The sequence below is a fragment of the Lissotriton helveticus genome, chromosome 11 (genome assembly GCF_964261635.1).
Source record: "Lissotriton helveticus chromosome 11, aLisHel1.1, whole genome shotgun sequence".
Lineage (NCBI taxonomy): Eukaryota > Metazoa > Chordata > Amphibia > Caudata > Salamandridae > Lissotriton > Lissotriton helveticus.
The window spans coordinates 859,174,339-859,318,517 of record NC_136072.1 but is presented as its reverse complement, the minus strand read 5'-3'; positions in this window follow the sequence as shown (position 1 = coordinate 859,318,517).

Sequence of the window (144,179 nt, the reverse complement as noted above, 5' to 3'; positions counted from 1 at the left end):
GATAGTTTGCATGGACCTAGCCTTACGAAGTATCTATTCTTTTGTTTGAAAGTCCTGTACACAAACTAATATGTCTGCTTGTGGGGCTATCCCGGGCAAGGTGGACCCACCCTGTGTGCTCTGTCTAACCGGAGACCCGCCATGGGAAGGGTTACCGAGGATGTGGTTGAATAAGTCCCTTGTGAAGGTGAAGATATCACTTCCCTCCGCCGTTGTTTTCACCCCCCTAATCCGGATGTTGTGTTGGCGGGACCGGTTCTCGAGATCCTCGAGGTGTGCCTGCAGATCTATGTGTTGGTCCTGGAGGTGGCTTACTTCCTGCTGTAAGGCCACCATTTCAGTTTCTCTTTTGTCGCCTTTCTCCTCCAGCGAGGCCGCCAGCTCCCCAATCTCGTCGACGTCTCGCCTAATGTCTTTAATTTCGTATGTTTAGTTGTGCTTGACTGTTTGCAAATCTTCTCCGAGTATTGTTAACGGCGACTCCAGGAAGGCGTGCGTCACCAGTTAGTCCTTCGCGCTCTCCACCTGTGCTGTAGTTGTTTCTCCTGCACTTGAATGTTCCATTGTACTACCACCTTGAGGACGCTGAAACAACTCTTTCCATGTTTTATCTTTCTTCCCTCGGGTGAAGGTCATTGTTCCGTTCCTATCCAGGCTGTCATCTCCTTATGGGGGTAGATATTGCACTAGTCCTGGTTGCCGCTGCCCCAGCTGATTCGGGTAGTCGCTTGTCATGCCGCCTTCCGTGTTCCGGCCCAGTATCGTTCCTACTCATGAGCTCCCCCCAGGGGCCAATCCTTGGGTATGAGGGCACCAATCGTGATTCTACTCCAGTGTCTATGAGGGTCCGATGTATCTCCACTGCTTGTGTGCCGCAGCCTGAGCCCGCCAATTTTAGTTAATCTCACTGCATTGGGTGTATAGCCCCGGGCTCTGCGAACACACAGGATCGCACTCATTGCCCTCAAGAAGGGAGTAAGAGGGTGACTGTGCCCGATGCGTCGCTGAGGTGCCCAGGCCTTTCCCGATTTTTGGCTCTTCGGCTCTATATTCTTCTGCCTCCTGCCACGTGTGTCCCATGCCGGCCTCAGCTATGTGTTGAAGGGGCCCGAACCCGGACTGTCCCCTGAGTCACCCCTGATGTGCAATGGTAGGCGATCTTTCTCCCGGCTTACTGAAGGGGCCGGGCTGCTTCAAGGAGAGCAGGGCCTCTACACTCTAGCCCAGGTCCCCGCTGTGCACACGACGATCCGCTCACCTCTCTAGCACCAGGAAGGGCTGTTTGCTCCTCGTTGCTGAAGTGTCCCGGTTTGCTAAACCAGGCCAGATGGCCACTCGGATCGTTCCTCGAGTCGGTCTGTGCTCGCGTCTTCTACCTTCAGTCGAACTCGTAGGTGTCTCCCGATCGCAGCCACAACAAACAGGCCCAAGGTCAGCCCTTACCCACAGATGGCCTGCTATCTTCCTCCTTTTGCATGGACCCACTCGTGTAGTGCAGCCAGGTCAGTTGTCTGTCCCCCGGCAGTGGCGCCGGTCGCTGCAAGTAAAGCCATGCGAATTTGTGGCAGCGTCTGCTCCAGCTCCATGGATTGTCCGAGGTTCCTCCGTTCCGCAGCGAGCCCCTCTCATGGCTGCTTCTGCTGCAGCAGCGGCCCCTAAACTGCTCCGGGCTCATCTGGGGCCCAAAGTTGGCTAATCTTGACCCTCTGTGCTGAGCTCGCACCATGGGTATCGCAATTTGGGCCGACGGCGGGCGGGAGCTAAGGAACCAGCATCCTACCTTGCCGCCATCTTGGCCACACCCCCAAAATGGATTGATCTTAGATATATATATATATATATAGCTCTTACAGGCTGGATACTAGCATGGTGGTTTATGTTATTTACAGGAAGGACTTTCCAGGGAATAGCGTTGTGTACATTTCCTCTTGGACATAGTAGGGCTGAAACCTTTATAATAAGAGTTGTATGCACACCTGGAATTAAGGCAGGTACATAATTGCTCATCATTCGTATGACCTATTACTCAGTGCTATATGACTGTTGGCTATAACATAATTTACTTTAACACCATAGGACCTTCTATAAGATGTCAGAAACATAAGAGGTACATTTACACGTTTTATGGTAGAAATACATTAGATTTAACTTTGACAGTAATATGGGACACATGAGCACAGAAAACCCTGTACACATGCGCACAGAAAACCCGTTGAGTCACACGTTATCATTGCGGTATAATGTTCATGCAGCAATATGAATATACTCCCCTCATTTTCATCCAACATAACACATAAATGAAGAGCTAACCACGCATGCACTTTACAGTGAGCACTGACAACTTGAATCCTAGGTTGTCATGTGCAAAGAGGTCCTCAACATTGTTTTGTTATTCTCTGAAATACGAGATGGTATTATATTTGTACATAAAGAACAATGTTTTATATACATAGGTTTCCATGAAACAGAATCCAGATGCTTTTATACTTGAAGGTGAATGCTCACATTAGGGTGATTATTTGAAGAATTTAAGTTCATTTTTTGGTTTAAATTTTGTAAATAATTTTGCAACAGTAGCTATTCTTATTGTTTTAGCCTTGAGAAAGTCGTGAGGAGACCACCCATATATGACGAAACACGTGTTGGCTAAAGCGTACAAGATTGCCTAAAGAAGAGGTTGAAGTAACGGAAAATAAATCAGTATCATCAAGAAACATTCTTTTCTTTGTTTTACATCGGTATTGCATAAAAAGCTCTGATATAGTCAAGAGTGCCTCATACTGTTGAAACATTGGCTGACACAACTTGGCTTCCCTTGCGCTTTCATACCCTCAGTTATTCTCCTCTATAACCAACCAGTGACCTGTCTGAGGTTGAATGGCTTGCTCACCAAAAGATTTCCTGTTGACAGGGTTGCCTCCTCTCCTCTTTATAATTGCAATCAACCCATTGGTCCATCACCGCCAGGAACTGCACATGCATTGCAGCCTTCAGCTCATGCATGGCCCTCTCCTGGCTTTGCGCTATGCGGATGACATACTATTATCCATCCGCCATCCCACTGACAATCTACCGTCACTGACCCGGGAGATTGTCCATTTTGGTAGCCTGTCAGGCCTCCACATGAACTGGGCTAGGTTCGAGCTCTTCCTATTGAAAGTGAGCACGTGCCCCAAGGATGTCAAATGCCCCCTATCCTGGACCACAGATTCCACCAAACACTTAGGTATTTGCTTGCACTTAGATAAAGAGCAAGTCCTTCCGGTTAATTACAGACGAGCCATTGACCGACTATCGCCTCAGGTGGAGTGCTGGATAGGCTTTCCACTCTCAATGGGCGGATGAGTGGCAATAATAAAAATGGTAGTGCTCCCTCGTTTTTTGTGTTTGTTTTTAAATAGTCCCATCCCGCTCACACAACACTTTTCCAAAAATCTGCAGAGCCTCTTTCTGTGGCTGGTATGGGCTGGATGCAAACCCCGCTTCAAATGGTACACCATGACTCTCCGTGGAGGTTTTGGAGTCCCAGATTCCTTTCTTTAATACCTCAACACACAGTGCCAGTATGCACACTGCTGGTATCCTCCTGATGCCTGCATCACATATCTCAGGCTTGAGAGAGACCAGACCGGACAATTGTCACTCCCATCCAAACTACCGAAGGGCATCCCCATGAACCCAACTGATATTCTGACCCTCTCCACCACTTGCCGGGCCTGGTGGTGGTTCCTTCATGCTCTGAGAGATAGCATTCTTTACTCCCCCCCATACCCCGGGCTTACTATCCATGGCTCCCCCTCACATGTGAAAAAAGTGTTCAGCATACCTTAACCCGACATGGTCTCCATATCTTAGGTGATATGTTCCGTGATGGCCATGTTCTTACACATGCTGATGATGCCCTTTTCCCAAACGCCACCTATATGGATCATTTTATACTATGCAGACTCCGTAACACCTTGCGTTCTTGCATACCCTGGATACGTTTACTCCACTCTCGCTCGTCATAACTGACGAAAATGGCGACCACCTACTTTCCAGACTGTATCGCATCTGCCTGGCCATAAAACCCGACTCCACTACATGCATCAGGGCAGCCTGGAGCGCTGACTAAGGCTACCCAGTCCCCTACAAGGTTTAGGCCTTCTGCTATTATCAAACCAAGTTAGTGTCCATCAATCACAGACACAAGCTTATACACTTTAATTTCCTGCACAGAGCATATGTTTCCCCTAAAGACATCGCCAGATTCGACCCCATGTATTCGACCCATTGCCCCAAATGCAAGGCCTACGACGCCGATTTTACGCACTTCACCTGTATATGCCCCCTAAGCGGTCACTATTGGGCTACTATTTTCTCTCTCCTCTCCACAATGGAAGATGTCACAATACAACCATACCCGCAAATGGTGCTAATGGGATATAACCATGACATGCCCAAATCTGTGTGCAGATTCATCTCATTGCCACTATTACTTGCTAAACTGGAACCTGCCCTTCACTGGGGTAGTGGGCACTTCCACACAGATTCTGCCTGGCTCAAATCATGTCCTACTGCGATACAGTTAGTGAAGATTACACACTGATGCAAGCTCTTACTTCTAGATCCAAGGATGTCTGGCAACCTCTTTGAGATTATCACTTCTACTGGAAGTCGTTCGATACAGGTTAACCTCCCCTCTCCTCCCGGCTCGGGTGACACACAATGGTCTGCTACGTGCCCAACCATGCCTTGCCTGCCGCTGTCATTCCCCATTTCATTCCATGTACTATAACTCTACACACTCCCCCCTCAGGTTAGAACATTATGTATATTTTTTACTATTAGGACGAGCCATGTATGAACTCCATGATGTTTCGATCGCTCAGCAATATATGTTTTGTACATTTGCATTTTTGATAGAAGCCCAATAAATAAAGTTTTAAAACACTGATAAAAAAAATAAAAGAGGTCCCTATTTCACATGATGTATATACCATGATATATACTCAGTTCTGCAGGAGCACCAATGATATTATACGGTGGACTGTGCAGTTACTGTGAACAGCTCCAATTTGCTCCAATTGATACTGAATCCAGAATATCTAGTAAATGTTGTAAATATTACCAGCCTTTTGTCTATGGAGCACTCCATATCTGCCACATACGGGAGAAAATCACCAGTGTGCATCAACACTCTCTCATTCTAGGAGGCTGACTATCTAAGTCCCCTAAGTCGGTGAACTCTCCTGATCCAACATACCATAAGTTCTATTGCTTGAGCAAATAACAAGGGTGATGGGGTGCAGAACTGCTTTATATCCCTACTTAAATCAAAAACTGCTGTCAATTTCCTGTTTACTTTGACTCTGGCTAGCGACTTTGTGTACCGTAGATGAGTCCATGATATAAACTTTGTCGGAAAGCCCATCTTTTTATGGGTCCAGTACATGTATGACCATTCAATAGAGTCAAATGCCTTATCAGTTGTCCACCTACCGGGTGGATTGTCATTGGCCCCCAAGCAGTACAGATATACCTAATTTTGATCTGGAGAAGGTAAAGCAGACAATTCATGTCACATCTATGTCTCATTAATTTACCTGGAAGGAATCCATTTAGAAACAGACATTATCTGCTAGAGACAGAGGTAATTTCTTGGTTCCCCTCACACTTTCTGCAAATGAGCACACACATGAAATATGGATTCAAGTTTATAAGGCTTTACTGGAAGCCAAATTAGTAGAGTATACGTAAAATAATAGTGCCAGTATCACTAATATTGTGGTGACTAAAAACAAAGAAAAAGGAGATAGCATAAAATAGGCAACTTGTTACTCTATTTAATTGCTCTACCTAATGAGTACTTTTCAATATGTAAAAACACCGAAAAGTATGCCACCCATTTAGAGGGGTTCCGAAAATCATGTTCTCATATCTGTTCTGTATAGCCAAGATGCCTGTATCAGCCAGGCCAGGGTTTGTCTGTACAATGTCAACTAGTTATCTGCCAGTGTCCTTGGTGGTAGAGAAAGGAACTCTTGTCAGGTCACCAGAGACAGTAGCCTGCAAACAACCCCAAAGTCTACAAACTCGGAGAAGGTGGAGAACAGGCCAGTGTAAAGCACCAACCACATAGTAAGAGCCAACACTTTCAAGAGCCAGGCAGATAAATTGCGCTACACAAGTCAAACTAGGATCAGCTGTAGCAGTGGTACTTTTGGGTGAGTAGGAGCAGAGCTCGCAGAAAAGTCAACAATGTGCAGAAGTAAGCTCTCTGGCAACAGCGACTACATTTCTGATGCTTCAGTTCACACTCTATTTGTTCCCTTACCTTTGTTGCTTTTACAGCGACTACATTTCTGATGCTTCAGTTCACACTCTGACAATTTGTTCCCTTACCTTTGTTGCTTTTCCCCTTAGCCCATATTTTTTTCTGTGGCTTGCCAACATCATATGTTTATTAGTTTTGTTTCTCTACTTTCAAGTTCCCTCCTTCCTGGTGCTACAGTGGTGTTGCATCTTACTTTGACTCTTGAGAGGGGCTCCAGATATGCTTGGCAGCTAGTTGCAATTTTGTTGGACACTGCACCTCGTAAGTCCTGATCATAATCTTGTTATTACTCTATGCATATTCCATTAGTGTGTTGTCTGTTCACTGGTTTGTGCTACCTCTCCCCTAGGTGGAGAATTGCAGACCCCGTGAACCTTGGTCAAAGACGCTATGCCATAATCATGCAGTCCAGTAACAACAACCAACCTGCAGGAGTGTGTCAAACTTTCTCCTTCTCCTTAACTCCTTTTCCCTCATGCTTGGGGCCTCTTCACAGACCTAGAGCAACAGGAGATGAGCAAACCCATATAGTAAGGAGGAATGATTGGCCTCAACATCATTGTTATCATAGCCTTGGTCGTGACAGATTGACCTTGGGATCCATGTTTTAACGGTCGGGCAATCTCCAGAGGAAGGAAACAGGAAATTATAAGCTGTCATCTTCCCATGAGCAGTTCAACAACTAAATACCTTAACTATAGGAAGAAAATCTGGCATGGCGTACGAAATTATTAAGAATCAAAAGAGGTAGGGAGAAGTTAAAGTTCCACTCTACTTCCCTTAAATGAACATGTAAAATCAAAAGGAGTGGAAGAATGATATTGAGACGGGGAGGGCAACACCAAAATTGTTGTGAGACCATTAACAGTGTTGTTCCACCAAACGCATGCCTCCCGCTGGCGTACTAAGCCACTGATCGTTAGATCACTGGGTCTTTTCCTCCACCAGGAGGGATTGTCTCTAGAATCTGAGGCCATATGGGATCAACCATGTGAGGAAAGAAACGTTTAAAAATACCTTCTACCTTTAGAAAGGACACATTTTATTAAGAAGATCAAAGGTAGTGGCATGATTAAATAATGTGAGATGTATAAAGAGAGTGTTGGACTTGGCCGTTTTTGCAGGGTCATCCCTGAACTTTTTGCCTCCCTCCTATATTTTTTCTGACCTGTTGTTGGCTATTTTATGACTCTGGGCACTTTACCACTGCTGATAAAGTGCAAATGCTCTCCCTACTGTAAATGAATGTATTAATTGGATTCCATGATTGACTACTTGGTTTACTTGTCAGACCCTAGTACAGTGCACCGAGTGTGCCCAGGGCGTGTAAATCCAAATGCTGCTAGTGGGCTTTCAGCACTGGTTGTGCCACTCACAGAAGCAGCCTTGTAAAATGTGTCTAAGGTCTGCCATTGCAGAGCCTGCGTGCAGTCTGGTACTGTCATGCTGACTGGGCAAGTGCACCCACTTGCCAGTCCCTAAAACTTCCCTTTTCTTCATAGTAGTCACCCCTATGGTAGGCCCAAGGGCAGGATGCATTGTATGTATAAGGTAGGACAAGCCCTGATGTGTGTGGCATGTCCTAATAGTGAATTACAGCCAATTTCGTTTTTCACTATTGCAAGGCTACCTGTTCTCCATAGGCCAGAATGGGCTGTTAGAATTATTACACTTTATAATCTAACAGACTCAGAGAACATTGTAGAAATTTGAGTTTAGTATGCCTGGACTCAGAATAATAAAATACATATTTTAGTGAAGTTTATTTTAATATTCTGTGTTTGCAAATACCACTTTTTAGAAAGTAGGTATTTGCTTGCCTAACCTTTCAAGCCTGCCTCTGCGAAGTTGTGTATTCCTTTGTCTGGAGTTTGAGTGACAGGGCTGGGGGATTCCAGGAGACAGAATGAGTCAGCCCAGTGGTGAACAGCGAGATCTGAATCTAGATGGGAGGGAAGAGTTGCACCTGGGACCTGAATAGGACTGTGCCCGCCCCCCACAGTGCTGGCTCCACCCCCTGTGGTGCGTCTGATGTCTCTGCCCTGCACACTGAAAGAAGAGAAGGAAGACTGTCAACAAAGTAGCTTTTTAGTAGCTTGACAGCTGAACTGGCAATAAATTATGCCAAAATCCTCATTATAGGGGACTTTAACTACTGGCCCCATGACGTGCGCGAGAGCACCTGCTCGACGCACTTCACGGAATCATTAAATGGTCTGAACTTTACTGAGCATATTAAATCGGCCACTCACATTAAAGGACACACCCTGGATCAGGTCTGGAGCTCTAACCTGGCCATCACCGATCTCCTGATTTCCCCCTGTCCTTGGTCCGACCACTTTTTTATCTCCTTCTCCATCATCAAATCCCCACTACCAAAGCTCCCATCACCGACCCTATCAGGGTCAGGAGCTGGAGTCGGGTAGACATCCCCACCCTTTGTGCTTTCCTCACCTCGGCTTTGCCCAACAACTCACAATCCTCCAGCCTGTCACTCCCACTTCACTCACAGGCCGAGGATCTCAATTCCTGGCTGGCCCAGGCTAGAGATAACTTTGCCCTTTTGAAAGAACTTAAGAAGAAGAGGCCCCATGACGCCCAGCTTTGGTTCACTAAGGAACTCAAAGACAAGAAACTTGCGCAGCGCCAAACTGAGCGCAGGTGGAGACGAGACTACTGTCTCCTTAAGAAATCCACCTTTCTTACGGCCTTACAAGATTATAAAGCAGCCATCCTCCTAGCTAAAACCGAATACTTCTCCGCTAAAATCCTGAACTCGACCTGTAAAACTGAAGCCATCTTCTCGATCGTGGACGAACTTGTGAAACCTGATCGGGTCACTATTAAACCCCTGCCATCACAATCCCTCTGTGACTCCCTCAACTGTTACTTCATTGAAAAGATCACCAAAATCAAAACAAGCATCCCCAAGGCCACATCACCCCCTGATTGCAATGGCACACCCCGCAACTCCGTTCTTTTCTCCAATTTTCCTTTGCTCACTGAAGAGGGTTTTTTTTCCCTCCTCAGGAAAGTCCGTTCCGGCTCTCTGCAGGACAGCTGCCCCCCTCACATTGCCCGGGAGATTTTCCTCAACATCCCTGACCCCCCCTTTTCCTCCTTAATAACTCTCTCACCTCTGGCGTAGTCCCCAACTCTTCTAAAACCGCTGTGGTCTCACTCTTTCTCAAAAAAGCAGGATCCGACCCTGGGGCATTATGTAACTTTCGCCCAATTTCTCTTCTCCCCTATCTGGGTAAAATCCTGGAGGCCTTTGAGGCAAATTGCCTAAGTACCTTTGTGGAAACCACCCACTACCTGGACCCCCACCAAGCTGGCTTTAGGCCTCAACACTCCACCGAGTCTATTGCCCTGGCCGTCCATGATGAGCTCAGAAAAGGAGCCGATCAGAACACTTCACAGGCACTGGTGCTCCTGGATTTGTTGGCGGCGTTTGACACCGTCGACCGTGCTGTTCTTCTCGATCGGGTTGAGAGCGCCGGCATTCGGGGCCCACCGCTTGAATGGATCACCTCCTTCCTCCAAGACCGCTTCCAATCCGTCTGCCTCCCCCCCTTCGCCTCGGAAGGGAAACGACTCACTGGTGGAGTCCCTCAGGGCTCCTCCCTCTCCCCCCTTTTATTCAACTTGTATATCCTTCCCCTGATCTCTGAACTCCAGAAAAGATCAGTAGTCGTTTTCAACTATGCTGACGACCTGCAGCTCATTTTTAAGATTGACGCCTCCCCCTCCTCTGTTGAGAACGTTCAATCCACTATGACCTTCATCAGCACTTGGATGAACGCAAAACAGCTCAGACTTAACCCTGATAAGACTGAGCTGGTCCTTATGGGGCCCCTAGGTAACCCCTGGAACTCCACCTTCTGGCCCCTTTCTCTTGGCTCCCCTCCCTCCCCTGTTAACTCGGTCAAGAGCCTAGGCATCACCATCAGAAGCGACCTCTCCATGAGGGCCCAGATCAATTCAGTGGTCTCCACCTGCTTTTTCCATCTGCGTCGAATTAGGAAAATGAGCAGACTGTTTTCACATGAAGCTCTCGTTCAGGTCACCCTGGGACTAGTCATGTCCCGCATTGACTATGCAAATTCGTTGTATGCTGGCATACCCGCGTACCAATCTCACCGACTCCAACTCATCCAGAACCAAGGAGCCAGACTTATCTTTGGGCAGCCCAAGTCTAGCCACACTAAATCCCTCCTTAGGAGCCTTCATTGGCTCCTGGTGGCCCAGCGCAGTCTTTTTAAACTGGGCTGCCTGATCCACAAAGCCCTCTCTTCCCAGGGACCCTCCTTCATTGCCTCCCGAATACACCGTTATGTCCCTTCCCGCGTCCTACGCTCTTCCTGCTCCAATCTCCTGTCCCCCTGCTCCTTCAGCCACAAGAGGCATGGTGGCCTGAGATTTTCCTCCCAAGCCCCACTCTTCTGGAATTCCCTTCTTCCAGAACTCCATTTTCCCCCCTCCTATGCCCAGTTCAGGAAGTCACTTAAGACCTGGCTCTTCTCCCAAGCCTTCAACTAATTCCAACACACTGCTGTGCCCCTCAGCCCCTCCACTTAGCGCCAAGAAACCGCTGGTGAACGTGCGCTCTATAAATCCCCTTTATCATATCATATCATATCAAAGTGCTCCAGGGCTGTACTTGCCTTCCACAATGCTGGCTCCACCCCCTGTGGGGCGTCTCATGTTCCTGCCCTGCACTGTGATAGGAAAGGAGAAGTCTGGTACACAGAGTGCTTCAGAGCTGGTTTGGACTGGGCACAGGCCCCGCTCCCCTCAGAGAACGAAGGATCTTGGGGTATAAATATTGGGACACTGATCCCAAGAAATTAGATCCCTTTTGAACTTACAAGACGAAACCTCTGCTGAGGAGAGGATCCTGAAGAAACTGAGTAGAGACTATTCCCAATCTGAAGTGCTACTTGGGGGATTGGCCTGCAGTGGTTGCCGGACTGCCAAAGAGAGGAGAAAGGACTTTGTGTACTTTACTTTCAACTTGTGCAAAGATCTCCAAGGGCTTGGAAGAGAGCTTGCCCCCTGACCGAAGTCTCAGGACCAGTGGACCTCACCAGCCTTTGTGAATTGCTGCTGGAAACGCTGTTTAGTGGCTACAGAGGCAGGGAGCTGTGACCGACTCTCAGGACCGGCCCGGTGTCCTGTAGGCACCGCATCAAGCAACGTCCGCCTCGAACAACGCAAGCTCTGAGCTCACCGACTCCGTCCTGATGCTGTCACCGAGCCGCTGCCTGCACCGCGACTGGTGGACTCCGCGACGTGCAACGCCTCGCTACACCGACTCATACTGATCTGACTGACGCGGTCACTGCTGCTGACTCCGTGTCCTGTGAACGCACCAGAGTTGGGCAGTGCCTCGCATGCTTTGCGACGCACCGCCCGACTCTCACCGCTGTCCAGACTGATCGACGCCTGCTCCTGAACTCCTGCTCTGTCGCCGCAAAGCAAGCTGCAAGCACCGCATCGAAGTACCGTCTCGCCCTGCAACGCACGCCTTGGAATCCACCGACTCTGACAACGGGCTGCTGTCTGCACCTCATCGAGGGACAATGCGTCCTGTAACGCTTCCTTTCTGCACCGTGATGAACACCGGAACCGGCCCGCACATCCGTGCCGGCCGCCTCAAGTAAAAGGTACTGTGACTGAGTCTGTCGACATTTGAGTGGGCCCGTACCGAAGCGGTCCGCTAGATTTGCTAGACTCTGTGTTATTTCAACAACGCTGTAGCCAGATCAGGCTACCGACTCGCATAGAACCTTGATTTAAGCCCTTTCAACCAGCACTCTTGAATTCTAATAGTACTGTGGATTATTTTTGTTGTTATTGGTCCTGTGGTAACTCTATATAAAATATACTTATTTTTTATATAAAAAACTTGTGTGGTGTCCATTTGTAGTGCTGTCACTGGGTTACTGTGTGTGGTCACAAATGCTTAACTTTCAACGCCTCTGAGATAAAACCTTGCTGCTCATGCCAAGCTACCAAGGGGGTGAGCAGGGGTTGTTTTAGGAGTGTAATCCCCTTATCCTGACTAGAGGAGAGGGTCCCTATTTGTCACAAGTACCTACCTGTGCCAACTAGACACCCCCAATTCTAAAAGAGAGGTATTAGGTGTCTCTCACATCTATCTCTGGAAGAACCAGGTCAACATGGTTCAGCCAACTTTGCGCCCTATGAGTCCCTTTGATTTTACATGTACTAAATTACTAAGCCCTAATACTCCATGCTTACAATGTTAGAGAGACATTGCAGGCAATAGTAACCTCATGGTGTGAATCTCTACTGAATCACTGCCGCTAGGAAACACACTCACCCAGGAAACACACCACGCAAAGCCACATGACTTCAAGCCTGAAAAATGCTGCGCAGCAGCGCACCACTAAGAACAAAGCATTGGCCCCCTCAACGGCATTAGAAATGCTGGGCTCTGCCCCCATTTAAGCAGGAGTTGACAACAGCTTTGAGTCATTAATTGCACAATGTAATTTGCATTTCTGTCTAACCACAGCAGTAAAAACACTTTAAACTTGGCTACCTCTTTCATTTTAAATCAGAGTCCAAGGCTTTCTAATTATGTGACCTTTGTTCAACAATTCACAACAATTATCAGTTAAAACAAATTAATTCAGCTGCCCATTCAGGATTGTTTCCCTCCTGCTAAGAAATAAGAATTTTGTGTTGTTTATCAGTCATTTCCAACAACTGATGGCCAACGCCACTTGGACTGCTGAGGCAGCAGCAGCACCATTTTATCAGAGCATTAAAGAAGAATTAAATGATGCACTCTCACTAGTAGTTACAAGATCTACTACATCAACTGCCCTGATAGATCTAACTTTACAGATTGATGTTCAACAAAAGCAACAGTCAGGAAAGGAAAGGAGATGGTATACTAAGAGAAATGCAGTAAAGTACAGATTGAATCTGTCAAGGAAGCCATTTTAATGGATCAGATCATGCAATTTGAAATCTTCTCCAAACACAATCCATGGAGAGCATGCCATTGGTATGAATTTGTGAGGGGATGATTGAAAGACTGCAATCAATACTTGCTATGGCCGCTATGAATATAAGGCTATGCGGTTTATGTAGTGCTCATTTGGCATTCCAGCACTTCACCAACAACATTTTCAGGGATCATTCAGACACATTCATGACTTGGAAGACATCCTAATTCATTCAAAGGATCTGAAAGATGACTGAGCGCAGGTCAGACAAGCACTAACCCCTCTTATGTGTTTCTGAAGTGGACAAAATTACCTTCTTAGGGTTTTCAGATTTCAGGGAAAGGCATCAACCTGAAAATTGACAAGATTAAGGCATTTGTGTATTGAACACTACCATATTAGTGAAAGAAATTAAAAAATTCTTAGCGTTATCAAAACGTCTACTTCATTAAAGATTTCTCTTCCATTGTGAGACCTATTATGCTTCTAATTTATAAAAGAAAATCATTCAGTTGGGGACAGAAAAGGACTCTACTTTCTTCAAAAACGCCTTCATGGCTGTCTCTATTTTGAGACATGGTAATATACAACTTCCGCTTATTAAGGAAATAGATGCTTCTGCTTTCGTTATTGGAGCTGTATTAGCTGAGAGTTGAAGAAGTTTATCCTGTAGCATATTGGTTCAGAACGTTATAATAATCTAAAGGTAACAACACCATTTATGATCATGAACAGCTAGCCATCAAGGAAGTATTTACATGGGGCGTGGCTTGGCCGCAAATCAATCAAGCAAATTTGTAAAGCGCGCTACTCACCTGCTAGGGTCTCAAGGCGCTGGGGGGGTTCGCTACTGCTCGAACAGCCAGGTCTTGAGTTGTTTCCTGAAGGAGAGATGGTCTTGGGCCATCCAAAGGTGGGTGGGGAGGGAGTTCCATGTCTTGGCCGCCAGGTAGGAGAAGGATCTTCCTCCGGCGATGGATTTGCAAATTCGTGGGACGGCGGTGAGGGCGAGGCTGGCGGAACGGAGCTGGCGGGTGGGTGTGTAGAATGTGAGGCGGCTGTTGAGGTATCTCGGGCCCATGTCGTGGAGAGCCTTGTGTACGTGGGTGAGGAGCCTGAACGTGATCTTCTTGCTGACGGGGAGCCAGTGCAGGACTTTCAGGTGGGCAGAGATGTGGCTGTGACGAGGGATGTCCAGGATGAGTCGTGCAGAAGCGTTCTGTATGCGCTGGAGTCTTTTCTGTAGTTTGGCTGTGGTTCCGGCGTAGAGGGTGTTCCCGTAGTCCAGTCGGCTGGTGACGAGGGCCTGGGTGACCGTCTTCCTGGTTTCGGTGGGGATCCATCGGAAGATCTTTCGGAGTATGCGCAGGGTGTTGAAGCAGGATGACGAGACGGTGTTGACTTGTTTGGTCATCGTGAGGGAGGAGTCCAGGATGAAGCCCAGGTTGCGTGCATGGTCCGTTGGCTTGGGTGCGGTTCCCAGGGCAGGGGGCCACCAGGAGTCGTCCCAGGCAGAAGGGGATGGTCCCAGGATGAGGACTTCCGTCTTGTCTGAGTTCAGCTTCAGACGGCTGAGCTTCATCCATTCTGCGACGTCTTTCATTCCTTCCTGGAGGCTGGCTCTGGCGGTGGCGGGGTCGTTGGTGAGGGAGAGGATCAGCTGGGTGTCGTCGGCGTAGGAGATGATGTTAAGGTTGTGTTGGCGTGCGATGGCTGCGAGGGGGCTCATGTAGACGTTGAAGAGGGTGGGTCTGAGTGAGGATCCTTGCGGGACGCCGCAGATGACCTCGGTGGCCGCAGATCGGAACGGGGGGAGTCGGACTCTTGGGTTCTTCCGGAGAGGAACGAGATGATCCACTCTAGGGCTGATCCTTGGATACCGGTGTTGCTGAGGCGCTGCTTGAGGGTGCGGTGGCATACGGTGTCGAAGGCTGCTGAGAGGTCTAGGAGGATGAGGGCAGCAGTTTCCCCGTTGTCGAGCAGGGACCTGATGTCGTCGGTGGCTGCGATGAGAGCAGTCTCGGTGCTGTGGTTTGCTCGGAAACCGGACTGCGTGGGATCGAGGGATCCGTTTGTCTCGAGGAAGGCGGAGAGTTGTTTGTTGACGGTCTTCTCGATGACTTTGGCCGGAAAAGGTAGGAGCGAGATGGTGCGGAAGTTCTTGAGGTCCGTGGGGTCCGCGGTGGGTTTCTTCAGGAGGGCACTCAGCTCGGCATGTTTCCAGCTCTCCGGGAAGGTGGCGGATGCGAAGGAGCTGTTAATGATGTGCCTGAGTTGGGGTGCGATGATGAAGTCGGCTTTGTTGAAGATGTGGTGTGGGCAGGGGTCGGTTGGGGATCCGGAGTGGATGGTGTTCATCAAGCGGGTGGTGTCTTCAGTGCTGACAGGGGTCCAGGTGCAGAGGGTGGTGGTGGGGGGTGTTGGTTCGGTGGTTGGGTGCGTGGTCTGTGCGCCAAAGCTGTTGTGTATGTCGCTGATCTGCGGTGGAAGAACGAGGCGAGTGAGTCGCAGAGGCCTTGCGAGGGTGTGATGTTGTTGTTACAGGCGCTGGGGTTGGAGAGCTCTTTAACGATGCTGAAGAGTTCCTTGCTGTTGTGGGAGTTGTTGTCCAGTTGTTCTTTGAATGGTGTCCTTTTGGTGGTGCGGATCAGCTGATGGTGTTTGCGGGTGGCGTTCTTGAGGGCTATATCAAAAGGGAGGGAGTCAAAGTAGTTGATCAATGGATCAACGGACACGGTTTTCCACACAGGAAGGTGGAAGGTCCAGTTACAGCTTGTGTCCGTGTCTTGCACTAGGAAAACAAAGGGGGGTTGCTGCACTGTTCCTATGGTAAGTGAGGGAAGTGTTAGCTGGCATGACCACAGATGTTAGAGTAACATCCTGGGGCATCCATTTTGTTGGATGTAATTGCCTCACACACCCCGAAGGATGTCATGCTTCATCATCGGCGGTTGCTCCTCGTCGGGGAGGGGGTGCAATCCCCGACGGGCTCACCTCAAAGAGGGGCTCTTTAGCGGAGATCTTTTTCCAACTGCCTTATGGTGAGGTGGGGGTGTGTGGGCTGGGCTAGGTGTAGTGGTGTGTGGGATATTAAAATGTAGCAAGGGGTACCGGAATTCAGTTTATTCTGGGGGTCCCCTGGCTGCAGTTAAAAAAGTGGGGTTAGCTCACTAGGTGTCAGCAGGTTAGGTCAGGTGACCCTAGATGAGACTAAAGGTGATGTTGGTCGACATGTTTCACGCTGTGGGTATAGTCACCCGCGATTCATCAGGACCTTCATAATGTGCAAGGAAAAACATGCTAGTGTCATGTATGTTGTTACCTCTGTGGGTTCTCCTATGCCTAGACATAGAGAAAAAAGAAGGACAACCATTAAATGCTAATCTGCATATAAACAGTTCAAGTTAATGCCAGGGTGTTAACACAGTGTAGCATGCTGTTGGTGATGAGCAGTATTGTATAACCGCCAATGCATGCCTTGCAAAGTGTGTGTGTCTCAAGTGCGTAGTGAGGAGCACACACAACTGTAGAGTTCGTGAGGAGGTTTGTGATAGAGTGGTGGCTAAAATCAAGATTTTTAAAAAACAGTTTTAAAGAAAGAGTTAAAATTGCAGCAGTTTGAGAGGACTGAACTGCTCATTTAGTGTGGAATCCGAGCAGGTGTATTGTTTATAAGGCACCTTTTGCAACTGCATGCACAACACTCACACACTGTGTCCCAACTGGGGAAACATAGAGCGGTATGTCTCCCGTGTCCCACTTACCTAATGGTTAAGGATTACATGCCACATGAGGGGTCGGCGGGACTAGACATCAGGGAAGAGCCCAGGGTTTCAGCTGGAGATGGAGTAAAACATAGCGCCTGTAGTTGGATAGTTGCTAAAGCTAATGTTAACAAAATGTCTCCAAGCAGAGTTGGGCTTGTGTGGTCAAGGACCTCTACGCTGTCTCCCATTGTTAAATCCCTATCGAGTGGACTCACCTCCATTCTCCCGTGTCCGCGCAGTCAGACCTACCCTTCTCCGCCGAGCTCGAGTAGATGTGGGAGCTCGGCGGCCGGGGAAATTTAAACCGTGTTGACAGGTCGGCGTGTGACGGGGCGTCTCCGCCTCCTCTGTCAGGTCACATGGTTGGGGCGTTTTCTGCGGCGGCCATCTTACAGCGGTGTGCTGGTGCGCTTAACGCTAAGTATACATCATTCTAAATGTCAATACAACTATTTGTGTCATTTAGAGGGGGGTGGAAAGGTTGTTGATAATCACCCCATTTTGTCAAGGGCAAGTCACCACTATTGTGCGTGCGGAGTAGTTTGTTCAAAAGTCACTCGCTTTTATGTACGAAGTGTAGCGGCCATATTGTGATGGGCACAGAATATGTTCCGGGCATGCACTGACCATTATGGTTTAAGAAAACGTGGCAATATGTTGTATTTTGGTGAGCCTACTGCCTGAGAAGCATGCATGGCATTTGGGACACGTTACACAGTATGTGGTGTCGCGTTGCATAGTGTGTAGTGTTGGCAACAGGGACTGATGGTAGAATGATTAGGGTGGATCACTGTCGACAATGTGGCCAGTGTATGTGGCAACTGGTTACATGAGTGGTGGACAAAGGACCTTGATATCCTAAAGTGAATGCCACGGAATATCCTCGTTGAGACCCTGTTTGTCCGTAGACAAACGATGTACCCATCTCTGCTCTTTCCGAAACAGGGCATTGCTCGGGCAGTTGGGGCTGGCTTCAAGCACCACCCACCTCATGGAGTCCTCATCATGGTTTTGTTCAACGAAATGTTTGCACATCTTTGTGTGGGTCTTTTTGCAACGAAAGTTGCTACGGTGTTCAATGATTCTCGTTTTGACTGGACGGGTGGTCATCCCGATGTATAGTAGGTCACAAGGGCACTTCAGCATATATATACAATTTGATGTATTACAATTAGTGTGGTGTCTGATCTCCCATTTGAAGGTCTCAGAGAGCTGGATAGTCTTAAGTGTCAGGGTGTACCTACATACACCACACATTCCGCAAGGATAGTGGCCCGTTACTGGGGGAAGGTGCCATAAAGTTTGTTGGGTATCTTTCCTGGTGCACTTAGGCCTAGTACTGATCAGGATGTCCTTCAGGTTTTGGGATCTCTTGAAGGCGAATCTAGGTTCTTCTAGGGATAAGTCGCCGGTATTAAGGATCCCCCAATGGCGTCTGATAGTGCCCCTAATCTTAGTGGACAGAGGGGTGTATGTTGTTACACATGTGATTGGTTGATTCTCAACCGGGATTCTTCCTTGTCTCTCTAGAAGCGCTTCTCTGTTATTATTCTTAGCGCGTTTCCTGGCTTTGAGGACATCGCATCTGGGGTAGCCCCTGTCAAGTAGATTCCTTGAGAGGATTTCGGACTCCTTTCTGTAGTCAGATACCTTACTACAATTGCGTCTTATTCTTAAGAATTGTCCGAAGGGCAGATTGGTACGCAAGGCCCTCGGATGGTGACTCTTAAAGTGTAAAAGACTATTGCGGTCAGTGGGTTTGCGGTACATGGTGGTGCTGATGGACCCGTCTCCTAGTCTTATAGTTAGATCCAGGAAGGCAATCTCCTTGGGTGAGGAGGCCATCGTGAAATGTAAGTGAGGGTTTAGAGAGTTGACCCAAACCAGGAAGGCTTCATGTGACATAGGTGGACCCTTCCATAAGATCAGAATGTCATCAATGAAGCGCTTCCACATCTTGATGTTGTCCATGAAAGGATTGGTCTCGTGATGTATATGCAGACCTTCAAACTTAGCCATGTACAGACAGGCCACCGAAGGGGCAAAGGTGCTGCCCATGGAAGTCCCCTGGGTCTGGTGGTAGTAGTTGCCTCTGTATTCGAAGTAATTTTCAGTCAGAGCTAGGGACGCACACTCCATAATAAAGGTCTGTGGAGTGTTAGAGTTCCAAGTTTCCTGGCTTAGTCTTTCCTCAATCACCTCTAGAGTGGCCCTCTGAGGAATGTTTGTGTAGAGGGCCTCCACATCTAGGGTGATCAGGAGATCAATCTCTCCTGTGTTCTGGATGTTGTCCAGAATGCGTAGTACGTCTGTGGTGTCCTGGACGTAAGAGGGAATGCTTTTGACAAGGGGTTGGAGAAAGTGATCGCAAAATTGCGAAAGGGGCTCTAAGACTGAATCGATTCCTGACACGATGGGTCTCCCTGGTACTGGTCTCGTGGCTTTATGTATCTTGGGTAAGATATAAAAATATGGTACCCTTGGGTCTTTTTTAACCAGGAAGTCAGCCTCCTTCCTAGTGATCCACTGTTCGCACTCTGCGCTAGTGACCAAGCTTGTAATCGTGGTTAGTAAGCGCGTGGTAGGGTCACTGGCAATAGGTGTGTAGTACCTGTTGTCACTCAGTTGTCTGATACATTCCAACTCGTAGTCTTTAGTATTCATAAGAACTGTGGCGCCCCCTTTGTCTGCCTGTTTGATGGTTATGAGCGGGTCATCAGCCAAAGATTTCAATGTGGCCATCTCATTCCTAGAGATGTTACAGTACGATGTTTTCAAGTCCAGTTTTGAGATGTCTTTGAGCACAGCTTGTTCAAAAGTGAGTACTTCATTCGGCACCAAACCGTTGTGTGGTGTGAAGGTTGAAGGATTATGTAATCCAGAATCAGCATTGGGTTCACACGGCCTCCCTTCGAAGAAGGTTTTCAATCTTATTTTCCTGAAAAAGGACTTCAGTTCCCTTGTTTGTTCGAATGGATCAATCTTGGGTGTGGGGACAAACCCCAGACCTTTTTGTAGGACATCTTCCTCACCATGTGTGAGGAGGCGGTCGGATAGGTTAACCACAAGGCTTACTGTGGTCCTGACCGGCTCGTACTCCTCGTGTCCATCCCTTGGGGGCGTGTGTCCTCCCATTGTACTCTCTTTTCTGGTACGTTCCCTCTTTTTCGCCCGCGCCCTCTGCCCCAACCTCTGCCTAAAAAAGGTGGGTGTGTAGGGTTTGTTGGGGGATAGAATGGAGGGTATTGTGGACCAAACGGGGGCTGAAAATGAGGAAATTGGGGGTACTGCCAAAAAGGGGTACCAGCTGGTTGTCCCTGATTGGGGTAACCGTTGAAAGTGCTTTGCCCACGTCCTCTTCCTCTTTTTGCCCTCGGGGGCATCTGAGCGGGAGTATTATCCCCACTGCTGTCGGAGCCACTATTGGAACCCCTTCTAGAGGAATTCGTGCTTGAATCTGAGTTGTAGTTGGTGCCTGCGGGGACATAGTCGTCCCTTAGGTAAGGATAAACTTTCTCCTTAGAGAATTTTTTAATGTCCTTTTGCAGCTTAGCTATCTTCTGGTTCAAGAGATATTCTTTGTGTTCAGCCATTTCTTTATTAATCTCTGCCAGTTTAGTTTTAAAACCTGGATTTTGTACCGCGCTTTTCAGGGCGGCCTCGGCTGCTTGGATTTTGACCAGAAGAGCATCTGCTAGTCTTTTTGCTGTGTTTACGATGAGAATCAAAAGATCATGGGTACACTTCCATGAGACCTGTGACCACTCCACTTTGAATTGGCCATCCTCCCAGAATATCCTGGGGAAGTTCTTGACGATCAATCCATTCGGTGCTATTTTGGCCTTGAAGTACTGGGCCATCATAGTCCCGTGGATCGTTATCCTTATCCATTCCCGTTTCAAGTCCGACAAGGATTGCCACTCAGTGGTGTTGCTCCCTGTTGCTGGTTCACTCTCAATGCCAAAGAGGGATGGTGTCCTCATAATTGCTGCAGCCTCCTCCTCGCCAAAACTCAGTCCTTGACCCTCCATAGTGGTGAAGTCCAGGGGTGCCGGTCTCGGTGGGGCGGAGTTCTCCACAAGGGGTGGAAAAGTATTAGAAGAAGAAGGGTTAGGAGAATTCCAAAGGGAATGGGACGGTTCCAAGGCCAATAGTTGGTTATGGACCCAGTGTGACTCAATTCGATTTGGATGGAGTCGGTTAAATGGGGGATATCAACAAGTTTACCCGCCTAGAGAGGTCTCCCACGGTCGAAACCGTGCTCAAGTCTATATCAAAAGGGAGGGAGTCAAAGTAGTTGATCAATGGATCAACGGACACGGTTTTCCACACAGGAAGGTGGAAGGTCCAGTTACAGCTTGTGTCCGTGTCTTGCACTAGGAAAACAAAGGGGGGTTGCTGCACTGTTCCTATGGTAAGTGAGGGAAGTGTTAGCTGGCATGACCACAGATGTTAGAGTAACATCCTGGGGCATCCATTTTGTTGTTCTTGAGGGCTGCCATGTTTTCTGCTGTCTGGTCGTGGAGCCAGGCTTTCTCGAGAGTGCGGCAGGTTTTCTTGGAGTTTTTGAGGTCGTTGGAGAACCACAAGGCTTTCCTGCTGCCGGGTCTGTTGGGAGGGTTCTTCAGTGGTGCGAGGTCATCGGCGCAGTTGGTGAGCCACCGTGTGAGGTTGCGGGCTGCTTCGTTGGGGTCCGTCGTGTCGGTGGGTGGGTTCTGGCTGAGGGCGGTGGTGAGCTGGTCAGCGGGATCTTACTCCAGCTTCTGCGGGGAGCCTGTTGCGGGTGGTGGTGGGTCGTGGTTCTCCTGCAGTTGAAGTGGACGCAGCTGTGGTCTGTCCAGTGTAGTCCGGTGGAGTGGCTGAAGGAGGTGTGCTTGCTGGAGGAGAAGATGGGGTCAAGCGCGTGGCCGGCATAGTGGGTGGGGGTGTTCACCAGTTGCTTGAGTCCGAGGTTGGCGAGGTTGTCCAGTAGGGCGGCGGTGTTGCAGTCCTTGTTGTTCTCCAGGTGGAAGTTGAGGTATCCTAGGAGGATGTAGTCTGAGGATGTGAGGGCGTGTGGACTGACGAAGTCTGCGATGGCTTCGCTGAACTGTGTGCGTGGACCCGGGGGTCTGTAGATGAGAGTGCCTCTGAGGGTGGTCTTGGGGTCGGTGTGTATCTGGAAGTTAAGGTGCTCGGCGGCGGTGAGGGTGCCGTCGGAGTTGGTCGTGATGCGGATGGTGTTTCTGTGGACGATGGCGATGCCTCCTCCGGTTTGGTTGACGCGGTCCCTCCGGGTGATCTTGTAGCCATCTGGGATGGCTATGGCGATGTCGGGGGCTGGTGAAGAGCACCTGCCACCCTGTGCTATATCCTTCAGCATAGGGTCGAGACGTGCTGCTTTAGTCTTGCAGCAGGCTCCCCAGCACTGTGGACAACGTGGAATGACAGCAGCTGCCCATTTTGGGCTGGCCTGGTGTCACCGCCGACGGGGTGGCCAGTGAGACCTGCGTGTGCCCTTGGCAAATTGTGTGACTCTCACGCACCTTGATCGGTTTTCTGGGGGTTCAGGGGCTCTCCCGCCACAGACGTCCTTGGCGCGATTCATAACGACACAGGGCTTGCTCTTTGCCTGGTGGTATTGTGAACTTTCAGAGTGGGGATACATGTTTTTCTCTGGGGTACATTACTGCTTCTCTCGACTTGATTAATTCTTCCTGTTTAAGACCAAGGGTTACACGATTAGTGAGATTCTCATGATGCCGCGCAGACTGTTGCACCACTTGCCGGTCGAGTTGCGGATAGCGATGGGGGATAGAGAGGGGCCCTCCTCGGTGGCAATTGAGTAATTGCACCCTAGTGGATGCTAAGTTTAAATTGACCCTTCATGGCGGCACCCGCGAGTACCTTCATCATATAACGTAGGTTCGGTTACCTCCCCTGGGTTCCTGTGGGAGGCATGGAAGGCCACGATGCGGGGTTTCATTAACAACTACCGAGGGGCCCACGGAAGCCTCACTGATGCCAAGGTAGAAGAGGATGAGGTGAGACTTCTTGAACTTGAGGCTCGATGCCTGACCTCTCGGAAGCCAGTGGCCCTTCAGGACTCGCTGCGCACTCATTTTACAACAAACTCTAGTGGAGGAGGCACGCTTGGCTGCGACGACAATTCAGAGTCGCAGTTACTAATGAGGAGACAAATCCAGCAAAACACTCCACTGCCTCTGTTCTGCCGCATTCTCGCGGGAACCCATTCTGTGCGCCTTCGACGATCAAGTGTGTGACTGGTGAAAAATGGACTATTATAGGACGCTAAACGTCTGCAGAGATACGGAGAGCCCCTCAAATGTGGAGTACCTTGTTCATGACCTCCCTACCCGAACTCTTTCAGCACAAGACAGGTAATCCTTGGAGTTAGACATCACAGTGGGGAGCTGGGGGTGGCTTTGATGCGGCTCTGGCTGGGGAGGTTGCCAGGCCCGGATTGTCTCCCGGCTGAATTTTATAAAGCCACTTATAGACCCTCCTCTGTTGAGAGTTTTCTGGGAGGTCCTGATGGGCATACTGATGCCCCTGCCTCTTAGGAGTGCAGACATCAAAGTTATTCTAAAACTTCGTCAGTCACCGGAATTTTGCGGGTCTTAATGCTCAATTTTGCTTTTAAATATCGAAGACAAGGTATTGGCCAAGGCGCTGGCTAATAGGCCGACCAAAGTTATACCTACCTTGGTCCACCCTGACCAATCAGGCTTTTTTATGCCGGGCTGCGCTACAACCCGAGGCTAATGCTTTATTTGAGAAATAGTCAAGAAGATTTTGGTGGGCACTTTGGTAAGAATACAGGACATTCCTAAAAAAGCTGATAATAGGAGGAATAGAGTTTCTCAGTCATAACGTGAGTAAGAAGGAAAAGAAGAAGCTGTCCCTACAGCAGATCTGAATGCCAAATGTGTTGACAGGGAGAGGCTTCAAGAAATTCCGGCCAGAGTCCAGCAAAAACATGGGATTACCAACAAAGGACCTCCCTTCAACATTTATGGAGCCAGTTCTGAAGCAATTCGTGAAAAATCAAATGTCCAGTTTAACAATCCACCAATACGTAATGGATGTGGTATTAAGGGAATGGAAAGACCGAGTCAGGATAACTGTTCTACATTTTATGTCCAAACTATATCCTTTGAAGGACATGGAGAGGAAGAATTTGGAAAAGTTATATGACAGTGGCAAGCATGGCTAAACCACATGTGCCTCTACTATGTGGCCCCAACAACAAATGTGTCTAAACATCGCATTTCTTTACCATGCATGCCTTTACCATGCAATTTCATGGTGAAGGCATGACTGGTAAAGGGATGTATGGTAAAGCTCACACCCAAACCCCCCACTCTGAGCCCTAAAAACTACCCGCGCCCCCCGATCCCTAACAACTACCCACCCCTCCCCGAGCCCTAAACACTACCCATACCCCCCTGAGCCCTAAACACTACCCTGCCAACCCCCAAGCCCTAAAAAAACAAACCCGTCCCTGACCCTAAGCACTACCCCGACCCCCGAACCCTAGATTCTACCCTGACACCCTGTGCCCTAAACACTACCCGAACCCCCTGAGCCCTAAACACTACACTGACCCCCCGGGTCTTAAAAACCACCCGACCCCCTGAGCCCTAAAAACTAACCCCAACTCCTAAACCCAGCCCCACCTACCTCACCGCATCCTTTCCCGATCCTTCCTGTTCCTGGGCCCGTCTATCCCAGCATCTAGACCGCGCACTGCCTTAACCACGCATATGTGTGCTTAATGCATATGCATGTTTAAGGCTTGTGGGGAAATGAGATGCGTGGTTCTGCACGTGTTGTAAAAGACTGTTTCCCATTCGAAATCAGTACCAGTGGATCTAGGTAGCCAGTTTGATGGGGTGTACTTTCATGGTGGAGGAGAACATGATCAAGGACACGACTCATAAAAAGATGGATTCAGCCTTAAAGAAAGCATATGCTGGAGCTAATCTGGCAATGAAGTTGAAATGTATAGAGCATATACCAATCACTCTATTCTTTTGGACTTTTAAGAGCTATTAAAAGCAGTCTGAATTGGGAAGAGTTATTCACCTCTAATTGAGAATCTGGAGAAGCATGTTAAGTTTATGTCAGCTATCTCATTTGGGGACACATGCATCAACATAAGGAATTGCGATTCCTTAATAGCAATTATTTAGAAATTGCTATTTAGGAATCGCAATTCCTTATGCGAGTAGGAATCGCTAAAAAAATTGGGATTCCTACATATTCCTTAATTGTGAATTGCAAATTACGATTCGCAATTAAGGAATCGCTTCCCATTCATTCCTATAGGCCTTTAGAACTAAAGGCCCATAGGAATGAATGGCAATTGCATGCACAATTTGTGAGTACCAAATAGGTACTCGCAAATTGTGCATGCAATTTCAAGGGTGCAAGGGTGCCAAAAGGCCACCCTGATGCACCCCCTGAAATTGGCATGTGACCACATGTAGCGCACAAACAGACCCCAAAAGCATGTGTGTGTGTAACATGGAACTTTGAAAAATGCACTTTAGTGCATTTTTCAAAGTTTTCACAAATTACCATCAACTTTAAATTGTTGGTAATTTGCGATCCGTAATTGCAAAATCGCAATTTCAAATTGCATCATGCATTGCATCTAGGGAATCGCAACTTTGCTATTCCCTAAATGCATTTGCAATTTAAGTAATCGCTACATTTTTGATTACTTAAATTGCACATTTGCATTTGGGTTGATGCATCCCAAATGCAAAAACACTGGTCGCAAAGGGGAAAATTCTTTGCGACCGGTATTTAGAATGATGCATGTGCCCCTTGGTGTGGTAAGAGCAGGGCCCTTGTCCCAGTTCATAAGAATATGTTCCTGAGGGACTGGCATATGGATCATGCTCAGAAGAATACTGCTTTACCTATACCTTTTAAAGGCACTAAGATATTTGGCCCTGAACTAGGTTCCAGATTGCATAGAATTCTTAAAGAGAGGAAACATTCTTCTTCAATTAGACAAAATCAATCTTTCTTGTCCTCGATTTCTGGTTTTAAATAAAAAAAAAGTCATTATTTAGACTACCTTTAAGGAACAGTAGAACCAAGGTAATAAAAGATGGTAAAATACAAATGGTTCAAGTTGCAACCTGAGAACAAAAGCAGATCTTCCCCTTGGGCAAAGTCATAGAGATCCTGACTATGCCGGAAATGGCCAAGGGTGGCCAGTTGAAGGGAAGATTGCTCACTTACTGTTTGGAAGCAATCTGCTTCATTTTCTTAGGTCCAATAAAAAGTGGAGAAAGGCTACAGGATAGCGTTCCTTTCAACTCCTCCCCAAACTGGGACCACACCTAATTAAAAACCCATCCAGCAAACAAAAGAGGGATGCACTGAAATTATCAATTCATGTATCAATAAGCAAGAATGCGACAAAGGAGATGCCAAAGTAGGAACAGGAACGAGGCAGCTACTTAAAGATATTTCTAGTTCATTAGAAATGTCTCATATTCTGTGCTTTCGGCATCCATTATCAGTTCAATTTGGGATCAACTCTGCCAGAGAGTCTTTACACAGATGGTGGCCCCTCCGGTAGCTTCCCTTCATCTTCAGAGTCTTCAGGTTTTTCCATACCTGGACATTTGGATTTCGGTAGCCATGTCAGAGGAAGAGACTTTAAAGAGGGTGGAAATCAAAGTTATCTAATAGACCATGGACTCATCTTGAACTATGCAAAGTGTCAATTAAATCTATTTCTAGAAGATTTTTATGGGAATGCTGTTCAACAAAACCGAGCAGAGATACTAAGGCAGACCTTGTGTCATCTGCTGGAACAGACTCTGCATACGGGCACAGGGTCTCTCGTGTATTTCTTGTTCCTTGAAGAAGACTACATATGAGTCCTCTAGTAAATAATTTGCGGAAATTCTAGAAACCTGCATCAATGGAGTACGACAAGAAAATTGACTAACAAGACAAATCTCAATCCTCCTCAGGACTTCCTCTTTGACAAAAGAGCTTCCCTTGAATCCCATACCCTGGTTGTTTTAGCAATCAATGGCAGTCTAGCAGGTTGGGTGCAACTTTGTGAAATCACACACCTCAGGGAAGATGGTCTATGAAAAGGAAACTACAATTTTCGAAATGGAAAGAACTGTCAGCAGTCTGCAAATCTTATATTCTGAAACAACATCATGTGCTGACAACCGAGTAGCAATGGCATATATCAACAGACAGTGGGGATGGAAATCTTCTCCCCTGAATCTGGTGGTAATGAAGATAGAAGGAAAAAGGTGTCTTCTATCTCTTTCAGAAATATATATCGGGGAAGGGCAAAGTCCAAGCAAATGTTTTAAGCAGGACATTTCTAACATCTCGAGATCTGTGTTTTTCATGCATAGTGGTCAGGGAGATATATCACGGTTTCAGGGAACCATTCTTGAACTTGTTTGCTTCTCCCAACATCTTTCAGGTGGAAAATCTTTGTGCACAGCAGCTTCCAACTCTAGAGGTGGCCTCTCGCAGGGAAAAGTGGTCGGGCAGCACAGGGACCAAAAAAATACAAATAAAATATACCTGCAGCCTGCCGTTCGCCATCTCTTCAGCTCCCGACGATGCACACACAGGCTCCCACACTCCCCTGCACCAGTGTAGATGCTGCTCTCATGCCTGAATTACCCAATATGTGGGAAGCGCAGGGATTGGGTGGAGCAAGCTGGTTACACTCTCCAGACGGAACTGGGAGCATGTGCCCCTTAGCCCTACTGATATCTCCAAGCAACAGCCTGGAGATACCCAAGAGTGCATGTCAGTTTGACAGTCATAAGATGGCCGGCCAAACTGACATGCACACTTGCAGTGCCTGGTGCCCACCACTCCACCTGCTGTTGTTCCTCTGAGAATGGTCTCGCCCTCAAGACTCGGATGCGGCTCCGGTGTAAATTAAATGATAATAAAGCAGTTTTATTAATTGACGCTTCACCGCCATAAAGGAAGAGGCGCCCCCTGTCGAACTCCAAGGGTACAGTGAGTGGATGCTCTGGTAATTCAATGGCCTTAAAAAAACCTATTAATTCCTTCCCTCCCTTTCCTCTAATTTCCAAACTTCTATTGACAGTTGAGAGCGAAAGGGAAGACATGATGATAGTGGTCCTTTACTGGCCTAAGTGATCATGGTTCCCTCTTTTTCTGTCAACAGCTCTTTTACCTCCACAGAAAATTCCTCTAGTTCCCTCTTCTCTGGTAAACCAGGGATCTCTTCCTCTACTTCACTTGACTGTTTTACTTTGAAAGCTGACAGGGTTGGGCTAAAAAACAAAGGGGATTGGATCATCTAGCAACTGTAATTCAGCAGTCCCGACTCCTGTCTGTGTTGGCATCATGTTCTAGACACTGGAATGTCAGACATGGTGCTCAGAAAAACACAATTCTTCCATAGATTGTGAGATTAAAGTGGTCCTAAAATTTCTGTTAGATGGTTTCAAAAAAGGTTTAACAGTGAACATTTTAAGAGCTCAGTCTGCAGCGTTTAGAGCTTTTTAAGCCTGGGGAGGTTTTCTGGACAATGTAAGTCATGTATTTAGGCCACTTAGAAGTTGTTCTATTTCTAGACCTGTTGTATGCCCTTTCTTTCCTGCTTGAGACTTAGCTTTGGTTTTTAGGGATTTACAGGGCTTTCCCTTTGAATCAATAGCCTTGGTAGAATTTAAGTGACTTAAGTGAAAGGTGTTTTTTCTTGTGGATATTCCTTTAGTCATTAGAATGGGAGAATTATGACCTTTATTGTGCAAACCCTCAGGTTTAAGATTTTTGAGGATGGCATTGAATTAAGAACTCACCCTGTTTTTGTTTTTAGCAAAAGTTCCTTCTTTGTCCTATAGGGAGCAGGAATTCTTTTTGATGTCTTTCTTCCTAATCCTTTGTTGCAGGAGGGCAGATTTCTTCATACATTGGATGTAAGGAGAGCAGTGTTAGTGTATTTGGGTCGTACAAAATATTATAAGATAGATCATTTGTCTGTTACATTTGGTGGAGTTAACCAGAGTTATACATTTCCCAGGATTTCCTTAAGCAGGCAGATTAAAGGCACAATTTAATTAGCTTTTGATGTTTTCAAGGTTCCTGTCTCTTGAAAAGTTCAAGGTAGATCAACAAGAAGGGTAGCAGCCCCTTGAGCTGAGTGTAAGGGACAGTCTTTAATAGAAACCTGTCAGTTAGGGATATGGGCAACTTCCCATACTGTTATGAAACACTACACTATTCAGGGTGTAGGATTTTCAGATGACAGTTTTGGTAAAAAAAAATTTATTATTAAAATATTTCATTTGCTGTATTAACGACTTCTATAAATTCATTTTCTTCGGCCAACTTTGCTTTGGTATTCCTCATGAGCAATGACGGGGATGAGGAAGTAGGATGTAGGGATAATACCCTGGTTACTTAATAGTAATCTTTATTATCCTTAGTCCTTAACTTCATTGTCACAGTCATTGTGGCCCGCCCTCCCCTCCCTAGTGCTGCTGGACTCAGTAGGCTTGGTAGTTTGTAGTTCAGGAAGAATTATGGGTGGACTAGGACTTATAAAAAGCCTGAGCCAAGTTCATATCCAGTAATAATTCTTCATTATGGCCCTGATGTGAGGTGGGAACTACCTCATGAGTAATCACTGTGACGAGGACATCAAGGAATAAGGTTAATGAAAATAAATGGTAAGTAACCGGGGCAATAACTAGCTTGCATGGAGTAACACATTTTCCCCAGCGATTTGATCCCTAAAGCTGTGACTCATACACATAAGCTCACATGAGTTCCCCATAAGGTATTATAAACTTTTAGTTGGAAGAGGGTGAACCATTAAAGGCTTGAGCTTGGCTCAAGCAAAATGTTTAGGACTAGGTTTGCCTGAGGTCCTTTTGGACCGGTGAGCCATAAACGAGCTGAGTCTGTATGTGGCTTCTGCTCACTGCCTATTCTCTGACCTCAGCAGAGGAGGTTATTCACAGTGCTGCACAACGGGCTTTTTACTAATTGACTGATAATGAAAACCCATGTAAGTGATGCTTGGAAAGGTATGATACACTATTTACTTTTTAAAAAGTTTGTTCTGAGAGAATTGACAGATTGGAAAATCATCACCATTACATACCTTTCTGAGCACTAACACAGCACACTGTAGGGTCTTGATGATCATGCCAACTAAACCAATACCTACAGGTGGCAATGAAAAACTGCATGGTGTGAGCTATATGTGAAAGTCTTTCTACAGTCAAGCACTGCACTTCACTTCTTGCTCACTGTAGTATTGTAACTCTGTAGATTCTCCAAATACTTAATTTTATTAATAGTTGTAATTGTCTTCATTGAGGTGTTGTGTCTGTCCTGCAGATGGTCACTTTCTCTTAATCAGGGTAACCTGATGTTGAGAACATTAACATAGTGTACCTGACTTCCCTTAACTGAGTTTTAGATTTGTTTCTAGAAAGATTTCTTGTTTCAACTTGATATATAATGTAATATGTGTATTTATTTAACACAGTGAATGGATTTATCACGTCAAAGAATCCTACACAAAGCTTTAACCTTAGATATAAAATGGGAGGGAGACATAAATACCCATCTAGTGGATTATTTGCACAATGTTCACGCAGCAAACCTGGGATCAATCAAAGTTTCCTTCCTTGACCAAATTGTGTGATCCTAGGCAATTTCTTTATTTCGCTGTATCTTCTTTTCCTTTACCTTCACATCGGACAGCACCTTGATATACATCAGTTCAGTATAATTGCGGTGCAAAAACCGATCTTGTATATGTTTTAAATGCTCCAATGTTGCTCAATCTATAATAATTACCTCGGCCACATAGAGGGAGTAAGTTACAACTTACTTGCATCTTGGTTCACTAATCGCATCATAGAGGTCGGGGATAAATGTTTCTAAATTCATCCTTCCGAGCCGTGGGTGAGCCGAAATTAGGTGTTTACACGGGGAGTCGCCAGCACACCAATGCTGTCGTGAAGATGTCCCCCACCACGGACTCATGAAGTCATGCATTTGAAAACAGAGAAATCAAAAAGAGAGTGCCTGATTTTCATTTTACATGAGATAAAAGTGGGAATCCAAACAAATTCCATAAACCTCTCAGAATAGAGGTAATGCACAAGATGCCTACCAATAGATAGAACACAAGTTGGTAATGAACGCGTTTATGTGAATATCCATCCACCGTGAGTAGACACGTTAGGGGGTGTACTGCCTCGTGTGGTGAGTTTTTTAGATTTTTTGGTCCTGAGGAATGCTGGGTCGTAAATGACCTAATAGCTGAAACATGTCGACCGTTTTTTAGGACAAGGGGTTCAAATTTACTTAACTCCGTATGTCCGTCTTCACACATTGGTTTTAACTGAGTTCGAATCACCTCTCCATTAAAAGTGTTGGTTGAGGGAGTGATCTATACTCATTTTAATCTGCACTTATTATTGTTTGGTTTGATGTAATTTCACACGCACTAACCATAGGAACCCAATGAAGACAGACGGCTACCTGCCTTGAGTGGGTGCCTGAGGGTTCCCTTTTTTCATCTTGGTATATTCACAATTTGTTTGTGGCAGAGTGAATGCATTTGCACGGAGCACTGATGGGGGTTTGGTGACTGTTCTACCTGACCACTCTTTTGACGGAGTTCTTTGCTATTTTTTGTAAATAAATACTCTCTAGTTGTTTACGATTGATTACATTCATCTTTAGACAATTTCACTTCTAAAAAACTCCACTCAATGTAGTGACATAATCTGATGTACTGTTATGAAACATTTCAACATGTTAAATCAATACTTCTAAAAAAAGTGTCTTTATCAAATTTTTACAAGACGTTGTGTGATTTACATGTTTGGTATCTTGAAGATTCTTGAATGTTATGAATAGTGCCATGGCTGATTGTTACAACTTTGGCAGTAGTGTATCAAATACACCTACCTATTTAAAGCTTTACCAGCAGGCTGTCATTAAATTTCACAATGGTGAAATACCCAGAAGTATCCCAGCATGTCCGGAGATGGGGTAGACAGTGTCTGTCAAACAAGTTGCTATTGATGTGTCAAGGAACTGAAACGCTACAGAGAAATGGACCTACAACCAGAGGAGGATAATCTCATGCTGGCACGATACACAACGACATGCATAGTGCTCTCATGTTCCTGGAGAAAAAAGGTAGAACTTATACCTAAGTGTGCCGCAGCAGGAAGACACATGGGACATCATTAAAGAAGAATCGTGGCAGTGAGACACAGTACGATGTCAGTGGAACTTAACTGCATATGCATTTCAGGTATCCTTGGAACTATTGATCATGACGCATTGCCAGCAGTCTAGAGGTAACACAAATATTACCTCTTTCTCCCTCCCAGAGATGTTCCACCAGTCAAATAAGATACCTGATTCCCACCGCTAACAGGGCTTCCTTTCTTTCACACCTTCCATCATGGTTTACAAAAAGGAAGCATTCCCTCCCCTACATACAAATAGACCTGATTGGGGCCGGAAACCCCGATTTTTTAAGCCAAAACGTTTGGCTGTCTCCTGCATGAAATTGCCAATGTTTCAGTAGAAGTCAATGGGGGATTGTTAGACCTGGCCCTTTTTACAGGTTTATCCCCAAACATTTTGCCTTTTGCCTCCTGTTTTTTTGACCCTGTTTTTGTTGGCTATAGGACTCTGGCAACTTTACCACTCCTGAACAGTGCTAAAGTGCATATGATCTCTGTGTAAATTGTGATTCTGATTTGATTTACTGGTACGTCCCTAGTAAAGTGCACTGAGTGTTCCAGGGCTTTGAAATCAAATGCTTCTAGTGGTCTTGCCAGTGGTCCCTCACAAGAAGGCTAAGGTAAGAAAATTATTATAGAAGTACAATGAGATCTATAATATGTTGTCCAGCCAGACAAAAATATTTAATATTCCAAATATACGCAAAGAAAATAAAACAATGAAGTGGAAACTCAAACCCTGTGACAATTAAAACATGAACGGAAACTCAGGCGTTTCTTGGTGTTTCAAAGAAATCAGGGGATTGTCAAGCATAAACACCTTAGCAGAAATCAATAATGCATAAAACAGTGTGAAGGTGTTACGGAGTCGACGGCGTTTTGATCCCCTACACAGAAGTACCGGGATCATCATCAGGTCTTAGTCATATTAGCCTGAGATTAATACTGCTTGCAAAAAATGGTTGTAGTCCCGCAGGAGACTAAAAAGAACTGGGAAGGCAATCGAATGCCAATTCTAAAGCCATAATTGCAGTCCGAAATTAAGGTTAAATTGAAATGGCCACAATGGGCAATCGAATTTGAAGAAAGCCGGGACGCAAGGGTGAAACCTCTGCAGCAATAGTAATATGACCGATCAGGTCGACTGTCGTGTCATGCTGCTAAAAAAGTTTTGTTTGGGTAGAAATACATTCTTAATATTAAAGGCAACTCTAACCACTGTATTTATGTTTTGAATACTGAGTTTGTGCTTCTCATGACCAAACACTCTTAAAAAATGCCTACCAGTATGGATGGCATGAATTCTACAGCTTATAGTCCCCTTTGATTTATGTAACATTTTCTATACACCGATTTGCACAAGTATGATTCATTGTCTCTGTGTGTGTGTGAGAGATGTGCTGTGCTCTAACACCCTACAACAGAATGAGAGGTGCTATAAAACAAATAAAATACATGTGATAGAGGGATTATGGAGAGATATGAGGCACTGTTGAATGGTGATAGTGAGGGAATCATTGAAGAGCCCCACCAAAGATTGTCGTATCCTGGTGCACTGTAATGTAATCATTTACTTTGCTTTAAAAGCTAATACAATTCAATATATAATGACAAATGTGTTGTATAATGCACAATTTTTGCCTTTTTTTCTTGGGGGCAGAGCCCTCCCCAAAGCCACCTTTGTAGTGGTCAGGCTGACTCGCTGAACTAGGTGTGCACTGTATGTGGACTGGTCTGACAACATTTTTCAGGGCTGCTTTGGATTTCCAGTCTGGTCATGGCAGGAGCAGGAGCCTCATACCGCCAAATAAAACCAAACTTTGAAAAGTTAGTCGCCGAGATGCAGCACCAACCTTCCCATTAACATTTCCGCAAATTTTCGATATAAAATAATACAATATTTAGTATTTTGAGTATTTGTTTGGTGTGCACTTGTTTATGTATTTTTTGCAAATTACTGTTTTAATGATGTTTGAAATTTAAATAGTACAAATAGCTTGGGGTCCCAGGCTTCCAGTAGTGACTTAATTGGGTTCCTCAGGAGTCAAACCTTTGGAAACCACTGCACTAGACTAAATTAAAATGGGGGGAGTTAACTGGCAGCTTATTCGAATATGGTAGAGCTGACCCGCCTACCAGCTGTCTTTTAACTGCGAGAGGGTGCTGGGAACGAAGTTTGCTGTTTCGGTTCAGGGCTGACATATTAAAGTACTTATTATGCTTTCCACTGAGGTTCCAAATGAACCTTGATGCGTGTCCCTAGCCCTGTGATGGGAGCTCTGGTCAGTCCATGCAGCACTTTGCACTTTTTTGTAAATATTACTTAAGATATATGAAGCATTTTTTACTACTGTCTATCAAAAATCACATTATTAGGGATATGAAGGTGGCCTTCAGTTTCCTGCTACAAATGCTGGATACTGAGACAAGTCTATATGTAGACTCTTATCTCTGAGTGGCTGTTGGGAAAGATGGCCTTGTAGAATTTGTAGTGATTATACATGATGTTGTAGGTTGGCTTTTATTTTGTGTGTGCTGAATTGTGTTTTATCTTGTATTTTACATGATTTTTTGTTTTATTTGTTATTGCTTTTATTAAACCAATCGGATGAACATACATTACAACCAGATGTTACAATGACTGTGTTCAGTATATATAGAGATATACAGCATACAATGTGAAACAATCAATCATTACATAGAGCGTCATGGCCATTCTGATTTTGATACTCAGTACAAAATGTTTAGCAGCCAGTCAATGCATTAACATAATTGCCCGTGCAAAACCCCATGAAAATATAGCTATTTAAAACATAAGTAACGTTCAGTCGACATGTCCAGTGACATCTACTTATCTGTGCCCCTCCGACCCTAAGGAGTGTACTCATCGTCTCTTTGCTTATTAGGTATAATTGATATGGTCTACAGCAATTCTTGGGTCATTTTGTTGGTGGGAGAAGGTCATTATATGCATCCGTTTGAGTGTTACAATAAACCATGTCCGCCTGCCAGTTTTCCACTGTCGCGACCGGACCACGGGCCCATTAAATCGCCACCCTACGCGTAGCTAATAGGAGGCCTATGGCTATCAATGGTGAGGCTGTTTTCTCCACTTCTAAATCATTACCCAGCAATGCCACCATTGGGTCAATTTCTAATTCAGTTATGGCTTCCAATTCCCATAACACTTTTCCCCAGAACTCGTGCACCACCGAGCATTGCCAAGCAGTGTGCAGAAACCCAGTGTCTTTCTCTCCACATGTCTGGCACCTAGAGGGGTCACGTAAACCATAACGATCTAGTCTCTCTGGTGTGTAGAAAGTCTAATGAAGATATTTGAAATGTATCAGCCTATGCCGCCCATTCATGGAGATCATTTTTGTCCTTGAACAGCAGTTCTGCTATTGCTCCTCACAGAGAGAGGCCTCCAAGTCCCCCTGCCAGTCTACCCTGGTCTTCAGCATCCCTGGCTTACACTTGTCCTGTGCACTTGTGTAAAGTTTTGTTATTAGTTTAGTTGATCCTTCAGTCTGTATCAAGGTTGTGAGCTCTTGCATAGCCTGGGGCTCCAGCATGTCTTCCCCCACTAACTCTTGCATTGTGTTCCTGGCCCTGTTGTAAATATACCTGGCAAGTGCAGAGGTAGGTGAAGCTCTCTTCCGGATGTGCTCCCAACTACTCAGAGCACCCGTAGAGAAGAAGTCCCCCATAGTATGTATCCCTAGCGATTGGAAGGCACACCTAGCCCCTCCCTCCTAGCCCATTGGGAACCACAGTCACCACTGTAAGGGGATAGCTGGTGAATATAAGAGAGTCCCTGCCTGTCTCTCTAATAGCGCACACCAGGCTTGTTTTGTAACAGCCTGAGAGTCAAATACCCTGTGTTGTCTCGACAGGATATGGAAGAGAGTCTGAAGGAGAGTGTAAGATCCACATCATCTCTCTTTAGCGTCAGGTGGGGTAGGATTGTGGGCCATATATTCAATAGTGTGCAGATGTGCTCTGGGCAGCCCTGTAATACATCTCGAGGTCGGGAGCACTAAGGCTGTCTCTATCATATGGTAGAGTAAACAAATCCCATCGCGCTGCTTCCCAGCCCAAGCCAGTCTAGTCAATAGCATGCGTAGTTTATGAAACAAAGTGCACAGCAACAGTAACAGTATGTTCTGAAACAAAAAACAAAACCTGAGTAGGACAACCTTTTTCATTAGTGCTACCCTGCCCCACCATCTGTCCGCTTCCTCTGTGAGCTTTTGTATTGCCACCCCGTAAGACCACCATAGGATCTGTGTGAATTCAGATTCCCAGATAACACACCGAGTTGGTCATCCATTGCAGGGGGTACTTCAGGGTTGGATGGGGTCTTGGTAGGAGTGAGAGGATATATAATTGATTTATCCCAATTAATCCAGAGGCCTGTATGTCCTCCAAACCGCACCACCTCCCTGAGCACAGGGGAGAGGTTGACATCTGGGTTAAGAATGCATAGCAGAGTTTCGTCTGCATTTGCTGATTTTGCAAGTTTATATCCTGGAAAATTCAGACCTGTGTCACCATGATACCCGTGAAGATTGCAGGATAGTGGCTCTGCCACCAGAGCATATAATAATGGCGACAATGGGCAGCCCTGTCTGGTGCCTCTTGTGATAGTGATAATAGAGGAAACTGCGTTACCCACCCGTAAATGTTTTATGGCCAAATGGCTTGTATATAATATTGATACAAGTCGAATGAAGATCTCCCCAGCACCCACTCTGCGAAGCACTGCGAACATAAACTTCCACTCCACTGAGTCAAATGCCTTCTCGGCATCGAGAAACACAGCTGTCGCCTTAAGCTCCAAATTTACCTTCTGCATGGTCCTAAATAGTGTTCTCAGGTTATGTGACAAACTGCGACCGGGGATGAACCCTGCTTTCTCCCGACGTACAATTCCTGGCAATAACAATGCTAATCTGTTGGCTTAGATTTTGGCATATATTTTAGTATCTACATTGAGCAAGGATAGCGGTCTGTAGGAAGAGCAGAGGTTGGATTGTTTCCCTGGTTATAGTAATGTCACTATCAGCGCCTCTCGCATCGTGGGAGGCATTGCTCCCATCTTCACCATTTCCTCGTAGAATTTCTTTAAGCGTAGTACCATTAGGTCTTGGAAGGCCTTATAAAATGACACGCTCAAGCCATCAGATCCTAGTGCTTTCCCGGATTACATGCTCCAAAGGGCGATTCTGATTTCGGCGAGCTGCAGGGGTACCATCAGGTGGTCCCTGTGCTCTGTAGCCAACCTGGGCATTTCGATATAGGCTAGGTAATCTGTTATTGCTTCGTTATCTAGTAGGAGACACGAGCGGTACATATCTTCATAAAAGTTACAAAACTGTTTGACTATGTCATCGGGGCTTGTAAAGCCCGCCCCTCATCGTCTACGATTTCCGTAATCATGTCAGATACCCTCCCGGGCCTCAGTATACCCGCCAATGTTGCCCTCGTACAAGCCTACTCTCCATATGACCTCACTGTCGCAAACCTACCCATATGTTTAAAATCAGCGTTAGCCGTCTCATGAAAGTCTACAAGTTTTTGTTTAATATCTGCGAGGATGTGGGTCTGAAATGTGCTCTCCATATTAACTCACTCCTTTTCCATTCAGTCTAGTCTGCCGCTTAGGGAGCAAAGGACTCCTGCATGTTTAGAGATCGTGACTTCTCAGATATAAACCCTGAAGGCCTCCCACACCATTGCAAAGGTGATCACTGAACCCAAATTGCATTGAAAAAACTCTTCTATGGCTTGTTCCATTTCGGCCCGAAAGACTGAATCCAGTAAAGAGTATGGAAGGAAATGCCAAGTAAAGGCAGAGATCCTCCGCACTCGATATTCTATTGTCAACTGTACTGGGGAATTGTCAGAGTAAGTTCTGGGGAGTGGTTAGCATTTCATAACTCAAGCTACCAGACGCTTGGATATCAGCCAGTAGTCTATGCGAGTATGCGTGTCATGTACTGAGGAATAATTTGTGTATCCTGTGTCAACTGGGGATGAGTGTCTCCATATACCTATTAAATTCTGCATTCTCATTAAATCTAGAATGGTGCGAGCCACCGCTGATGGGTGCTTAGGGATCCCCTGGAACATCAAGGTTAGGATTTAAGGTGCAATTGAAGTCTCTCCCCCAAATCAGTTGGATCCCCGTCCACTGATACAGACATGCCCTAAGTGAATGATAAAACTGAGGATCATCATAATTCGGACCGCACACACCTATCAGTAAAAAAGCCTTATGACACAGAGCTTTTAGAAATCTACCTCCCGGGTCTTGGCAAGTTCCCGTCAGCGGAGCAGCACCAATCACCACCCTGGTGTTGCGCAGCCTCCAAGTCAGCCCCTCAGCACTCACAAGCCGGTTGGGGTTAATGTGTTGTTCTGCCAATAGGGGACCGCCACAAGGGCCTGCAGTTGTTTAGTCTTCGCTCCCTGGGCCACTTACTTAGTGCTCCTCTACGCTGTCCGGCTTAGACAGGTGCAGCCTCCGCACATGGAACACTCCGGTGAGCTCTCTTTTGTTCTCAGAGCAGCTACAATCGAGACAACGTGAGGACTCCCAGCCGCTTACATCCGCACATCCAGCAGGCACGCCCGATGCTTAGACAGGTGACCGTACAACCCCTTCCCACTGCCTCGCTTCTCAGGGCCTCTCACCACAGTGCTGCCTCACCCAGGGTCAGACCCTTGGTCTCCCTGCTGTGTTCCTACACCAGCAGCGCAGATCGTTTCCAAGTGCGACTCCGAGGTCATGCATGGGTCCGAGGCGATAGGCGTGTACACTCTTCTGGGAGTGTTCCCAAGCTGTACCAGGTTACCCAAATTCATGTGGGGCACCAGGATTCTGTCGGATTGGGGTGACAGCCACCGGAGCTCCCTTAGTGGCTGCCATCTTGTGGCCAAGCAAGCTCCGCCCCCCTATTTTACATGTTATTTGTTTTTAATGTGATTTTTTAATGGATATTTGATTATCCGAATAAAGATATTTTGATTTACTGATTGACTAACTAAATATGTTTTAAGCAAGTTCTTCCAATGCTTCATTGTTATGAATACATGATTTTTTTTAAAATAAAACCTTCACCTCTGTGATTTGCAATGAGTGAAAGTGCCTTGTAAATTAATCATAAATCAACATTTTTTAACAACAAAGATTAATTTAAACCGATAACATAATCAATATTCAATATTTATGATAAATGCCAATTAATTCATGTGGACATTACTACTGTTTTTTAAATCTCTTGTCCTCTTCTTATCATTTATCAATCCATATCTAATTGCGGTAGACATTAGGTAAACTATTAAATTATAGCGTTTTGTGTTTGTGGTGTAAAAAATGTAGGTTCCCAATGTTGTTTTGGGTCACTATATATATACATTTTATTCAATCCAAAAATATAATCATTTACATTGTAAAAAGAAAGAATTCATAAGCATAAAAATTGTTTACATTTTACATTGCATTAAATCATAAAAGATTATATTTAAAAACAAGCTATCACAACGTCTAGCAGTAATAAAATTTAGCATTGAATCTACCCTTTGCAGGGTAAGTTGTAATTAACTTATTTCCATGTTCCTGAGTAACTAAGTTAACAAAATTCATAGGTCATTCCCTGAGATCAAACGGATGTACATTTGCATATCAAATTCTTGGAAACATTTCTAATAATTTTTGACCTCTTCCACCAGGCAAAGAGCAAAAATCTTGAGATTGCAAATACTAGCCACCTTGTGGTATCTGACCTAAAAATACGTAAAGCTTCACTAGGGCATGTAAATGATAATGAACGGCAGGCAGGAATTATCCAGGTTTTACGATAAGAGGATCAAAAGAAAAGAAAGTGATCAAGGGTCTCGGGAGAAGTATGACAGGAGGGGCACAGTGGTGTTACAGATTCATTTTCCCAGGTACTTTTTCTGGAGTTTAAGGGGAGAGCTCCATTTCTAAATTGGAAATACAGAGCTCTTGCCTGGGGGAGTTCGATGTCATCCAAAAACATTTCGAAACCAAACCAACCTTTAATATTTATTAAACTAGGGGTTAAAGTGCCATGTGCATTACATTCAGTACTTTGTGAGTCCATACACTCCCCAAACCTTTTTTTGAGAAGGGGAACCAATGTTTTTGGTATGGACACTGGCTCTTCCCAGATACACTACTGCACGAAAAAGTCCACCCATGCGAATTAAACCATGGCTCATAAAGAGTCCATTTATTTTACATTACAACATGGAATTCACCACAGGGTGACATAAAGGTCACAAAGTAACATGGATTACCGATATTGATATAAGAAAGAATTTTTATTTCCTTTTTCACATTATTTACTTTATATATTTCTTTTAAATTCAAAACATCAAATTGCATAAAACATCAATAGATAGTTACACAAACATTACATAGATAGATACACATCATATAGATCCCCACCTCAGCCTCTCAGCAACACACTCTAATTCATTCAGTCACACACAGACATCCACAGATATACCATACCAAATACATATTCCTCAACGTAATCCCCAGAGTGACACAAGGAGAGGACCCTGCAGGACCTTCGTGGCACACCGCCAGGAAGCTCAGATCGATTAAGCAGGATCCAGAATTCATATAACGCCAACGCGCGTTTCGGTGCAAGGCCCAGATCAACGGGCGCACCTTCGTCAGGGCTTTCACGCCGAGGAAGAGGGGAATACAAGACACATAAAAGATGCACCAGTGACCAATCTCAGCCCCAATTTGAAGATCCGAGAGGTCACAGTTGGGTGAGTCACTGGTCCGATCAGGCAGATAAAGATTCACTCGACATCCGCTAATAACATTAATTCCTCTAACGATCTTGAGTGATTCCTGCTTCAAGCGGTCCTTGATATGTACATCGTAAGGTACAAGGCACAGGGGGTCATAAATCCCCGCCCACAACCGAGGGGAAAGTCTTCTAGCGCTTCCGCTAACAAAAAGCATGTTATATTCTGTTATTTTGTTATATTCTAAAAATAGATAGCCGCGATCGTGACTTTCCCCTCCTCTGACGGTTCTTCCAGGCGATCAGTGAATACCGAGCTCGATTTATGAGCCCCGGTGCCTTGTACCTTACGATGTACATATCAAGGACCGCTTGAAGCAGGAATCACTCAAGATCGTTAGAAGAATTAATGTTATTAGTGGATGTCGAGTGAAATACTGCCCAGGATCAAGAACTACCAAATTGCTCCACAAGGAGAGAGCGACCACCGGGCACAAATAATAACACTCTCCACCAGTAACTCATATCACCAAGAACTGCCCCACCCCCATTCAGGGAGTCATACAGAGGATTTAAAGCGGATAAAGTGGTCACAATCCTCGGCTCTATCCCTGACGGAAAAAAGCAGAGTCCTACTACAAAATTCTTCAGCGCTAAATACCCATGTTGTCAGTGGCTGGACCTCTCTCACAAACCTCCTTCTCCAGGAACTTCCAATAAAGAGGGGCCAAAGAAACCAAATATCACAATTCTACATCTCAAAAGCCACAAGGAAATTAAGAACCGAGAGGAATCGAGCACTCCGTCAATCAAGAAAGTTCCCCAGCAACAAAACCTATTTCAATAACTATAAGCAAGCTCATGCCGCCTTCAGAATCGCCACACAAAAGGAAAAACGAGTGGCATCGGATCAATTCTCGATGAAGCTTATCCACGAAAGTAAAAATCCTAACCCAAAGCAATTCTGGTCTCCCGTAAATAGGAGTAAAGAAAGTGCAAGTGGATATGGTAGCGCAAACATCAGCGAAGCAGTTTGGTGCAAGTTTTTATCTCTGCACTTTAGAGTCACTAACACAAACGAAGCTTGCACCGACTCTGCCGGCCCTGTCAACTCCACGAGATTTCTTCCGGGACTGGAGAGTTTGAGGCGGGCTTGCCCTGCAGCTATTCCATCTGAAGATCTGACACACAAGGAACTAGCGAAACGGTGTGATACTTCACTGGAGCCCACGGTGTCGCTGGTTGCCTTAAAAAATAAGATCTCAAGCTGCATAAGGAAAGCCAGAGCCGATGGAGCCCCAGACCCAAACGGCCTCCCTCAAGCTATGTTTAAATCCGACATCAGCCTATGGTCAGAATACTTGACCCCTTTATTTCTCTACTGCAGTTTAAACAACACGGTCCCAGAATCCTGGCGAGGCAGTTATCCATCCAATCTACAAAGGCGGGAAGAGAAATGAGCCAAAAAATTACCGAATGGTAGCGCTTCTTGATGCGGAGTCGAAGTACTACGCAAATATTCTACTGGAGGAGCTACAGGCTTGGACCGAATCAACTGCACTGCTTCCTTTCAACCAGACGGGCTTTGTGGCTAATACCGGTACCACAACCAATTTGCTAACGCTAACCGTCTTGCTGGATAAAGCGACCTGCCAACATATCCCGCTGCACTGCTGCTTTGTAGACTTTAAAGCAGCCTTTGATCGTGTGCCTAGGGGCCTGTTATGGCAGAAACTAAAATCGTGGGGCATTCCGCAGCCTCTTCTTCAGGCAATAAATCAACTCCACACGGAAACGTGGATAAGATTTAAGCTAGGCGAAGGCTGCCATGTCTCCAGGAAGATCCAAACCGAAACCGGCGTCAAACAAGGGTGCGTATTGGCCCCACTTCTCTTCAACTTGTTTATATCTGATCTCTCTCCAGTTCTCGACAGTGTAAACTGCCACCCTCCTCAACTTGACGGGACTCGCATCACTAACTTGCTTTATGCCGACGATCTGGTGCTTTTAAGCCACATAAAAGTGGGTCTCCAGAGATTGCTGGATGAATTGCTACCCTATACGACAAGAAACCATCTAGAGCTCAACTTGTCAAAAACCAAAACCATCTCTTTTGGGAAGCAAAAAAGGTCAACAGAAAGGTGGTATTTCAGCAAAACAAAGTTTATTTATTTATTTATTTTTAACATTTAATAGAGCGCGAACAATTGCCCGAAGGCGTCTCGGCGCTGTTACAATTGCAGACTTCTCCTGTAGTTAGATTCAACTCACAGCTACAAATACCTGAGCATCTATCTGGATAGAAGAGGCTCCTTTATTAAGCACAAAGAAGCATTAAAAATCAAAGCTCTGTCGTTAGAGGTGGTTGCTGCAAAGCTGGCAAAACAGCTACTAGGTCCCAGCTTAATACCCATGCTGAAAGTAATGAAAACCAAAGTAATCAACTCCCTGACTTATGGCCACGAAATCACCAAAGGCGTAACCAGCACACTAATAAACAAGTTAATAATAAAAATCTTCAAAAGAGCCTTTGGGTTGCCAAAATCTGCCTCGCCAGCCCAAGTGAGATTAGAATTGGGTCTCCAAGATCAGCATGGTGTGGAGGCAGGTGCATTCATCAAACTGTGCCATAGATTGCGCCGTGCCGAGGAGGGTTCCTTGGAGGTCCGACTCTGGCAGGAAATACAGCATAAACAGACCCGCCACAAGCATCGGAAACTCCTGGACTACAGCCTACAGTTATTAGGCGCAAAAGATCTCTGGGCCATAAATCCATCTGTCCCAGTGCTCAAGTCTGCCATCAAAAAATCTGTTAGATTGTGGTCCTTCCACTCGGACAGGGCGATCCTTTCAAAGAGGAGACATGCCTGGGCTGTAATTGCCAATCTTAAAGTGCGTGTTCTGCCGCTCTACTTGTCAAGCACATACGCACTTTATTGGAAACGCATGTTTTTAGCCCTGAGGATGGGAGAATGGCCCTTTCTGAAGAACCTCCCAGAATGGCGGCGGCCGAGTAGTTGCACGAAATGCAGATTGTGCGGCTACCATTCAGAATCAATTGAACATATTGTCTGTGCATGCCCTGCACTGCTTACAGCCAGACGGTCACTGTTGCGAGGCCAATGTATCCAGTTGGAAGTTCGATCTTGCCGCCAGGCAATAATGGCCGCTCTCGACCCTGACAACGTCAAGCTAAACATTGGGCTTTCAAAATTTGTCCATAAAGCGATAAAATCCCTTGAAGCCACTCTCCAACCTAAAGTCTCCCCATTATAGCAGACGGTGGTGTTAACAGACACAATATCCGAATCAGTCTACAAGTAATCCAGATTTAAGTACTGTACCAGAACATTATTAGATCTTATTGGCCCCCTGAATCCCATGCTATTTTAAATTAACTGTTTTAAATTCTTTTTATCACATTCATTTTTATAACATTTTTTGTCATGTCGCAAATTGTAAATGGTTTTTTTAACCAATCAATAAAGATTACCCTCTATAGAATCAAAGGCTTTCTTTAAGTCCACAAACACGACATACAGGTGGCCTCCTCTAATGGTCACTTCCTTCCATATTAACAGAAGAAATCTAAAAACTTGGTCTGTGGTGCTTGTGGAGGCCCTAAATCCTGCCTGCAGGTTTGATAAAACATTATTTTCCTCGATCCAGTTTTGGATCCTGGTTAAAATGATTTTACAGAAAGAATTTTGGGAGACATCTATAAGGCTGATAGGCCTATAGTTTTCGGGAGGCCCTTTGTCTCTCTTTTTAGGTCTCGCGCCTAGCGGTGCACTGCGCAGCAGTGTTCGCGCAGAGCAAGACATTTAGGGGCAGATGTATCAAGAATCCGTTTTGCGATTCTGTAATAGCAAAATTTTGCGATTCGCAGTTGCAGATTCGCAAAACGGGATGTATGTAACAAATCGCAAAGAATTTGCGATTTCTTAAATATCGCTAAAAAATCGCAGAATAATTTGTGATTTCTTAAATTGCGAAATTCGCAATTTAAGACATTGCAAAAAAGGGAATCTGCAAAGCAGGTGCAGGTTGATGACATCACAACCAGGAAGAGGGAGTGATCACCTGCACCTGCTTGCTTGAGCCACACCCAGTGGCAGTTAGGAGACTGTTTGGAAGCTGAACTGAACTACTAGCTCTGCAATGGAGTCCCAGAGGCCACAAGAGGGCATGGATGCTGAAAAGAGGAAAAGAAAGCATAAGTTTTCTGAAAAGGAGCAGGACGTTTTAATTGAGGAGATGGTTTGCAGCCATAAACTGCTTTTTAGAAAGAAAGCATTGAAGGTACCAGAGTCCAGGAAGAGGAAGATCTGGCTAGAAATCCAACAGAAGGTGAATGCTGTAGGAGTGACCACGTGTACCATTGACGAATTAAGGAAAAGATGGTATGATATGTGCCAGAGATCAAAAGAAAGGGTGGCTGCAAGGTTGAAGGAGGCACGGAAGACTGGTGGCGGTACTTCCACTGCAGAGCAACCCACACCACACAAAGAACTTGTGGAGGCCACTCTCCTACCTGAGAGTGTAAGTGGAGTGGCTGATATTGACAGCTCCGACCCTACTTCCAGTGCTTAAGGTAAGATGCATGTCAGAAAGATAAAATCAGCTAGGTGTTGCATGCACACAGTGTAGATAGAGGTTCATTGAGCAAAGAAGTTTTAGTCCAGGTGCACCCTTTAACATACACATACAAATGCTTCATGGGAGTTGTAATCTTATGCAGGAAACTTTGAATTTGATAGCAATGATACACATACTTACATTGTGGTTCTGATTTCAGTCAAAATGAGAGTGTCAGGATTGATAGAACTTCAAATTAGAAAACTTTATTTGTTCCAAGATGTAAATCAAAACACAAACTCATATGTCCCACTCTATATCCACAGCACAATCAAGGGCAACAGGGGACATCGCTGAGGGAGAGGAGTCCCAAATCCATGTACAATCTGGCAATGAAGGGGAAAGTAGTGAGGAACGTGTCTCCACACCAATAGTGCGCAGGAAGCGCCGACATCTGCCCCCTCTGCCTCCTCTGGAGGATGACATGAACATTCATTGGGATGCAAGAGACAGTAGCCAAGACACAGTGGGCCCTGGTGAGAGCGTAGGCCAACAGCAACCGCAAGCAAGAACACACACATACGGATCACAAAGGTCCAGGAGTAGTAGTGTTCATGTAGAGACACCCACTGTATTCGCAGGTCTGGAGCAGGACATGCTTGAGGTGCAGCGCCTGCAACTTAAGGCACTGCGGTCAATAAATAGGCAGCTGTCCAGATTAAACAGTAATCAGCAAAACATGGGTGAGGGGATGCTGGCAATGGCAGGTGCAATAGACAGATTGTGTACCACACTGAAGCGCACAGAGACAGCAAGAAACAGGGCTGCTCGTCGTGCACATGGACGTATGCATTTCTACACAAAGACTGTAAACTGCCTCTGCACAGTGACATCAAACTTCACAAGGCGCAGCATCACCATGCGGAGGGAGATGAGTCACTGCAGTCAAGATATAGCTCGAGGCCTGGAACAAGTAACAAATGCAGTTGACCTATTACAAACAGCGAACTCTGGTGCCAGCACCCTAATGGCATCTGCAGAAAGTGAGGAGACCTCCAGCAGGAGTAGTAACACTCCTACTCCTACATCGCAAATCACTCAACGCAGAAGTGGCAGACATGGTGCTGCAAGTTCACAAGGAATGGAGAGCACACAATCAGAACACCGCCCTGCACCATAGGAACCGTAGGGAGTAAAATACTACAGTACACTACTGTTTCAAATGTTGATGCAACACAACTATGACTTTGAAATTACTTCACTGAACAGTGCCATGACTGTGCTTTAACATGTTATGGGTTGTTACACAAATGAGGTGTGTGAAGTGTGATTAACACACAGGACCTGTGATACAGAAATTTTGTGAGACTACATTTTTTTCTTACCCAAAAGTAATTTTGTGTGATCTCATACCGTCTCTGCTGTCCAGCCGCTGCTCCTACTCCTGCTGTTGCCCTGCCAGGGGGAGGTGTGCAATCATCATCCGATGTGTCTGAGTCACTCACTTCAATTTCAGTGCCTTTCCTCATTGCCATGTTGTGTAGCATTGCGCAGCTTGTTACAATCTTACATGTTTCAGGCCTGTACTGCAATGCCCCTCCACTTTTATGTATGCACCTGAAACCGCTTTCAATATGCCAAATGTGCGTTCTATGACGCGCACTGCGTAGGCACTGTCACCTGCATTGAGGGAAAGTAAGAGTAAGTGTATGTTCCACTGACAAATTACTAATGTATGGAAGGATGGATATGTGAGATATATTTATCAAGCAGGTATCCCTCTCCAGACTGTTCAGCACTCAGACGTCCATGAATCCCACTATGTCGGAAAATGAAGGAGTCATGTGTGCTGCCTGGGTATTTTGCCACAATATCAGTTATAATGTATTTGGCATTGCACACAATCTGGATGTTCCGATTCCTGAAGACATATTCTGTAACTGCTGGTGGTGTTATGGCAATATGGGTCCCATCGATGCAGCCAATCACATGGGGAAAACGTGCAATTTGGTAGAAATCAAGTTTTGTTTCTTGCAATGCCTGTTGGGTGCTTGGAAAGTAAATGTGATGTTGTAGCCTGTTCAGCATTGCATCCAAAAAGGCATGAAAAAACCTTGAAAGAGCACTCTGGGACACCCCACCAACCTCTGCAATAACGCCTTGAAATGACCCTGAGGCCAGAAGGTGCAGTGAGCACAATACCTGCACATGAGTAGGAATTGATTGTGTCCTGCCTGTTGGGTGCTCCAAAAAAGGCTTGAGCTCATCTATGAGGTCCAAAATGGTGTGTGGGTGCAGCCTGTACTTATCATAGATGTCCTCTTCAGTCTGCTGGAACAGCGTGATGCGCAGTCTGAATATTCTCTCCTGTCTGTGTCTTCTCTGTGCAAGGGCACAGATACGCAGCCTCCTGGCTATCAGGTATAGTCCTGCCATTTTGGAGGTTACTGTTGCATTGTGGGTTACTTTTTATACTTTCAACCTGGTTACCACCTGCATGCACTTGGTGGTAATTGCGATTTCTTAAATTGCGATTCTCATAAATTCGTAATTTGCGAATTTTTCATACATGTCATTGCGATTTCTTAATTTGCGATTTCTAGTTTGCGATACTCGCAAACAAATAACATCGCAAAATAAGAAATCGCGAAAAAATTTCAGAAATGATGTTCTCGCAGCATAAGGAATCGCAATTTTTGCAAATCCTTATATTGCGATGCGATTTATTTCATACATACCTTTTCTCTATTTTTTTTTTTCCAAAAGCTGTTTTTTTGCGAATAGCAGCGTTTGCGACTAAAAAATTGGTTGATACATCGGCCCCTTAGTGAGTGAAAAATGAGGAATGCAAGCTGACCTAGGAATCGCACACACTCATGCGTGTGCGTTTCCTTTTCAGCCCCCCCATCGGCCCTAGCGTGCATCTTTTAATGAAAGACTGCACGCTATTGGCCAAAGCCGGGCGCATTGCTCCTCCCACGGCCTATTGATGTCTATTACGCGCTTGGTGCGCGTAATAGACACCAATAGGCCATGGCTCGCAGTGGTGCGTGCGCGCACCACTCGCGGACTTCTTTTTTTTTTAAAGCGAAAATGAAAGCGAATGCTTTCCCTGCCCCTTGTTTCTTTTTTTTTTTGCTTCTGACGCCCGTTCCAATTCCACCTCTCCTTGCAAATGTTTTCCCTTTCCACGCCATCTGCGTATCTCAACTCTCCCATTGTCACTTTGTCTGCATTTCTTTTAGTCTCGTTTGCCTCCTCCCCCATTTCTCCCATTTCCAGTCTCCACTTATCTCTTGTTAACAGAACTGTGTGTCCATTCATTGGAGATAAGCCAGCCTATTGCCTATCGTGTGTTTATATTGGACGAAAGTAGCCAAGATCACAAGTTCCATTTCCCGTCTGGAGCCCCCCAAACACGTCCGCAGGGTTCTCGGGATCTACAGAAGGATGGCTTTGCTGACTGTCGGGGTTGGCACCACGCTTGTACCTGCATCTTGACATGTGCCCGGGTTGCCCCTTCATGCCCAGGGCTGACTTAACTCCCTGAATGACTGGCCGCCCCGTGCATTTTTCTGGATCTTGTCTTCCCTGTGAGTGGACGAGCCCCCCTCCCAGAATGGCAGCGATCAATGCTTTGCAGCAGTGGTGTCACCAGCAGTGGAAAGGGTACCCAGATGTGAACATCACAAACATGATCACCTGTTTCCGGGACGGCCTGGCGTGGCGAGAGCTGTCAAAGCCACTTGGGATACTTTTGCAAACAACTCTTTTTTTTGTTGACACAGCGGGGCACATTGTGGTGTTTGACAGAAGCTCTCACGTGGCGACAACACTCCACCCCTAGCATACAAATTAAACCCATTGTCGCCTTGCTAAGGAGCCCCAATCAGATGGTCTAACATCTCAGGCCTCCGTAAAGAGAGTTGTAATTTGCAGTCAAAATATCTGCCATACCATGGGCTTCATAACTTCGAAACTAAGCCAGCTGCATTATGCCAACAGGCCTCAAACAGGGTCAACTATGTCCATGGTTATTGTACATCTTTCAGGGATGTCGACCTATTGCTAACAGTCGCGCTCAGCATTTTAACGATTATGAAATTAATCGCTGAATTATTTTGGAAAATTCTTTAGCTAAAATGTGGGTGTTCCAAGTGACAATGCTCCCACCCACATCTCTTGCTTGTGCCTTGTGCGGGGTGGCAGCCTTATACCAGAGGCCCCCAAGGGCTGTGGAGCGTTTGTATGCCATCATGCTTTAATGAAAGAGTACAATTACAGATTCTAATGCACAAAATGCTATTGCTCCTTGTCACAATCATTACTTCCTAAGGGTATAATGGGGAAGTAGGGAACCCTGAGAATGCGATAGAATTGAAAAACGTTTATCCCAACTCATCAAGCTGGAAAGTCCTGTTTACCATGTGCAGCTCATACCAAAGATACACACAGCACATGAAAGAGTCTAGGATTGTTTTGAGACAGAGTAAAACGATGTGCAATTAAGATTATGGAAACGTAATCAAATCATTACCCGAGCACTATATTACAAGTCTGGCTTTATTTCACAAGGCTGTGTGGTCAATTCCTTACCTAATATTCCATGATATCCATACAAACATCACATGCACACAGAGTTATTACATATGTAGTGAAAGAGCTCCAAAGTACTATTACGGAATGCAAGCAGTTGTCAGTGCTACTGACAAACATTAACAAGCATTTACAATGCAATAGGTCTTGCATTATTAAAGTTTGAGCTATTGGAATTGCTAATAATAATGCAACACCAACAGCTCAAACATTCAGTAATGCGAGACCTATTGCATTGCAAATGCTTGTTGTAAATAGGGATGATTTCGGCGCCCCTCTAGGCCGCGGGAATTTCCCCACCACACAAAATAGCATTAAAAACCACTTGGAGTAGAGGTCCCATATTATAGGCTCAGCCTTATACATATCTCCCGAAAGCTTATCTAGACCCAGGGATTTCCCATTCTGTTAAGATTTTATAGCCGTAGTTGTATCATCTAGGGTAATAGCAGTCTCCTCAGTTAGTACGAAATCTGGAGATCTCATTTGTAAGCCTGGATCATGGGCAGCCCATTGGCCTAAATATAAATGCTTAAAATTATCCTTTCACACATGGGACTGTATATGGAAGTCAGTTTCTGTTTTCAATTTAGGTGACCCTTTTGACAGGATGTGCCAAAACAATTGGCTATTCTTTTGCTTCGATGCATCTACAAGTGAGCGCCAATTTCCTGACTCCCAGTCCCTTTTGCCTTGTCTTGGGCTAGTTTGTACAGCTTCCTGCTATTTTTAATATCTATGGGAGATTTTGACTTTACCGCCACAATAAGATCATCCTTGTCTTTTTTGCAGGCCTTATTGAACCACTGGGCGGTTCTCTGTATGAAAAGGTATTTATTACACTGCTTATTAAAGAATGGTCTTATTGTGGTGGTCAGTTGCAGGAATATGGCTATGGCGTCATCTATACTGGTGTTACTCAAGTCAGGGAGAATCTGCTCTACCTCAGAGTATATTTTTAGGATAGCAGTTGGATCAGCCAGTATCAGTGGCCATTTAACTGTTTTATTATTGTTACTGGTGATTACAGGGGCGCTCTTGAGCCAGGACTGTCCATATAATAGTGCTGGGCCAGACAACGTGATTGCCAGGGTGTTATGGTTGCTATCTTCCCTGATTAATACGATCATATCTTTAACACTTGACAAGAGTTCAAGATCAACCAAAATATAGTCAATCCTGGTCTTAGTCCCCCCGCTCTCTTGAATGTATGACATGCTTCTCTATCAGAACGTGTCTGACCATTGCAGGCTTGGACCCCATAAGTAATAGTGAATGATAAGACCTGTTTCCCCACCCTAGTACATTTCTTGATGGGTGGGGTCTGGAGCTTCGCAATCCCTCTGGCTTTATCTCCATCTAATATTAGCTCCTGTATATAATCAACAGGTTCAAAGGTTATAATAAAGTTGCCTGCAACTATAAATTGGTGGCTTCCCTTAGCTGTATCAAGATAATTTGTTAGCGTTGTTATTGTGCCAGATAACTTGTGGGGGCTACTAAAACGATTGTAGATGTTGAATAACCTGACTTGGATTTTCCATTTTAAAGGGGACAGTTCCAGCCCAAGTATTTCCTCTGAACCAAAATCTAAAACCTTAATTTTGCAGGCTAATGTATTTTTAACCCAAATTGAAAGACCACCAGCTGAGCGGCCAACTGTAGGCTGCTTAGGTTCAATACTGTAAGTTGTAAACCCCACCCTGTAAACCTGACCTACCACCCAGTTTTCCAGAAGTAGGCATAGGTGGAAGTCATCCACTAGCTTACACCAATCTGGATCCATTAGCTTGGACTTTATGCCTGCAATGTTCCAGGATAACATTTTCAAGTCCTTGGGTTCTAACTGAGGTTCCTGGGTGCATCCTATGATGTTTATTTCTCCCTCAGGCTCCAGTTGTTGGTAGTGGTGACAATTCTTAATTATTAAGCCACATGGAACCATATAAATATTAATATGAATCTCAGGGGATTCTTCCGACTGCGTGGCAGGTGGTTCCTCAAAGATAATTATTGGGGTAGTAGCAACAGTACGTAGTCAGTCTTGGGAGTCTAGGTCAGTTAATAGTTTAAATCTATTTCTTAGTTCCAGGAGGGGGATCTCCTGTCGCATAAGGGGCTTCATGATAGGTGGTTTAGTGACCAAAGTGTTAAGCCCTCTGCATTCAAGATGCCTATAAAAGAACCCGGACGGTACAATGTCAATCCTTAAGCCTGACCTCTGATTTGTTAAGTATGACCCCCAACCAAGCAACTGGCTTGCTAGCATTGGAGATCTGAAGTATTTGATAACACAATCTCCAGCAAAATACTTTTTTTTTAAATTTGTTTATTTCATCTAGTCAACATTGCAAATCGCACGTGCATTGGAGCCAACTGTTCACAAAGTACAAATCATACCATATTTATACAACAGTTACATCAGTGATTTCCTTGGTGGGTATATAGTAGTGAATACATCTTCACAGCACAAAGCTCCGACATCCCCCCCAGTTTTCCAGGGTCAACAACTCAGCATTCGTCATTGGGATACACAACGTGGCGCACAGGAAAAATTTACAACTTTACTCTCTTCACTTAACATGAAAAAGCAACACAGACATCACATGGTCTTCTGCTTCATTAATTATCATATATTTTTTTGACAATACATTTTATTGAAATTTTACAACCAACAGGGAGTTCTCCCGGCAAATAACGGTCATGCAAGTCATGAATTACAGATATAGAAATTGCTGATGTGGGTAGTATTTGAGGAGCAGTTAAACCAAAACCCCCACAACCCCCTGCACCGCATTTCCCACTAAAAACATTGTACAGGAATAAAAACATATAAGCATATCTCCACGTTGGCCCAGCCGCGTCTTGAAGTGAGGATCTACTAAATAGTAAGTCTGTCTATACGGTCTGAATTTGCTGCGGTGATAAGAGGGAGAGGTCTATACACCGATAAGTAGCCCATGCTTTCCAGATCTTCCCATGCTTCTGCGGGCATCCTCAGGCTTGAAACACCGCCACTTCGGCTGACATACATTTGTCTACAGCAGATTTCCAGGCCGCCACCCCTGGAGGGGACGAGGACTTCCACTGTTGAGCTATGTCCCGCTTGGCCAAAGTAAGACCCAGAAATAACAGATGCCGTTTGTATACGTTCCCCCCAATGTCATCCGTACTATGGAGAAGAGTTAGTCGAGGGTCTACAGGGAGGTCCCATCCTAGCACCCGCCCCAGGCAGGACAACACATGCGACCAGAAATGTTGCAAAGCCGTGCAGCCCCAGACAGTGTGCAAAAAGGAGCCGTCATCAGATTGGCATCTAAGGCATGTGGGGGACGGGATATCTTCCAGAGCCGAAGACGGGTGTAGTACAACCGGTGTAAGTATTTAAACTGGATTAAATGTTATCTGGAGGACACTGTGGAACCCCTGGGGCTGGCGAGGGCCTCAGTCCAGTCATCATCTGAGACGGTCAGTATATCAGCCTCCCACACTGCTCTCGTTCGGTGTAGGCTTGTCTTAGAATGTGTGGTCAGTGTCTGGTAGAGTTGGCGAATTTTATGTTCTCCGAGTTCCCCCATCAACAGTTTACCCTCTAACGGTTGAAATTCTGGCAGAGTCGTTAGGTTTTTAATCAGGGGAGACAGGGCGAGGCGAAGCTGAAGGTATTTATGGAATTGGGACTTGTGTAGATCAAACTCCTCCTGCAACAGTTGGAAGGATTTAAGTGTGGGCCCACGCATTACATCACCTAGAGTTGAGATCCCTATATCATCCCATCTGCAGAACCCGGGCAGGGTCGCGACTGACCGGAGGCATGTCCCCCAGCCAGAGAGGGGTCTTGCACGTCAGCATGCCCCACCAACCCAGAGTCCTAGAGAGGCTCCTCCATATCTGTATCACTGTGCGACAGGCCGGGTGAAGGGCCCCCAGGGTAGAGTTGCTATACAGGAGGTCAAGCAAGGGATGCACCTCCAAAAAGAGTCTCTCCACCGCGTACGCCGGGTCATTTTGCGGGTTATACCACCAGTCATTAATGACTAGCAGCTGGGATGCCCAGTAGTAGGACCCCACGTCTGCTGCTGCGATGCCCCCACAGTAGGTAGATTGGACACAGGTCGCCAGAGCCACCCGAACCGCCCCGCCGCCCCAAAAGAAGCTATTCAAGAGTGCATTCATTTGGCGGAACCACGATGGTGGGATTGGGTATGGGTAGTTTTGCAGTCTGTACAGCATCAATTATCATATATTAATCGTCCCCTTGCAAAGACAAAAGGTATTGCTTCAGTGGTTCCCAGAAATTGCGAGGCCTTAATGGCTGTGGTAGTTCTTCCGCGTAAACCTCCATGGTTTCCCTACAGTAGGACATGTCCATAAGCCAGTCTCTGAACCTAGGGGGTCGTTTACTGCCCCATCTAATGGCAACTCGTCGTTTTGCTAACAGTAGCGCTACGGCTAGGAATTTTCGCCATTTTGCAGGCTTTAGTTTATATATCCCCAGTAAACACACCAGAGGAGTATTCAATACCAGTTCAGCTAACATTGCGGTAATCGCTCCCATAATATCTTGCCCGTATTTGTGTATCTGCGGGCATGCCCACGCCATGTGCAGAAAATCTGCATTCAATGCATCACACCTATAACTCTTGTCATGCGATCTAAGGCCGTATCTGTATAGCTGGATCGGGGTATAATAAAATTGGTGTAAACATTTAAAGTGTATTATTTGTAAATTACAGTTGGATGTCATCATTGGTAGTTGCGTGCAGCTATATTCTCAAGCCCGTTCGTCAATGCTGTCTCCTATCAATGTTTCCCACTTGGTGAGTGATCTGCTGATAATCCCACTCTGTTCTGACTGTGACACGTTGTACAGGCGGGTGACTAATTTCTGGCGAGTAGGTGCTATTAGTAGTGCCTATAATGCCTGCCGCGTTGGTGGCTCCTCCGGATAGGAGGTGTATAGCTGCCTGATCGCCACTTGTAGTCTCAAGTGGGCAAACCTCTTCATCTGTGTGTTATGTATGCCTAATGACGGGTCACCCCTTTAGATGAATCTACTGTGTGGGAAGACATCCTTCATTGTGGAGATCTTCATATCCTCTAGTAGTACTGTCATTTTTTTCTCTTGTATTACCGATAATTTTGGATGGTTCGCAACAGGGAGTGATGGGACATAAATAAGTAGTTTGTTTGCTCTGCTTGCTAGCATGTACCATGCACTTGAAGTGCAGTGTACAAGTTGGATCGTGTCCCTATTTGTCTGGGATTTCGGGTCTGACACAAAAGCAATCAGTGGAGTGGGTTGTACACTATCCGTTTCCACTGCTACGTGTGGAATGTACGCATGTGGTTGTGTCCAGTAATGAGCGTGTTGAGCCTGGGCGCAATAAAAATATAGTTGCAAATCTGGTGCCCCGAAACCGCCCTTGTAATACGGTTTTGTTAGTATGTTCCAACTTACTCTGGCTTGTTTACCCGCCCATGTTAGTATCTGTATTGCCGACCGTAGTTTAGAGAAAAATGCCTGCGTTAACCAGATAGGAATATTGATAAATAGATATAAAAATGTGGGTAAGACAATCATTTTTTGCAGAGCAATCCTGTCTGCCATTGATAGAGGCATCTGTATCCATCAAGCTATCTGTTCGTCAAGTTTAGTCATCGCCCTTCTATAGTTTTCCCATATGACTAGGTCTGGGTCCCTGTGTATCCATATGCCCAGGTATTTGACTGGATCAGTTTGCCATTTTAGGGGGTAGTCTAATTTCGGCTGGGTTGTAGCCAGCGTGAGAGGTATGTTCACTGATTTGTCCCAGTTTATTCGCAACCCCGCATATTGTTCAAAGCGAATATATTCTCTTATAAGGCTATTTAAATGTGTATTGGGGTGCCGAGTGAATAGCACCATGTTGTCAGCATATAATGAAATGCTAAGGGGGCGCAGGCCAAACTGTAAAGCAGCGTCCTGGTGGCACTGACAGATTCTGCAGGCTAAGGGCTCCAGAACTAGCGTGAACAATATTGGCGATAGCGGGCAGCCCTGTCTCGTCCCTCTGCCTATACTAATAGGGTCGGATGTTTGCCCATTTAGCATAATTCTAGCAGTTGGGCCGTGGTATAAAAGTTCTATCCATCTCAAAAACTGCTCCAGAAAGCCCATCCTGCATTATACTGCAAACATGCACGTCCATTCCACCGAATCAAAAGCTTTTGCAGCGTCTAACAAAGCTGCCGCCGGTAGCTCCGGATCCAGATGATGGTCCAGGGCGAAAATGGTACGTACGTTTTGTGTAGTAGATCTAGTTGGTACAAATCCTGCTTCATCAGGCAAAACTAGCTTCTTCTGTAGGAGCTGTATCCTGGTAGCAATAACCTTTGCCAAAATGTTGACGTCTATATTTATTAACGACAAGGGGCGATAGGATTCGCATCTGGTTAAGTCCTTGTCTGGTTTTGGGAGCACCACTAGAAGTGCTTCCGTCAGTGAGGCAGGAAGTCTACCATCTTCATATGCCTCTTCGTACATTGCAGCTAAATGTGGTATCAACGAGTCTTTATACGTTTTATAGAACTCCCCAGGGAGCCCGTCCAGACCAGGGGCCTTGTTGTTTGGCAAGGACTTTATTGCGCCTATAAGTTCATCTTTAGTAATGTGATGGTCTAAAAATTTCCGGCGAGTGTCCGAGAGCCATGCATGAGCTACATCCTGAAGATATTAGTTAACTTCTACTGCTGTGGTGTTCGTTTTTTTGTCTTAGAGTTGAGAATAATAGCTCTTGAAACAGTTTAAAATGGACGTGGTGTCATACAACGTTTGGTCTTCGTTATCCCTGATCTGTGTTATGTATGACGTTGTGAATGATGGTCTAATTTTGCTGGACAAAGCGTGTCCTGGCCTGATGCCCTCTCCGTAATTCCGCGCTGTGTATCGTCGTGACTTGTATTTTATCTCATCCGCAGCGTATTTCTGGTAGTCATCCATCCGCTCCCTGATTTTTACCAATAAAGTAGGGTTTTGCGTTTCTGTATGTTCCGCTTCAAAGTTACTAATATCCCTTTCTATTATGTTTAGTTGTGGCTGAATATCCTTCAAGATCCCGGCATGCTTGCTAATGCAGTGACCCCGAATTGTAACTTTGAATGCCTCCCATAACGTTCCTGCACTGTCCACTGATCCAGAATTTAAATCAAAATAATCCCCTATTGCTTGTCTTAGCTCGCTATGGAACACCTGGTCTAAAAGGGCGCTCCCCTGTAATCTTCATGTGAAGTGCCTGGGTATGTATGTGGGGACCTCCAGCATGAGACAGACCGGGGAGTGGTCTGATTGTGTCTTGGGTAGGTATTTGACCATTTGTGTCCACGTGCATGCTTCATTCGTAATCAGCCAGAAGTCTATCCGTGACCATGTGTTGTGTGTCGTGGATGTGCATGTTCCCTCCCTACAGCCTTCGTTTCTCAATCTCCATATATCAGTCATCCCCCACGTTGCCATAACCGTCTTTTAGTGCTCTGGCCGTTGTTTGCCGTACCTTTCATTACCTGTCGACCTGTCTAGGGCTGGGTCCAGGCATGTATTGAAATCCCCTCCCATATTATTGGCGCGCACGGGAATTCCCTACGTTTAGTCCATATCTCTACATAAAAACTGGGATCATCGGTATTTGGACCATAGGACATGATTATCGTTAGTACTGTGCCTCCGAAATTTCCCTGCACTATGACATAAAGGCCTTGGCCATCTTTAATTGTGCGAATAAGCTGAAATGAGGTGCTTCACCTAATTAACAATAGAACCCCTCTGGCATACGTAGAATGTGAGGATGCCATGCAATACGATGCCCATCTTGTACCCACCCATGTTTCAGTAATAAAGGTAAGGTGTGTTTCTTGTATACATGTCTGTCAAAGTATGCAAATACTTTACGTTTTTTCTGTGGGTTTTGAAGCCCGCGAACATTCCACGTTATGAACGTTAGCTTTCGGGTAGTCAAGCTAGTGTCAGCCATGCTCGTCTATCCCTATCTGGGGTAACTATCTTCACCGCAAGCTCCGGCTATAAAGCAAAAACTGTGTGTGTAATTTCTCTGTGTTGACCAGACATTTTCTGCCCTCCCCAAAACCCTCCCCCACCCACTTCGCCCCATCCCCTTTGGCGGAGCCAATCCCAAAATGATGTACCATAAAGTCACACTACTACCCCCCCGTTATATAACACAAATAGAAAAGAAAACCCAAACAGTAACCTAGTGTGGTGTACATGGAAGGGCGTGAATTGGCAGCCCATTTCCTGTGGGCTGTCCCCACATGGGCGGATGCCCCGTGAAACTTATGCATCAAGAAACTTAACATAGCATATCGTACTTACAAATTCACACCAGGTGAGTCATTTAGCAATAGTATTACGTGCCAGAAAGAGGCAAAGCTCTAGCCTGTTCATTTGCTATTTACAGTACAGCATTGTAGCTGGGCACTTAATGTATACGCATATCTGACTTATCTGTGTTAGGCACATAGCAGTCCTGATCCTCGCCCAAAGTCTATCAATGGACGCAGCGTCCCGGGGACCATCCAGAAGAGCATGTCATACTGTGATCGACGGCCGTTGTCATGAAGCCATCCATTGTTTAGTAAGTTAAAGCACCTGTATCAAGCAGTGGTTTCTATCGGCTATCAGGTCGGGGCCATGCGCTCTGAGCCACATTGTTCTGACTAGTAAGGATGTCCGCTGAATCTTGCAATGTCGGGCTACTCGACGTCTGATGTAGTAGAGTGGTCTTCCTGATCCCCTCTCGGAGATTTCCGTCGGGGTCCTGAGTGTCCTTTCTGTTGGAGGAATTTCATCACATCTTTTGGCTCATTATACACCTTCACCTTCCCCTCGTCTGTGATCCTGAGCCTGACTGGATACAGGATTGCAGATGGTATGTTCAGGTCTCTTTTGTTTCGCCGGACCAAACTTCTTCCTTGCCTCCTGTACGGACACAGTGAAGTCAGGGTATAGGGATATATCCATACCTTCATGGTTCAATTTCCCCAACTCTCTGGCCTTCCGAAGTGCTGCGTCTCGATTCGTGTAGTTTAATATCCGCACTATGGTCGGCCTTGGTCTCGAGCCGGCTGGTGGCTTTGGTGCTAAGGATCTGTGCGCTCTCTCGACTATAAATATTTCAGAGCAAGTTTCCCGTCCTAGCATTGAGATGAGCAATTGTTCGACATATCTCTCCATAGGTCCCGTGCTTGTAGTCTCAGATATGCCCGTCAGGTGGATGTTGTTTCTGCGGGATCTCGCTTTCAAATCTTCTGCTTTTGCTGTCAGAGCCCCCATATGTTTATCCATCTTCGCCTGTTTTGCGTCCATCTGTACTTGAGCATCTTCGGTATCGGATATTCGGTGCTCGGCCACATCCAGTCGTCCGTGTGCTTGTCCAAGTGCTCAGAAATCCTGTCGACCCGGTACGCCAGGGAGTCAATTTTGCCATCAATATTGGTTAAAGTTATGCTTGTATTGTGGTAAACATAGCTTGCATGTAATCATTTGGGACCCCTCCAGTGGCGCCCGTCTCCACCTGCAGTTGTGGCTGCTCCGCCGTTCCCCGGTCCGTTTGTTTTTTGGCTTGCTCAAAAGTTATTTTGGGCTGAGTCCTGTCTGTTTTGCCCATATTTGCCAACTGTGTCCGGCCGCTGCGTCTTGTTCAGCAGAGATAAGCAATGTTGAGTAGGGACGTGTCGTCTGCGTCCTAGAGAACGGTACTGTGTGGGTATACCTCCTTTTTAGGATATGGGGCACGACGGCGCAGGTTTGGTGCCAGCCCAGGCCTTCAAGCGAAGAATGAGGATCCCAGGCTTTATATATCTTGCTGTTTGCAGGCTAGTATCTTAGGACTTTCACTATTTACTTAAGTGAGAGTGTGGCTGTCATTCCGCCGCGCCGCCCCTAAAACATCTGCTGCTCTCAGGTCACGAGTTTGTCGTGGATATCAGGGAAGCCAGGCGTAACTCGGCAGCGTCCAGGCCCTCACCGGTGACCGTAGTAGGGGAGTGGGCCCTCACCACCTGCGTATATGTAAAAACAGGCCTCAGAGAAACCGCGCAAGAATCACGGCGCTCGGTTCCAGTATGGAGTAGATTGCCAGGCCAAGTCCTCCAGCCAGGCGCAAGCAATTGGCGTGCCCCTTACACCACTCTGTGTTTAAAAAAACAATTTGCACTGCTGCTCCCGGTAATTCCCATTGCAAAGTATCTCTCTCTGGGGGGGTGGCGTGGTTTCTGTGTCTTTTTTATGACCCCCGGCTGCGCAGCATCTCCTAAGCTTTTTTCTGTGGGTTCGAGGGCCGTGTGTAGCGTTCGGTGTTAAGGCCCGGGCCCCCCCTGTGACTCTGCAGCTGCCCGAGGCCACCCGGTGGCCATCAAGAGGCCGGCACCTTAGTCGCCGGGGGGCTCCCCCCCGCCCCCTTTCCATACAGGTACTCCCTCCTCCCTCGGGCAGGAGGGGTCCAGCAGGGAACGGGGCTGGCCCAGTGACGTGCTTCGGGGGGCGGCAGGCCTGGCGAGGGGTACTTAAGTCCCCCTCGCCATGTTCAGGCCTCTTTGCCGCCCCTCACCACGGACAGACGGTCGTAGAACTTTTTCCCATCGTCATTGCCCTCCATCTCTGGCCCGGCCCTCTGTCAGATCGGAAGGTCCTTTTCTGGTCGGACAACCTAGCGGTGGTCCAGGCGATCAACGGACAGATGGCCAGTTGTCCTCTGGTCCTCTGCCTACTGAGGGACCTAGTGAGAAGTAGCCTGCGCTGCAACCTCGAATTTAGGGCGCGTCACATCCCTGGGGTCATTAACATTGCAGCGGATGCACTTTCTCGTTTTCAGTGGGGCCGTTTTCGGGCGGCCTGCCCACGGGCGAGAGAGGAGATGACCCCGTTCCCACCGGAGCTATGGCGCATCTTGGAGTGGAGCAGGAACTAAGAGCCATGGGGGAGAGGGCCCTTGCACCAAGCACCAGGAAACGCTATGGAAATCATCTTGCCACGTTCCACAGGACCGTGGATGACATGGGTTTGGGGGAGCTCCCCCTGGAGGACAGAGTTAAAGCTTTCATTGTCAGGGCCAGAAAGCTAGGGAAATCCCACTCTTGGGTCTGCGGACATTTGGCGACCATCGACCACGACGCCAAACTAAGAGGGTGCATGGATCCCACCCAGTCTTTTGCCATCAGGGCAGCACTGAAGGGCTGGTCACGGGACGAGCCCAGGGCTCCGGACAACAGAGCCCCCATCGACTTCCGCACCCTGCAGAGCATGCTGGGAGTTTTGCAATCGGTAGCCCGCTCGCAGTTTGAGGCCACCCTGTTCACGGCAGCTTTCTGCCTTGCTTTCTTCGGGGCCTTTAGGAGCAGCGAGCTAGTTGCACGCTCCTAGACCGATTCCTCTGGTGATGCCCTATGCCTGGGGGATGTCGCCATGGACTCAGACATGACGGTCACGCTCAGGAAGTCCAAGACAGACCAAACCAGAAAGGGGGTTCGCATTGTACTGGCTCCCATTGGGGAGCAAACCGGCTGCCCAGTGGTGGCGGTCCGAAACTACCTCGCCCTGCGACCAGCTGGGGCGGGCTACCTCCTTGTGCACGAGGACCTCTCACCCCTCACCAGGTACCAGATGGATAGAATAATGCTGGCCTGCCTAGCCCGAGCTGGCCTGACTGACAAAGGGAAGCGCTTCTCCAGCCACTCCTTTCGTATTGGGGCGGCCACCTCCGCCTCCTGGGCGGGTATGCCGGCAGAAGGCATTAGAAGGGTGGGGCACTGGGAGTCACTTTGTTACAAGCGCTATGTCCGCCCTTAGCACAAGGGCCTTACAGTTTATTCGAACACTATGCATGTTTTGTTGGCTGTACCTTTTCTCTTTTGCTGTGTTAAGTGTGCAATAAAAGAACATAAAGTTATTGGTGTCTTTTGTGTTGACAGGTTCGAGAGTTTGGGTTCTGGGCCATTCAACCGTCGCAAGGTTAGGTCGATGGGCAGCTACCAGGAACTGGATGCGGGGTTTCTCCAACACGGAGTGTGTATGGTTAGGTTTCCCGGGCATGCGCTGGAGCGGCCTCTTGTCCAGACTCAGGCACTCCCTTGCGACAGGTGGCGCTCCGCCGCATCACTTTGTCATTCACCTGGGGGGCAACGACATCAGCAACATGGGAAGGTCCGCGCTGCTGCATAAAATGAAGGCGGACCTGGTGGAGGTTTGCAGAATGGTGGGGAGCTGTGAGGTCTGGTGGTCCGAATTGCTCCCACGCAGAGTCTGGCGAGGCGCTAGGTCATGTGAAGCCATAGAAAGGTCTAGGAGGAGGGTAAACCGCGACATGCGCAAATTCACTTTGCAGAGAGGCATTGGTTTCATCCGCCATGAGATGATTCAGGATAAGATAAAAGGTTACTTTGAGATAGATGGCGTGCATCTCAATCCAGTGGGCTTGGACCTTTTCCTCCTAGATTTGTACGATGCTTTGCAGGAGAGAGGCTGCAGGTAGGAAGGAGCCTAGTGGATGGGGGGCCCGGGCGGCGGCGGTGGCCGCCGGTCGGGCTGTGGCGGAGTTACAGGGTGATCCGGAAGCAGAGAGGTGCAGCGTTGTACCTCAGCAGGCACATAGGGGTGCCAGAGCCTAACACCTGGACTTCATGGGAGGTCCGGGTACACGTGTCGGCGCCTCAGTAGTCCTTCGGGCGGTTGTGGGCCTGTACAACCGGGGGTTGCCTAGTTGCGCTCCGCCCCTCGGGCGCGAGTTTAGTTAATTAACATATGGGGCAGCACACAGGTGGTTCCACACTGTGCTGCCCGGCTCATCAGGCGGGCAGGTGGCGAGAATGCGGCCTGCCCTTGGATCGCCCATAAGCTAACCCATCTTGATTACATATGTTGTATGTAATAAATCCTGCAGCATTTTCTTTCCAACCAAACACTGTGTCCTGTGTTATTATTCCATGTTTGTAGGGTATCCATGTGTGGGGCGGGGGGTCCTGTTGCCATGAGGGGACTATGGGGACTGCGCTGGATTGCGGTGGCTTTCCTTTCGCAATTGAAATTGTGCCTCCCCCATGGTAACCGAGCCGGCACCGGTCCTGCTTCTCACCTCGCCCGAGCCTCACCTCCGCACCGCAGTGTTGGTGCTCACAATCTCCGGCGCCTCCAAGCGGGAAGTTCCGACCACACCGGGCAGAATGCTCCCCTCAGGCCGCACTGCGTACTATGCGTCTCGGCTAAGCCATGCACGCCAGGTCGCTGTCTTAGTTTTGGTTTCGCACGGCCAGGCCTGCAGGGACCTCGCGCCGCGCTCCGGGCAGTGAAAATGCCTCAGTTTGCAGAGTCCCAGTAGAAACGGGTGCCCGGCGGTCAGTAGTGACAGGTCTCACCAAGTAGCATTGGTTAAGTTTCTGTTATGCAGGATTTTGAAAGGATTTATGTGGGCATCTGGGAGGAGCTCGCCTAGGACACGGCCATCTCGCTTCTTGGCAAGCTCCGCCAATCTCCATAAAAAGACTTACATAACGGGCCAACTCAGCTTACCGGCCTTAGAAAGAAATATCATTATTGTTGGTATTTCAATAATTTGTATTCTGTAATAACCAGTGGCAGACTTTGTTCTTCAGTTGGTTCTGTAATTCTTTTTGATTCTCCTGCACTGAGGGGACGTTAGTAAGAATTGTCATGTAGGGGCAACACTCGGGGGGGGGAGATGAAGAGTCGCCTTTTCATCTCGGTCAGTCAGTCCATTTTGATGCCGCGTTTCAGGGGTTGCTTATCGGTTGCAGCCTGCCATGTTCCCAGTAGAAGTTGCATATGAAGAACTAGGCCTGGTTATGCTAGGGGGCGAGCTTACACTCCCCAGGTGTCTAGTGCACGAGGGCCCTGACTGCTTTTGTAATATTACACTAGTGGCATTTCTGTTGGGACCACTATTCGCAATGCAGGTTAATGGATCACCATCTATTGCTGAAGACCCCTCACCAAAGTTTGTACCCCCCGGTGGTCTGCCCCCCATCCAACAATATCCTTTTTACCCCTGCCCCTGATGATATATCAGCAACCAAATTATGAATTGATTCCATAGTTGACTCCAGTTTATCAAGTCTAGCTAGGATAGATAAAAAGTTTTTGGCAATGGTTTTTTCTATACACGATGTTAGTGCCACAATGATTTGCAGGGATAGTTCCTCGGGGTGCGGAGGCAACATTGTATTAGAACTGTTTATAGGGGGTGATCTTTGTTGTTTCAACTGCGACTTTTGGGGTTAGGTTCTGGATTTTTTTCCTCGATTTAGTCCGTGTGCACCGTGGAGGCTCCAGATGTTCTACCTTTTTTTCCTTTTTGCTGCGGATTCACGCACTGGTGATGCTAGGGGTGGTAAGCAATAGTGCTGGGTGGGAGGTGAAACATAGGGGACTTCTGGTAGATACATGATTATGTTGACCAGTGTCACTTGATTGAGCAGTTTGTACATCAGCCACAACAATTGGGTCAATAATAGGACCAACTGGCCCCCTCCCACTGACAAACAACGTTCCGCAACCTGGATCTCCTTATCAATGGCCTTTGCAGCCCGAAGGAGAAAACAATTGAGTGTGGAGTTTGACTGGGCTTTTGGTGTGAATGCTCCCCCCCCATAGATTTCAATTTTGCCGCCATTCCAATAGAAATAATTTACATATTTATAGTGGGCTTACTTGAGCAGGAAGAGCAGGAAAAGTTTGTTCTTGTCGCCCCATGTTGTAGGTGAGGTGCCATCTTGCTCACACACACTTTTTCTAATCTTTTTATATCACAGTTGGACACTTGAGTGTGTGTTTTTCTTTTTTCTTGTTAGCTCACAACTGAATTTTACTTATTTGGGAACCTTGCGATTTTTCGAATGAGGCACGAATCCAGGCTACACCGACTACCCCGAGAACTAAAGAAAGGGGAGTAGTTTCTGTAATGATAATACGATAAATGGTGTACCAAAAGAAAGGATACATTTGTTAGTGCCTACTAAGTCTAGGTCTTTTTTGTATTAGCCCCATGTTGTAGACCAATAGTACAGAAGTGCAGGTTTTCTGAAACCAGGAACCAAGAGACCAGGCCCGCCCCGCCTCCTCCTGCTGCTGATGAGTGCAGGAGGGCCCGCCCTTGGCCCGGGCTTTGCCGGGGCACGCCCCAGCCCTCTCCTATGTGCCTCCTGGCGCGAAGCAAGTACGTTGGCACCTCCCCAGCGCAAAGATCTTTGGGGCTTGTAGTCCCCCTCTGAGGAATGCGGGCTGCCGGTGCGGACAAACAAAGAACAAACACAGGCCCTATATATTCGTCAGACAGGCTTATCACATCTCATATAATGCAAAGAGAAACATGTAAAGTTCCCCTGCCATAACATGCCAGCACCTTAGTTTATGTAGCATTTCAAATTGACATTTGTTTTTGCAGTGTTGTTATAGTATTAATGAGGTTATGGGGATTCAGCGATATCAGTTATTGTGATGTTTTCAGAATTAAGGTCATGTGACTGCACTTCCTAGGATGATTCAGATCAAACATTGATCCCAAGTGGGCTGTAAAAGAACAATGTTAATAATGGTGATCATAATCTCCATAATCTTAACAACTCAAAACCGCATGTGAAAGGTTCTGTGTTTGTAATCCCTCAGTAGTGAGACCATCCATCTCTGCATAAAGGAAAAATAATGAAATAACATCACAAAGAGATGACAGAAAATAATCATAAAAAGCATAATAATTCCACTACAAGATGAAAATCAATAACTATTGGATACTGAACTAGTTAGCTCTGAAGGAGCATATAATTCAGGTCATCTATTTTAAATGAACCACTATTTCTTCATCAGAATACAGACCTCAACTCCGTGAGTCTAAATTAATGATATACTTCGATTTTAGTCCGAGTTGAAGCTCTCTATTACCACCTCTGGGATTATTTTCAGTGTTGTCAACGTCGAAATATCACAATTGGCGACAACTGGAAGGATGCATATAGTCAAAATGTTCACCCACCGGATATGTAAAATCATTCTTTCTAATTGCACACTGGTTACAAAATCAGTTTTATGACAGGGAATACGGTATGTCTAATGTACCATTTTTTTGCACAGACTTTCAAAATGTACACCACGTGTGGTATAGTGCATGTGATAAATTTGTGTATCATCTTAGTGTGTTGTGCCCCTGGAATAACGTATGTAAATTGATCATAACTATTGTTACAAGCCTTTAAATTGTGGCATGTGTAAAAACCGGGAAACAACGTTTACAACGCAGACAGAACTATGCAGTGCCATTACAACGCAGGCACTAAAATGAACACGTCATTATCATGCATTCCATTACAACGCAAGTCATTACAACAACTTGCTTAGGGAACGCATTGTTGAATTTTAAATCCAGCACCTTCCCTACTGTTGCACAGAGTGGAGTCAGAATAGTAAAATATACTATTCCAAAGTACAGCACTTCCCTAAGGCAAATCATTGTAATGAATTGCCTTGTAATGGAACGCGTGGTATTTGACGCGTTCATTGTGTTGCCCACGATGTAAAAGCATGCATGAATACGTCATAAATCCGTCAAAACCTGGTATGACTGTTCTTATAGAGGGTTTTCCCATTAAATGTAGATAGCCCCACACCAAGAAAACACAACCATCCCACACTAATGAAACATACTGTCATGGCGGAAATAGCTAGAAAGGGGTTGAAGTTATCCGATATGATGCTGTCTGTCATTAGTATATCCCCGCGCTTCTCACTACTTGATATGTGGTGCCTGAGTACTTTATGTGTTAATTAAGTGTAAAGTGTCACCTTTTTTGTGTTTCTTGTTGGTGTATTTGTGGATCACCAGATCTTGCCGATTCATGGTGCTGACGTCTCTCTTGGCCTCCAATAATACGTGCTCCAGATATCCTGTTACCCTAAATTGGGATAAGAGGGAGAGAGGGGATCTCTTGTTTGTAAGGAAGGGTTGGCCCATTTGTTGATTTGTGAGCTGAGAAATCCTGTGGGGTCTGCAAATAGGGATTGTTTTGTTCAAGTCCAGTTGACATCTGTTGACAGGTACATCATCAGGAATGTATTGAGACCGGCCCACATTGATATTCATGGGATCAAGCTCTTAAATGTATGTGGCTAAAGACATGATCACCATGGGGCATGTAATGGGAGTCGGTGAAGGACTTTGATGCCAACAAACTGGTCAACAGACCAGTCAGAAATGGGACACCAATATCCAGGGACAGAAAATGCTTGAGGAACGAGTGGCGAAAAAGATTTGACGGAAAGGTGGCAGTGAGACTGAGAGGACCAAGATGTCAATGGTGAGGAGCACAGGAAGAGCTGTTCATGTTAGTCAGTGTAGCAGAAGAAATAAAGTAGTGGCCACTCACCAGCCTGCCTTCTTCTCTAGGGAGTTCAAGTTGTCTGTCACACTACAGAACCTTCTTATGGGATGAATTGCTTAACTTCGTAAGGTAGACTTTAGAGTTGAAGGTAATTTCTAACAGACACAACTCTTACCTCTTTATCCCCAGACAGTGGCGCACAATACCACACACATAGAAACATAAAACAATCAGATGTCCTTGACTTTGTGTCTTGACTTCCCACTGCCACCAGAGTGAGCTCGATGATAGGTCGCGGTTGCTAAGTTTGAAACTACCCACAGGAATGCGTAGGCCTTGCAGCGGGCTCTGTAGGTGGAACCTCAGTACAATCCATAGGGATGATAAACTTTGTGTATAGTGCTGGGAACTGAAGGAACTCACTGAATGTTGGAAGTACACTCACTTCATTGCTTAGAACACACTTTGGTAAGAGTCCTAAGTTTGAGAGGGATTCCCCTCAGTGAAAAGCACACACTTTAGATGCGTTTTAAGGATCTAGAGATACTCTCTTCAGTTCACACCATCTTCTGGGTTCTGGAAGTACTTGCTGGCTCCTGGAGGTACTCAGTTTAATGCTCATCACATTTTTCAGTATGTACCTAAGAAAATAAGTAAGCGTGAAGATGGTAGAAATACTCACTTCCCTATAGAGCAATAGACTCATAACATGATCTATAAATGTCAATTGATCTCATCTTTTGAAGAAATATAAATTCCACTAAATGCACTCTTGTTAGGAATATATCAGGGTGGCTCCCTCCAAAAGATAATTAACAGTAAACGTCATTAGGTAAATTATTAAATCATAACATTTTGTGGTAGAAATAATTTAGGTTCCCATTGCTGTTTTGTGGCACTATATATTCTTCAGACAAGCTCATTGCATTTCATATAAAGCAAAGAGAAACGTGTAAAGTTCCCCTGCCATATCATGCCAGCACCTTAGTATAGGTAGCATTTAAAATGAACATTTGTTTTTGTAATGAGATTCAGCGATATTAGTTTTTGTGGTGTTATCAGAAATAGGATCATGTGACTTCACTTTTTAGGATGATTCGGATCAAAGGTCATATGGTGTCTCTTAATGTGATATCAAGGCCATGGGGTGTGTGATGTCACTTCCACTACAGCCGGCATTTTGGTGAATTGACGCCCATGTTTCTGGGTATTGGCTGCTTGTGAAATAGCATAGCGCTATATATTGCCTCGAAATGAAAAGAGCCAGTGCAGTGTTGATTGTGGAAAAAATGACAGATGTCCAGTACGCTGTGTTTAGAGCAGAATTGACATCAAGGTAGTATAAGTATAAGGCACCTGCCGGCTCTAAAAAAAGACCTTCCTTCTATTTGTAGTCATATGTGTATATATTTTCACTGTTGCAAGTTTGGACATTTCATTATTCAATTCCTCTATTCTGGAATCATGTTTCCTTTTCCATTAATAAGAATGATGCCCTTAGCTAGTGTGTTAACTTTACCAATCAATAATGTAATGTGTTTTGAATGCCTCTATTCTCTTTCAATCTTTTCAACTAATTTCTTTGTTACTTTAAATGATCTCTTTACCATTTAGCATTTCAGTCTCTCAAATATTTATTGCCAGAAAATTAGAACTTTGATGCACGTCAGTATATACATACATACAAGCTTCCCATGTGTATCTTTAACGAGTACCTCTATCGAGTAATTTAAACGTCTTCACTCTTTCACATCGTCTTCTCACTTATGACACAGCGCTCTGCGCACATTCAGCAGCCCCGCTGCAGCGTCACTCCCTGGAGAGCGCATTCCCCGGAAGGGGCGGGCATGTGAGCAGAGATGACCTGAATATGCTGCTGCTGCTGTGTCTGGCTGATCCGTGGTGCCCTTAGCAGATGGGGATGTCACTACACATCAGTCAGCCCTGCCCTGACCGGACTGCGGCCCCCTTACTAGGATTCCCATTGTTTAGCCACGTCTGCTTCCAGTTCATTTGGTGTATTTCTGCTTGTTTTCCATTGTAGTCTGCCCCCCTCCTCCCCAGCCCACAGTTGGGACTGGAAATAACCGACACGTCAATGCCACTCACTAACCGTACACCATCAGCACAAGTGCATTGTTTGTGTATGTTGTATATTTACACTTACTTCAATATGACTATTTGGTGTCTGTAGTCCTGCCTACCTAATCTACTTACAACAGTGTAACACTGGAAGGAATTCCCTCTGATTTATAACCGGAAATACTAACCATCCGCATTTGCGTTTAATTTCTGAGTCGGCCATGTGTGGAATGCTTTCGACAACAATGTTTCTATGTTGACCAATCTTCTTCATCAAAAGATCTTTACATTCCTTACTCCTTTTTCCTGTTCTTTCCTTGTCTTGTGCTCTGGTATGTGTATTTGTAAAGCGCAGTATCATACGCAACAATACCCTGGCACCGAGCAGCTGTGTGTGCCTAGTCCTGCCTTTGGGAGGTGGGCCAATTGAAAAGCCATGTCGTCATCATCTTGACGAATTCAAGGAGAGAGTTGGAGGAGGGGGGTCATTCTGCGATTCAGGAGCAGTGTAAGAGAACACCCATCCTGATTTGGTTCTGTGTGTGCGTGGGGGATATGTTCAAGCAGGAGTCCTGCAAAGTGGAGGTGTCTGGGTGGTTGATGGAAGGAGATGCGACTGTTCAGGTAGATGGAGCCAGAGTTGCATAGCGCCTAGAATGTGTGTGAGGAGTTTAAATTGAGCGCGTTTGTGGGGCCAGTGTAGCTCCCCGAGGTGTGGTGTGATGAGAGATCTGTGTTGGAGGTTGAGGATGAGTCAGGCTACCGAGTTCTGTATGGTTTGTAGTTTTCTATGAGGTTGCCTGGTGATCCCGGCGTATTGGGTATTCTCATAATCCCACTTGCTGGTGACTAGGCCATGAGTTACAGTTTTTTTAGTGTTACTTGGGAGCCATTTGATGATCTTCCTCAGCATCTTCAGGGTGTGGAAGAAGGATGCAGTGACGGTGTTGACTTGTGTGGTGATTTCCAATTTGCTGTTGATGATTATTATGGGGTTCCTGGCATGGGTTATGGGTGTTGGTCTTTGTTCAGCTGGCCACCAGTTGGAGTTCCATGATCAGGTGTTCTTGTCAAAGATTACTACTTCTATCTTGTCAGTGTTGAGCTTGAGACAGTTGGCTTTTATTCAGTTAGCAACTTTGGTCATGCAAGCAGTGAACCTGGTTCTTGTGTTGGGGATCTTGTTTGAGAGGGGAAGTGTAAGTTACCTGTCGTCTGCATAGGAGAGGATTTTGATGTTGTGTGCATTGATGACGTTAGCCAGAGGGATCGTGTATGTGTTGAAGAGGGTAGGGCTGAGCAATGACCCATGAGGCACTCCGCAGATCAGTTTCGGCTTTCGGGAAGTAAAGCTGTCTCTGATGGTATGTGAGAGGTCCCTTTTTTCTTGCTCCACTGCCTTGCATTGACGTGTGATATTGTGTTTTTGGCCAGCTCTGGCTCTCTTGAGGATTTCTATTACTGAAAGTGGCCTTTTAAGAAGACTATATTGTGTGATTTGTGACAGGCAGCCTCCAATGAATTGCAGTCAAACTGCTTCCTCATTTGTAAACGTATTGAAAGCACAGCTCAAACACAACAGGCCCGGTGAGCCGATTTAGGCTTGTAATGAAAGCAGATAAAGATTTACTTGGTTCCTGGAATGCAGAGCTGAAAATATGTTGTTCTAAGTCCACATTATACAGCCACATAGGCTTCGTCATCACTCTATTTTATGCCCTCACACCTCAGCACCAAGACGCTTCGGCATTCGAGCGCTTTACAAGCAATTAAACATTACAAACATTTTCACATTACATTAAATTTTTAGTTAAAATGCACAAACAGTGCATCTTTGAGATTGTTGCGTGCCTCTGTCTTTTTTTGTACAAAATGTTCTGATTAAATAAATGCCCGCCATCATGTCCTACAAGGTCAATAAAAAGCTGCACTTTCTATTCATCCTTCAGTTCTCATGACGCTTTGAGAAAGTCATTCAGCAACTTCAGCTGCTTCTTCCACCTCAGTCCCAAACTCTGTGTGCTATCTTCTCTCGATCTACCGATTAATTCTGACATCACCACGTGATAATATACGTGATGAAGAGAAAGAGGTGCAATCAGGACGATATTCTTTTAGAATCACCGTTTTGGACCTTCTAGTGACACATGAGCCCTGACGAAGTTCAAACGAACAAAACACGTTGGCTGAGGTTTTTAAAAAGGATTGAAAAGAATAAAGAGATTTGGATAAATTTGGAGCTCCTTTGTACTTTGTTTCTTGGTGCACCGTCCTTATCTACATAAGCTTTGGGATCTGTCTGACAGTGGAGTATTTGTGCGGCGAACTCCGGACGTGTTTTGCACAACTTATGGACTTACACTTTTACTGAGAAATTGAAGTGCATAACCATGGTCAGCCGCTCAGTTCTTTCTAATTAAATAGCAAGGTTTATTCGTAAAGCGATACGCCCACGATGAACAGCAACTGGTCAGCTGGAGGTGTAGGGTCAACTGACTCCACCACCGTACACACGCTAACCGGCTCCGCCGCCACAAGCACTTAACAACATCGAGTAATAACAAGTTTCAACGTAATCGTATAGTGGTGGTGTGTATCGAGGAAAAACTCAGGAGGTAAGACGAGCTCGCCATGAGACACACCACTGTCACAAAGCAAGCCAGAACGCGTGGCATACTACACTCTTTGTTTGATGCACTATGTTAGTTCTTCAGAATTCTGAGAATTTTTTTTGTGGATGTATCACCTGTGTATTGTTTTACAGTGCTTGCTGTCTCTCACAATGCAACAGCAGCAGCCACGCTCAATTTACCTACTGGTTCTTAGACCGACTAACCTCATAGGATGAACAGTTGAGTTCGCACTGTGAGAATTCAAACTTGTGATTCACGATCACAATTCTCATTGATGAGCATTTGAGTTCTTTTGCCAGTCTGTCTGCATTTGTTCAGTTTTCAATAGTTCTGTGGTTACTCTTCCCTCATCGGGACATTTCCTTTGTTTTGAGCTATTTGTCTGCCCTTTGATATAGACGAATGGTGGTGTAATGCATGTGCATCACTTGCTGCCATGATATTATTTTGTTAATTTGTATTCTCTCATTTGTTTTTCTTTGCACCATGGCACATCTCACTTTAATTTTCTTTGCTTACTAATAATGGCGTCTTTGTGACCACTGATTCTTTCATCCTTCTGTTGACCCTTGGTAAACCCAAAAGTGAATGTTGGCATGTTTGACACTCTGTGCATTCCTCCTCATTTCGATTCTGCTGTGCAATAGTCACCAGACACTTTGCTGAAACGTGTGCCCTGGCTTCTTTGTTTTTTTTGTATTCTTGGGGCTGGTGTGCAACAGGTACTTAGTTAAAAAAAAAAGTGCTCTCTGCATTCAGATCCCTTTCTTCTTGCGCTGTTGGAACTTGTACTTCTCCTTTCCCCGCTTCAGTTCTCAATTCTCCTTAATACTGCGGTTTTTGTGGACTTTCAGCTGAGCAGTGCATGCATACGTCCGCAACTCGGACTGTGTATTTCTTGAGTGAATCTGGTAAGTGTTTTGCAGCAAGTATACTGTCTCCTGTTTGTTAATGCTACTTGATACATTTTCACACTACTCACTCACGGGACGGCAACAAGAAGATCAGCGCAGTTCATTGCAGTTGTAGGTTCATTGCAGTTGTGGCTCGTCTGCTTATGTCGCCAGTTGTGTCCTTGTGTATGTAGGAACCGAATGCATAGACACGAGCACGTTGTCAAACTAGTCTTTATTATATTGTCTCATGCTTTTACTCGCGTCCCCTAATGCTGAGAAGTTTGACTGCTCCTATGCTACCCTTACACTGTCCTACACTGGAATTCCCCTTTTTCCATCACTTCCTGCTCTTCCCCATTCACACTCAGGAAATGGTGTCCAATGTCCAACTGGCATCCCCATGGTCCTAGTGTCGTGGTGTGGGCGGTTTAGAAAGGTGTGTGGAAAGCTGCATTGTTCGGTCCACGCTGCATATTGTTCTGATCAAAACTTTGTATATAGATTAGTTCTCACCTTCATTACTATCTTCTATTGAAGTAAAATCACTTTCCTAGCAGTTGGAGTAATTGAAGTACCAAAACATTGGGATGTTCTGCAGTTGATCAGTGGAGTAGTTAGGTTCGCTGGGTGATGGACCGTTCTTACATTCAGAGATATTGTAGGGTCAGATGACATACCTCGCTGAGTTCTGTACTCCATTTTAAAGCAGCTCGGGCCGCAAACTACTAACATCCAAGCTGTGCGGGGAGTCAAGTAGGTGCTAATGAAGGACAATGTCCCTTGATGAAGTAAGTCTTGGGGGCATTCGCGTTTTGGCACCAGCAGGAACTTGAGGATAAAGGCAGATTGGGATCTTCATCTCATTAGCTCCTTTTTTCTCAGTTTGTGTCTGCAGGGATTGCCTGCCCCCACTGCCTTATGAAGCCTAACTAATATATGCTACATGTAGGTCACATGACAGACCGTTCTTGTGAGTACTTGTGTGAGCATGCTATCCACTGTTTGTCACTTTTATTTGCCTCATATTTGTCTTTTATAAATTTATTTTAATGTTGCTCAATATACCAGGTGATGTCCTGTCAGCGTGATAGCAGGGTGTTCTCACATGTTTGCAAGCCTTGATGCACACACAAAGCATGTTGTGCAAAAGCATGAAACAATAAAAAGAAAGGCCCCTTTGAAGGTATAATTATATATCCAGAGACTATAAAGAAGAAAAGGTTCATTATGGTCTGTATGATGCGTGCATTCTTCATGTTGTATGTTCAATGTAATTGGTAAACTGTTGGTAATTCCAACAATGAATTGTACGGATTAAACATAGCTTTTGGCCCTGAAGAAAGCCTGCTGACCTTTAGTGGTACATAGAAGGATGAAATATGTCGATCCACTGATGTTGCGGGTCACAATACTCAGAAACATCTTTCTGTTTTTAACTCTGCCAAAGGTCCTCAATAGTAAAATGGAGTTAGGATCCTGAAGACAATTTTAATTTGCACTTAAAATCCCTTATTCTTAGTTAAGAGGTCCGCTTACAAACTGCGTTGTGCCCAGCCACTCACTAGGTGTAGTGAGTGAGGATTCAGTAAAGAAGCATGCCACAAGTGGTACCTTAGGGTAAGGATCCTACTAAAATATCTAAGAAATGCCAGGATCCCACTAATTTACCTGGGTGTGGATCCTACAATTATCTTAAGATATGTTAGGGCCCCACAACTGAACTTTTGGAATTAAGGGATCATGACAGAAAAGGTTAACCCTCCTTGGCTTATGCTCATCCTGTGGCAGTGGCTCTGCTAAAGTCACATAAATCTCTGTTGGCTTGACACAGATTTGTAAATATGTCTGGCTGTAATCGACAAGGGTCGATTATCTTAAGGGTATGGCCCAAATAACCCTCTAGAGTTTTATCACATTAGAAGAGCATGTGGTGGCATGCCTATATGGGCACCAATCAACAAGCATTTTTTTTACTACAAAGCAGGCGCTTTTACCTCCTTAATGCACCTATAAAGTTTCTTTGTTACTTCAATGTCAAGGACCTCCCTTGACTTTGCGGGGATCTCTTTGAATAAAATGCATTGAAAGGACAAGATACCTTGATCTATTTGGCATCTCTGATTTAATTACTTTGTTTAACATTTTGGCAATGGGTTTAGCAGTCTGGTTTGTTTTGTTTTGGTCAAGTCACAGTTTGCAGGTTCTGTTTCTATCTTTTCAATAGTCTTGGCATACATGCTTTACCTGTGTAAAATGTTGAAGAGCTATAGATATTTAAGCACCAATGCAAACTAGTACTCACATAGATATAAATACATTTTTTCAAGATGTTCAAGATGCGATCTTTACTTATCAGTGGTTATTTATTTAAAAAGCCGGTTCACACTCCCTTGCTCAGTCCTGAAGAGGCCGTAAACTGATTGGCTGAAATGCATCGACTATATAAAGAGAGGAGCCGAAATTAATAATTGAAAAGAATGATTGCTATATGGACTGCTGGCCTAATAACATTAGATGTTCAGTATGTGAATATTAGGCGATGGTTATAATGAAATGAAAGTGGACTACCTCTTGACAGACCTGGCATAAAAATACGCATTATGCTGTCTATTTATACATATACGAGGATAGCGTGACTGTGTTTTGAGGGATTTTGTAACTTATTTTGAAATAAACTTTCACAAATATATCATTGCTGTACAGCAACACTGAAGGAGGTGTCCGGATGAAGAAGTACATTTCCTTAATGGATTGTACAAATTATGGTGTTGTCAAATAATACTGTGTTTGTGTTATTGTTGACCAAAGAGGTTAAATTCATCCTCCAAGAGTTACTGATGCTGTGTCTTTTTACTCTACCAGAGCAGCAGAATACATCCCTCTTCCCTCTACTGACCTAGTAGAACAGTGTACAGCTCACCAAACAATAAATAAGCAACTCAATTATGTTAAACATGACTTTAAGGGACTGAAATACATTGGTGCCTCTACCTTCTACACTTAATTCAAGCAATCATTCATTAGCAGCTGAGGTGTTCATAACTATTCTTAGGCCCATGAACCAGTTTAACCATGCATCCTCGCCAAACTCCTGAAATGGCCTTGCGCAAAGCCATACAATTCAGATGACACAGCTCTTGCGCCCCTGTTAAGAGGCTGTGAATAATAGTACATTTCTCATCACCTTGATCTTCCCCTAAGAGCTTATAGTTTGCCTGCTACTGTTTGTTCTTGGTAGGGAGTTCAAATAGACAGGGACAAGATTTAAGTATAAACCCCCAGGAACAGTGAGCATCAATTAGTGAGTTATGTTCAAAGCGTGGGCCAATCAATCTTTTTTTCCAGGTTTAAAATGTTCTGTTGTAGGAAACTGGGTTTTTGATGCAGTACCCCTCTACTTTTTGCCTGGTATTTTGATACACCATTGACTGGAGTGTTCTGGCTTCCTGTTAATCAGGTCCCCTGTACCAGTGTTCTTTTTCTAAATATTTTGAAATTGCCAAAACCTTTAGCACCCTCTGTAAGTCTCTAGTAAATGGTACCCCTTGTGTCTAGGGCCTGAGGTTCTAAAGAAGGTTCCTAAGGGCTGCAACATGGATTATGCCACCCTAAGGAGCCCCTCACCATGCACCTGCAAGGCAGCCATCGCAGGCTGCGTGTCTTGGTGCAGACAAAAGTGAAAACACAACATGTCACACATTGTCAGGACGCACAGTTTGCGTACACTGACATCCTCAGGGTAGAAGTCGGTATGGACCTGGAGGGAACTTTCCCAGCAGCATCAGGATTCCTGACGTCAGATGCACCGCGGTGCGCACCATCAGGAAACCCTGATATAGACAGAGACGTGGCAGACGGAGCTGTCAATTTTTCGATGTCAGGACAGTTGTTGTTGTTCCGGTCCGGTCTGGTAAGGGTGCTGTGAGCACCATTTCAGTGGCATACTTAAATACTTTTGACTACAGTGGATTCTATGCACTTTTTGGCATTTATATTCTGGATATCATTACCCTCTCCCTTCATTGACGACTTGTACCATTTTGGGGCTCATGCAAGGGAGTTTATGAGTGTGAGTGAGAGTACAGGACAGCGTGCTTCCTCCAACTTACTGTGTTAGTATCATTTGTGTTATCTCATTCTTTCGGAAACCTCCCTGTTGGCGTGTCATATTTCCGTGGCTCATGCAGGGAGGAATTGTTAATGGCAATAATTAACAAAGGTATAAAGAAGTTTTGGAGAGTGAAGGCAACTCTCTGAAAATACCTCGCTCAATTAATCTGTGTGACAAACTATAATGTATATATATAGATATATATATATATATATATATATATATATATATATATATATATATATATATATATTCTTTGTGCGATTCCACCCAGAATAGGAACTGTATCATTACTTTGGTACAGATTGATTGGAATTACAATTTTTGTGACCAAGTCTTTTTCAACCTGCATTATTCTCGCATTGGTATGTGTTCAAATTGCACACCTCAACCTCATCACCTGGATAATTAACTTTTGGCAAATCTTTATGTTTCATGCAGCAGGGGGTGGTCAGTAGTAGGTGACATGATCCTGAGACTTCAGCCCTCCTGTTTGGTCTTCTCAACTTCATACAGAGGGTAGGTGTGAGTAGATCCTGTTATTCCTCGGTAGAGAGGGCAGTGGGCGTACATAAACAAAACAATATTTACCTTCCTTCATTGTTACCCTGTACAGTAATGAAGTTGAGGATTTGAGATCACCTGCCCGCCTCCCCTGTAACGAGGTTGCATCTTTTTTCCTTTATAGGTAGTTACATGACTCTTCTATTCACGTCTATAGCATTTCAGTGTAGTTGGGTTTTGTTCATTAAGAGTATTATTCTTATATTCTCATTCTGTTTTCACAGGTCTTCCTCCCAGCAGTCCCCATCATTTCCTTCCCCTGCTTGACCATCCTAAAGTCTGTGTTGATATACAGTCCAGACTTGGGGCTGTCGAGAGGTGGACACCTCTGAGCATCGGTTCGACGCTGAGGATATTCATGAATCAGGACACACATCCCTGAGTGCCTTGTCCCCTAACACTGCATGTAATATGTGTAAGTCACCCCTGCAGCAGGTCTGACAGCCCTAAAGCGAGGTGCTGAATATTACATTTGAGGGCATACCTGCATGAGCATATATGCTCCTGTGCTGGTCAGTCCCATTACTGCCAGTGCAAGTGTCCAGGGAAGCTATTTTAAAACATGTGCTGGACACTGGTGAAACTGAGTTCCCCAGCTACATGATGGCGTCACTGAGAATAGGGATGTTTGGTATCAAACATCTCATATTGGTAAGCCCACACTGATTCCAGTGATGGATTTACCAATACATGCACACAGAGGGCAACATACAGGTGCCCCCTGCAAACCTACCAGCCTCTGGTCTACTTTACTGACTGGTTTCTGTCAGTCTGCCACCCAATACTCTGTTCTGACCACCTAGGTTGGGAGCCTTTTGTTCTCAGAAGAAAAGCCTGTCTGGGAAGAAGCTGTAACACCCCTTTCCAAGAGATGACCTGACGATTAGCCTCCTTGGGCCAGCAAGGTTCAAAGAGATTCCGACTTTGGAATGTGAATTTGGCTCCCCTCACATCATCATCATCATCGTCAAAACTTTATTGCGGCTATTTCAGCCATAAAAGCACATGTCATTTTTACAATACAATGAAATATAATCGATAGCAGCAATAGAAAATACAATTTCGTTATAGAACTGGCATATGCAAGTTTAGCGAACGTCGGGGCAGGATAGCCTGGGAAGCAGTTTATCATATTAAAACATAAGTATTTAAAAATATAATTTAAGAATAAAAACATATAAGAAGTTTGTTAAAAAACCTTAAAAGTCAAACTACTTCCAAAGTATTACTACTAGACTGGTTAAGTTACAAAAACACAAGCCACAAAATAGCTAAGTGACGTTCTTTAGTAAGTACCTTCGTTTTAGCCACATCTCACATGAGAGGAAGCCACCCCCCCCCTGTCCAGAGCCCCGTTGGCAGCCAGACAGGCGGAAAAATTAGCTAGTCAGGTAAGAGTGTCACCTGCAGGCTAGTCCCACCCCTAAGGTGGCCCACAGAGAGGTGGAGATGTTTTTTCAGAAGTAGCCATCTTTTTGATGGCATACTTAGGAATTCTGAGACAGGATTATGCCACTTCCCACAGGAAGGGGTCATATAAGGGGGTGTGGGGACCCCGATGGCTACTAACTTACAGTCCCCTACCACCCCTAAATTCAGTACTTAGGGGAGCCCCTGGCACTAGAGAAACAGATCATGATGGCCCAAGAAGAGAGAGAACACTGAAGAGCTGCAAAAGCCGAGAAGAGAGAAGCAGCTGACCTAGTACCAACCCTGCCGACCTGACTGCATCCGTTGTGAAAACGGCACCATGGTAAATCGTCCTGTGGCTGTGACTCTAGAAACTTGGGGAAACTGCCTGCCTTTGAAAAAGACTCAAGACCTCCCGTAAACAGCGGATATGTTCTAAAGAATCTCCAAAAGAGAAGACTCTCAGGCTTCTGGAACCGCCAAAACCCTACACTCGAAGCCACCACTGCACCCGTCGCTTTCGGCCAGAGTTGAAGTAGGTGATTGGTGCCAAAAAGGATCCCCAGCCCTCCAGAGCTCAAGTTCATTGTGGTTTCACCCCCAGACTCCCTGACATCGATTGCAGCCTCTGCACGCAAACCCCCTCAACCGCGACTGCTCCTGTAATGAAAAACCCAAAACCTATAGACACACCTGCACCCGTTGCCCCTGAGCCTTGGAGAAGAAGACCAAAGGTGTCTCCCCGTCCCGAACTCGCAAGGTCTGAGCCCATATTGCTGGTTCAGCCCAATTGGCTTCCTCGCCTGAGCCTGCAGCCTCTTTATACAGTGACTGATCCCCATTCCCCATTGAAGCGCATTGGGCTCCTGACGCTGATTTGCACCCTGCACTCGGCCGTCCTCATGCCGGTGGTGGTGTACTGTTGGTGCTGCCTTGGAGCTTGTCCAACACTCACCTTAACTCCTGAAAATTGATCTTGTACGTCGATGTACTACACTTGTTTGCATAACTTGTTCTTCCTTCCAGAGGATAATATTGCAGAAATTGCACTAAGTGGCCACTTTTTAAAGTGAAAAAAAATTATATTTTACCTGAACGATTTTTCCCTGATGCCAAATCATATATAAAGATACTTGGTATTTTTATAAATCGGTGTGGATCAAATGTATTGATGTTTCATTACTTAATGTCTGTCCTTGTTTATTCAATTGCCTGTCTCAAGGATTTAGGGTTATTTAAGCCACTCACCAGCATGCCCCATTGTTGGAAGAAAGAGATCCGATTATGTCAATTACGAACCACCCATTTGCAAACCACTGGACAATAATTCCTTTTCTTTATATACCAAGTAGCTCATATTTTGTTCATATGACAGGCTTCATCTCGCAAGAGTCAATAACTGGTTTTAAGGGATAATATAGTAAATGCGTGTCCACCTAATTCCTTTGCCTACTCAAGTCATTTAATGTTATGTTATGTTATGTTATGTTAAATTAAATTTCTATAGCGCACGGCTACTCAATAAGAGTAGCCGTGCGCTATAGAAATTTAGGGTGTGCATATCACCTAAGATGGTATCTTGGTGCAAACTGGCCTGTCTGAGGGAGGCCTATTTGAAGGGCCAGGTCTACAGTTTCTTGCAGATTTCGAGGACAGAGATGGCTGCTCTGATGTGGAAGGGGAACTTGCTCCACATTTAGGAGTGATGTGTGAAAAAGAACATCCCCCAGCTTTGGCTCACCGGATGTGGGGGGGGCGGAGGGGGGGGGACAAGGGCAAAGTGTAGGTTTTCTGAACTGAATAGTCTGGTGGGAGTGTGAAAATTTATGTAATTGTTGATGTAGGCTGGGTCTCTGGTTTGTAGAGCTTTGTAGGTGTATGTATGGAGCTTGAAGAAGGAGAGTTTCTGGACTGGGAGCCAGTGCGGGTCTTTCGTTATGGAGGTTTGGCGAGGTGGAATGAGCGTGAGTCTGGCGGCCATGTTATATATCACTTGTAGCAACATAATATTGTTTATATTAGTTAAATTAAGTGAAAACATTTTAGAAAGCCTACACTGACAGTGATTTCACATTTGGAAACTGAAAAAGTCTATCAATTTAAAATCAACATTATGGTGTAATTTCATAACCAAGTTTAAAATGGCGGTCCTGGTACAGAATTTTAAAACTGGACTGGACCAATCACGAGAAGAAATCAGCTTTCAGTCATCCAAACAAAATGGTAAGTCTGAGGTTAATCTGGTGATCAAAACAACAACTCTGAGTAGAAACTGAGCAAGAGAAACTTAAAAGTGCTTTAGGGTTTTTTTCTAGAGGAGAGAAGAAGTGTTCTTATATGTGTGTGAAACAATGTACAACTCTCAGAGGGTGATGTTGCAGGGTAATAGATTAATAACAAAATCTCCTGAGCATTTAGGTTACGTCACCATGCCACAATATTTATTTTCGCATTGTAACTCAAAGATAAATGCAAATTCTTCAAAACTGAAAGTCAAGAAGAAGGTGACACTGGTCTACATGCCACGACTACTCTGAGGAGATCATGAATGGGACAGGAGTCCACATGCGGCGTACCCGAGAGCAAAAGGTGAGTAAGCCTACGGGCCGCAAACCCATGGAGGACACACGTGACACCAGTAAAAACCACTGTAAACCCCAAGGGCAGAAGAACGTGACACGCTTATTCCAGTCTAAATGATGGACGCCCAGAGAGGCATCAAATAACAGCAAAAAATGCAGCAAACCCAGCGGGCACGAAGTGCATAATAATGGGACATTAGCCAACATGCCAGAAAGGGAAAGTAGTGAGGGTGTACCCTCAGTAAACATTGTTAAAATCAAATGCAACAATAACACGAGAGTGATTAACGTGCCAGATGCCTGAGGGGTAAAATTGTGATTGACGAAGAGGAATGGGACAACAAAAGTTAATGTCCTAGTAACACATAAAAGTGACAGATAGAGACAATGGAACACACGTGGAGCATCCGGGGAGCTAAGAAAATGTATGCCCAGTGCGCTAGCGCGGAGTCAGACATATTTTTGTCTAGTTATTTCCCGCATCCACTATTCCTTAGAAAAAAACCTTATTACTGTCGTACACAGATGAAAAAAACACCATAACTTCTTAATTCCAACAATTTATTATTTCGGATAATATTATGTACTCACCTCTCTATCAAGACATCCCCATTTCTGCAATATTTGCCTTGCAAAAGGCACCTGTTGAGCTTTCTATGCTTGCCAAAGACTAGAGAAGGAAGGCAGAAAGGCAGCGAGACAGAAAGTGACAGGCGGAGAGTGCAGGCTGCCTGCCACAGGCCGGGTGTGGGCCTTTGGTGTTTACCACAAAATGCATGCTGGGTTTTACTTTACACAGAGGCGATTTTATCAGCTCGCTCGGTTTCTAGCGCGTTCTATTTTTACACCGAGTTTAAGGGCTGGTTGGGGCTGCGGTGAAACAAGAAACCTTTATTTATATACGTGCGGCTGGACGGACTGTTCTCAATTAAACCAGGCGTTTCCCATTGTTATTAACGCCCCCGCTGCGTCAACACATTCCGTGGCGCACAGCAGCGCAGGGGCAGTCACCTGCGTGCCAAGGGACAAACGCGTGTCCGAGCGCCAATTCTGAGGCGACACCCCAGGCAAGGCAGAGGCTGGGGGTGGCCAAGCCACCAAATTAATAGGGAGAGCCGAGCCGGGGCTCGGGGCTGGGTCTACGAGCCATCAATATATCTGCCATGTAAATGGTGCAGGAAACGAAACGTACTGGAAAAATACGGAGAAAAACCAACTTTAAAAAATCTGAAAAGTGTATTTCATTAAGATTCAGATATGTTTCACATTAGTGCATTACTTTATTTTTATTTCATTGAGTGTTGTTTATTAGAAATTCTGACTTCTAAATATAAACGTAGAAATATTTATGCCCCACATCACCCTGATGACGATTCCATTGTCCTTTGTACCTTCTGTAAGGTGTTGTTATAGGTGACGCAACACCATACAACAGATTGTTTTGTACCGAGGATAGCCTGAATTTATGTATTTCAAGGTGCTCTCAAATGTGATGATGAGGGAAAACGAAACACTCTAAAATATAAGAATTGCCTAGAATGGCACACTTTGGCCAACTGGAGAAGCTGGGATTGATTGATCTCAGGTTCTCTGGTTTCACAGTGCCTAATTCATCCTCTAAATGGGCAGCTCTTACCAATAAAAGGTTAATGCACTGTGTTTTATTCTTTGAGCAGCTAAATAAATACATGGTGTAAATAAATGTATCATGTATGAAATCATGCTGACACCTGAAGTGTTTCTAGAAAAAATAATATTAATTACAGAAAGCAAATCCACCCGAGTGACTTACAGCACTCACCTATTATTACCCAGTAATAAGCCAGCCGGACAGTGGAGAAGAATAAAAACAATTAGTTTTATTAGGCCATAAGCTCCCATATGAGAGGGCCCTGTTCGACCTCACCCCTAAGAGTGCGCCGAGAAGGACTGACTCCCGTCATTACAGTAACACATTATAATGCGAAAAAGCAGAGTACGGCACGCCCATTTGTGGAAAAGTACTGAACCCCTGAGATGGTGAACAATGGTCTCATACAGTAGGCATCTGCACCTGGGATTGCAACATTCCCCTATCAGCCCCCAAGGACACGGAGCCAGGCTTGAGCATCTCCAGCACATGAGAACAGAGTGATAAGGAGTTTCGCTGGTAGTTTCAGTCTCAGTGGGCCGAGAAGCAAAAACTGCTGACATGTGGAATATTCCTATTCCTACGGGAGGGGGAATGAGCAAGTGCAACTCGCACGAATAGGGAAATGCATCAAAATGGTGGCACACAGGCTAAGCTAAGAACACTGAAATAATGTCACACCCATAAATGAATAACTAACAGAAGAATATAAACGTAAATGCATAAATGAATATATCAGTAGTTAGACACATTCTGCTAACTCATAAGCATAATGTATACAGTGGGCGGGGCATGGATAAATGAAACCTATCAGACTCTCCTTTTAGCAGACTGTGGCTAACTTTATTAACTAAAAGGAGAGCCTTTACATCAGATGCTAAGGGCCAGCAGAATCATGTTAATCAAGAACATCATCATCGATAAGCATCAGCCAGCGGGGATCATAAAGCTCAAGATCATTGGAAACAGGGAATTGTGTTGACCGTTTCTTAGGAACTCGTATGTTACTGGCACACATAGAGCAGCAAGGAGGAAGGCAGTACACGCAAAGGCAACATGTCAGAAGGACGCCAACTACTCCTACTAAACCCATCAGTATTTTCCAACCCCAGGAGGAGAAAACACCCCACAACCATGTCTGCAAGGACCAGGTACCTGTGTCCTGGTGGAGTTCGGCTGCCAACCTATGGAGTTTCTGTACAGCTAAATTACCCGTTGGGGCGGAGTCAGGGATATACACACAGCTAGAGGTCCCGATGACGCGACAAGCTCCACCCCTATCTGCAAGGATGACGTCAAGCACCATCCGATTTTGGATCGTGAATAATCTCATAGCCTGCATCTCAAGAGACATATTTGCTGCAATGTCAGCCTCCGTAGTCACCACCTTTTCCATCACCCTCGACAGACGCCTAATGGCTCTACTATTAAAGATAGGACCCCAGAATGGTAACAAACCCTTTGAGAAGTCTGGGAATTGTTGCCCAGAAGTGTCAGTCTGATCGACGTCCTCCACCTGGAGGTCCCTCCTTTTGCGCAGTCCTTCCATAACGGCAAACCTTCGGTGAGTTTTATGATAATCTGAAGGTGCCACATAAACAGGTGGGAGTAAATACGCCAAGTAACATGTTCCACCCCAACCCTCAGGCAACCACAAATACCCATTATCTCCACATACAAAATAGATATTCGGGGGGTAACCATTGAAGGTCTGAGGGGCAGGCAAATCGAGGCAGTCACATTGCAAAGGCTGTCACCCACTTTAATCGGACCTCTACCCTGAATACAGAAGTAAGGTGAGGGCCCTACTGTCGCTAGGGGTACCAGAGAATGACTAGTACTATTTGCTGCGGGGGGATGTCTGTATGCTAGGGAAGAGTTCAACTGTAGAAAACTCTCTCGCACTTTGTCAGTGTCATTAGGCATCGTGAATCGTTCTATCTTTTTCGAACAGGTCTCGAGGATTTTTTGGTCAAAACGTCCATCAGTATACAACCGTCCAAGGGATGAAGGGGGCAGAGGGCGTACTCGCATTGTCAGTGTTGACCCACTACCAGGGAGTCGTGGGGACAGAGAATCAGGCTGCTGAAAGAACTTTACCATGCCTATCAGGGTATACCAGCCCACACAGCTAATCACAGGAGTCAATTGAAGTGCCAGTAACCTGTCCTTCTTATATGCAGCAGAAGGAAGCAACCCGCATACCCAGCAGTCTGTCACATTATACACAGCATGTGCATGATGCAAAGTTTTTATGAAAACATTATCACGATAGCCCTTTCTCATACATTGTTCACCGTAGTCAACAGTGATCATATTATGCTCTGGCAAAGTAGAGGGAGTAGGAACCAGCTTGTGGACAGGGTAAGCTTCATCCAGAAAGAACAATATTCCAAGGATTATCAAAAATATAATAATGAACACCACAATAGCCACAATTTTTCCTTTTCGCGGCAGAGCATGCCATGGGGAATCGGGTTCAGATCTGCGAGGAGCAGCAAAGGGCTGTTTCTCCTCAGGGATAGGACGGCCAAAGGGATACATGTCTCCTAATGAACGGACCAAGTGACACCCTAAAAGTTCAAAACACTAGGGGCTCTACTAAAAAGTTCCAGACACTCCAAAACCGGCCAGAGGGGTGCTTCGCCCTTCAAAGGGCTCTTCTCCCTATGTCCGTTAAAGCCTCATAGGCAGGCTTTTCAGTCTCGCAAACCCTAATCCCTCGACGGAGTCGCACAACTGCAGCAACTCAGGAGCACTGAACTTGGGCTCACACACAACTCTAGCGTCCCGCTCAGCAGTGTCTCAAGAGTGCACCAGGGCTCTTTCAACAGTCCATCCCTATCGCTAGGCTAACCTGTTCAAAATAGTCCACTTCTAATCCCTATCTCAGCCCTTCTTCCAGTGCTCAGTTCTTTCGCCTCTCTTTTCTGGGCCGCAAGTTATAACGAGTGCTCCCTCGCACTTCAGGATCTGTGAACAGAATTGGTAAATCACTTTCAAAAGGGGTGGCTTCCGTTGTTTGTGCGCTGCGACCAAAAGAAGCCTCGCTACTTGTACTCAGGGCTGGCCTCCGCGCGCTCTCGTTGTGTTCCCCCTCTGTCAGTAAGGCATCAGAGAAGGGGATATATCTTGGCACACACTCGGTCTCGTGATCTGCAACGCCACCTCGGATCCACGCATCATAAGGTAGAAGTAGGGGAACTTTCTTCACATGGGAGGCGTGCGTCCACGCCTTCCGACCCTCCACTCGAAGTGCGGTGCGGGTGGTGAGGAGCACCAACTTTGGTTCGGACCATCTAGGCTCCAGACAGAACTTCCGCTGGTATTTCTTCACCACGACCAAGTCCCCTGGGTGGATGTCGTGACCCGGCCCCTCAGGCAACGGCTTCAGTGTGTCTGCTACCTGCTGATGAATAGAACGAAGATCTTTAGTCAAAGCGTACAGATAATCTGTCAACAAAGGATATTCAATCTCTGAGAAACATTTGGGTCTAGGAACACCCCACACATTGGCGGGACTGCCAAATATAACCTCATGGGGAGAAACTCCTGTCTTAGAATTCACTGTTACTCTTGTGGAGAGCAAGGCAAGGGGAAGCGCGTCTGGCCAACGCAGCCCTGTACTCTCCTGTATCTTGGCCATTTTTAACTTCAATGTACCATTAAATCTTTCAACCAAACCCGCCGCCTGTGGATGTTGGGCTGCGTGGAATTTTTGAGAGATTTGTAATCCCTTACAGATCTGTTTCATCAGTTCAGCATTGAAGGACGTGCCGTTATTGCTCCAGATCACCCTGGGTAAACCATACCTACTAAAATACTCCTTGATCAACATCTTAGCTGTCGATATGGCTGTACAGTCCTTTGTTGGAAAAGCCTCCACCCACCTACTGAATGAGCATACCACCACAAGGACGTATTTAAGGTTATTCACCCTTTCCATTTCAATGTAATCCATCTGGATCACTTCAAAAGGGTAGGATGGAGGTGCGAAATTGCCTACAGGGACGGGTGTTCCCTTCCCAGGATTATGTCTTAAGCAAACCATGCACTGCTGTACCAAATGTGTCGCCACCCTGGAAATGTTCTTATTACTCCACACTGGATCTAATAATTTACATATCCCTTTTGTACTTATATGAGCTGGTCCATGTGCCATTGTCACTACTGGGAGAACGTATGCATTCGGGAGCAACCATCGTCGTTTGTCTGACACATCCGTCCAACACTCATCCGAGTCCAACCGCCCCCCTCCATCCTTCCATTGTTTCAACTCCTCCTCAGTTGCTTTTTCTTGTATGTTCCGCACACTCTGTACAGTGTCTGCAAACATGTTAACATCTGGTACCCATCTAGCTGGTCCTGCCACGAACATTCGTGGAAGTTTTGTCCTAGCAGTTTCTTTAGCTGTTTGGTCTACAAATGCATTCCCTCGTCCTACATCATCCACCACTGCCTTGTGTGCACTACACTTAATCACTGCCAATCGTTTGGGGAGTGTCAAAGCTGTCAACAGTCGTAATATCAAGTGGCCATTTTGAATTTTCTGTCCATGTGATGTCAAAAATCCCCTCTCCGCCCACAGTCTCCCATAACTATGAGCCACGCCAAAAGCGTATTGGCTGTCAGTGTAAATGTTCACATCCAATCCTTCACTTAATTCACACGCTCGCATCAATGCTATTATCTCTGCAGCTTGAGCTGAATTGTACGGGACTCTAGAAGTCTCTACCACTGTTTTTAAAGTCGTGACTGCGTATGCTGCCGTTGTGGTACCATCTGCTAATTTAAAACAGGACCCATCAACATACAGCTCCCCATCGGGATCATCAAGGGGCTTATCTGTCAAATCTATTCTTCCCTTCGTTTCCTCCTCTGTCCGAAACAGGCAATCATGGACCTCATCGTCTTTCTCATCTGAAGGGAGGGGTAATAGCGTGGCTGGGTTCAGGGTGGCACATCTTTTTATCGTTACATGTGGTGCAAATAATGTCATCTCATAACCCGTTAGACGAGCACTAGTTAAATGCTGCGTCTGTGTCCTGTTTAGCAAAATGTCCACGGCATGTGGTACCATTACTGTGAGGGGTGAGCCCAGTACGAGCCCTGCCGATTGTCTTATCGAGACCGCAGCAGCCGCTGTAGCCCTTAGACAGCTCGGCAGTGTTCTTGCCACGTTGCCAAGCATAGCAGAGAAGTAAGCACAAGGTCTCTGTTTCCCGCCAAAACTCTGAGTTAGGACAGACAGCGCGCAACCTTCCGCCTCGTGTACGTAAAGTACAAAGGGCTTCTGCTAATCGGGTGTTCCCAAGACAGGTGCAGAACATAAAGCAGTTTTTAATGACTCAAACGCTTCCTGACATGCTGGAGTCCAAGGTAGGGGTTCGCGCACTTCTTTAGTAGTCAGATACAGAAGGGGTTTTGTTAGTAAAGCATAATTAGCTATCCACTGACGACAGTACGATGTTATGCCCAAAAATGCGCGCACCTCTCGCTGCGTGTTAGGTATAGCCATGTTAGTTATCGCCTTGATGCGCTCAGGCGTCAGCCTTCTCCCCTCATTCGATAGGAGATGACCGAGGTAGGTAACCTCCTGTCGACAGTATTGGAATTTAGGAAGAGACACCTTGTGTCCCTTACGGGCCAAATGATGCAACAATTTAACAGTAGACTCACGGCATCCGTCCTCTGTATCTGAGGCGATGAGAATATCATCTACATACTGCAACAAGACGTTCCCCTGTGGGAGCTCCAAATCATCCAACCGTGCTTTCAAAGCTTGACTGTAAATACTGGGACTTTCCGTATAACCTTGAGGAATTCTACAAAATCTAAAGCTGCGGCCAGCCAATGAGAATCCGAAGAGATAACGGCTATTTGGATGCACAGGGATACTAAAGAAAGCATTCTTAAGATCCAGTACAGAAAAATACTTAGCTGTGGAAGGTATCATGGTCAAAATAGTGGTGATATCGGAGACCACCGGATACTGAGGCTCAACCACCTTGTTAATGTGCCGTAAATCAATCACAAAACGATAGACATCAGGTGTACCCTCGCCTGCATCACCTGAGGGTCTCTTAAGTATCGGAAGGATGGGGCTATTGCAACTGTTAGAATCTGTTTCTTCTACTACCCCAGACCGGATCAAGTCCTGTATTATTTACAGCAGAGCCCTCTCCCCATCCCTAGATATTTTATACTGGGGTATCCGAGGCAACTTCGCTCCCACCTTAACTTTTATGGACACTGGGTCAATGTCCATCTTCCCCACATCAGTATCGCTGCTGGCCCACAGACTCCCAGGAACACCCTCCAACTCAACCGGGAGGGGCTCATCTTTCGAGAAGCACTGCTGCGCACGCGCAACAGAAGGTCCCAACGTGAGGTACACACCATCTGGAGAACAGTAAATTGTAGCATTCAATCTTTTCAACAGGTCCAAACCCAATAAATTCTCACCACAATTCGATGTTAAAAGAAAAGGAGAGTCAACATTGAAAGGACCAATCGTAAGTGCAAGAGGCTTAGAGATGGGGCTAACCACTGGGGTACCGGAGAATCCCACAGAAATGTTAGTCTTGCCAGACAGAGCCGCCCCGGGGACCTGGGAATGTGCCACAGAACTTTTCGTAGCACCTGTATCCACTAAAAATTTCTGAGGGGATCCCGACAAGTCTGCCGTTACATAAGGCCCACGTTGATCAACATCCACAGAAACAGGTCCCTCGCTCTGCCCTACGCTGTCCTAGTTATAAGAAAATCCTGTCAGGTCATCCATAGCATATGCATCGTTATAGTACTGCCGATCTCCGTAATCGTCACCCTCCTTTTGAAAGTGCTGCCTGTCTCTTCCCCCGTCGAAGTAATTCCCACCTGGTCTCCTGCCTTCTTCAGACTGCCTATTATCTTTATTCGCATCTCCCCGTCCCCGTCCCCTGCCCTGTCCAGCAGTGGACCGGAGCAGTGGACAGTCTTTCCATCAGTGCCCCTCCTGTTTGCAGTTGGCGCACTGGTTCTGGCCCAAACGCTTTCTTTTCTCTCCCCGTCCGTAGCTACCTTCTCCTCGACCAGCCGCCATGGGCGGGGCTCCATGTCCTTGCTGCAATAACACCTTTGTCTTCAAATCCTTCGCCTTCTTTTCTTGCCTGTCCTTATTCTCATTTTCCCTATGCTCATAATACTGAGCCATACTCAGAATCCCAGAGGGAGTGGATGTCGTCCATGTACTCTCTGACGCTTGCAATCGAGTTGATATCTCTGGCAACAGATTCGTTACGAATCTGTTAACAAAAAGTCGCAACCCGCCATCTTGAGATATATCCTGCCCGCTAAAATCCATGAACGTTTCCTCAAAACGGGTAAAGAAATCTGAAACTGCCTCATCCTTTTTCTGCCTGCAGGCCGCCAACTTGTCCCAATCTACCTTTTTAGGTGGGATGAGTGAATGCATATACTTTATTATTCGCCCCGGCAGCGCTAGTATCTCAGCCTTCGGTTTTTCTCCTGGCTTCCGCTCCTTATCCCAATCTTTGAACTCTTTCCAAGTACCACCCAGCTCTTCTACATGATCTGAACCCTTCACCTGTCTCCACACATACACGGGAACCAATAATCCAAAAAACAATTCAATATCTGCTAAGGTCATGACCGTCGAGGAAGCTGCCTCTGTTAATTCCTTGTAATAAGCCATTGGATTTTTTCTCGAGTCAGGCAACTGAGCCTTCAAAGCTAATACCTCGCTCCTTTTCCAGGGCGTGTACACCCACTGTTCCTGAAAATGAGCGTCGATACGAGCTCGGGTCACAACCTGTGTTGTAGGGTCTCTTATCTCGGGTACCTCAGGGTGAAATATAGGGTGCACTTTCCGCATCGGGTGTACCCCAGGGTAATGGGGTTCCCCCGCCTCTGGCAACTCGTTTCTATATTCTAACAGGAACCTCAGACTACGGAACACATCCCTTATTCCAGTGTTGGCCCTATAGGCATTATTCTTGAATTGCTAGCGCCTCCCCGCCATATCCCTGTTCCCACAACGCTATCAATGTCGTCGACATATGCCACAAAGCATGTTGCTGCATCAGAGGCTCATAGTCTTTCATGGTAGACCAATGTCTTCCAATGAATAAATGTTATTTCTGGCCCATTGGCAAGCTTGGTTGGCTACCATTGTCTTCTCATCCAACCCAACAGCCGAACGTGTAAGTAACTTCCGTACCTGAGTAAACAGTCCACCTCCCGCTCCTCTAGTGGGGGTCAGTAGCGCGCTCTGAGGGGTAGCACTGGCTGAAACAGCGGGAATAGCAGAATCAGTAGAGAACACCGGGGAGAGCACAGCGGGTGCAATTGGGCTTGCCGCGGAGAAAGAGAGCAGGGGTGTAGTGACAGAGGGGGGAGTTCGTTCAGCCACGGAGGAAGCAGGTGCACCGGACAAGGGAGGGGCACCCATTTGAGGAACTGAAACCGCCGCCGAGGAGGTGGAATCCACCAACACGGGATACAAAGACTGCGGGGCATATGGGGGAGGGGGTCGGGCGTTCAAAATGTCCTCCATTTCATCCTGTTCATCTTCTCTCACCACATAGCTCTTATTATCCAATAGCCTAAAACGTCTATCTGCGCGTTCAATTCGCTGTTCATTCTCTTTCTTAGTGTGTTCCCTAGCTTTCTGCGCCATCGTCTGTGCCGCTCTCTTTTGAATCACTTTCTCCTCCCTCATTTGCCGTTCTCGTACCTCCTTCTGCCACATCCGCAAAGAATCGAACATACTCTGGCGACTGCGCCTAGCAAACAATCTATCTTGTAAATAATCTAACTTTGCCCCATCAAAAGAGCCAAGCAAAGGCCACTGCAAATCCACATTATCTTTGGTATATTTATGCCACAGAGTAGAAAACAAAATCGGGGGCAAGCCATGCTTAACGTACATGTCGAAATTGGGAGAGCCCTCCACCAGGGCAGGTTGGCTCTCAGCCAATCTAACGTCTGAGACATCACCACAGCACCCTAAACACCGTAATTTACTGAAACACGGCATCCTGTTCTCACACAACCACACACTAGCAGAAAAACCCACACCTGCACTCTTGCTCACTTACCGGTAGATCACACACACAACTTCAGTACACACTACACACACTACCTCAAATCCGTACCAAAACACGTGTTACACAATGGGACAAGGCCCGTCGACCAAGTCCTGGGGAACCTGGATCCTACCGCAGACCGAACAGCGCACACCCGCTATTCCGAGACTGGGGAAACATCCGTCTCCCGGGCAACACTACAGATCGGCATGCGCTACACCACGTGGGACTCAGTGCTCATCCCCGCAAACCACCACCCTAGGTGTTCGGGTGAGCCCCGAGATCCCTCCGTGGCAAGCCACCCGCCGCCTACAGATTTATCCAGTCGGATGACCACACAACGACGTTTACCCAATCTCCGCCAAGTCTGTCAGAGCGCCACTTGCACTCTGAGTTCCCCGGAGCACACTAGCCCCAGGAGCACGCCGGCTCCTCCAATCGCCAGAGACGCACCGGTCCCTCGGAGCACTCCGGCTCTTCCAAGCAACAGTCGGACCACTCACCTTCTATGCGCGGTACCAACTTCTACCGTTCTCCACCTCCGGCTGCCTGGATCAACACGGTCAGCTCCAAAGTTCCGCCTTCTGGACTCCGGCGTAGGATCATGGACCGGGACCTCGTCCGATCAGCAGGGCGGGGCAGCGCTGCGAGAACCAAGCTCGGCATCAAGTGGGTACCCGGGCCCACCGTGCCGACCAGAGGTTCCCCGGCCTTCTGCTACCCCCTTACGGGTGAGAAAGGTCCTAATCGCGGAGTCCCTGTTCGGGCGCCATCTGATAAGCGTGGCTCAAATCCACCCGAGTGACTTACAGCACTCACCTATTATTACCCAGTAATAAGCCAGCCGGACAGTGGAGAAGAATAAAAACAATTAGTTTTATTAGGCCATAAGCTCCCATATGAGAGGGCCCTGTTCGACCTCACCCCTAAGAGTGCGCCGAGAAGGACTGACTCCCGTCATTACAGTAACACATTATAATGCGAAAAAGCAGAGTACGGCACGCCCATTTGTGGAAAAGTACTGAACCCCTGAGATGGTGAACAATGGTCTCATACAGTAGGCATCTGCACCTGGGATTGCAACATTCCCCTATCAGCCCCCAAGGACACGGAGCCAGGCTTGAGCATCTCCAGCACATGAGAACAGAGTGATAAGGAGTTTCGCTGGTAGTTTCAGTCACAGTGGGCCGAGAAGCAAAAACTGCTGACATGTGGAATATTCCTATTCCTACGGGAGGGGGAATGAGCAAGTGCAACTCGCACGAATAGGGAAATGCATCAAAATGGTGGCACACAGGCTAAGCTAAGAACACTGAAATAATGTCACACGCATAAATGAATAACTAACAGAAGAATATAAACGTAAATGCATAAATGAATATATCAGTAGTTAGACACATTCTGCTAACTCATAAGCATAATGTATACAGTGGGCGGGGCATGGATAAATGAAACCTATCAAGACCAGTACTCTTTGTTAACGTGTTGAAAATTAGTACGTTTTGGTGAACATTATCTGCGCCATCTTGCCTCTTCCCCTGATGCCACACTTTTGTCATGCGCACCCGCCATTTTAAGATGCCCCGATCAGAACGAACCCTTTTGCATGCCGCTGGCCCCTGACATAGCCCTTCGCCTTCACTAAGCCTGCACGCTGACCACCCCCCTGCTTGCACCTGCCTTGAATCATAAACCCCTCTTCGGCGCTGCTCTGCCCCAGGCCCTCATCCTGTTCCCAGCGCGACACCTCCCTTCTTCCCTTTCATGATCCCCGGCCCTTAGATGCAAACCCCCTTTTCCCCGTGTGCCCGTTTGTCTTCCCCGTTCCCAGGCCGACACCCAGCTCTGCCGATACTATCCCTTGCCCCTCCCCGTACAATAGAAAGCTTCCCTCCTCAAAGGACCCCCGAGTTGATCAAAGCCCCCACCCCATGAGATCCGATCGAACCCCGCATTCCATGAATTGGCGGAATATCCAGCTGCGCGATAGTCATCACCTGCTGTGACCAGGGTGGGGATTTCTACTGTAGATATGTGTGGGAACAGGCCCGAAGGGGGATTCCGGGAATGTCTTTCCGTACATCAAAGCTTTATCATATGTATGTAAACTGTAATAAAAACCACAAACACTGTATATAAGGGGCCAGGCCCCAAAACGTAAGTTAGAGCACCTCAGAACGATACCTGCTGCCCGTTTTGCTGTGTTCTCCTCCGGAGAGAATAAAAACCTTGTTTCCTGCTTTCCAGTCTCCAGCGCCTGCCTCTTCATTGATTAAATAACTAGAGGGTCACAGAGGCAATACCGCCGGGCAAATATCGATTGTCCCCGACCCGACTCAGGTTTCAACAATTGGCGTCCCAAGCGTGGGGCCCATCAGCGACTCGTGGATCCAGTGGGAGAGGTCCCGACGACAGAGTGAACGACTGCAACGATCGGGAGAGCTCTTGCCCAATAGACCCTCGTCTGGCAGCCGATCATCCGAACTTCACTAGTTCCGAACAGACCTCTCTCGAGTGATCTACGGTCCTGACTGGGGACCATTAGGAGTGCCGTGAGAAATACGAGAAAAAGAGGACGATCGGGCGCTGGATTCGGAAGACAAGAAACTGTCCACATGGTCCGGGTAAGGTCGTGTAATCACGACAAGGTGCGAAATGATTGCTTGATTGTTTGATTGCTTGATTATTTATAAAATACTAGTATTACTCTTTGTTTGACCTAATTGGAGATTCACTGTCTGCACACGGAGAAACAGTAGGCTCCTTCTCTTTTGCAAACGGTGAAGGATAGGTAACGTAACCGTCGCGCCTATCTTTCTCCCCCACTGACTCTATTATTTCTCAACGGTTTTTGGGAGACTCCCCACTCCCTCACTGATTAACTGGGTTCTTTAACCCCGAACTACTGTTCACAGATTGTCTTCTGGAGATTCTCTGTCTGCAAACCGGAAACAACAGCTTCCTCTTTGCGGTTAGTGAAAGGGTAGAGGACGCAGACTTTTGCGCCCTACTTACTCTCCCCATTGTCCTTTTTCTATCCTATTTATTTATTTAATTGCTTGATTGTTCCGCGTTCTTGGTTACTCTTTTTTTTAATTTTTGTTCATGAGGTATTCACTGCCTGCAAACAACGTAGAATAGGAATATTCTGTCTAGTCTTTGCACCTAGTGATAAGATAGGCACTGCTGACTTATTAGTCCCTCGTTACGAGCCGTCATGTCTGTCTTCTCCCCATTGATTGATAATTGGTTCAGCCCGGACCGTGTATTAGAGGTGGACCATATAGCTCCACTAGAAGGCACCCCTAATAAGGACATGTTCATAAACTATGGATTAGTTACCATAGCCTATAATAAATTGTGGCACAGGTATACCAAAGAAAGTCAAGACAAACAGTGGCCACTGGCAGGATCCTTTGACCTTGATAAAATAGAAACGTTAGAAATAGCCCTTCGAAATAATAAGACAACGCCTATTATGCTCGACAGTCTCGGTATGTGGCGCAGAGAGGCTATGCAACGACAGAGAAAAGACGAGGACAAACCAAGTAGAGAAATATACCGACAGGACAACCCCAGGACACCGCTACCCACAACTTATCCCCCGACACTATGCAAAAGACGACCAGACTTAGGGCCAGACCAATGCGCTTTTTGTAGATATGTCGGACACTGGAAAGCCCAATGCCCGACTCTACTGAGCGTGAGTAAAGGCAAAGGGCCGACAGGAACGACAGACCGGCAGTACGAGAAAAAGCGCGAGACAAAGAAGAACCCGACTTACATAGACAGACCAGATAGAACCACCACGTTTGATTATGCCCGATGGCACAGATTTCGCCAGGACAATTTCAGCGGCATGCTCAAGTTCTCCTAGGTCGGGCAACGTCAAGACGGGAACCCAGCCTCGTTTTAAATTCACAGACGGAAAGAGATAATTATGACCAATAACTGTTTTATATTCGTCTTGGGTCTTTGTATGTCGTACTTGTACTGTCCCCCGTCTGAGTTTGTGTGTATGTAATGTACGAATCTGCGTCATCCCTCTACACGTGTTTCTGTGTTACTCAACCTCTGTTAGCAGAAACTTAGCATAAAAGCAACCTGGAAAGAAAGAAATGGTAAAACAAAATCCGTAGACCATTGATGAACTTGAACTTTTAATTTAACTCAACAAACAAGAAATAATAACGGTAAACTGTAGAAAATGAAAGTCAAACAGAACATTCGCGCCCCCCCATTCTGGAACCTTCCAAAGTAGGGCAGGGTTACGGCTACGCCCAACCAGCGACAACCCATATAAGGCGGGCCCCGCTGCCAACTCTTGGTCAGGAAATCTTAACGTATGGGGGAGCCGGAGGAGAGGCAGGAGCCAGCAGCCTGGGCAGTTGTAGGTAGTCCCGCCACATGTCTCCTCAGCCAGCCGCAACGGGCCTGGATAGACTTAAGTAGTCCCGCCACATGTCCAGAGAAGAACGAGGCACCTCTTTCTTTTCCCTTCCGTAACAGCCGCAGCAGCTCTGGACGGCGGGATGTCCTGCACGTACCTCCACAACAATTTGTCCAAGTTGGGCTGGGAGGGAGAGGCGACGCGGACGAGCCTCTCCCACCTCCACCGATAGGAGGTCTCCCAGCCCCCGGCCCGACGCCGAACACCCCCAGTCAGGCGATGGTGCCAATACTTCCACAGCACCGAACACACCATGGTGGCACCCCAGTACTTGCGCAGCACCGAACGTGCAATGGTGGCCATATTTTCGGAACACCGAACCTGCAATGACTGCACTGATACTCGTGCCGCGCCGAATGCGCGCCACAGGTGGCCATACTCCCACAGCACTGAGCACAAAACTTGGGGAACACCGGATGTGGAGAGACCTTCATGCGGGGCGATGAAAAAGAGCAGCATGGAGTGCACCGGGAGAAGGAGACGGCGCGAACGAGTCTCCCTCGCCCCCCTGGTGGGGGCATCACAGCTGCACCCCAGCTGAACGTCCCGCTTTCACACAACAGGGACCTCTTCCTTTCACTCCGAAGGATCTCTCCCACTCTTGCAAACTCGACGAGAGTGGCCCCTGTAGGGCCTCAAAATGGCGTCTGGGTCCGCTGGAAGGCGGGCCCCGGCCACTAGAGTAACTTTGACCAGCAATATAACTCAAACATTTGCCCACTGGGGCACGAGCCCCCATCTCCGACAGCATCTCCGCAGCCTTGAAGATCCTACAAAGGTCCCCGGCGGAACCTTCGGCCTCTGCAGGTTTCCGGTAAGGGACGGCTGCCTTGATCGCCAACGAAATAAACGTGACATTGCCACTCCCTCTGTTAGCATGAATTCTAGAACTGCCGAAAAGGACTCTGGTCCAACTGCCAGTAATGGGAAACTTTTCCCCCTGATGCTGCTTCCGGACTGAGCCGGCCCCGCTCAAGATGGCGCTGGTATCAATCGGAACTTACGAACACCTCGTGGTGTTCCTTCGCACTAATATAAACTTGATGTTCTGAGACTTTATATGATCCTTTGTACACTTGGCTAGAAAAGACAAGGAGAGCTCACTCGACGAACAGTATGAAAGGATCCCGTTACAAATGTTGATTACAAATGTACAATGTATTATATTTTTTATAGCTGATGTATAACCTCATCTACGATGCACACATACGGTATACATATAGGAAATCTGATTGCAACTATTATGATTATGCTTCTAAATTATGAAAATAAATGCCCCCCGAACCCCCAGCCAATTAATAGACGTTTTAGTTTCTTACAAATGAATGAATAAAACTTTCCGATGTTTTTATTGCTGCAAACGACACCCCCCACTGTACGCACTTTAGCCATTGCCACGACCGGCCAAATACGACCGCACCCTCATAATCCACGTGCTGAAATGATTTTGCAAAATAAAGTTTTTTTGAAACTATGGACGGGTATTGCATGCTTTATTTAAAAAAAATGTGGGATCGGTGGGAAAGTTCTTTTCTATGCACCCTACTCTGCTCTCTCTTTAAGGTTAAAAGAAGATGGTTGCCCAGCCCTGGAGGACGGATCGGATCGACAACACGACACTCCGCCTTCAAAGTACGCGACTGACCCATGAACTCTCGCGTAGAGGAAGACCTCGACTTCCAAGGATGGGTAAAACGAACGGTGTAAATGAGGGAACGTAAAAGGAGGGTGAAATGAAACGGTGTAAATGTTATAAAGTACAACGTTCCAAGGTATCAGGGAACGGAGCTGACCCAAGAACCGAAGAACCTTAGAACGCCACAGCGTTGAAAGAGGTTTAAGGATCCCGATAGTGAGATACATCCTTTTGACTAGATACCTCGTACTAGGCACCTCTGGTTTCCTTTTTACGTTTTCCCCGCACACGACCTATAAGGGCACACTGCCCCCCTCCCCTCCCGACCCCAGAAACCATACCCCCGGGGCCCTGCCCCGAGGAGGAAAGACGAGTAAGAGGTAAGTAAAGGACTTATGAATCCATGTATCTGAATATGCGCGAATGCTGTCTCCCCCACCCCCTTTTTCTTCCCTCTGCAGGTTACATCAGAGATTACAGCTGAGGTGTGGCGAAGATCCGAAGCCTTGCCATGTCTAATACACGAAGCAGACTAGCGCCGCAAGGTGGTGCCTAAGCACGCCTGCAAACTACTCACGTATCGAACAAACCCGAAAAATTAGCACAACCTGATAAAAAGTGATCACCCTTAAACCAGACCGGACGAATGAACCCATGTCACGTATGATGCGAAACTATGAGAGAATGTGTGTGTGTGACTGAGGCGTTGACCCAACTGGTCGAAGGACCGAGAATGCGAGAAAGTGCGACAAAATGGTACCTCCTTTCTTCTTTCCTTTTTCTCAAGGCACGTCCCCTCTACCCTGTCTAATGCTCAAACTGCATGATTACAAGATTCTAACGCAGACCCGTGAATGCCCTTTACTGTGTAATGCACTAAATAGCCTTTCTTGAATACACTGCCACCCTCTCTGTTGCACGTGTACTATTTAGCCTGCCGTTGCGCTCTCTCTCTCTCTCTCTCTCTCTCTCTCTCCTCTCTCTCTCTCTCTCTCTCTCTCTCTCTCTCTCTCTCTCTCTCTCTCTCTCTCTCTCTCTCTCTCTCTCTCTCTCTCTCTCTCTCTCTCTCTCTCTCTCTCTCCTCTATTTTTGCACTCCCACACTTCCGAGTGATTAGCCCCGAAATTGGCAGACTGCCACCCCTAGCACACCACCTAATTGGCTTCAAATACCGCCAGTATTTGCACAAAAAAACTTGTCTTTATTACAATCACCCTGAGACCGCGTCATTACCTCTCCTTTTCCGCTAGAAGTCAATGAACCGAGGTTGGGCCGTAAGGGAAAGGACAGGTAAGACGACAGAGGTTCCCTAATCTGGCCCGTAATAAGGGAACTACTTGTCAACGGCTCCTATGGTATAAGAAAGGACCTCAGAATACGCGACCCTCCCCACCCCGAATTGTCGCAATACCCAAACAGGAAAAATGATCACCCCTGTTACATCCCCTGTATCAGCCGCCCAAAAACTGGAGTTATGAAACTACCCCTCATTTCCGGTTGTGAGAGATGGGTCGATTTATGCCCTTACCACAAGTTTCCTATGTCCCTGGTTGTTTCCCATAAAACCCCTGTCCTTTCTAATTAAGTAATCGGGCTGTAAAAGGTTACGTAGGATCCAGAATGATGTTTTACAAGGTTAACAGACTAGTCCAAGGTAAAGAAATCATCGAAATGAACCCCGTAGTAGTTGAAAAGCAGGATGCATCGATAGAAAAGAAATGTTTAGCCATGTTCGTCTCTCAGCAAAATGCCTGTTTAGTACCATGTTGGCAACTCACAGTACCCTTTGTAAATGTAAAACTCTAGAGAACGGCATATCTCTGCCAGGCTCGTCTCACGAGGGTGGGTCACCATCAGATGAACTGTCGTGACGATAATAAATAATTGAGAAGGAAAGTCATAGTAAATCCAACAGGCCCGTCATCGGTCATTTATATGTTAATTGTGAACCCTAATATAACGGACATTTTTCGTTTCTGCCTGGAGCTGGGAGAGAAATAGACTTTTGTGACTACCTTCCTCTGCAAATTCTCTAAAAAACTGTCTTTCCAAACTCCTTTAAGGGTACGGCTGTTGGAGGAGAGAAGGACCGGATGTGGGAGCACGAGGCCTGACTGCAGACTAAGGAACACCTGCGACATCAGCCAAGGCGAGACCACGACAGAAAAGAGCTGCAGGACGAGGCACTGTTTTCGACAACATGAGAAGAAAGGGCCGACCTGACGCCCCTGCTCGATGTCCAGTGTTTGCCGACAAGTCCCCGCTCTCTGAATTCAGTCACACTCCCGCCTATCTGAAGTCTCTCGTTCCCCTAGTTTGTTCCTAATTTGGCCTTGCTCCATCCCCCTTTTTCTCCGACCTACCCTATGGACTGTTTTGTACGCTCTTCTTCCATCTGAACTTTCTGACAATCACCTCAAAGGACACAGGGCGAAAGGGACCTTTCCGACCAGAAACGCGAGGAAAAGGTCGTGCCCTGCAACGCAGAACTTAGAATAGAGCTGGACCCGTAGCTCCATCGCCGGTGCTCCACAGCGCCAACGAAAGACCACAAAGAATAATGAGAACTCGTTAACTTCGAACATTTGACATCCTCAATCACCGTTTCTGCTATGCCTCATTTCTCTCCCAGCCGCCATTGTATTGATCCTGCTCCAATCCGAATCTGATATATGTAATAACCTACCAGTTCACGTTATGAAATGTACTTGCTGCTCTCGCTACAGAACCGTTTTTTTGTATTACATTCCTATGACTTTCCTGCTGAACAAGTTTATCAAAGTTTATCCAATAGGTCCACCTCCTAAAAACTAGAAATCTCAAAATGTATTGTTTACAACTCTTTCATCTAGGGTTCCTACCGTTTTCTTTCTCATGCCCACCGCAATAGAACCAAGTAGAAAATGAACCAGCAAGATGTCTTGAATATGTTAAAGGGAGGACTGTTGAAAATTAGTACGTTTTGGTGAACATTATCTGCGCCATCTTGCCTCTTCCCCTGATGCCACACTTTTGTCGTGCGCACCCGCCATTTTAAGATGCCCCGATCAGAACGAACCCTTTTGCATGCCGCTGGCCCCTGACATAGCCCTTCGCCTTCACTAAGCCTGCACGCTGACCACCCCCCTGCTTGCACCTGCCTTGAATCATAAACCCCTCTTCGGCGCTGCTCTGCCCCAGGCCCTCATCCTGTTCCCAGCGCGACACCTCCCTTCTTCCCTTTCATGATCCCCGGCCCTTAGATGCAAACCCCCTTTTCCCCGTGTGCCCGTTTGTCTTCCCCGTTCCCAGGCCGACACCCAGCTCTGCCGATACTATCCCTTGCCCCTCCCCGTACAATAGAAAGCGTCCCTCCTCAAAGGACCCCCGAGTTGATCAAAGCCCCCACCCCATGAGATCCGATCGAACCCCGCATTCCATGAATTGGCGGAATATCCAGCTGCGCGATAGTCATCACCTGCTGTGACCAGGGTGGGGATTTCTACTGTAGATATATGTGGGAACAGGCCCGAAGGGGGATTCCGGGAATGTCTTTCCGTACATCAAAGCTTTATCATATGTATGTAAACTGTAATAAAAACCACAAACACTGTATATAAGGGGCCAGGCCCCAAAACGTAAGTTAGAGCACCTCAGAACGATACCTGCTGCCCGTTTTGCTGTGTTCTCCTCCGGAGAGAATAAAAACCTTGTTTCCTGCTTTCCAGTCTCCAGCGCCTGCCTCTTCATTGATTAAATAACTAGAGGGTCACAGAGGCAATACCGCCGGGCAAATATCGATTGTCCCCGACCCGACTCAGGTTTCAACAAACGCTGATATCACCGGTTTCCTGTGACTTACTTAACAAAGAGACATATTTCAGGAGAGGCTCACCACCTCATTGAAGGCAATTACGAGTGTCAGCAAAACAAAGGTATGTAAAAGGCCACAGAGGTACCAGTGTTCACTGAGACTCAAATGAAGTGCAGACTTAGCTGCAGACTTGTATCCAGCGCTTACACTGTCCAAGCTTTTTGCATTTTTCATTACCCCCTGAGGGTGAGAGCAGCAGTGCAAGTGTGCGAATCCTCAACACCTTGTGGGGTGGTGTGTAACTGCTCTGGGAGGGGCATGCTACCAAAGGGTTTTCAAATTGTCTAATCTTGCAGCCAAAAGTTTGAAAACACTTCAGCATGCAGTCCCTCCCTGAGCACTTTCATAGCACTCCACCTCATCTTCCCTCTCAGTTCACATGCAAACAGACCAAAGTGCAGTGATTGTTAGCACTCCCCCTGCTGCGCAAAATAAAGTGAGGTCAAAACAAAGGTAATGGGTACAGGCTGTACGAAAGCTCAGCTGGTTTTTGGCTCGATGTTTGTAAGAAATTGCCGTATTAGCTGCAGGATGAGAGGCCTGCACAAGTAGAAGTGCAACCACCAGAAAAGAATACCGGACCTCTGTCCAAGTGTCCCAGTGTAGGCGTTTTAAAAGTTCTATTATGTGTGTGTCGACTCCGGCATCTGTCATCAAAATCCACAGCCCGGCCTGTCCACAAGGTCAAAAGCACTGGATAAGTCCATAAAGACCAGATGTAGACACCACACCTGGCCCTTGTATAGGTCCCGATGACCAGAAGCAAGTTGACTGACTGGCCAATCGTGCCCCTCCATTGGCAGAAGCCATATTGTACCTCATACAGCAGCCCTTTATCATCCGCCCAGTCCCCTATCTTTTGGAGAATTCCCTGCCCTAGATCTTTACAGAAGAATCCCAAAGATAGATCAGAGGGTAACATGCGTGGTTTCCCCTATCACCCTTCTTGTAAACAGGGACAATGGTGGAACACCTTCAAGAGTTTGGGAGTCACGCATGGGAAATGGCTTGGAACAAGTTTGTCAGTAGGGAGGCCCAAAATTGTATGTTATGTTTAAAAACATCTATAGGAACCCCATCCGGGCCCAGGGCTTCCTGGGCACCCAGTTTAAAATAGCAACTGTTACCTCTGACACATCAATGTGAGGCATATTTAAAACTGCAGCCATCCCACGGTTAACAGTATAGTTTGCCCCATTAGGAGGATTGCTTGGAAGTTCGAAATCAGCAGAACTAAAAATCGTAGAGTAGTGGAGCACCCACTCCTCAGGCGAAAACATGGCAAGATGTTTTAGGGTTACCATCAGCTGCAAAAATAAGGGTGATTGATGACATCCCAAATGCTTTTGAGTCTCTCAATTTAGCTGCGAGCTGCAGATCTTTCCAAGCCAACTCTTTGATTTACTTTCTTCTTGCCTCAAGGGTCAGCCTATATGCCCGCCTTGCATACCTGAATGCCGACTCTAACGTTGCACTTATTTAATTAACATTGGAAGTATTGTCTACAGGTCACAAAGAATAAATGAGTGCTTAGTTCACTGAGCTTTAATGAAACAGGTCTGCTGAGTTCCAATAAAGAGACAGAGCAAATAAGAGACATAGGTAAAACAATGCCTTCTATTTATGTGTTGTTTTTTAAACAGATAACAAGAAGGCATTGTCATTTGCAATGCCAATAGCGTAAACTCTCACAAATGCGAGTCCTATTGCATTGCCCGTGCTTTAAAAATTAAAAAAGTGTTAGGAGAGAGTGTGTCTTAAAATAGAGCTCGGAGGCAATAATTAAAGCGTACCGAGGAACAACACATTTAACAGGGGGTGTTGCCATTGTAAGGTTACAAAATGAGACTAGGTGGTACTAAGGAGGGACCACTAAGCATATTGGCCAATGAACAGCCACAGTTTACAGTGGACAATAACACAAGCCAATGAAAAATATAGGCAGAGAGTGGGTGGAACTTCAAGTCCCTACCTGAATACAGCATGCCTCGCAGAGCAGCGCATGCGTTGCCCAGGCTCGACCTAAAAAGTGGTGAGATTAATAATTATTTTCATATCTAGTTGTCTATCTGAATATGCAGGATTTTCAACATTTATAAAGTAGACAGCAGCCCCTTGGCCATTAAAATCAAATATACGTAGGGAAAAATGTACATTTCATAGGTCCTCAAAACTCTTTGCTAATGAGTTATCCCCACTTATGGTTTTAGGATGTGAACAGTACCTGGGTCCCTAGAGAAAAAGATGGTAACACTGCCTGTGTACACTGACCTATAGCACCGCCTCCGTTAACGTCACGTGGCACAGATCTGTTGATAATGACCTAGCCTCGCCAGAGGCAAACAATGCTGCAAGACAGGTTGGTTTACCGAGCACCTAACCAGGGCCCTGCTGTGAGTGATAAGATGCTGTGATTGCTGCACAAGTGTCTGCCCGCTTTACCTAGGAGCTCAGTGAATATAATACCAAGGTTCACCATAAGGCATTAGCCAATGTCAAACCATGGTATTCGAGAAGTTTTCACTTCTGCACGCTTCCATTGTTCCGTCAGGTGCCAGTGCTTAGTTTTTGTAAAACAAATTATAAGTGGCAGGGCCCAAGTCAGGGGGCCACTTCCGCTTGCACCACCCATTGCCACTGTCAGTGCTGCCAGTTATAGTATAGGCACAACTAATAACCGTCCACTCCTAAATGTCTGAAAATTCAGACAATTCCAGGCTCCCAAAGCAAAAGGAATCTCTGTGGCAGCAGGTATTAGTCATTCATAGTGTATATTTAATAAATAAGTAGTTGTTGTTCTGCTTGTACTTAAATGAAATAAACTGTCATAAGTACTGCCAATTAAGTGCTGGTGCCGAGCACTGGAAACCACTGGCTCAAATTAAGCACTGCTAGGGGTGTAGCTACCATTAGTGCAGCCTGTTCAATGCATCCGGGGAATAGAGGTGAGAGGGGGCCCAGTTTGCCCTGCACCAGTTGATGCTATTTCAAAGGCTTTATGTTCAGATTTGTTTTTTGTCAAAATCTTTTTATTGAGTTTACAAGAATATACAACATGTGTAGCTCGTCCAGACTCAATTTGCATACCAAGATCATCGGTGAGCTAAAGACAATATACAGTTTGATCACAAGCTCCTTGCATGACTTGAATACTAAACTAGTCACAGAAAGTTCCAGTAACATAATGCCTTACTGGGGCACATTACATGTCTCATATTGCTTCTGCGCTCTACAAAGTGAGCTAACAAATTAAACATAACTTTAAAATAACCAAACATTTCTGTGGAGCCATATGCGCTTATTCGTGAAGTGAGCGAGAAGAGCGAAGGGGGAGCGCCATCAAGCGCCCCGCAACCCTTGCCCGCCCCCACCAACGGGGAGCTCTGTCTATCATGTCAGGAAGAGATGGAGGGCTCGCAGCCTAGGCCCACATGCAAACAGTGGTAATCCCTCCGACAGGTAGCTCACCAAGGGACTCCAGACATAATCGAAGCTCTTGCGGAAGTCTTCAATGACATCCATCATCCGCTTGAGGGCTAGGGCCCGCCACAAATTGGTGTGCCATTGGGTTAGAGAGGGGGCTTCAGGTTTTTGACATGTATCCGCTATAGCCATTTGTGCCGCCCCTAGGTATAGCTACATAATCGAGCGGTCTCCCTGTGTTTGGCGTTTTAAGGCTGGGGTCACGTATCCCCAAAAATGTGTGTTCAAGGGAAGCAAAGATTGGGTACCCCAGAATCTGCTTGATTTGGGAAAGGATCTCCTTCCAAAAGGGTTAAATAGAGGGGCAGGCTCACCAAATGTGACGGAAGTCCCCCTTGAGCCCACATCCCGCCAGCATCTGTCAGAAGCGTTTAGGAAGAAGGAATGTAGTTTCTGAGGATGGAGATACAATTCATACATTATTTTGTAATGGGCTTCCCTCAAGAACAAAGACTGGCTATATTTGGTGGTTTCCTTGTAAAGGGACCCCAACTGTTTCTCTCATAGAGAAGCCTGTAGCATGTCATCCCAGAACATTCTGTGGCGCGGAGCTTGACGTGGGCCAAGTGCGAGAAGGAGGGAGTAATTGTAATTGTAATTGTAATTGTAACGATATTTATTAAGCGCGGTTGCTGCCCGTAGGCGTCCAAGCGCTGGGTTGAGGCAAGGAAGTGATGGAGCGAGATAGAAAACAAAATTTTGTTTAATCTCGTGAAGTCATATTTCCATAACATGAATAATAATATTAATGATTTGTGATATGTCGTGCTAATACAACTTAGATTAAACTTTACACATGGGGGGACTAACATGTGTGCTCATAAACGTGCATAATTGTTGCATCTTTTTGTTCGTGCAAAATAATAAAATAAATTATTGTTTTCGTTTTTGTCATTACTAACTGCTGCAAACTTAAAAGAAGCATGTGCTTGTTTTGCTTTTCCTTGTCTGTGTAATGTCATTTCTACTATTCTAGGTGCATATGAGTCTCATGGAATAACGGAGACTGGTAGATATAAACGCTGCTTTATTTGTTTGCATTTGCTAGGTAACATTTTGATTAATCGGGTGGGTTAATTAATTAGTGAACCAAGGGGTGAATACAGAATCTACATTATTTCTTACATTAATACTTTTCTTGTGTTTGTTTTATATTAGAAATCATAAGTTGCCTGCTTTTGGGCCTAGTCACTTGAGTCGCAGAAAAGAGCTGACTTGTAATTCTGCAAAAGTCACGAGACGCCCATTCTGAAATAAATTATTCGTCAAAAGCTGCGTTCACAAAGCAAAAACTAATGTGCTGTCATCATTCTGTCGGACATGGCCAAGGTCGAAAAAGAACATTTTGTCAGTCCTTAACTTGGCATCCGCGGAAGTTAACTGAAAGTCAATGGACGCTGCGAGAATGACTTTATACATTTGTTGCAAACTCAGGAAGCTTCTGGTTTCACGTGGAAGGGACAATGGTCTCTAAGAAATGTGATTTAATGGAAGTTTTTGGAAAGTGGGTGACATGTCACTTGTCACTCTCAGCCAATGGGACGTCGAAGATTTCTGAAAACTTTCCTTTGCTTAGTACAGTTAGCGTAGAAAGGTATAAAAAGTCATGCCCCTAGGGATGGGCTGACTGCTGCTTTCTGACTTTCCGATGAGGGTGAAGTGCTGTCGGACTATGCGTGGAGCACGTAAGAATCCTCAAAGAACTTTACTTTAATTTCTATCTATTTAGCTCAGTTAGGGAATTAGGTTTTAGAAATGCTAAACTTTAAATATTCACTTTGATTTTGATTTACTTGCTTAAATCGTATTTTCTCATATTTCTTTACAATCATGCTTGCTTTATTGCTAATAAAATTCATTTATAAAACTATCAACTTATATACCATAATTTAGTAAATAAAATCTTACTTTTGACAAACAAGCTGGTCTTGGTTATTCAGAAGTGTAGGTTACTATTAGCTAGATCACGTCGCCAATGGTGGTCGTTTAAATGGTTAAGTTTTAATCTAATGACAATATTCTTTCCGCAGATGTATAAATATGTATATAGTTTGTAGATAATGTGTATATAGATTTATTCTGACCACCTGATTCAGTAGGCCCAAAATATGTCAGGTTTATAAATGGGTCCATATTTAGTATAGAATTTTGTTTATAGGTTATGAAGTTAGGTAGCGTTGTTTATGATATATTTTCTATAGGCCGCTGGATCAATTCTCTGGTAGCAGAAATTGATGGTTGCTAAGGGTAACCAAGGTAATATGTTGGTTGCTAAGGGTTACTAAAGTGTTATGGTATGGAAATAGGATCGATGTTTTAACACATGTTGAGTTCGTTTTTCGTGCTATCTGTAAGCTATACCGGTATAGATTGTGTGGCGAGAAATTAGTCACGCAACCCATCTGTTCTGTTTGTAGTGATATCGCCGAGTATCACAAGAGGTATCGCCGTGTACCATAGTGTTGTCGCCGAGCAGCACAGTTTTAGGGCTAGGTCTGAATCTTGTAAAGTGAGGGTTTTCTAAGAAATTAAAGCAGCATGAGAATAGGGACAAAGCGCCTTCCATAAAACTCACTGTGATAAAAGTATTAGTTATATCCGAGCTTGAGTGAAGGGTAAATTAGCGTCGTTACATGATTATCTATAAACAGGTTAGAGTCCTGTACGGGTACATGTTTCATATCTAAAAACAGGTGAGAGCCCTGTACGGATAACGTCGTTATTTTGCTAACGGTGCATGATCTCTATAAACAGGTGAGAGTCCTGTACGGATTTCATGTGTGTTTGAAATTAGGGAATTTTCAGTGTGAAAGTGCGAGTTTGAATTGTATTTTATGCTCAAGTGGAACTCTTAGAACTTTCACTTCGCGGTGGGTTCAGAGCAAAGCGAGTTCATAATTATACGTGTTAGAAGGGTGGGGTAAGGTTACTCTACTGACAATTGAATATTATCCTTAGTGTGAATAGCGCCGTCTATTCCGAAGTGTGGATACTTGAATGTATGTAAACTATCCTAAATAGTGAAACGAACAGATGTTGTCTTTATAGTCATAGTTAAGAATTAATTTACACTGAAAAGTGTTCTTAAAATGGCGCTGTGAAAAGATTTTGTGAAGGAGGGGTAAGCGCCAGGAGTGAGAAACGAGAAACCGCAGCTGCTGTGTACGTCACAGAGCCGCGCTGGGATTGGGTGACCTACGTCACAAGCTATATTCTGATTGGCTCTTGAGTCTCTGACGGCCTGTGAGCTGATTGGTCCTTCGGAAAAACTCTAAATTTATTGGTTGAGCAGAAAAGTGACGTAGCTCAACTGTCATTGGCTTGTTGGTGTGTTTCGCGCACGGATTGGTTGTTTTTCGGAACATCCCGGAAATATTTTACGAACGATTTTGTGAATTAATTTTAACTCTTAAAAATGAGTTATCATTTTAAACATGTTGAGAAAAAGCCAACATTATTTCAGAAGTTTAAGAATTTATTTTCACCTGACAAGAAAATCGAAACGCGAGGTGGTAAACTACTTCATAAGTATAAAACACCTGCAGCGTATATGGAAGGTGAATATGGATATCATACTGTCTTATGGTTCGATAGTTGGAAACGTTATACTAAAAACGACGGTGTTTTAACTTGGCCTGATGATGGTTCATTTAATGTAAAAGTCTTAAGAAATTTACGAGAGAAAATGAATGCTCTCGTTCCAAAACCGAGACCAACTCAATTTGAAGCTTTAGTTGAGTGGGAAGACGAGATGTATCAGTTACAAAGAGAAGCTAGTGGAATTAAAAGACCTTCTAAAAATCCATCTTGGAAAAGAGAAACTCATGAAGATAGATTGCGAATGTGGAGACAGGGAAACATGAGTGAAGGATTGTATTTAATTCATGAAATGGTAATGGGTTCTCCTACAGGGAAATCTATGGAAAGTGAATCTGAGGATGCAGTTATGGAAGAAATATATACAACTGCTAGAAAGAATCAGCCTTTGAGACCTCCTAGATCATGGTCTACTCCGGTGGTTTCTACTGAAACTTCACCGAGTGCACCTCCAATTAGTGAAGCTCCTAAACTTTATCCAAATAATTGTGAAATCATTGAAACTCCTAGAAGACCAGAATTCGAGAATGCTCGAAATGAAGGTAGACATTTTACAATGGCACCAAGAGCAAGGGAACCTCCAAAAGATTATACAAGAGAGGCAAGAAATGTTGAAGATGTTGATTATAATGAATATATAAGATCTAAAGAAGAATTAATAAAAAGAATGACAAAAGGCATGGAAGCTGTGACAGTTCCAGTAACAATTGGTCCTGTTCAGCCTGTATTTGACCAAAGGGAAACAAACAAAACTGGATTAACTATTCCTTTAAATACAGAAATTCAAAAGGCTGCTGAAAAATTTTATTCAGATTTATCTGAAATAAACACTTCTAAATCGAGAATGCCTGATTTAACATTTAATGAGGATTTATCTCCAAAAACACCAATGGGTGCTATATCAGATATAGGGAGTCCTGAAGTCAGGGTAACCACACCAAAACTTGATGTGGCCAAATTAAAAGCGAATATCGAAGAATTAATAATTGGAACAATTGGTCCAGATAGTTTAAATTACTATCGAGATGATGAACTACTGTTCATTTGCAAAAGCATTCAGTGGAAAACGAAAAACAAATATGATCAACTAGAGGATCTAGCAGCAGAACTTGAAATCGATGTGAGTAAACAAAAGAATTTTGCAAAGCATTACAGATTAGACTTTTCAGAAAGTGACATTGAGAGTTTAAACTCAATGGGAAGAATAGTTCACATTAAAGATTTGATTGTCTATATCAAAAAGCTAGGAGAACTGAATAAATGGAGAGTAAAATGGACGAAAAAGAAGGAAGATGAAAGATTGGAAAAATTGTCAAAACAATTTCCAATGAGAGAAATTGCAGGTGGAGGATATGTTCATGTCCCTTGGTCGAGACAGGACATTCTGTTATTTACAAATGACTTTCCAAAATTGAGAGAAAAACCAGTTGAGTGGTACAGGCAAGTCGATAGATTCATCAAAGTGTCAAAAGTTCTGTGGATTGATTTAGATGGATTTTTTGATATTGTTGTTCCATCAGATCTTTGGACAGAATGCAAAATATCGATTAGTTGTCCAAAAACAGAACCTGAGCGAATCAAAGAAACAGGTGCTCCAAATCCACTTGTAATGGATTTTTATGAAAAAGTAATTGTTTGGATGAAAAACAAAATTCCACCCAAAGAAGTCGATTGGGTTAAAATAGAAAGGACAGAACAGGAAACAAAAGAATCAGTTCATTCTTTTTATGAAAGACTACTGTTAATCTTTAAACAATACAGTGGTTATGAAAAATTAGATGAAAAAGACATGAGCCATTTTGTCTATAGATTTGTTTATGGACTAAAACCTGAAATTGGAGAAATGATCAGAAATAGTATTGTCGGATGGCAATCACTATCTGTAGATGATATTCTAAGAAAAGCAAAGTATTGTAGCGATGAAATAGAAGTAAAACAAAAGAAGCTGAAGGAGAAAGCCATGTGGGCTCAGGTAAAGGTGGCTGAGCAACAGATTGCCAGCATGGGTAATAAGAACACTAATTTTGTTCAAACTGGAAATACAAACCAGATACAAGGAAAGTTTAAAAATAATAATTTCCCAAAGAAATTTAGCCCAAAGATTGAGGAGTTAAAGCAAAGATTACCTTGTTTTAATTGTGGCGAAATTGGACATTGGAGAGACGAGTGTCCTCATCCTCCTAAAAACTTAAAGAATCCCTTATTGAATCCACAGATGCAGAATGGTGTTGACCTGCAGCGACAGCTACAGATACAACAGGGGTTAAACGAATTTAATATTCAGCGACAGTTACAGCAACAGCAACAACAACAGGTGAATAATCGTCAAGACCAATTGCCACAACCACCTTTTCCGAATTGTGGGGGAGTTCAAAAATATAATCCAAACGTGGGATTTCAGGGAAGTGAACAGGTAATAAAACCACAAAAACAGCAAAAGCAACAAAGGGTTCAAATGCAAAATGCTTCACAACAATTTTTATTAACAGAAAGTCAAGACAGCGATTCTGATGATTATTGCTGACGGTGCCCGAGAGAGGAGGAAGAGTGTGTTGTTGGAGCCACTCTTGAGGTTGACCAGTCTGGTCCTTTTGTAAACGGGAAAGTTAATGATGTAGACATCACTTTTCTAGTGGACACTGGTGCTACCCGTTCTACTGTTAGATCAGTGGAAATTGAAAACCTACCTCTCTCTGGGGATACCATCCAAGTTGTCGGAGTAAGTAATCAGCAAATTAAAACTGACTTAACTGATCCAGTACCAGTTGAAATTGGAAATTACAGAGACAAACACAGATTTGTGGTTTGTAATAGTAGTCCAGTGAATCTATTAGGCAGAGACATCCTATGTAAAATGAATTGTAGAATATATTGTTCTCCTGATGGAGTTGAGTTACAAACAATGGAGGAAGATGGTTTATACAGAATGACAATGATGATGATGGAAACAGAAGAAACAAAATTGTTTCCTGCATTTGAAGAAAAAGATTTACCTGAAGAACTCAAAGAAACAGTGAAATCTGAAATATGGGATTTTACTGGAAATGAGATGGGTCTGATGAAAAACGTAGATCCAGTAAAAATTACATTGAAACAGGGAATAGAATTTCCAAACACTCCACAGTATAAAATGAAAACAGAAACAATTGAAGGTATTACACCTATAATTGAAAAATTAATCAAGCAAGGTGTATTAAAAGAAATGGAGAGTAGCTCTTGTAATTCACCAATTATGGGAGTTAAAAAGTCTAACGGAACATTTAGAATCGTACAAGATTTGAGAAAGGTTAATCAAATTGTTGTTCCATGTTGTCCTGTGGTTCCAAATCCAGCTGTAATTCTATTTCAGATTCCACATGATGCTGAATGGTATACAGTCATTGACCTTTGCAATGCATTCTTTACTGTTCCCTTACATCCAGACAGTTATGAAATATTTGCTTTCAGATTCCAAGGTAAGACCCTCGGATGGTCAAGAATCCCTCAGGGCTATACAGAAAGTCCTTCAATCTTTAACGAATTGTTAAAAAGATCATTAGAAGACCTAGACTTACCTGGCAGGTCTACGCTAGTGCAGTATATTGATGATTTGTTAATAGCTGCAAAGACAAGAGAAAATTGTGTAACAGACACAATAATTCTGTTAAATCGCCTTGCAGAAGAAGGACATAAAGTGTCCCCAGCAAAATTACAATTTTGCAAACAAGAAGTAAAATATCTTGGTCACAGAATTGCAAAGGGAAAAAGACAAGTAACAATAGAGAGAATAAAAATGATTCAAGCAATGTTACCACCAAGAACACAAAGACAGGTCAGAATGTTTTTGGGAATGGTTGGTTACTGTCGACAATGGATAAGTGGATTTTCAGTAATTGCAAAACCACTACAAAGACTGACAAAGTCAGATGTAAAAGATCCAATTATTCTCAATGATGCTGAGATGGACTCTTTTGAGAACCTGAAAAAGAGCTTATGCCAAGCTCCTGCTTTAGGTATGCCAAATTATGAGAAAGATTTTGAACTGTATTGCAGTGAGAGAGAAGGATGTGCATTATCTGTGTTAATTCAGAGACATGGAAATTTAAAGAAGCCTATTGCATACTTCTCTGCAGTTCTTGATCCAATTGCAAAAGCATTACCAGGTTGTTTGAAAGCAGTTGCAGCTACAAGTATCAGCCTCGAACAAAGTGAGGGGATCATAATGGGATTTCCTGTGAAAGTATTTGTGCCTCATTCGGTTGAAATATTACTGACAAGAGGTAAGACTCAACATCTAACAAGTAGCAGATTGACAAAGTATGAGAAAATCATACTGGGAGCAGATAATGTTTCGATTTCAAGATGTTTAAATCTGAATCCTTCTACATTACTGCCTGATTCTGAAATTGTTGATGACATTGAAACAGAACATGAATGTTTAGATGTCATGGAATTCTGCACTAAACCAAGAAAAGACATCAAAGACAGACCTTTGTCTGAATCGGATTTTGTCTACTTTGTAGATGGGTCATGCTTAAGATCCGAAGGAGGTGTCTTAAAAGCTTCATATTCAGTTTGTACAGTCGTAGATATTGAAGAAGCATCATGTCTTGAAGGAGTTCGTTCAGCACAGGTGGCTGAATTGATTGCTTTAATTCGTGCATGTGAAATATCAAAGGATATAAGAGTTACCATCATTACTGATAGTCAGTATGGGTACGGAGTTGTGCATGATTATGGACAACTCTGGTCACAGAGAGGATACATGACATCAGCAGGATCACCAATTAAAAATGCAGTTTTCATTAGGAGATTAATTGAAGCAATACAATTGCCAAAAGAAATCGCCATTGTTAAATGTGCAGCGCACACTAAAGGAACTGACTATATTTCCAAGGGAAATGCCTTCGCAGATGAAACAGCTAAATACTGCGCAAGGAAAAATTATTCATACAATCGGGACAGGAGTAAAGAAACTGATTCAAATTCATTAATGCTAACAACTGTTGTAGAAACATGGCATGAGATTAGAGATTTACAAAACGAAGCAGAAGATGATGAAAAGGACTTATGGTTAAGATCAGATTGTAGACCACGTGAAGAAGATGGAGTGTGGGTTTACAAAGATGGCAGAGTAGTCTTACCAAACTGTTTGATTGCTGACATGGCCAGATTATATCATGGTCCAGCACATCTAGGAAGAGATTCTATGGTTAGACTTTTCAGAGAAACATGGTTCAATACCAAGTTTAGAACTATTGCTGAATCTTTTTGTCAAAGGTGTTTGTCATGCCAACAAATGAATCCAAACAGAAAATCAGTGGTGGGGACAGGAATAATTGGTCGAGAAGGTGGTCCCTTTACCAGGTTACAAATGGATTTCATTGAAATGCCCTTACACAATTGTTTGAAATATGTACTTGTAATTGTATGCTTATTTTCACGATGGGTAGAGGCTTTCCCTACACGACATTGTGATTCAATTACAGTGGCAAAACTAATGCTCAGAGAAATCATCCCAAGGTACGGTTTTCCAGTCACTATTGAGAGTGATGGAGGAAGCCATTTTGATAACAAACTGATGAAGTTAATTTGCGAAGCTTTGAGCATTGAGCAGAAAATACACTGTGCATACAGACCAGAGGCATCAGGAGTAGTGGAACAAATAAATGGAACAATTAAAAACAGAATTGGAAAAATGTGTCTTGAAACAGGTATTAAGTGGACTGATGCTCTTCCACTTGTTTTGATGTCATTAAGAAGTACACCAGATAAAAAGACAGGTTTGAGTCCTCATGAAATATTAATGGGAAGAGTTATGAGGCAAGCTTTTGTACCTGTAGGTAAACTGTTGAGCATTAATGACAGTGCAATTTTGGATTACTGTAAAAGGTTATCTGATATGGTAACTTCTGTGTCTAATCAGGTGGGAACTGAAGCTCAATCAAATGAAAAGGTTTTGACACATGATCTGAGACCTGGCGATTGGGTCAGAACGAAAGTACATCGGAGAAGGAATTGTCTAGCTCCTAGATGGCAGAAACCTAGGCAGATAATTTTGATCACTACTAATGCTGTAAAGTGCAGAGGATTGAAACGTTGGATACATCCTAGTCATACTATTCCAGTACCAACTCCTGAGAGTTCTGATGTTGAAAGTGATACCACAGATGATTCTGATTCTGAAGCAGAAGGCAAAACAGAAGGTGAAATAATTCCAGATTCTGAAGATCGACTAGAAAGTCGACATCTGGAAACTGTGCCAGTGAATGGAAATTTGACAAGAAAAGACTTGGAAATAATTGAAATAGATTCTGAAGGTGAAGAGAATCTGTTAAAAGGAAAGATAACTGAGGATTCAGTTGTCTGCATTGAAGACAAAGAAGCAGAACAAAAAGAAGTTTCAGACCAGGAGAGTATCGAAAGGCAGAGAACAAACTCTGAAGTAAGGAACAGAAATCCGAAATCTGGGAAGTTAGAGGTAATTGAGGAAGAGGAGGAAGACGAATTACCGAGTACCAGTGATGGAAGACAAAGTGAAGTTCCTGAAGGAGTGAAATTGCCGAATAGAGAAGTTCCTGAGTCAATTGAAATTTCAGACTACGAAACTGAAGAAAGTGACGTGGAAGGTGAAAGTGAAAACAGAAAGAAAAGGACTTGGAAGTCAGAATCAAATAATTCTGAACCAAAGAAGAAATACGTGAGAAAAGCAGACTACTGGCCAGGTGGAAGATTGAGAGTCAGATTGATCAAAAAGCCAAAAGAACAAGTTGAAGAAATCAGTAGTCAAAAGAGTCCTGGAAAAGAAGTTGGAGTTGGAAGAAAAATTGAAGTGATATCGAGAAAAGGGAAGAGAATAATAAGACCAAACCAAAAATACAAGTCTCCTGAGTGGACTTACTTAGTAATTCCACCTGTTATTGACATATATGATAGTAGTGAAGAAGAAAACGAAATCCAAGAAATTAGTGACAATGATTGAAGTACAGAAATATTAAATTGGCAAAAGGCTGAAGAAAAATTGTTAGTTGACACAAGGTCGAAGAAAAACTGTTTAGTTGAAGAAAACTTATGTATGACATAAGGTCGAAGAAATCTTGTTTAGGGTTTTAAAAAAAAAAATATATATATATTTTAAAAGGGGGGTGTAAATATAAATTTAGAATTTTAAAATTTATTTTTATTTTTATTTTTGAGGCTAAAACTAACCAAGAATGCCTTATGTTAAGGAGAGCACTTCAAAGTGTTCTGTTTTTAAAAGATGCTGTAAGATGACTCTGGTGTGTCTGCTCATTTTAGTTCTGCTCTGGTTGGTTCTAGCTGTGATTATCCCATTAGAAATGAATAGAGAATTACACAAAGTTAACATAACAAGCAAAGCTCTGGTTAGCCAAACTAAACATAGTGCATCTGCAAAGGTTATTGATCATCAGCCTAACATTCATCAAGATAAATCAATAGGTGATTTTTCAAGTAATACATTCACAAAGCTATTGAGTGAATATGTTAAGGTAATGGATGCAAAAGACTGCTATGTCTGTGTTAAGTTACCTGCTTCTGTTTCTGAGGGAGTAACATATAATATGCTTCCTCTCACTTATGCTGTAACATGTAGTGTATTAACTAGTTTATTTTATCAAACTGGACGTTTAGAATATTACTATTCAAATTATGATGAAATTTTTGCTAATATTAAGATTGATAATGCTTTAAATAAGCATAAGAAAGCAAAACAAATGAGAGAATTTTTCCTTGTTACTAATGAACTCACTTATGAGTATGCTTACAAGAATAATCTAACATGTAAATTAAGTGCTGAAGGAAAGAAATTTTTGAATATGGTTGAGGAGAGAAGAGCAATTTATAAGAGGAATGAATTAGTCAAGCAGACTAAGTCAGCTTTCTGGCAAAAAGAGGATGAGAAATTAAATGGCAAAATGCTTGAAAATATTGCAATTCACATAGACAAACTAGTTAGTGGAAAACTTTGCATTAGAAGAGATAATACACTTTTTGATAATTATTTTGTAGGTGCAAGTAACTGTGAAGATACTTATCAGATTTTGGGAGGTTGGGGATTTAAAGGTGGAAAAGATCCTATCTTTCCTGGGATTTATTTTGTTTGTGGTGATAAAGCCTACTACAACCTTCCAGACCACTGGTATGGAACTTGTTATGTGGGAATTGTTTTTCCTAAAGTGTTTCATGTTGACAGAGATTCAGAAGGATTGTTTAAAATTCATAATTATGTAAATAGAGCTAAAAGAGAAACTTTTACTGAAGTTCTGGGAGATATTTTTCAAGCTGTAATACCTTTTGTTGGTATAACCCTAAATGCAGGGAGAATCAGAAAATTGTCCACTATAGTTGATAGATTGTCAACTAACACTGCTGATGGGTTTCAATTAGTAAATGTTGAAGTTATTGCAATTAGATCTATGGTAATTCAAGACCGCCTTGCTTTAGACATACTCCTAGCAAAAGAGGGAGGAGTCTGCGGCATTTTACATGTACAACATTGCTGTACATATATTCCTGATGAAAGTAAGAATATTGAAATGTATATTAAGAATATTACACAAATGCATTCAGAGATAATTCCTTTAGAAGAAGATGATTTTACAGGGAAACTTTCAAAAAGGTTTCAAGCAATTAAAAACTGGTTTCATAATATCGGAAGTTCAATTCTTGGCAAGATTCTGGCACCTTTGATTATAATAGTATTCATTTTTATTTTGACCAAAATAGGTTGTTTGTTACATAAAAGAAAGAAACAGTTGAAAGAAAAGAAAAGAATCTATAAACTTAGAAAAGAACAAGAAAGAGAGATCGAATTACAGGAGTTACATGGAGAGCGTTATACTAATTTCAAAGAATATGCAGAAACAGACCTTTAGGTTTACTGATATAAATGAATTTGAATCGATTTCTTAGAAATTTAAATTATCAAAATTTTGAGTGCTGGTGTGGTGATTTGTTAATCACCAGATGAGGGAGTTGATGGAGCGAGATAGAAAACAAAATTTTGTTTAATCTCGTGAAGTCATATTTCCATAACATGAATAATAATATTAATGATTTGTGATATGTCGTGCTAATACAACTTAGATTAAACTTTACACATGGGGGGACTAACATGTGTGCTCATAAACGTGCATAATTGTTGCATCTTTTTGTTCGTGCAAAATAATAAAATAAATTATTGTTTTCGTTTTTGTCATTACTAACTGCTGCAAACTTAAAAGAAGCATGTGCTTGTTTTGCTTTTCCTTGTCTGTGTAATGTCATTTCTACTATTCTAGGTGCATATGAGTCTCATGGAATAACGGAGACTGGTAGATATAAACGCTGCTTTATTTGTTTGCATTTGCTAGGTAACATTTTGATTAATCGGGTGGGTTAATTAATTAGTGAACCAAGGGGTGAATACAGAATCTACATTATTTCTTACATTAATACTTTTCTTGTGTTTGTTTTATATTAGAAATCATAAGTTGCCTGCTTTTGGGCCTAGTCACTTGAGTCGCAGAAAAGAGCTGACTTGTAATTCTGCAAAAGTCACGAGACGCCCATTCTGAAATAAATTATTCGTCAAAAGCTGCGTTCACAAAGCAAAAACTAATGTGCTGTCATCATTCTGTCGGACATGGCCAAGGTCGAAAAAGAACATTTTGTCAGTCCTTAACTTGGCATCCGCGGAAGTTAACTGAAAGTCAATGGACGCTGCGAGAATGACTTTATACATTTGTTGCAAACTCAGGAAGCTTCTGGTTTCACGTGGAAGGGACAATGGTCTCTAAGAAATGTGATTTAATGGAAGTTTTTGGAAAGTGGGTGACATGTCACTTGTCACTCTCAGCCAATGGGACGTCGAAGATTTCTGAAAACTTTCCTTTGCTTAGTACAGTTAGCGTAGAAAGGTATAAAAAGTCATGCCCCTAGGGATGGGCTGACTGCTGCTTTCTGACTTTCCGATGAGGGTGAAGTGCTGTCGGACTATGCGTGGAGCACGTAAGAATCCTCAAAGAACTTTACTTTAATTTCTATCTATTTAGCTCAGTTAGGGAATTAGGTTTTAGAAATGCTAAACTTTAAATATTCACTTTGATTTTGATTTACTTGCTTAAATCGTATTTTCTCATATTTCTTTACAATCATGCTTGCTTTATTGCTAATAAAATTCATTTATAAAACTATCAACTTATATACCATAATTCAGTAAATAAAATCTTACTTTTGACAAACAAGCTGGTCTTGGTTATTCAGAAGTGTAGGTTACTATTAGCTAGATCACGTCGCCAATGGTGGTCGTTTAAATGGTTAAGTTTTAATCTAATGACAATATTCTTTCCGCAGATGTATAAATATGTATATAGTTTGTAGATAATGTGTATATAGATTTATTCTGACCACCTGATTCAGTAGGCCCAAAATATGTCAGGTTTATAAATGGGTCCATATTTAGTATAGAATTTTGTTTATAGGTTATGAAGTTAGGTAGCGTTGTTTATGATATATTTTCTATAGGCCGCTGGATCAGAAGCACGGGAGGCTAAGGTACTTCGGATTTAGCAAACAGCAGTGTCTTTAGATTTTTCCGAAAGGAGAGGAGGTCTGGGTTGGATCGGAGTGAGATGGGGAGCGCATTCCAGAGCCTGGCGGTGTTCAAAGAGAACAGCCTACCCCCAGATCTGGCTCGCTTCACTCTGGGGACAGTGGCGAGGAACGCCTCCATCGACCGTAGGTTCCTGCTAGGGTGGTAGGGGGTAACCAGGTCGGTGTTGATGGCTGGACCTGTTTTCCAGAAGGCGCGGTGCGCCAGGCATAGCGCCTTGAAGGCCACTCTCTGCCTCACTGGAAGCCAGTGAAGGCTTTTTAGGGCAGGTCAGGCTGACTGGGTGCGTGGGATGCTCAGCAGGGTGCGTGCTGCACAGTTTTGAACAACCTGCAGTTTTCGGAGGGTCATCTCCGGTGCCCCCACGTATAGGGCATTGTTTGAGTCCAGCCGAGACTGAATGAGACCCTGTATCGCCACCCTTTTGGCCTCTAAGGGGAGTAGCGGGAGGACCTTTCTCAGGATCCTAAGTAGACCAAAACAGGTGGCGGACAGTTTGGTGGCCTGGGTGGAGAAGGAGAGTTTGTTGTCCAACCACACTCCCAGGCTTTTAACACTTTCCTTAGGGATGGGGGGCGGGCCTAGTGTACTGGGCCATAAGGAAGTGAAAGGCACAGGAGAGGTTGGGCCTAGGAGCATAAGCTCCGTCTTTTCTCCATTTAGTTTTAGGGAGGAGTTGGTCATCCAATCCCTGACGTCCTCTAGGCATTTTAGCAGGTCGGCTGGGGAGTGACCGTTGTTCTCTGTGGCCAGTGAGACCACAAGCTGGGTGTCGTCGGCATATGACACGATTTTGATGCCATATGGTTCGACAACACCCGCCAGCGGCCCCATGTACACGTTGAACAGTACAGGGCTCAGGGAGGAGCCCTGAGGTACTCCGCAGGTCAGGGGTTTGCTCGAGGACCTCATCTCTCCGTCGAAGATCTGAAATGACCTCCCAGACAGAAAGGAGTCAAACCACCTTAAAGCGTCACCAGAAACTCCGATGTTACAGAGACGGTCCAGCAAGATGGTGTAGCTGACCGTATCGAAGGCGGCACTTAGATCAAGGAGGATCACTGCCACTGATCCTCCCTGGTCTAGTATCCTTCTAGTTTCTTCGGTGACCGCTAACAGGGCGGTTTCTGTACCATGCTTCGGTCTGAAGCCTGTCTGGGATGTATGTAATAGCGAATGGTCTTCCAGGAACTGAGCCAGTTGAGCGTTTATGTACTTCTCTAACACCTTACTCACCCAAGGGAGAAGTGAGATAGGGCGGTAGCTGGAGTGGTCATTAGGGTCCAGGCTGGGTTTCTTCAACAGTGCCCGTACCATTGCCTGCTTCCAGGCAGTGGGGACTGAGCAAGTGGATATGGATGTATTTAGAAGATCCAGGATTACAGGCAGGGTGGCTTCGCTTGCCTGCATCAGGATTTCTGGGGGAGCAGGGTCACAAGAGATGCAGCCTTTAGTCGTGATACCAGTTAGGACAAACCTCTCCATGGGGAGCAAATCCCTGGTTGCGCCGAACGCATTTGGGGTTGCTGCCCCCAATGTTTTAATTGGAAGTAGTGGTATTCTTCTGTGGGTGGTAGGTTGAAGAGGGTAGCACAGACCTCGAAGGATCGCATCTCTCCCGACTGGAAGAGGTCAGATATCATGAGGTACCCCCTCCCTCCATTTATCAAAGGGACCTTCTCTGAGCACTGGAGAAATGGTGGGGTTGAAGTGAATAGGAGTATATGGAGGATGGAAATGTCGTTAACCACTTGCATGCTAATGACAAGGTGAACTCGTCATGAGGCACACTGGATCTGTGCTCATGACAAGGTCAACTCGTCATGTATAATGGGATTCATAAATATGCAGCACAGGAGGGGAAAACCCCTTAGCAGCCAAGTGGTTAATGGCAACGTTCTAGTCACACTATCCCACACCTTCAAAGTAGTGGCTGTGGGGATACTTAGATAGGGATTGTTCGGCCTGTCTGTTTTTGGCTTCCAGGGTAGGTCCTAAATAGTTTGTCCCGCTATCTGCCTGTCCATGTGCAGCCAGAGTTTATCTGAGGCCCTGAGAGACCATTCCCCCAGGACCCACAATTGCGCTGCTCTGTAGTATAGAAGATAATCAGGGGGGTACAGACCATCCTCCTGGTGTGGCCTTGTCAAGAGTCGCTGGGAGAGGCGAGCCCTCTGGCCTTGCCAAATAAATGTTGTGGTCATCCACTGGAGCTCTGTGAATAGCTCTATGTCTACTGTAATGGGGAAGCCCTGGAAGAGGTAAAGAAGGCGGGGTAAGGCATTCACTTTAATAGCGTTTATTCAACCTATCCATGTTATGTAGGCCGCGCTCCACTTTTTAAAGTCGGCCTTGAGCTGTTGCTACAGGGGGATACGTTTCCTTTGGACTTTATCAATGAGGTGAAATACTCTGGGGAGGTTGTCGTGAATCTGACAGCTCTTAATAAAGCCTGATTGGTTAGGGTGAATGAGAGTAGGCAAGATATCTTCTAGTCTGCCGGCCAAGACCTTAGAATATAGTTTGGCGTCTAAATTTAGCAGTGCTATGGTCCTATGTGAGGTACATGATTGGCGATTCTTCCTTGCCTTGGGAATTATCATAATTAAAGCTTCCCCATTGGACGGAGAGACACAATGGCTCGTTGCCATGGCATTAAAAAGATCTGTAAGTTGGGGAGTTAGCTCGGCAGCAAACGTTTGATAGAACTGGGCAGCCAATCCATCAGGACTGGGAGCCTTCAGGTGCTTGAGCCCATCTATTGCCTTCTGTACCTCCTCCCGTGTGATATGGCAACTGCGCTCACCGTTGGCGGCCGGAGGGACTTGCGGTAGCACCAGTGAGTCCAGATACAGGGACTGGTCTTGCTTCAGTGTGGTTCCGCCGTATAATGCAAGCAATAGAAGTCACAGAAGGCCTGTGCCTTTCCCTCTTCACTAAGGTGTGTGGTTCCCTTGCTGTCGATTATCTGCTTAATGTACTCTTTTTCTTGTTTCGCCCTGAGTTGTCGAGCCAACAACGGGCCTATTTTATCATTTCCCCCATAGCCCCGAGACTGAAGGCGCAAAATAGTTTTCACTGCTCTATTGGTGTAGATTGACCAGAGCTTTCCTCTTAGAGCCGTGACTTTCCGCAAGGTTTGTCTTTGTGTGACCTTTCTGCCTCTCGCATGTCCCCCCAAGAGACAGTCTTTCTTTCGACTGAAGCTTTTTCAGGGAGATGGTCAAGGCAATGCACTGTCCACGAATGACTGCCTTAAATGCGTCCCAATTGCGCAAGTGAGAGGTGTCCGCGGGAACATTGGAAACAAAGAAATCCTTGATAAAGGAACCAGAAATAAGGAAAGAAGGGAGGAGGAGATGATGATGAGTAAGAGGCAGAAGAGAGGGAAGAGAAAGAGAGTGAGATAAATAGAGAAAGGATATAGAGAGGAGAGCATTAAATGGATGAAGGAGATGAGAGGAAAGCGGGGTAGAGATAGGGAGGCGAGCAGGAAAGACGAGTAGAATGAGAAACTCAGATTTGTAAATTATATTGGTGTTGCAGATGCAGTGACACCAGACTTCAGGGTGATGATGGCCACGCTGTACCTCATTTATAGCAGAATTTTAATACCACCTATGGATCAGTGATTGCACTAGGGCCCGTGACCCTCAAGCGACGCCACTGGCTCCATCGAGAACAATGGAAAGAGCCATAATTGACCAGTTGGAGTGGCACCTCAGGGAGATATAAGATAATAGTATAAATTCTAGAGACACCTGATTTCAGCTGCATGCATTTCTACTCGAACTGTGGACATTTCAGTGAGCTGCAGAGTAATAATTTTATTTTCAGGGAGCTGTGGGGCGCAATCTCTTGTTGAAAAAACTGCACTGCAACTCCCCAGTATCCTTTTGAAAAGGAGTGATATAGAAATAGGACCCGTGTCACCTCTCCTAATTGTCTCTTCTTTCAGAACAATACGTGGAACCTCCTTCTTCGCACAAACCTGCAAGATAAGGAACACCTTTCCCAAGAAAATAAGGAAAATAAGTAAAATCAGCAAAGCAATAATAACCAGGCTTTTTTGTTTTAATTATTTTAATTAGTTTAACAATAATCAAACACTTACAAGTAAATCAAATTGACACACAAAAGACACCGCAGTACATTTTTCTCAGTTCACAATCGAAATTCTCGTGCAGACATAGCAGCTAATCCCCATTAGTCCAGTTCTCTGTATTTCTGCCATGGACCCCAGACCTTCTCAAATTCCCTTAGACAGCCTCTGGCCTTGTACACCATACTGCGTGTTCATACACCAGTCCCTGCCAATTTTCTACTGTACACCCGATGGAGTCTCCCTGCTACCCCACCATCAAATAATAGCCAAGCTTTCCCCCAAAGTGTGATTTCACTTCCGGTCTATCCTATAAAATCTAAAGTTGGGATTTGGCATGAAGTGATTCAGATTACTTACCACGGCGGACTAGAGGTGCTGTGCGTGGATCTGACCACTGCGCTACTTGTCCATCACAATTATACCAGGTGGTTCTCAATGTCCTGGTGGGTTAAGCTCATGGCACCGTTGGGTGGACCTGAAATGAATGCAGGGTTCTTATTTCTTTCCCAAAGCCATGCGCAATCCAATATCATATTCTAACCTTGGACCATACAGGCGCCATCAATGGGAACCCATATTTGCACAAATGCCCAAAGATGGTGAGCACTCGTATGCACGTCTTTACTTCTTTTCTTACACTCTCTGTAGCACCAGGGGATTAAGTGGGATGAAAAGACGTGTGTGTGGGGGGGGCTTTTAAAGGGGTGTGGTTGATGTAATTAAGGGCATGGCTTAAAACACCCAAACTCAAAATCTGTGCTTAGCATAGAGTGCCACCTGACTAGTATTTAGCTGCTTCCATTACTGCATCCAGATATATAATACAACACGTAACATTACACCTACAACAAGCCAGGACTATTGGCTTTGTCAATGGTTGACAATTGCATAAGATAAATAGGTAACAACTAACTATGTATTCATTGTATATAATATTGAAAATGCTTCAGTTCTGAAATGATGAGACTGTTCAAGAACTATAACGATTCTCTTTGAAGTTAAACACGCAGTGAAGTGTGATGTATTCCTATAGGTTCTGTATCGATTTCCCTATTCCCGGCCCTGTTCTGGTTAATACTTAACTAGCAGCCGACCCACGGTGCAAAAAAACGTTATCTGATTAAGCCACACCACGGCACAGAAACGTGTTATCTGATTAGGTAATAACGCATGCCATCTAATTAGACAAGCACTATTCCTCCAGCCCCTGATAAGGCATACGGAGTTCTCAAAACAAATCAAACCTATGACAACCTGGGAAAATCCCTGCGGCCATTGTTTTGATTTCACCGAGAACTTCAGCAAAAGAATGTGCGAACAAGCCCGTTCGTATGACATCCTTATTGACGTATCCATGTCCATCCTTACGTCAATCTCGACACCTTACAGGTATAAATATTACCGACATTGCCTTAAGCAAACACACGCGGTGGTGACGAGATCGGAGCAGCGAGACGCGCTGAGGAGCCCAGCAGAGAGCGAAGCCCACACGCGCTGCCCCGCCTTCCTGACGCGCTGAGAACGAGAAGCTGTTTTTCTCCTGCTGAGAAATCCAGCTCCGGCGCTTCCAAGCAGCCCTCGCAGGCAGCTGGAATATCAAGACCAGAGACGAGAGATACCAGCCCTCAACCATTCTAGATCTCAGGTACAGAACTGAACAACCCCTTGCAGAGAATTCTTGAGTCAGTCACTTGGCGAAACAAACTTAACTTAAACTGCTACTTATCTACTCCCGCCCACGTATTAGGCTTAGGTCAGGTACACTGGGGTAGGCGTGGTTAGAAGCACCAGTTGAGTACGGTTAGTCAAATGTATATATGTATGTATCTATTTTATCAATTTTAACTATCATATGGCTTAGAAACCATATCAATGCTTCTGCAGTATTATTTTATACTTCTGCTTTTATTGTATGCACTTTACTTAACCATAAGTATCGCAATAATATCGATTCATTTCTCTTGTACGAGAAAAGAGACTGATCAATAAATAACATCTTTTATTGAACACGCCCGTCTCTTCCTTTTCTCTACAAACTGGTGAAACTAAGAATGCACGTACAGACTGAGTAAAATAAGTTGTCTTTTGTTTTCACACGACTCTAGAGATACACTCTTGATTGGGGGAGAGCAAAATTGTCATGTTCTATGGTTGTCAGAAACTAAATCCCTTCTTGTCTATCCAGGGAAGTTAAACTCCTCCTTGTCTATTCGAGAAAGTTTCTAGTGAACTCTGAGCTAGCTGGCAAAACCAAAAACTTTAAGTCTAATATCGTCAGTAGAAGACCTAGTTAACCTCTGCCCTAGATCTATACTATTGAAGATATTATTCCAATGCGCAGAGCCTATTGGGATAATAGGAACTACACTACATGGCGCCCAACCGTTTGGATAGGCGATAAAACTAACGCAAGACATTAGAGTAACTCAGTCGTGCTTTTTCACACAGAACCCCTTTTTCCCATAATACTTCAAAGACGTCTGGAGTGGGTAAAAGGTCATATCCGCCAAACCTCGCAGGAGGAGACTCCTATGTATGGTTCTTGGTTTATTCAACGTTGAAGGATACACTGTTCCAAAATATTGTGCATCTAATCATTGTTTCCATAGAAACCTGATCTGCAAACAAACAGGATAACCTTCCTGTCAGTAAAATGGTAGACAGTGATGATGAAAGGGAGACAGCTAGACTAGCAGCTGATAATACTCTGCTACAAAATGACCCGGATGCAAAACTCATCCCGGTCAACATAAGAAAATCTATAACTTTAAAACTTATAGAAAATGGACTGACATCGAGAGGTGGTACAGTCATATTCGTAATTGAGGCACACGAATATCGGCAGACAGAGGTATTCTATTCATGGATAAACTTTCCAGCAGCAAACGCTGTAACAAAAGAGTTCCACTATTATAAAATAGAGGAACCACCGGATACCTACACTCCTTTCGAGGAGGTGGAAGTACCACTCAAATTCCAAGAGCACCTGCTCTTGTTTAATGGCGCCCTAAAACATAATAATCACATCACCAGGCTCGGTCCACTAGGTAGACCAGGAGCAACGTGGCCGGTCCTAGCCGGATATACACCACATCCAGACATTGAAGAAATGTCTGCACCAGATCTTTTAGCACAGCTATAACAACTAATCAAAATACATAGACAATTAGTCCAATATGTAATGCGGACTTCAACAATCCAACCAGCAAATAAAATTCCACAGCTGACCCCTCATCAGGGTAACACAAATAAAATTACACCACAGAACATACAGTCCTGTCTGGGTAAAGTACCCACAAAACGGGAACAAATACCCTTCTGGCTAGCACAAAAAATCACTCAAATAGAGGCGGTGTTTCCAGACACCACCCCGGTAGAAAAACACAGGATTCTGACTATCTGTCTTCCAATGGGAATCGCACCACACGTGGAGGACTGTGACACTTGGGGTACAGTCTTTGCTTCCATATACACAAAAACACATGGTGTACCATCCATGTCAGTAATACCAGATGTGCTAAAACAAATTCAAGATGAATATGGTCCAGAACCCGCTTTAACTCTCGGTATGAAATTACTGAAGGACTTCAAGCAGGTCTCGGCTATATTATTAGCCAACATAAAGGGAGAAGCAGCAAACGTGGCGATCCGCCAAAGGTTAAAAGAGACAGATATAGCAGACCAACCAACTGAAATTGCCAGAATCATAGAGAAATCCTATGAAGAACTAGGAAGAGATAGTCTGGGTGGAATACCGGTAAAACCTCAACTGATTGAAAGTCCTGAAAAGATATTTATTAAAAATGATTTAGCACTCAAAAAAAGAGCTGGGATGGAAACAAACAATCCAATCCTAAAGAAAAAAGATTCCAGTCCAGAGGAAGGTCTCCTCGGCGGAGAGAAAGATCTCCGAACCAAGGACGCAGGTCTCCTCAAAGTGAGCCCTCTGGGAAAAAATACAACCTTAGAAATAGGGATAATATAAAGAAACCTGATAGATATCAAGATAATGATACACGTCCCTCTCAATCTTTTCAGACTTCCTCGCAGAAATCGGAAAGAAGAGGACGATCAGAACACAGGGAAGAGCACGTCAAGTCCAAAGACAAGGAACCTGCTCATCCGAATAAAAAGTTACAATTTCCAAAAAAGAAGGTAGCCAGTATTAAAGTAATCAAAGATGCCGAGAATACTGAGGACACAGCTGAAAAACGGAAAATGGGCTCAGACAATGCTAGACAGAGCAGCAGAAGTGAGCATAGCTCGCAAAGTCCTTATGAATCATCTGGAGACAGTGGACACGAATGAATATATTCAAGTGGAAACTGCCGACACCAGAGTTAGCAAACCTCACAAAATATATGAAATTACATTGCGTATAGAGGGGGATAAGACTAGAAAAATAAGGGGACTATTTTGGGATAATCTCTCCCAGGGCTATGACATCCTTCTAGCTGAAAAAGACTGGCCACCGAGTTCGTCAGAGAGTGCCCTCATGGCGAAGAAATAATTATGCCTGCCTTCTCAAATCACATTCCAATTCATAAAAAATATACACTTGCTAGAAAGTGGGCAGTAGCTCAAGCTCCTGCTTTATATAAAAATCATGTAGGATGGGATGAGGACTCTCCTCCTCACAAAATCCAGTTAAAATCACAACCTACTGCACAGAGGCAGTACCCAATTAAGCAAGAAGCTAAAAAACAGGTAAAAGAGATCCTAGATCAACTTGAATACCAGGGGGTGATTGACACTTGCACCTCACAAATGAACAATCCTTTGTTTCCTGTCTCCAAACCAGACAACTCATATCGTCTAGTTTTGGATACAGACACCTTAACTCATGTTGCAAAACTTTTGCAGTGCAAAACTCACATAGTGCTGCACTAATGAATAACATAGTACGCAAAAAATACAAAACAACATTAGACATCTCTAATGGATTCTTTTGTCAAAATATAGCACCAGAGAGCAGATATTTGACTGCGTTCTCGGTAAATGGCTCGCAAAAAAGTTTCTGCCGTTTACCCCAGGGGCACAAGAATAGCCCAGGATTATTCTCAAAGAGAGTAACAGAATTACTACAAACATACGATGACGAGGCATTATCATATGTCGACGACATTTACCTAACAGATGATGACTTGGATACTCACTTGAAGAGAGTGAACACCATAATACTTGGGTTCGCAGCAGAGGGTTACAAATTCAACTTTAAAAAACCAAGAATTGCCCATCTAACGGTCCTGTTTTTAGGATATGAATTATCAAGTGAAGGCAAAAGCCTGGCTGACAATTTCCTAGAGAAATGTGCTGTACTCCAAGCTCCTAGAACACTAAAAGACTTACAATCAATTCTAGGCTTCCTAAATTTCGGAAGAACATACATTGCAAATTACGCAGAAAGGATCAAACCCCTTTATGATCTAATAAAACCAGATTTTAAAAGAATCAATTGGACTCAAAAACACACAGAAATTTTGAGATCTTTACAAACAGACATGCTAATTAAAACAAAATTAGAAACACGTGATAACTCACGCAATCTTGTGATTCGAGTCATCCCAGGAAGATGCGGATTCACATACCTGACCTCTAATGAGGGAGAAAAGGTACCAATTGCATACAAATCACACTTGTACACAAAGGCTGAAATGAAATTTAGTCCAACGGAAAAAATTCTGACAGCGGTACAGACTGCTGTAGCAAAGGAAAGGGCCCTAGCACAAGGTAAACGAATAATCATCGTGACACCAATACCAGCCCTGGAGGCGGTAACAAAAGCAAGCATTCCGAATGCTAAAGCACTCCATCCAAGGTGGATACAGTGGGCTAATTCTCTTGCTGCAACAGACGTTGTATACGAATTTGATCCCAACTTAAAAACACAAGAATTTCTCCAATACGAATTTGAATGTCCTCCGCCAATCGAAATTCTGCCTCTAGAACACTACGGCTGTATAATATATACAGACGGGTCAGCACAACCCGCAGTAGGGGGTAAACAAGCTTACAGTGCTGCGTGCGCGATCGTTAAAGGTCGCTGGCACGAAGGGAAATTTAAACCACCGGTCACTAAAACACAATCTCTAGGAGATTGTACAGCTCAAAGAGCAGAACTACTAGCATTTAAGATGACGCTTGAAAATACCGATCGAGAATTCCCCACACTCATAGTGTACGATTCGTATTATTGCGTTCCGTCTTACAATGAATACTTGCAGATCTGGCTTCAGAATGGTTTTAAGGATGCAAAAGGAGGCACAATCAAGCATAAAATGCTTTGGGAACAAGTAGTTCATTTGCAAAAAGAACTACCAAAGACTCACGTGATACATACACTGAGTCATCAACGTGCTGGCGTTCACGTTGCAGGGAATTCATTGGCTGATGAGGCAGCGAAGGCAGCTGTGCAAACGGCTTCCGTAGCTGCCATCACACGGTCAAAAACAAAAATAGACAGCGACATATTACAAGCTGTCAGCGCTACAGGAAAAGATTCGATAGAAACACTCCCAAAAGGCTTTCCAGTGAAATACTCATATATGACTGATACAAACAATGTTCCGTTTGCTCGAATCCCTGGAGTGGGGGATAGAGTGATTCCAAACATGGAACATAGGTTAGGACTTATCATAGCGGCACACGAAGGACTTGCTTCTGTACATGCTGGCGTCTCAGCCACAGTATCATTATTAAAACAGAGATACTGGTGGCCGCAAATGAGAAGACAAACACGGAACTATGTTCTAGAATGTGAAATTTGTCAAAAAATGAAAGTATCAACAGTGAGACGACCAGCTCAGACGCCCCTTCTAATCTCGGATAAACCATTAGCCTGTGTTTACCTGGACCACTGTGGTCCCTTACAAAGGGATGGTAACTATAAATATATCATGGTCGCAGTGGATTCCTGCACGAGATTCATTTGGATGTGGCCCCAGCGATCGGCTGACGCCAGAACTGTTATAAGAGATTTGCGAGTCTTTATCGGCACATACGCAATTGGCATGCTGCATTCTGACCAGGGTCCTGCTTTTAGCTCTCGAGCTTATAAGGAGGCCATGACCAGCATGGGCATTGCATTGCGGTATTCTTGTCCATTTCATCCCGAGGGAAACGGAATCGTAGAAAGAAAAAACCGTGACATAAAGCAATCTATAACAGCGAAGGTATTAGGTTCGGGAGCTGGGTGGGTCAAACATCTAATAAGTGTCCAACGTAGTCTAAATAACCTGCCAAGAAATTCTCTGAGGGGATTCAGTCCGTACGAACTGTTGTTTGGAACTAGAATGATGGTCTTAGATCTTGACAATCAGACTTCAGTGGTTAAAGAAAAAAGCTTTGATATCAAAGATCGTTTGGCTATTTTACAGGACTTAAACGAAACAAGGAAAGACCTGAGCAACATAAAGTTGAAACAACAGCCAACGACCACTGAAGAAATACCACCTGTCCCAGCAAGACCTGTCTGGATTCCAAAAGTCGGGGATCTAGTCAGAGAAAAGATCGCGGTAAAGAAGGAATTTGGGCCTTCTTACAGAAAAGCAGTTCCTGTCTTGTCTATCAACGGGACAAGATCAGTAGTACTACCGCCCCTTGCTGGTAAAAAGGAGAACCGAGTTGTATCCATCGACCTGGTTAAACCACAATCATGTGGCCGATAACAAACAGTAGGCCAAGTGGACTCCCGATAAGTAGTAGAACACCAAGGTTTGCTACAAACACAGAGGTTCAATCTAAGAGGCTACTCACGTTTGAAATGCCAAAAGAACAACAACAAGGTCTATGCAACAATGCTATGGAACTTAAACCTCTAAAAACCCAAATAAAAACATTTAGCAGAGACACACCAATCTACAATGAAGTAATAAATGACTATGCTGCTGCAACAAAACACACGGATAAAGCAAATATCAATCCTGAAGCTATTGGAACAATAGACAGAACGGCATCCGGTTACTTCATCAACTTCAGCGATTCATCTGAAAACCTGAGTGAATCAAAGGAACAAACATCAACAAAAACCTTTAAAGACAAAGCTAAGGAACTTTTTCAACATCTGAAAGAAACCTAACTGATTTCTCCATGGATTGAATTCTGGGTGGCCTTAGGTGCACTTATCCTCATACTTTGGCTCATCCTGGTACTATGTTTGTTATGTTATGTTATGTTAATTGGGCTCTTCTAGAGCGCAACGGCTACTCGCAATGGAGTGTCCCGGCGCTTTGGCGAAGAGGGCCTTTATTGGAAAAGAAGACATAACTGAGAATAAAAGACATCACAATTCCTAAATAAAAAGCCAAGTTTTTAATGTTTTTCTAAAAGACAACAGACTAGGGGCCTGTCTAAGAGCAATCGGGAGTTCATTCCAAGCACGTGGGGCCAGGTAATGAAACGAGCGCCCCCCTTGTCTAGCTCGTTTGATGGATGGAACGAGCATTTTGGACAAGGAGGCGGAGCGAAGAGCTCTGCTCGGTTGGTACAATGCAAGGCGCTTTCTGATGTACCTAGGGCCTACATCATGGAGGGCCTTGTAGGTTAGCGTCAAGCTCTTAAACAGCACCCTTTTGGCTATAGGAAGCCAATGCAATTCCTTCAGCAGGTTTGAAGCGCTAGCTCGTCTTGGAAGCCCATAAATAGCCCGCGCAGCTGAATTTTGCACAACCTGGAGTCTCCTTACAAGATATTTAGGAAGACCTAAATAAAGGGCATTAGCATAGTCCAGGCGCGACCCTACCAATGCCTGGACAATAACCCTTCGATGGTTCACAGAAATCAAAGGGAGAAATTTTCTGAGCATTCGCAGAATGCCAAAGCACTTTCCTGCAAGACAGGCTATTTGAGGTCCAAACGTCAACTCATTGTCAACAATAATACCAAGATTTTTAGCCTTGGTACTAGCATTGGCAGGAGGAAAGAGATCCTCAGGCCACCAACTTTTCCAGTTAGGTTCAGAGACACACCCGAAAAAAAGCAGCTCCGATTTGTCGGAGTTGCATTTCAGGCCGTGTCTCTTGAACCAATCAAAGACTGCTTCTAAGCAGCCTCTGATACGGGTCCCATCGAACACCTCGTTCTTATTCTGAGTGAACAAGAGCTGGGTGTCGTCAGCGTAGGACACGATCTGGGCACCAAACAACTCCGCAACCTCTGCAAGGGGGGCCATAAAGATGTTAAAAAGCAGGGGGCTAAGAATAGACCCCTGCGGGACCCCCACTTCCAAAGCTGACATAGCTGCGGAGTGAGGTGGCGCCCAGATCGTTTGTCGACGGTTGGCTAGAAATGATTTAAGCCATTTCCACACCGTCCCCCTAAGACCACAATCCCAGAGTCGAATTAGGAGAGTGTCATGGGGAACGGTGTCGAACGCCGCCGACAAGTCTAGCATAACCAATATGGCCTTTCCTCCCGAGTCTAAGACCTCTCTGATGGCAGTGGTGACTTCCAGTAATGCGGTCTCTGTGCTATAATTCGCACGAAACCCAGATTGAGTACTGTGCAACAAGTTGTTAGCCTCGATAAAATCGGAGATGGATCGGTGCACGTGTCTTTCCGCCACCTTTGCCAGAGCGGGGAGGAGAGAAATAGGCCTATAATTGGCATGTATGATGGGATCCAAAGTTGGTTTTTTGATTAAAGGAATAATACATGCACTCTTCCAAGCCTGTGGAACAATGCCAGAAGACAATGAGGAATTTAGAATGGAATTAATAGGACTATTTAGCACCGTGGCTATTTTATTAAGACACGAGACCGGGCAAGGATCCAGAGGGGAGCCCGATTTCAAGCCTGTTAAATGATCTAATGAAGCAGCAAGGCTTAACTGCGGGAATTCCCAAAAGGTGGGATTTACAGAAAAAATAGCATCCGGATCAACAGCCCGAGGCTGATTAGAATGAATGGCAAGGTCGGCCTGAATAGTGCTTATTTTCTCAACAAAATAATGTGCCAGTTCATTCAGCCAAGATTCTGAATGAGAGTGCACAGAAGTGGCTAGGGATGGAGAAGTGAAGTCTCTAACAATTTTAAAAATCTCCTTACAGGAATTATCCGATTCGTCTATCCGACGTTCATAATAGGATTTTTTTTCACTCCAAATCATCCTATGGTAGGATTTGGTCAAATCTTTAAATATTTCTCTCTCGCGAGGATTATAGTCTTTCCTCCAAACTCTTTCTGCTCTCTTGCAATTTTGACGTACTTCTCTAAGCTTAGAGGAAAACCAAGGAGCAGAAGAACGTTTCATTCCAGGTTTAACAACTCTCTCAGGCACGAGATCCGCCAATATGGCTGTGAGCCACTCCGTATAAAGGGGTAGGTCAATTTCCACATCACCGGACAAAGTGCAAGGTGAGCGAGCTAAAACCTGGATCAACGTATCACTAGATAACAGATGGAAAGGCCTAAACGAACGTTTGGCCGCGCTAACAGAGTTCAGTCTGGAAGAAGAGGCACTTGAAAGACTAAAAGTAATTAGAGAATGGTCCGACCATAGCACAGGTTGAGGAGCAAGCGCATTGATCGGGACAGTAGAAAATACTTGATCCTTGTTGAATACTTGTTTGGGACACTTCATTGAGGGAAAATATGCTAAAATGGACACAGCAAGCCAGAAAATCAACTTGGTCCTCAAACCACACACGTCTTCACACATCGAGAAAAGGGAACTTTCTTCAGTCAACTTCACAGCCAATCCTATACCCGGTGGGGTAGCATGGGACAATACTGATTATGAAATCTATGGTCCGGTTGAAATCCTGAAATATCCACACCAAATCAAGATCTCATTGAGTGACTTTGTAAAACCAAGCTCAGTTGCTGATGATTGGGACGTGGAAAGCATTAATAATATGATGTCTGACCTAGTGATGTCTGCTAAATTTACAAAACATGATTATTTGCAGGGTTCGTCTAATTATGATAAAATGTTCTGCTATAATCACTATAGTAATCATTATCTGCATAAATCTGCACAACCTAGAAATGTTTTAAATTATAATCAATGGGAACACTGTGCAACCCCTCCAAAAGGTAGCTCAAGAACTTTTTATGACAAATATTCATATTTTTCAGGGTTCAACACAAGTAATGCAGAAACATTTTATTTCAAATTATCAAACAAGACAGGTACAAAGACCATGCTTACAAACACTAAATTGATATATTCAGACTCATTTTTTGAGCAAATGAGTACGTTTGGTTTTGAATACTGGGACAAAAATGTTGAAGTAAAAAGTGTTTGGGGTACAAAGGAATGGCAAGTACAAGGTATAGAATCATTGTTTAGAGCCTGCATGATCCCAGAACAAATGATATTTTTGAATCACACTATTCAACAAACTACCTGTCTTGGCCTAGCCAAAATCAAAGATTTAAACAAACCGTCTATTCCAAAGCCAACGATAAACAGTAATAGCTCGACAGATGAGGAGATAGACGTAAACCATATATTAAGCCAAAACAGAACACATCCAGATTGGAAAAAGTGGTTGATCTGGCCCACAGATACTAATAACTGTCAAGACAGATTCCTGAACAAAATCCAGGGGTTCAAATTGACCAGGCCAGACCCTAGATATTCCCAAAGACAACACCCAGGGATAATTACCACGTACAGTGTGGGCAAGCTCTGCCTTCAATGGCTACAAACATCCACACTGGCAGAAATTAAGCAACACCTAACTTTACTTACTGATGGTGCTGACTTGCGTGATTTCATTATGGGACCACGCAAACAGCGTCAAAAACGCTTCATAGCAGCCTCTGTATATGCAGCTTATAACGAAGCCTGGAAAATAACTCAAATTGAAACATCAGAGCGAATACGGGAAATTGACCGTATTAATTTGGAAAAATCACTTTCTGTAGTGGACAATGGGTTAATGACTCTGTCCTCCAGAATATACTCTTTGGACAGCATTGTGTCTTCAGCAATCGACATAATATCGCAAGACTTACTGTTGTTACAACACGGTCAGTCCCAATTGCGTTCTATTGTACAACTTGGCTGGACGTTACAAAATCTGCGTTCAGGCTATGTGCCTTGGCGTTTAATCAACACAACGTCACTGTTCAATATCTTTAACCTTACTGATAAACAAATCAGTATGGCACAGAAGGGTGCTGATTATACAATCCTGAGCATTGAGAAACTCGAGAGATTACCATTGACAATGTCAGAACGACCTGTCAGTGAATGGATAATACATAGGATAATTAATATTCCAATATCTACTTTCAGGTTTCAATACTGCCAAAAATATATACAGGCTGGCATGTACGAAAAATTGGGTAAAGGGTACATTAAGTCAACATGGAACTTGCCCTATTCACATGCTTGTGTCAGTAATAAAGGCCGGAAAGTGTTTCTTAGTGGCAATAATTGTGCCATGTCACTAAGCGGTACACTTCTGTGTAATGGTATTAGTTTACACGGAGCCTGTGAAGGGTCCTCAAATAACCTTTCATGTCACCAGCTAGGCACACCTGCGACACAAATAGAACCATTCTTTAGGAGACTATCGAACGGGAGTTACATTATAATCGTAGACCGCAGATGTTGTAGCTTGGTGCCCGGAGTTGCTTATCTCATAAGTACGACTGCGAAGGTCATGTGCTGTGAACGAGTATTGTTCCCCAGCGCAATGCCAGACAGGGAGGCAAGGTTATGGCCGAATTTGAAAATTTCTTCCATTAGAGTTGATACTTTAAGCAGAATGAAAGCTGTGCTCCTTCAGACGCCAACCAGGCTCACGTCATCAAAAGAAACGTATGATCTCCAAGTTGCAAGGACAACGGCAGAGATTCATTCATTGTTATCAACTAATTCCCCCATACATTTAGCAGAAATCCTGAACGAAATCTTAAATATTTCTGATACCAGTGGGGTCTCAAATGTATTTAAGACAGTGTTTTCAGGGGCTCTAACACCATTTAAAGCCATTCTGGGTATTTTTCCAGACTTTGTCCATTCCGTCTTTGGTGGACTTCCTCTCCTTTTGGGACTAGTGGCAGGAATCCTATTTTTGATCCTGCTATTTCGCTATGGCAAACCGTGTCACAGACAAGACACCTGCGACAAGGGAAGAAACAATCCTAGCCATTGGATACCGGGACCAGATATCTAGAATCCTTGGACTGTCCCGGCTTAGAGACCTGAACATGACTTGGTTTCTTTCGTTTAGACCTATGTGGCAAAGCTGTGTTTTACCTGTATTAAGGTGCTTGCTATGCGGAGAAGAATGCGTGTTAGACACCTGTCTGACGCTACAATCGGATGCGCCAATGGATGCAGAAACTTTGTTGGGTCCGGTCACGGCTCATGCATTGTGCTGTCCCCAGCGGCTACCAATCCTGATGACGGCATTCGTGGAGACTTCACCACTACGATTAAGGGGTAGTGAGGTTCAAGATGAAAGCAGCATCGATCAGGTACGACCTTCTGTCAGCTATGCTGATCCAAACATCAATGAAGGCAATCATGCTCACGAATGCATGGTAACATCTTTTTCCGAGTTAATGGAACTTTCACAGGAAGCTGTTGACAGCTTTTTCGAGAGTCTAAATGATATGATGTTCTCACCAGAGCAGAAATAATGACTTTTGAACAAGCTAGCACAAGGCGTTCCCAACACCATGAATTTGGCCTTCAACTTTGATAATAAAGTATCATGAACAATTTTCTCCAGTTTACGGACAGCGGAACATTATTTTTCAGCGACCCCAAAAATATTTTACAATTTTTCAGGACACTGAGGTACTGGGTTTTTAAGAACCGGTACCGAACCGGTAACCCAGCGGTGCCAGGGGATCAACACACCAGAGACCTCGGGTTCTCCTGAGTCAGACCTACAGAAACTTCAGAGTCTTCCAGGTGAAGTCAAAGATTCGTTTATTGGCTGCAACCAAGGTGACAGGGTCCTAGAAGTACAATACCAGTATATTCAGGAGACTGCACACTTTCACAAAGTTAGGCTTCTCTTCTTATACACAATATTCACCCTTGGGCAAAACATTCCTTGGGTTCGTGGTATTTCATTTATGGTTACTGATTACCAAAAGAAAGCAGAGTCATGATGACATGTACATATTTCACGTCGTGCTGCCCATAACAAATCATCCGGCAAGGCCCAACATTTCATCAGATATCGATGGACCCTTAATAAAAATGGTCACCTCCCCACCATAAAATAAGTGAGGAAAAGGAGTGGAGAAAGATGTGAGCGAGATATGGCAGGTGTGTGTGCTGAAATGGCTTTATGGCCGGTTGGGCCTAGATACTATCTTGCTCGGCCACTGGGAGGGAACTGACCTAACGAGCTCGGCCTGGGGCAATGGTTCTAACTTGTACTGGGGTCAGGAAGAAGTCGATTAAGGAGTATGTGTCCTTGTGGAATCAAATTCGACTGGATTAAGGCCTATGTAGAGGGCAACATGCAGCTAAGGGTTTAGAAGGCAAATGGCGATTTCGAGGTGAAATCGTCACTCGAATATGCCGAAAATACATGTACTTAATGTACTCGTCATTCTCGGTCTTTTGATACCAAATTCGTCCTATTTCGACGAAGTTTTTATTCTCGAGTCCGGTACTATTACGGATCCATATTTTTCAGAACCACAGACCCTCCTTTTGCCCTTACATAGGCAATTAATCTATCCTCATGTTAATCTGAGTCCAGATCTATATTCCTAAAGTCATTGAGATGTTGCTGCAACATCATTCTAGTGCTGAGTTCATGTCTTGACACAGGCTTCCTTACACATGATGTAGCACAGAGGCCACATATTGCAGGAGCACACTGTATACATAGACAGAACAGGAAAAGAATGGCTAAGACCATCCCAATGACCATCAGAATCTTCCATCCCCAGGCAGATATCAGTCCCCAGAACCATCCCATTAATGACCAATCTCCTTTATCCACATGAATAGATTCGGAAATCTTATGTAGTCTGGAGATGGCCCCGTACACTGTTGGAGCATTATCTGGAATGAAAATGCAACAACTGGACTGGATCAATTTGCATACCCCACCCCGGTCCGCAAGTATTACATCCAAAGCGACCCGGTTCTGAAGGGTCATCAGTCGATCCGACTGGAGCTCAGCAGTCAGGTTACTAAGGGCACCAGCAGTTTCAATCACGGTGGATTCAACTACCCTTGTCAATTGCCTTATGTTTCTGCTGTTAACCATGGCTCCCCAGAACGGCAGAACACCCATTGCAAAGTCACCAAATTCTTGACCCGCAGTGTCTTCTTTACTCAAAACACCTCTAACTACCCTTGTCCGATGGTAATCCGCCGCTGCTGTGTAGGTGGGAGGTAACAGGAATGAAACAAAACATGAGCCCGAGAAGTCAGGGGGCAACCATGTATAGGCTCTATCGTGGCAGATGAAATAAGTACCCTTTGCGGCTAAAAAGGCAGGGGAAGTCTGAGATCCAAAAACGTACGTTTCTGTACAGACACTCTTCCCTAGCTGAGCTCTGGGATTCCTACCAATACCTTGCAGACACAGGTGACCTTGATGGGGTACGATCCAGATAGGGGACGATCTCTTGGCTTGCTGTTTCTCACTTAATGTAGTGCCATATCCGGTCACATTCCAACCTACATATGCAAGTATCTCATCATTCGGGGTATCTTCGTAAGAAGTCACTTCCTTGATCATGTCAACTATACCCTTTACTAGAGCGCTAGTCTTGAGGTTGTCTTTTACGGAACGTAGTGGTTGGATTTCTCGTGCATATATGAACATTGTCCTATATGCCCATACTGACCCATTGTGACTAAATGGCAGGACCAAATAGGGGATACCTCTATCCGTGGTGTGGGGCATGAGACCACACACCCAACAGTTGGTTGTGTTCATTACAAGTTGGTGTTGGTGTAATAGCTGAACGAAGGAGTTATTAATGAACTCTAATCTCCTATTTGATTCGTGGTTAGGCAAAGGGTGGAAAGAATGAGAGGAAACAGTAGGGGGAGGTATGGGTGATGTAGTAGGCGTAAATGTCACATGAAAAGAGAATAGAACATAGCTTATTAAAAACACCATTACGCTAAATAGCATAAAAATACACATTATTATAAAAAATTTCTTTCTCATTGCTTTCAAAAGTCTCTGCTTAAAGTTCATTTGTTTGGCAGTTCTCTCCACATCAGGAAACTCCATCCTCTCTAAGGTGCTGCCCGCGGCGGTAGGTTGTTTCTGCTAAAGGATGCTTCCGTCAGTCTAGGGTGGCTCCCTTCGACCAACTGGAACCAGCAACCTATTGTTGTCAGCTGCACCCAAAAGTCTTTAATCAACCGCGACCCTAGCAGCGGAACCCGGATGGCGGTTCGAAAAAACAAAAATAAGCAAGTTACCTAGATGGGAGAATCTGTACTTTCAAAAATAGCATTTTTGGAAAAAAACTTATTTTTTATTAGTCCACAGGTTTTTCTCTCGGATCATAAAATAAATCACTTTTACTTTTAGTCTGTTTTTCTTGGTCGCAAATTATAGCGTCTTTTCCCGGTTATTGTCTGGTCCGGAAATAGTAGCTCAGGTTCCACAGAGTTCAATTGTTCTGATGGCGGCGTAGTTTCTTGAAAAATGTTCTCACTGTCATAATCACGTTTAGCTTCCTTTACACGTTCATTAGTTGTGCGCTCTGAGTCAGTGCCTCCTGTCCGGACCCATTGGTCATGTGACAGAGGGAAGGGTATCTTCTTACAATGGATCCCGTGGACCCAATTGGCCTTCCCCTCCACTTTAACGGTCGACCTTGTAGACAGGAGGACGAGGTGAGGTCCGGTCCATCTGGGCTGGTCGTTTCTTGTCCTCTGGAAATTCTTGACCAACACCCAGGAGCCAGGGTCAATGGAGTGACCCGGTGTCTCGGAAACCGGAGGCAAGGTGTTGTGGGCCTGTTGATATAAAACACGCAATTTAGCCGTCAATTCATACAGATAGTCGAGCAAAATGGGGTGTTGCAGCTCGCTAAACTTCGTGGGCCTAGGCACTCCCCATATGTTGGCTGGCCGACCAAAGATTATTTCATAGGGGCTGAGTTTCATTCGCGAATGCACAGTCATTCTGGTGGATAGGAGTGCTAAGGGTAGAGCGTCAGGCCATTTAAGACCTGTGCTCGCTTGGATTTTGGCCAATTTAAGTTTAAGCGTGCCATTTTAACATTCCACTAATCCAGCTGATTGGGGGTGATTTGCAGCGTGGAACTTCTGACTAATGCCTAGCCCTTCACACACTCGTTTCATCACACAACCCACAAATTCACTTCCGTTGTCCGACCAGACCATTCTAGGCATTCCGAATCTGGGGAAGAACTCTTTCACAAGGGCTTTCGCTGTGGACAAGGCAGTATTGTCCCTTAGGGGATAGGCTTCTACCCACCTTGAGAAGGCGCAAACAACCACGAGCACATATTTTAAGTTGTTGCACATCTCCATGTGTATGAAATCTAGCTGCAAAACCTCGAACGGATACGTAGGAGGTGCAAAATGACCAGCTGGAGTTGGGGTTCCCCTACCAGGATTGTGCTTCAGACATACCATGCAATTCTTGACCACGTTCTCTGCACACTTGGGAATCCCTGAATTCTTCCACACTGGGGCCAACAAGTCGCAAATCCCTTTCGCGCTGATATGGGCCATCCCATGAGCCATTGTAACCACTGCAGGCACATATGCATCGGGTAACAACCATCTCTGTTGCTCTGTCGATTCAATCCAACAACCATTTGCATCCATTCTCCCGGTACTTTCTTTCCACATGCTTAACTCTTTCTCCGTGGCCTCAGCTTGGATGGACTTCACACTTTCCATCGTGTCTTCACATATTCCAACATCACCAGTCCATCTTTCTGGGCTCGCAACATACATTCGGCTCATCACATTCTTCGCCGTATCCTTAGCAGTTTCATCAGCAAATGCATTTCCACGACCAACATCATCAATCACTTTCTTGTGTGCACTACATTTTACGATCGCTACTTTCAGGGGCAACGTCAGTGATTCAAGAAGCTCATTCACCAACTGACCATGCTGAATCTTAGCTCCATGCGAAGTCAGGAACCCACGTTCTCTCCACAATCGTCCAAAACTGTGAGCCACTCCAAAAGCATACTGACTGTCGGTATAGACAGTCACTTTCATTCTTTTCGATAACACACATGCTCTCGTTAACGCCACGAGTTCAGCGGCTTGAGCTGAACCGTGTGGTATTCGCGCAGTTTCAACGATTGTGTGCAAAGTTGTGACAGCATATGCTGTAGTCACGTTACCATTTGGGAGTTTAAAGCATGAACCATCCACCCATAATGTACCATCACATTCGGCGAGAGGAGTATCGAATAGGTCAACTCTCCCTTTCGTCTCTTCCTCCGTTCTGAGGAAACAATCGTGCTGTTCTGAAGCATCCGATTCCTTAGCAATTGGTAACAAGGTGGCTATGTTCAGGGTACTGCACCTTTTGATGTGCACATGGCTTGCTAGTAGCGTCAATTCATAACTGGACAGTCGAGCACTAGTTAAGTGCTGTGTCTTGGTCCTATTTAACAATGTGTCTACTGCATGCGGGACCATCACGACTAGTGTATTATTCATTACTAGACCTGCAGACTGTCGAATAGAAACAGCTGCTGCTGCTGTGGCCCTTAGACAACTTGGCAATGCTCGTGCTACCGGATCCAAAGTTGACGAAAAATAGGCGCATGGCCGTTGTCTATCTCCGTATAACTGAGTCAGTACAGACAATGCACAGCCCTCCTTCTCGTGGACGTATAATGTGAAAGGTTTACTGTAGTTGGGGTTACCTAACACAGGGGCCGAACATAATGCTGTGCGTAATTCGAGAAAACTTTTCTGACACTCATCAGACCAAGGCATGGGATTGGGTGTATTTGTACACGTTAGTGCCAATATGGGTTTGGCTAATAACGAAAAATTTGGAATCCACTGTCTACAGTACGATGTAATGCCCAAGAAAGCGCGTACTTCTCTCTGCGTTCTTGGCACATTCAATTTCGCTATTGCCTGAATTCTTTCTGGGGTCAGTTTCCTTCCCTCCTTCGATAAGAGATGACCTAAGTAGGTCACTTCTTGTCGGCAATATTGGAGCTTGGAAAGTGACACCTTGTGATGCAGATCACATAGATGACGCAGTAATGTCAACGTGGCCATTTTACATATTTTCTCAGTATCCGCGGCTATGAGCAAATCGTCCACGTACTGTACGAGAGTGGAACCTTTGGGCAAAACCATTGCGTCGAGCTGACTTTTCAGAGCTTGAATGTATATTGAGGGGCTTTCACAGTAGCCTTGAGGAGCGCGTTTAAAGCGGAAACTGCGACCACCTAAGCTAAAGGAAAAAATATCCCTGCTTTCCTCAGCAATCGGGATACTGAAGAAAGCATTCTTCAGGTCAATCACCGAAAACCAGGATGCAGAGGCTGGAATCATAGTCAATAATGTTGTAATGTCGGGGACAACTGGGAATTGTGGCACCACTATCTTATTTACTTCCCTAAGGTCAATCACAAATCTATACACAGGTGGCTGGGAAGGGTCAGTTCGTTTTAAAACAGGCAGAACAGGACTATTGCAAACATTGCCTCGTGTTTCTTCAATTACGTCTTTCTCAATTAACTCGTAAACAATCGCTAGCAAAGCTTTTTCGCCCTCATTGGATATTCTGTATTGGGGAACTCGTGGCATTTTGACATTCGACTTCAATGTTACAACATATGGTGGAATTTCTAAAAGACCTACATCATTCGGACCA